Source organism: Protomyctophum parallelum, assembly GCF_964188405.1.
Source record: "Protomyctophum parallelum genome assembly, chromosome: 17".
NCBI lineage: Eukaryota > Metazoa > Chordata > Actinopteri > Myctophiformes > Myctophidae > Protomyctophum > Protomyctophum parallelum.
This window is the reverse complement of record NC_139719.1, coordinates 43,018,013-43,162,191: the sequence shown is the minus strand read 5'-3', so window position 1 is coordinate 43,162,191 and position 144,179 is coordinate 43,018,013. Positions and strand designations below refer to the sequence as shown.

The 144,179-nt window shown below is 44.9% G+C and overlaps 2 protein-coding genes across 2 annotated transcripts; both read left to right on the top strand.

Annotated features, from left to right (window-relative positions):
• Positions 1-28,372: 28,372 nt before the first annotated feature.
• LOC310874785 (leucine zipper putative tumor suppressor 2 homolog) lies at positions 28,373-107,738 on the top strand (the record flags this gene model as incomplete). Its single annotated transcript, XM_083787649.1, has 14 exons — positions 28,373-28,593; positions 30,526-30,686; positions 41,790-41,941; positions 43,305-43,534; positions 78,020-78,106; positions 80,491-80,694; positions 92,026-92,233; positions 95,282-95,389; positions 95,496-95,510; positions 98,333-98,479; positions 102,518-102,658; positions 103,978-104,280; positions 105,757-106,059; positions 107,263-107,738. 14 exons carry the CDS (start codon positions 28,373-28,375, stop codon positions 107,425-107,427), a joined length of 2,445 nt encoding a protein of 814 aa, XP_083643775.1. The 3' UTR covers positions 107,428-107,738.
• Positions 107,739-116,419: 8,681 nt separating this feature from the next.
• Positions 116,420-125,902, top strand: LOC310874784 (kelch-like protein diablo; the record flags this gene model as incomplete). The annotated part of the gene is made up of 10 exons (XM_083787648.1): positions 116,420-116,563; positions 119,065-119,310; positions 119,845-119,976; positions 121,592-121,675; positions 121,936-122,196; positions 122,381-122,515; positions 124,515-124,709; positions 125,241-125,384; positions 125,601-125,769; positions 125,829-125,902. 10 exons carry the CDS (start codon positions 116,420-116,422, stop codon positions 125,900-125,902), a joined length of 1,584 nt encoding a protein of 527 aa, XP_083643774.1.
• Positions 125,903-144,179: the final 18,277 nt, after the last annotated feature.

Below are 144,179 nucleotides of genomic sequence, written 5' to 3'. Positions count from 1 at the left end.
ACAATGTCTATGAACTTCTTCCTTAGTTGGTTCATTTTCAGGATGACTCGTTCGCAGAATATGTTGTAGCTGGCAGCAAAGGGTTGTTAATTTCTGAAAACACACACACACACACACACACACACACACACAGACAAAAAAATACTTAACATGTGCAAAGGTGTCTGCTGTCAACATTGTATCTAAAGACAGCCAAAATACAGAGTATATATATAGTATCACACATTTACAATTCAAAATGTAGGTGAAATTTGTTTTTGTATCTTCTATCCATTATATGGTTATGTAATATAAAAATAACAGTGACCTGCCCCCTTGACCTCCATGCATTCCTAATAATGTAGTAATTCAATCAGCAGTGTTTCAGTCTCTGTTCTGTAGATAAACACTTTTATCAATGATAAGTATAATATAATATAATAATATATAAATGCACTACATCACAAGACCACCGCCTTTCTATCTGCAAACTTCCTTACCCAAAAAGACATGATATTCAACAGAGTGATCCCACAAAGCCTTGGCCTCAAACACAGCACATCAAAGACCTCTGATCTAATGGGAAAATGATAGGTCTGTATGTAAATACCGGTAGCACAGTTATCGTCATAATCAATATTTCACAGTCCAAAACTGGCAATGCATTTTCCAGTCCAATGTTAACGTGTGTGTGTGTGTGTGTGTGTGTGTGTGTGTGTGTGTGTGTGTGTGTGTGTGTGTGTGTGTGTGAGAGAGAGAGAGAGAGAGAGAGGGAGGGTGGTCGCTTACCTGACAGACACTGTTTCTGCTTGTGAAAGCTTCTTCCGTTTTCCAAAACAGTAATATATTTGTCCACAAATGATGCAGATGGCTGGAAGGACATGGCCAGCAGAAGGGACGGGCAAACCTGTCCGAGAACGACGTTTCTTTCGGGGGGTTTCAGACGTGACTGTCCGAGGCAGCGTTCTCTCTTCCCCCTTAACCGTCTGTGTGCAGCGTTTCTCGGCCAAACACAATCGTCTTTTACAAATAAAGCGACAGTAACACGTGGCGTGAAACACAGCGTCCTCGTTAGAGTCCTTTGATTCCCTTTTACGCACTTTTCCCCGCTGTTTTGGTTTATTTTTCCCCTCTTGGCTGGTTGAACTGGTGGCCGCCATTGCTCTAATATTATTATGGGAAGGGAATAAAGCTGCTACGCGATTGGTCCACGTGACCAAAACAACACCACTCCCCTTGCACATTATTACGCCTTGTAAGAAATAGTCCCGTTTTAATTCGCGGATTATAAAATAACTGCAGGGCGGGACGAGTAGAACTTTTTTTTTAGTACTTTCTACCTATAAATCTCTTTTATGGAGAAAAAATTGTGTAGTCCCCCTTCCGTGGGAACGGACCTGAACGAAAAGGGACCTCACCACACGGCCTATATGGGCTTTTCTGGGTCCAGTGACAGCGCCACAACAGGCCATTATATGAACTACGATTTCCTTAGTGGCTTCACAAAATATCTGTCTGACTGCCCCCCTGGACGTAGCGCATGGAAGGAACACGTTATTCCAACCAGTTCCTTTCCCCTCCATCAGGCGCCCCGGCTGGCCAGGGGGAGGCAGTATAGAGACCAGTTCCTTTCCCCTCCATCAGGCGCCCCGGCTGGCCAGGGGGAGGCAGTATAGAGACCAATTCCTTTCCCCTCCATCAGGCGCCCCGGCTGGCCAGGGGGAGGCAGTATAGAGACCAGTTCCTTTCCCCTCCATCAGGCGCCCCGGCTGGCCAGGGGGAGGCAGTTTAGAGACCAGTTCCTTTCCCCTCCATCAGGCGCCCCGGCTGGCCAGGGGGAGGCAGTATAGAGACCAGTTCCTTTCCCCTCCATCAGGCGCCCCGGCTGGCCAGGGGGAGGCAGTATAGAGACCAGTTCCTTTCCCCTCCATCAGGCGCCCCGGCTGGCCAGGGGGAGGCAGTATAGAGACCAGTTCCTTTCCCCTCCATCAGGCACCCCGGCTGGCCAGGGGGAGGCAGTTTAGAGACCAGTTCCTTTCCCCTCCATCAGGCGCCCCGGCTGGCCAGGGGGAGGCAGTATAGAGACCAGTTCCTTTCCCCTCCGTCAGGCCAGGGGGAGGCAGTATAGAGACCAGTTCCTTTCCCCTCCATCAGGCGCCCCGGCTGGCCAGGGGGAGGCAGTATAGAGACCAGTTCCTTTCCCCTCCATCAGGCCAGGGGGAGGCAATAGGAACTGCTGATCCATCATCATTATGCCCATGTGTGGTCCCGCCCTATATGGAATGTATGGAATGCACAGGCTAATAAAAAAGTATTTAAAATATTGCTTTGATGCTCATATTATCCTTAGGAAGTATTAAGTTGTTTTGTATTTAGCGTTATGCATTCCATACATTCCATAGGGCCATAGCTAGACCATAATATGGACATATGACATCATCAACAAAGTTCCTATTGAGTGTGTATTTATGAAAGAAATAAAATGTAAAAGGTGTTTTATTTTAGTTGTAGAGGGCAAGTATAATGTTTTAAGGCATATTTGTCTTACAATTTACAATGTAGACATTTAGCAGACGCTCTTAATCCAGAGCGACTTACATTAAGCAAGAACAAAAAGCATGGGAATACATCACATAAAAACATTTATCATGAAACATGCGTAAGCTAAGAAAGTAACAGTGGAATATCTATATAATTAAGCTATACATATAAACTATATATCTATACTACTATGCTATACATTATGTACTATGACGTGCTATGACTACATACAATGCAATTATAGTGCTGTCTACATAACATAACAGTCTTATTATCCCGGGATCCTTTTTAACCCATTCTGACCTGAGATCAGATTCTATAAAAATTGTCTTCTACATCCTGACAGTTTTCTGAAAAAGCTATGTTTCTATGTCAGTCGTTCTTCGATTTTTTTTCAAAATAGCAGACCTACAAGCTTGTAGATCTGCTGTAACAGCTAAAGCATAACATAATGCTAACACCAAAAGCCCCAAATGGGTTAACCCATTCTGACCGGGCACCCATTTTGGTGTCAGCATCATGTTATGCTTTAGCTATTGAAAAATATCAGATCTACAAGCTCATAGCGCGCCACCGAGTGGCGCGCTACGAGCTTGTAGGTCTGCTATATTTGAAAAATCGAAGAACGACTGACATTTTTTTAGAATCTGTGATCTCAGGTCAGAATGGGTTAATCAGACCAGTGTGTGTCCAGTGGAGAAACCTCGTATGAATCTGATCTCAGGTCAGAATGCATTGTGGAGCGACTATACTGGTTTGTCCAGCGCTCTGCTCTCTCCTTGAAGGGCCAAACAGACCTTTTAGCAGACTGACCCAGTTGTAGGAGCAGGAGAGTGGGGAAAGGTGTGTGTGTGTGTGTGTGTGTGTGTGTGTGTGTGTGTGTGCACAGGTGCGTGCGTGCGTGCATGCGTGCGTGTGCGCCTTGTAGCCTACTTGTCGTAGCCTACTTTGTGCCCCCGTCCCCTGGCCTTATCCCATTCTGACCTGAGATCAGATTCATACGAGGTTTCTCCACTGGGACACACACTGGGTCTGATTAACCCCTTCTGACCTGAGATCAGATCTCTAAAAAAAATGTCAGTCGTTCTTCGATTTTTCAAAAATAGCAGACCTACAAGCTCGTATCGCGCCACTCGGTGGCGCGATACGAGCTTGTAGATCTGCTATTTTTCAATAGCTAAAGCACGACATGATGCTGACACCAAAATGGGTTCCCGTTCAGAATGGGTTATAGCAGCTGTGTGGCTGAGCGCCGATTTGGACCACATGGATCTATAGCCCATTCTGACCTGAGATCAGATTCTATAAAATGTCTTCTATACACATCCTGACACTTTTCTGAAAAAGCTATGTTTCTATGTCAGTTGGTTCTTCGGTTTTTCAAAAAAATAGCAGACCTACAAGCTCATATCGCGCCACTCGGTGGCGCGCTGTGAGCTTGTAGGTCTGCTATTTTTCAATAGCTATAAAGCATGACATGATGCTAGGGTTAGTCATGGCCGCCTGTTCCCACCTGACGACGTGCGGGAGTTCAGACTGATCCCAGACCAGGCTGAACTGAACTGAACTGCTATAGCTTTTAATACTCTATATGGTTCAGACTGATCCCAGACCAGGCTGAACTGAACTGCTATAGCTTACCAGACCAGGCTGAACTGAACTGAACTGCTATAGCTTTTAATACTCTATATGGTTCATACTTATCCCAGACCAGGCTGAACGGAACTGAACTGCTATAGCTTTTAATACTCTATATGGTTCATACTTATCCCAGACCAGGCTGAACGGAACTGAACTGCTATAGCTTTTAATACTCTATATGGTTCAGACTGATCCCAGACCAGGCTGAACTTAACTGAACTGCTATAGCTTTTAATACTCTATGGTTCAGACTGATCCCAGACCAGGCTGAACTGAACTGAACTGCTATAGCTTTTAATACTATATGGTTCAGACTGATCCCAGACCAGGCTGAACTGAACTGAACTGCTATAGCTTGCACATAGCGTCTTAATTAACCCATTTAGACCTGATTTAAAAACATTCACTTTGAAAGAATATATAATCAAAGATTTGCGCCACATTTTTACGATAAAAATAAATAAAAAATAGCAGACCTACAAGCTCGCGATTGGCGCGCTACGAGCTTGTAGATCTGCTATTTTTAAATAGCTAAATTATAACTATGTATGTAACCACGAAAAGGGGTTCCCACCCCAAAATGGGTTAAAGGAACAGTCCACTTCACCACTTTTCAACCCAACTTCATATAATAGGTCCTCACTAATAATCATGATAAAATGCCACCATTCTTTTCCTACTCAGTCTGTGTCTCATAGGAGGGCTGTGGGCAGTTCAGAAACCAGTCTGTGTCTCATAGGAGGGCTGTGGGCAGTTCAGAAACCAGTCTGTGTCTCATAGGAGGGCTGTGGGCAGTTCAGAAACCAGTCTGTGTCTCATAGGAGGGCTGTGGGCAGTTCAGAAACCAGTCTGTGTCTCATAGGAGGGCTGTGGGCAGTTCAGAAACCAGTCTGTGTCTCATAGGAGGGCTGTGGGCAGTTCAGAAACCTGTCTGTGTCTCATAGGAGGGCTGTGGGCAGTTCAGAAACCAGTCTGTGTCTCATAGGAGGGCTGTGGGCAGTTCAGAAACCAGTCTGTGTCTCATAGGAGGGCTGTGGGCAGTTCAGAAACCAGTCTGTGTCTCATAGGAGGGCTGTGGGCAGTTCAGAAACCAGTCTGTGTCTCATAGGAGGGCTGTGGGCAGTTCAGAAACCAGTCTGTGTCTCATAGGAGGGCTGTGGGCAGTCCAGAAACCAGTCTGTGTCTCATAGGAGGGCTGTGGGCAGTTCAGAAACCAGTCTGTGTCTCATAGGAGGGCTGTGGGCAGTTCAGAAACCAGTCTGTGTCTCATAGGAGGGCTGTGGGCAGTTCAGAAACCAGTGTCCACCAGTGACATTATTGTTGGGCAGATTTTTTTATTTTTTACAAAAAAATGTTTCGATTATTATTATTATTATTATTATTATCGTGAGAACGATGGCTTCCATTTTCTCATTGCAAATTTTCAGGGCTACTAGAAAGCCTGCACTTTATATTCGCTTTGCTTCCCCGTTGATGATGTCACTGGAGGACGGTTTCTGAACTGCCCACAGCCCTCCTATGAGACACAGACTCATATAGGAAAAATAAATTGTGCCATTTTACCATGAACATTATAGTGAGGACCTATTATTATGAAGATAGGTTGAAAAGTAGTGAAGTGGTCCTTTAAGTCTTAAAGGTTTTATGACATCCATTTTCATTTATTTTTCTTTTAGGTTTTATGACCTCAATTAGACCCACAAAACCTGAACATTCAGTGGATTTTCTGTGGTCTGAAGTTTTCTTTGGGGTTTTTTGGGCCTTTTGAGCTACAATGAAAACAGGCAACACAGTGAAAACAGTGACATCTGCTGGCAAATCCCATTGACATGTATGTGTCCCAGGCCAGTGGGACCATAGACTGTAAAAAATATGGACAAAGCGTTCCCCGGGTCTAACATGAACGTAAAATGAAGCCTGTAATAATATGGTAATTCCTGATGTAAGTCGCCATCTTTCTAGATCCGTTTGGTACCAGCTGGCCATTGGCTGGCTCCGTTTTGGACCAGCTGGCCATTGGCTGCCCAGACAACGAGGCGGGACTTCCCCCCCTTCTTCTCCGTTGGTTTTTATTTTGACTCGAGTGGGAGGGGAATCCCGATCATAGACTGTAACGGTAGCCACGCCCCTCAGAACATACGCGATGGTTTTTTTTCTTTATGGTCATTTTTTTAATTAATGGGACCATAATTTTCCAAAAAGAATATTATGACATTAGAAATGAGACTTTAAACTAGTGACTGGAAGAAGAAAGTATTCATGACCATGTTTATTAATGTAATACAGTCTAGGTGAAGTTGGGCCAAAATACATGGGCCTCTATGGAGCTATGGGGCTTTTTGGGTCCAGTCCAGCGCCACAACAGGCCATTATATGAACTACCGATTTCAAATGAGGCTTCACGAAATATCTGGCTGACTGCCCCCCTGGTGCCAACATTGGCACAAAGGAGGGTGATCACTGGCACACTGGCAAGTGTGTGAGAGAGTATTTTTGGTTTTAAATAAACTTAAAAAAAAAAAATGCAGTCAAGTAAATGAAGTCCCTCACATTAGTGTGTAAATTACATCCTGCATTCTGCATTCATTAAAACTGAACTCTGCCCTGAGTCTAATGATCATTATAACAACGTGAAAGAAAATATTTAAAAAGAAGGAAAAACTTTATATTTGTTGACAATCAAAATAAGTTGGAATTTTTCCTGTGGTGTCATTCAAATTAAAGGTATATTCAGTGATTTCACTCAAAAAACCTTAGGTTTCGTTTTTGGCTGTGGGACCCAGCCTTTCGTCCAATCAGGATAGAGAGTCAAAAACGAAACCTAAGGTTTTTTGACCCCCAGGGGTTAACTGGGGACAGGGAGGAACTCCTTATATGGCCAGCACACTCTATAGTAGAGAGGATTATCACAACAAAACAAAAAAATAAGTGATATTTGAATTAAGTGAAATCACTGAATATACCTTTAATTAATGTTGATATGGCACACTGACGATCTAGAAAATAAAAACATGGCACTTCATTTAAAAAAGTTTGCAGACCCCTGCTTTATACTACTATACTGTTACAAGTGAAAGTTGTCCAGGAATTCTAAATTTACAAAAGTACAAAACTATTGGTATCAAAATGTACTTAAAGTGCCAAAGGTATAGAAAGTACTTCATTAAACAGAAAGTATCATTTCAAGTAAAAAAAAAAAAAAGGTATTGCCATTAAAAGTACTTAAAGTAGCAGCTAGTGGCACCAGGGCAGTATTAATAATAATAATAATAATAATAATAGCGGCCCAGGCCGTAGCGTAACGGTCTGGGCACCGGACTGGTGATCCAGTCGCGGTGTGCCGCGGGTTCGACTCCCGGACCCGACACGGCCTTTACCGCATGTCATCCCCCCATCTCTCTCCCGTTTCCTGTCAGCCTACTTTCTATCCCTTAAAAAATCAATAAAGGCGTAAGCCGCAAAAAAATATCTTAAAAAAAAAAATAATAATAATAATAATAGCTCAGATTTATATAGCGCTTTTCTAAATACCCAAAGCGCTTTACATGGGAACACCAGGAACAGACTAAGAAATTAAGAAAAAAAGATCAAAGCTAAAACATAACAGATACAGGGTTAAAAAGATACAAGGATAAACGAGACCTCAACTGGGGAAGGCTATTCTGAAGAGGTGGGTTTTAAGTGAGGTTTTGAAGGAGAGGAGAGAGGGAGCAGCTCTGAGATGGTTGGGGAGTTCATTCCAGAGTTTGGGGGCAGAAACATAAAAGGCCCTGTGTTCCCAGGTGTCCCCCCACTGCCCCCCCAGGTGTCCCCCCAGGTACGGTACTTGGCCTTGCGGACCTTCAGGAGGTTAGCTTCACTGGACCTGAGGGAGCGGGGGGGGGGGCATATGGTTCAAGAAGATCGGAGAGGTAAGGGGGAGCCAGGTTATTGAGAGCTTTGCAGGTGGTGAGCAGGATTTTGTAGTGAATTCTTTGTTTGACGGGGAGCCAGTGTAGGTCGTGGAGGACGGGTGTGATGTGGACTCTGGAGCGTGTACTGGTGAGCAGGCGGGCAGCGGAGTTTTGAACGTGTTGTAGTTTGTTGAGGCCTTTGGAGGCGGTGCCATTGAGTATGCTGTTGCAGTAGTCAATCCGGGATGTGATGAAAGCCTGAGTGGCAGTGGCTCAGCGGGTAGAGCGGCCAATTGGGAACCAGGAAGGTTCCCGGTTCAATCCCGGGAACACCCCAGAGTTAGTGTCAAAGTGTCCTTGAGCAAGACTCTGAACCCCTAATTGCTAAAAAAAAATATCCCACGATTTTGTAACCCATTTTTTCACCCCTGTGTCAATTATCTAATGTGATCCTAGGCTCTACACACCCTCCGCCAACCTAGTCCCCATATATGGGGGACAAGGGGAGAGTAACGGACTTGAACTCATGCTTCCTTCATGCATGAGTGTCCAAGTTGCTCCTTTACACCTGACAGGGGGGAGTTTCCCTGGTTGGACGTAGCACGTGGAAGGAACACGTTATTCCAACCAGTTCCTTTCCCCTCCATCAGGCGCCCCGGTTGGCCAGGGGGAGGCAGTTTAGAGACCAGGATTACTGCATGTTTTTTGTGAGGGTACCTACCCTTTTTCTAGTTTCTAGTTTTGAGTTTATTTAGTTTTTCGTTTAAAAAAAAAATCAGACCAGTCTGAATTGAGTGGTGCAACAGCGCCCCCTGTTGGTACTCTAAACAGAGGGACATTGTGTTCCTTGGAGTGGTTGCACCACTAAAAGAAAAAGAAAAAAATGGCGAAAGTGGACATTTTCAAGATGTTTCGCTCTCTGGAACAGAAGGTCCAATCTGTTCAGTTCAAAGCGTGTTGGGACGGGCCCAGTTGGGACCCGGTTGGGGCCCAGTTGGGGCCCAGTTGGGGCCGGGTCTTGATTTTCTGCCACGTTGAGAACTCTAGTTAGACATCATGGCCGCCAGTTCCCACCTGATGTTGTGTGGGAGTTCAGACTGGTCCAGACTGTACCGAGTGACTGTGAGGTTGCATAACGTCTTCAGGCTAGGACTCAGGTCTAAGATATCCAGGCCAGACAGCCCCTTGTAGCGGTATGTTACAAATACCAGGCTACGATAATCCACCATGCAACAGTGCTTGCTGCTGCATGACACAGGCAGGCCTGTCCCTTTGGGCTCAACCTTCTTCCAGGAGAAGGTCTCTGGACTGAATTTCCACAGGTCGTTATTTTCGACTCCACCAAATATGTACAGTTCTCCACTGTAGGTAAAGGCTGAATGTGCGTAGCGTCCTTCTGGAAGAAGCTGTGCAGAAGGTGTGCTCATCCAGAGGTCGGTCTCTGTGTCAAACACTCTGATGGTGTTGTAGCACCGACCCCCCATACAGCCCCCAAATACAAACATCTTTGTCCCAATGATGTTTGCAGAGTGACACCATGAAGCAGGAGGTGGAGTTCCTCTGGTGTTAATTGAAGACCAGACCATCGTGCTGGTGTCCAACTTGTACATGTCATTAAAGTATCCAGTCAGGTTGGTGTGTCCTCCATAGATAAACATGTACTTCCCCAACACACAGGCTGAGTGGCCACTCCTCGCCTCTGGAACAGCTCCAGAAACCCTGCTGGGTTTGGACCACAGGTGGGCGTCCACATCAAATGCATAAAGCTCATTGTAGTACTCCCCTCCATAGTATCCTCCCCAGATGTAGACTGTATCTTCTACCAACACAGCTGTGTGTACGTAGCGCCTGGATGGAACCTCAAGGTGACCGTCTCCTCTTCCAGGACTCACTGGAGGTAACGTCTCCCAGCGTAAAGATACCGTATTGAAGACCTCCACCTGAGCACCGCCGTTCAGGTAGTTAGAATCCCCCAACGGAAAGCCGTAGACCTTGTGTCCGACCACGACAGTAGCACACTCGTCAGTCTCGTGACTCCTTCTTTCTCCTTTCAGACGTGAGGTCCAACGAAACATTTCACACAACTGCGCCGTCGTTAATCGGTGCATTTGTTTTATTAGAGGATGTTGACGTCAACGATGACAAATGTGTGACGTCGTCGTGCGATGATGTCATCATGTTGAATAGCCACTTGGCATTTGAAATTCGACACTGATGTCAGTTGTCACGCTGTGGCGCGTTGTGAGCTTTTAGATTGGCTATATTTGGGGAAGAGACTAGGTGTGTGTCTCTCTCTCTCTCTCTCTCTCTCTCTCTCTCCCCCTCACCTCCCCCTCTATCTATCCCCCAGTGGCAGTGGATCAGCGGGTAGAGCGGCCGCTTGGAAACAGGAAAGTTCCCGGTTCAATCCCGGGAACACCCCAGAGTTAGTGTCAAAGTGTCCTTGAGCAAGACTCTGAACCCCTAATTGCTCCCGGTGTGCAGGTTGGTGCCTTGCATGGTTTCCTCTGGCATCGGTATTCGGTGTGTGGATGGGTGAATGTAATACACAATCTCTGTAAAGCGCCTTGCATAGAGGCACTATATGCTGTAAATGCACCATTTACCATGTCCATTCCATTCGTCCGTTTGTGTTCTGTGAACAGTTAATGTGATGACGATGTGCAAGTCGGGTTTTATTCATTTGGATATGCCTGACTTCCAGGGTTAGGCAACCTGGCCTGGAGGAGACCTGTGCTCTGAGGAGCACACTTTTTCTAGTTTATTTTTTATTATTTTCTTTAATCCCACGATTTTGTAACCCAATTTTCACCCCTGTGTCAATTATCTAATGTGATCCTAGGCTCTACACACCCTCCACCAACCTAGTCCCCATATATGGGGGACAAGGGGAGAGCAACGGACTTGAACTCATGCTTCCTTCATGCCTGAGTGTCCAAGTCACTCCTTTACACCTGACAGGGGGGATTTTCCCTGGTTGGACGTAGCACGTGGAAGGAACACGTTATTCCAACCAGTTCCTTTCCCCTCCATCAGGCGCCCCGGCTGGCCAGGGGGAGGCAGTTTAGAGACCAGGATTACTGCATGTTTTTTGTGAGGGTACCTACCCTTTTTCTAGTTTCTAGTTTTGAGTTTATTTAGTTTTTCCTTAAAAAAAACATCAGACCAGTCTAAAGTGAGTGGTGCAACAGCGCCCCCTGTTGTTACTCTAAACAGAGGGACATTGTGTTCCTTGGAGTGGAGTGGACATCATGGCCGCCAGTTCCCACCTGATGTTGTGTGGGAGTACTTCAGACTGATCCAGACCGTACCGAGTGACTGTGAGGTTGCATAACGTCTTCAGGCTAGGACTCAGGTATAAGATATCCAGGCCAGACAGCCCCTTGTAGCGGTATGTTACAAATACCATGCTACGATCTTCCACCATGCAACAGCGCTTGCCTCTGCATGACACAGGCAGGCCTGTCCCTTTGGGCTCAACCTTCTTCCAGGAGAAGGTCTCTGGACTGAATTTCCACAGGTCGTTTTTTTCGACGCCACCAAATATGTACAGTTCTCCATTGTAAGTAAAGGCTGCATGACAGTTGCGTCCCTCTTGAAGAGGCTGTGCAGAAGGTGTGCTCATCCAGAGGTCGGTCTCTGTGTCAAACACTCTGATGGTGCTGTTGTACCGACCCCTCATACAGCCCCCAAATACAAACATCTTTGTCCCAATGATGGTAACAGAGTGACGCCATAAAGCAGGAGGTGGAGTTCCTCTGGTGATAATTGAAGTCCAGACCATCGTGCTGGTGTCCAACTTGTACATGTCATTAGTGACTCCAGTCAGCTTATTGTATCCTCCATAGATAAACATGTCCTTCCCCAACACACAGGCTGAGTGGTACCCCCTCGCCTCTGGAACAGCTCCAGAAACCCTGCTGGGTTTGGACCACAGGTGGGCGTCCACATAAAATGCATAAAGCTCATTGTAGTACTCCCCTCCATAGTATCCTCCCCAGATGTAGACTGTATCTTCTACCAACACAGCTGTGTGTTCGTAGCGCCTGGATGGAACCTCAAGGTGACCGTCTCCTCTTCCAGGACTCACTGGAGGTAACGTCTCCCAGCGTAAAGATACCGTATTGAAGACCTCCACCTGCGCACCGCCGTTCAGAGAGTTAGAATCCCCCAACGGAAAGCCGTAGACCTTGTGTCCGACCACGACAGTAGCACACTCGTGAGTCTCGTGACTCCTTCTTTCTCCTTTCAGATGTGGGGCCCAACGAAACATTTCACACAACTGCGCCGTCATTAATCGGTGCATTTGTTTTATTAGAGGATGTTGACGTCAACGATGACGAATGTGTGACGTCGTCGTGCGATGATGTCATCATGTTGAATAGCCACTTGGCATTTGAAATTCGACACTGTGATGTCAGTCGTCACGCTGTGGCGCGTTGTGAGCTTTTAGATTGGCTATATTTGGGGAAGAGACTAGGTGTCTCTCTCTCTCTCTCTCTCTCTCTCCCCCCCTCACCTCCCCCTCTATCTATCCCCCAGTGGCAGTGGGTCAGCGGGTAGAGCGGCCGCTTGGGAACCAGGAAAGTTCCCGGTTCAATCCCGGGAACACCCCAGAGTTAGTGTCAAAGTGTCCTTGAGCAAGACTCTGAACCCCTAATTGCTCCCGGTGTGCAGGTTGGTGCCTTGCATGGTTTCCTCTGGCATCGGTGTGTGAATGGGTGAATGTTATACACAATCTCTGTAAAGCGCCTTGCATAGAGGCACTATATGCTGTAAATGCACCATTTACCATGTCCATTCCATTCGTCTGTTTGTGTTCTGTGAACAGTTAATGTGATGACGATGTGCAAGTCGGGTTTTATTCATTTGGATATGCCTGACTTCCAGGGTTAGGCAACCTGGCCTGGCGGAGTCTTTTTCTAGTTTATTTTTTATAAAAAAAACATTATTCCACGATTTTGTAACCCATGTTTCACCCCTGTGTCAATTATCTAATGTGATCCTAGGCTCTACACACCCTCCACCAACCTAGTCCCCATATATGGGGGACATGGGGAGAGCAACCTAGTCCCCATATATGGGGGACAAGGGGAGAGCAACGGACTTGAACTCATGCTTCCTTCATGCCTGAGTGTCCAAGTCACTCCTTTACACCTGACAGGGGGGAGTTTCCCTGGTTGGATGTAGCGCGTGGAAGGAACACGTTATTCCAACCAGTTCCTTTCCCCTCCATCAGGCGCCCCGGCTGGCCAGGGGGAGGCAGTTTAGAGACCAGGATTACTGCATGTTTTTTGTGAGGGTACCTACCCTTTTTCTAGTTTCTAGTTTTGAGTTTATTTAGTTTTTCCTTAAAAAAAAGAATCAGACCAGTCTGAAGTGAGTGGTGCAACAGCGCCCCCTGTTGGTACTCTAAACAGAGGGACATTGTGTTCCTTGGAGTGGTTGCACCACTAAAAGAAAAAGAAAACATTGTCGAAAGTGGACATTTTCAAGATGTTTTGCTCTCTGGAACAGAAGGTCCAATCTGTTCAGTTCAAAGCGTGTTGGGACGGGCCCAGTTGGGGGCCAGTTAGGGCCGGGTCTTGATTTTCTGCCACGTTGAGAACTCTAGTTAGACATCATGGCCGCCAGTTCCCACCTGATGTTGTGTGGGAGTTCAGACTGATCCAGACCGTACCGAGTGACTGTGAGCTTGCATAACGTCTTCAGGCTAGGACTCAGGTCTAAGATATCCAGGCCAGACAGCCCCTTGTAGAGGTATGTTACAAATACCATGCTACGATCTTCCACCATGCAACAGCGCTTGCTGCTGCATGACACAGGCAGGCCTGTCCCTTTGGGCTCAACCTTCTTCCAGGAGAAGGTCTCTGGACTGAATTTCCACAGGTCGTTATTTTCGACTCCACCAAATATGTACAGTTCTCCACTGTAGGTAAAGGCTGAATGTGCGTAGCGTCCTTCTGGAAGAAGCTGTGCAGAAGGTGTGCTCATCCAGAGGTCGGTCTCTGTGTCAAACACTCTGATGGTGTTGTAGCACCGACCCCCCATACAGCCCCCAAATACAAACATCTTTGTCCCAATGATGTTTGCAGAGTGACACCATGAAGCAGGAGGTGGAGTTCCTCTGGTGTTAATTGAAGACCAGACCATCGTGCTGGTGTCCAACTTGTACATGTCATTAAAGTATCCAGTCAGCTTGGTGTGTCCTCCATAGATAAACATGTCCTTCCCCAACACACAGGCTGAGTGGCCACTCCTCGCCTCTGGAACAGCTCCAGAAACCCTGCTGGGTTTGGACCACAGGTGGGCGTCCACATCAAATGCATAAAGCTCATTGTAGTACTCCCCTCCATAGTATCCTCCCCAGATGTAGACTGTATCTTCTACCAACACAGCTGTGTGTACGTAGCGCCTGGATGGAACCTCAAGGTGACCGTCTCCTCTTCCAGGACTCACTGGAGGTAACGTCTCCCAGCGTAAAGATACCGTATTGAAGACCTCCACCTGAGCACCGCCGTTCAGGTAGTTAGAATCCCCCAACGAAAAGCCGTAGACCTTGTGTCCGACCACGACAGTAGCACACTCGTGAGTCTCGTGACTCCTTCTTTCTCCTTTCAGATGTGAGGTCCAACGAAACATTTCACACAACTGCGCCGTCGTTAATCGGTGCATTTGTTTTATTAGAGGATGTTGACGTCAACGATGACAAATGTGTGACGTCGTCGTGCGATGATGTCATCATGTTGAATAGCCACTTGGCATTTGAAATTCGACACTGTGATGTCAGTCGTCACGCTTTGGCACGTTGTGAGCTTTTAGATTGGCTATATTTGGGGAAGAGGCTAGGTGTGTGTCTCTCTCTCTCTCTCTCTCTCTCTCTCTCTCCCCTCACCTCCCCCTCTATCTATCCCCCAGCGGCAGTGGCTCAGCGGGTAGAGCGACCGCTTGGGAACCAGGAAAGTTCCCGGTTCAATCCCGGGAACACCCCAGAGTTAGTGTCAAAGTGTCCTTGAGCAAGACTCTGAACCCCTAATTGCTCCCGGTGTGCAGGTTGGTGCCTTGCATGGTTTCCTCTGGCATCGGTATTCGGTGTGTGGATGGGTGAATGTAATACACAATCTCTGTAAAGCGCCTTGCATAGAGGCACTATATGCTGTAAATGCACCATTTACCATGTCCATTCCATTCGTCTGTTTGTGTTCTGTGAACAGTTAATGTGATGACGATGTGCAAGTCGGGTTTTATTCATTTGGATATGCCTGACTTCCAGGGTTAGGCAACCTGGCCTGGTGGAGACCTGTGCTCTGAGGAGCACACTTTTTCTAGTTTATTTTTTTATTAAAAAAATAATTATCCCACAATTTTGTAACCCATTTTTCACCCCTGTGTCAATTATCTAATGTGATCCTGGGCTCTACACACCCTCCGCCAACCTAGTCCCCATATATGGTGGACATGGGGAGAGCAACGGACTTGAACTCATGCTTCCTTCATGCATGAGTGTCCAAGTTGCTCCTTTACACCTGACAGGGGGGAGTTTCCCTGGTTAGACGTAGCACGTGGAAGGAACACGTTATTCCAACCAGTTCCTTTCCCCTCCATCAGGCGCCCTGGCTGGCCAGGGGGAGGCAGTTTAGAGACCAGGATTACTGCATGTTTTTTGTGAGGGTACCTACCCTTTTTCTAGTTTCTAGTTTTGAGTTTATTTAGTTTTTCCTTAAAAAGAAAATCAGACCAGTCTGACGTGAGTGGTGCAACAGCGCCCCCTGTTGGTACTCTAAACAGAGGGACATTGTGTTCCTTGGAGTGGTTGCACAACTAAAAGATTTTTTTTTTTTTTCGAAAGTGGACATTTTCAAGATGTTTTGCTCTCTGGAACAGGTCCAATCTGGTCAGTTCAAAGCGTGTTGGGACGGGCCCAGTTGGGGCCCAGTTGAGACCCAGTTGGGGCCCAGTTAGGGCCCAGTTGGGACCCAGTTGGGGCCCAGTTAGGGCCCAGTTGGGACCCAGTTGGGACCCAGTTGGGGCCCAGTTGGGACCCGGTTGGGACCCAGTTGGGGCCCAGTTGGGGCCCAGTTAGGGCCGGGTCTTGATTTTCTGCCACGTTGAGAACTCTAGTTAGACATCATGGCCGCCAGTTCCCACCTGATGTTGTGTGGGAGTTCAGACTGATCCAGACCGTACCGAGTGACTGTGAGCTTGCATAACGTCTTCAGGCTAGGACTCAGGTCTAAGATATCCAGGCCAGACAGCCCCTTGTAGCGGTATGTTACAAATACCATGCTACGATCTTCCACCATGCAACAGCGCTTGCTGCTGCATGACACAGGCAGGCCTGTCCCTTTGGGCTCAACCTTCTTCCAGGAGAAGGTCTCTGGGCTGAATTTCCACAGGTCGTTATTTTCGACGCCACCAAATATGTACAGCTCTCCATTGTAAGTAAAGGCTGCATGACCGTCACGTCCCACTGGAAGAAGCTGTGCAGAAGATGTGCTCATCCAGAGGTCGGTCTCTGTGTCAAACACTCTGATGGTGTTGTAGTCCTGACCCACCATATAGCCCCCAAATACAAACATCTTTGTCCCAATGATGGTGGCAGAGTGACATACTGAAGCAGGAGGTGGAGGTCCTCTGGTGTTAATTAAAGACCAGACCATCGTGCTGGTGTCCAACTTGTACATGTCATTAGTCCATCCAGTAAGCTTGGTGTTTCCTCCATGGATAAACATGGCCTTCCCCAACACACAGGCTGAGTGGCTCATCCTCTCCTCTGGAACAGCTCCAGAAACCCTGCTGGGTTTGGACCACAGGTGGGCGTCCACATCAAATGCATAAAGCTCATTGTAGTACTCCCCTCCATAGTATCCTCCCCAGATGTAGACTGTATCTTCTACCAACACAGCTGTGTGTTCGTAGCGCCTGGATGGAACCTCAAGGTGACCGTCTCCTCTTCCAGGACTCACTGGGGGTAACGTCTCCCAGCGTGAAGATACCGTATTGAAGACCTCCACCTGAGCACCGCCGTTCAGAGAGTTAGAATCCCCCAACGGAAAGCCGTAGACCTTGTGTCCGACCACGACAGTAGCACACTTGTGAGTCTCGTGACTCCTTCTTTCTCCTTTCAGATGTGGGGCCCAACGAAACATTTCACACAACTGCGCCGTCGTTGATCGGTGCATTTGTTTTATTAGAGGATGTTGACGTCAACGATGACGAATGTGTGACGTCGTCGTGCGATGATGTCATCATGTTGAATAGCCACTTGGCATTTGAAATTCGACACTGTGATGTCAGTCGTCACGCTGTGGCGCGTTGTGAGCTTTTAGATTGGCTATATTTGGGGAAGAGACTAGGTGTGTGTCTCTCTCTCTCTCTCTCTCTCTCTCTCTCTCTCTCTCTCTCTCTCTCTCTCTCCCCCCTCACCTCCCCCTCTATCTATCCCCCAGTGGCAGTGGCTCAGCGGGTAGAGCGGCCGCTTGGGAACCAGGAAAGTTCCCGGTTCAATCCCGGGAACACCCCAGAGTTAGTGTCAAAGTGTCCTTGAGCAAGACTCTGAACCCCTAATTGCTCCCGGCGTGCTGGTTCTATATGTTCTATGCTGGTTGGGTCTATGTAAAGGTGTATGAATGGGGGCGGCAGTGGCTCAGCGGTATAGAGTGGCCGGATGGTAACCAAAAAGGTTCCCAGTTCGAACCCTGTGGGCTCCTCCCAGAGTTAGTGTCGAAGTGTCCTTGAGCAAGACTCTGAACCCCTAATTGCTCCCGGTGTGCAGGTTGGTGCCTTGCATGGTTTCCTCTGGCATCGGTGTGTGAATGGGTGAATGTAATACACAATCTCTGTAAAGCGCCTTGCATAGAGGCACTATATGCTGTAAATGCACCATTTACCATGTCCATTCCATTCGTCCGTTTGTGTTAACAGTTAATGTGATGACGATGTGCAAGTCGGGTTTTATTCATTTGGATATGCCTGACTTCCAGGGTTAGGCAACCTGGCCTGGAGGAGACCTGTGCTCTGAGGAGCACACTTTTTCTAGTTTTTTTTTTTATTATTTTCTTTAATCCCATCTATGTGATAAGCTTTATTATTGATATCAAACCGGATCGCTGATTTTATTTTCATTCTTTTTTTGGCTTGGCCTTTCCTTCTTTAGCGATCCTAGACCGGGTTGCGCAACCGCGCTGCCGTCCACCTCCCATTATACAGGCTGACTAAACCACGCTGCCGTCCACCTCCCATTATACAGGCTGACTAAACCACGCTGCCGTCCACCTCCTATTATACAGGCTGACTAAACCACGCTGCCGTCCACCTCCCTTTATACAGGCTGACTAAACCACGCTGCCGTCCACCTCCCATTATACAGGCTGACTAAACCACGCTGCCGTCCACCTCCTATTATACAGGCTGACTAAACCACGCTGCCGTCCACCTCCCTTTATACAGGCTGACTAAACCGCGCTGCCGTCCACCTCCTATTATACAGGCTGACTAAACCACGCTGCCGTCCACCTCCTATTATACAGGCTGACTAAACCACGCTGCCGTCCACCTCCCATTATATACAGGCTGACTAAACCACGCTGCCGTCCACCTCCCATTATATACAGGCTGACTAAACCACGCTGCCGTCCACCTCCCATTATATACAGGCTGACTAAAAAGCTGAATAACTCTAAATCTACGGAGCTCTCCGTGGTTCGGATAAAACGAGCGATGTTCGGAGGTCTTTGCTGATTATCCGGTGGTCTAGATGGAAACATTGGCGCTTTCTATAGAGCAAGGATGGCTTCATTTTAGCTCGCTAGCATTTGACGCTATTTATTTAGCATTTAAAGATGGACGCCCAAACAGGATGTGGGTTCAGCGTGTGCTGCATTGGAATCGGCTCGGCAGTCTGCGGTTGGCTCTGCGTCCAGCAGGTGGCAGCATAATGGGTTAATGTGATGACGATGTGCAAGTCGGGTTTTATTCATTTGGATATGCCTGACTTCCAGGGTTAGGCAACCTGGCCTGGAGGAGACCTGTGCTCTGAGGAGCACACTTTTTCTAGTTTATTTTTAATTATTTTTTTTAATCCCACGATTTTGTAACCCATTTTTCACCCCTGTGTCAATTATCTAATGTGATCCTAGGCTCTACACACCCTCCACCAACCTAGTCCCCATATATGGGGGACAAGGGGAGAGCAACGGACTTGACCTCATGCTTCCTTCATGCATGAGTGTCCAAGTCACTCCTTTACACCTGACAGGGGGGAGTTTCCCTGGTTAGACGTAGCGCGTGGAAGGAACACGTTATTCCAACCAGTTCCTTTCCCCTCCATCAGGCGCCCCGGCTGGCCAGGGGGAGGCAGTTTAGAGACCAGGATTACTGCATGTTTTTTGTGAGGGTACCTACCCTTTTTCTAGTTTCTAGTTTTTAGTTTATTTAGTTTTTCCTTTACAAAAAAACAGACCAGTCTGAAGTGAGTGGTGCAACAGCGCCCCCTGTTGATACTCTAAACAGAGGGACATTGTGTTCCTTGGAGTGGTTGCACCACTAAAAGAAAAAGAAAAAAATGGCGAAAGTGGACATTTTCAAGATGTTTCGCTCTCTGGAACAGAAGGTCCAATCTGTTCAGTTCAAAGCGTGTTGGGACGGGCCCAGTCAGGGCCCAGTTGGGGCCCAGTTGGGACCCAGTTGGGACCCAGTTGGGGCCCAGTTAGGGCCCAGTTGGGGCCCAGTTGGGGCCGGGTCTTGATTTTCTGCCACGTTGAGAACTCTAGTTAGACATCATGGCCGCCAGTTCCCACCTGATGTTGTGTGGGAGTTCAGACTGATCCAGACCGTACCGAGTGACTGTGAGCTTGCATAACGTCTTCAGGCTAGGACTCAGGTCTAAGATATCCAGGCCAGACAGCCCCTTGTAGCGGTATGTTACAAATACCATGCTACGATCTTCCACCATGCAACAGCGCTTGCCTCTGCGTTTCACAGGCAGGCCTGTCCCTTTGGGCTCAACCTTCTTCCAGGAGAAGGTCTCTGGACTGAATTTCCACAGGTCGTTATTTTCGACTCCACCAAATATGTACAGTTCTCCACTGTAGGTAAAGGCTGAATGTGCGTAGCGTCCTTCTGGTAGAGGCTGTGCAGAAGGTGTGCTCATCCAGAGGTCGGTCTCTGTGTCAAACACTCTGATGGTGTTGTTGTACCGACGCCCCCATCCCCCAAATACAAACATCTTTGTCCCAATGATGGTAGCAGAGTGATATCCTGAAGCAGGAGGTGGAGGTCCTCTGGTGTTAATTGAAGACCAGACCATCGTGCTGGTGTCCAACTTGTACATGTCATTAGTGACTCCAGTCTGCGTGTCTCCTCCATGGATAAACATGACCCTCCCCAACACACAGGCTGAGTGGTACCTCCTCGCCTCTGGAACAGCTCCAGAAACCCTGCTGGGTTTCAACCACAGGTGGGCGTCCACATCAAATGCATAAAGCTCATTGTAGTACTCCCCTCCACATTGGCCTCCCCAGATGTAGACTGTATCTTCTACCAACACAGCTGTGTGGCCGTAGCGCCTGGATGGAACCTCAAGGTGACCGTCTCCTCTTCCAGGACTCACTGGAGGTAACGTCTCCCAGCGTAAAGATACCGTATTGAAGACCTCCACCTGAGCATCGCCGTTCAGGTAGTTAGAATCCCCCAACGGAAAGCCGTAGACCTTGTGTCCGACCACGACAGTAGCACGCTTGTGAGTCTTGTGACTCCTTCTTTCTCCTTTCAGATGTGAGGTCCAACGAAACATTTTACACAACTGCGCCGTCGTTAATCGGTGCATTTGTTTTATTAGAGGATGTTGACGTCAACGATGACGAATGTGTGACGTCGTCGTGCGATGATGTCATCATGTTGAATAGCCACTTTGCATTTGAAATTCGACACTGTGATGTCAGTCGTCACGCTGTGGCGCGTTGTGAGCTTTTAGATTGGCTATATTTGGGGAAGAGACTAGGTGTGTGTGTCTCTCTCTCTCTCTCTCTCTCTCTCTCTCTCTCTCTCTCTCTCTCTCTCTCTCTCTCTCTCTCAGGGCAGATCTTTTGGCCCAGGGAAAGAGAGCTAGGTTGTCTGTGGACCCGAAATAACTTTGTCACACTTTTCAGGACTCAGGTCGTTCCACTTTCTCCATGGACACTGTGGGAGCGAGAGAGAGAGAGAGATTGGTGCGCCCGGGGTGTGTGTGTGTGTGTGTGTGTGTGTGTGTGTGTGTGTGTGTGTGTGAACTGACCTCCCGTTGAAGCCCAGGGGCATGCCCAGGCACGTTCCATCACGTCGTGCATGTCAGTGTTTGAACCTGTACAATCTGTCTTCATTTTGGTTTCCTTTAAACAGTTTGTTCCGATTTTCTGGCAGGAATTACTTGTGTGTACTTACATTTGTAGCCTCCTTTGTGAGTGCCAGATGCCCTCTTGAGAATAGAAAGGTGAGGACATCAGGGCACCATATATATCTTTTTTAGCTGCTCTGTTGGCTGTCTCACACCTTGCCTTTCCTTCTTGGAATGTCTGACCTCCTTTTCACATCCATGTTGACCTGTTTTTCTCCTTCTTGGGGGCGGGCAGTGTCTCAGCGGTAGAGTGGCCTGGTGGAGCAAGCAAGAGGCTCCCGGTTCGATCCCCGTGGGCTCCCCCAGAGTTAGCGTCGAAGTTGTCCTTGAGCAAGAACTCCTAATTAGCATGGTTGGGGGCCTTGCATGGTTTCCTCCGCCATCGGGTGTGTGTGTGTGTGTGTGTGTGTGTGTGTGTGTGTGTGTGTGTGTGTGTGTGTGTGTGTGCGTGTGTGAGTGCGAGTAATGCACAATCTACGTAAAGGTGTATGCAGTGCTTTGTAAAGCACTTTGCTTTTTTTTTTAATTTATATTTTTTGTCCCACGATTTTGTAACCCATTTTTCACCCCTGTGTCAATCATCCTGTGATGTGATCCTGGGCTCTACACACCCTCCACCAACCTAGGGAGAGCAACGGACTTGAACTCATGCTTCCTTCATGCCTGAGTGTCCAAGTTGCTCCTTTACACCTGACAGGGGGGAGTTTCCATGGTTGGACGTAGCGCGTGGAAGGAACACGTTATTCCAACCAGTTCCTTTCCCCTCCATCAGGCGTCCCGGCTGGCCAGGGGGAGGCAGTTTAGTGACCAGGATTACTGCATGTTTTTGTGAGGGTACCTACCCTAGGGGACATGCGGAGAACATGTGAGGGTACCTACCCTATAGGGGACACGGGGAGAACATGCAAACTCCACACAGAAAGGCCCTTTCGCCAACCCTGCCTTCGGGTATGGGTACTGATGACGCGGAGGAGGAAACACGCCGCCAGCACCCACAGCGCCCCAAGCGGGAATCGAACCCAGGACCTTCTAGCTGTGAGGCGACAGCACTACCAAATGTGCCACCGTGCCCCTGTAAAGCACTTTGCATAAAACCGCTATATATTAATTAATGTGCCGTTTACTATTTTATTTGCCTGTAGGACTGAGAACAGATTAATGTCTTCTAAATCATGACAGTTTTCTGAAAACACTATGTTTCTCTTATCAGTCGTTCTCAACCTTTTCCATGTCAAGGACCCCCAGAATTATCTGTAATTGGCCGCCGACCCCCGTCTGAAAATATGTTGTTCCAGAGAACCTCCCCGTTCGCTCTGAAACAATACAGTATATATATATTCAAAGCTTTGCGCTACATTTTCACGATTTTTTCAAAAATAGCAGACCTATACAAGCTCGTATAGCGCGGCACTCGGTGGTGCACTATGAGCTTGTAGGTCTGATATTTTTCAATAGCTAAAGTATTAACATAATGCTTGAATGAAACACCAAAAGGGGTTTCCCGTCGTCCTGAATGGGTTAAAAGCCTTGAGGACCAGGGGGGCACGTTGGCACAGTTGGTAGTGCTGTCGCCTCACAGCTAGAAGGTCCTGGGTTCGATTCCCGCTCGGGACGCTGTGGGTGCTGGCGGCGTGTTTTCCGGCGTGTTTTGGCGAAAGGGCCTTTCTGTGTGGAGTTTGCATGTTCTCCCCGTGTCCCCTAGGGTAGGTACCCTCACATGTTCTCCCCGTGTCCCCTAGGGTAGGTACCCTCACATGTTCTCCCCGTGTCCCCTAGGGTAGGTACCCTCACATGTTCTCCCCGTGTCCCCTAGGGTAGGTACCCTCACAAAAAACATGCAGTAATCCTGGTCACTAAACTGCCTCCCCCTGGCCAGCCGGGGCGCCTGATGGAGGGGAAAGGAACTGGTTGGAATAACGTGTTCCCTCCACGCGCTACGTCCAACCAGGGAAACTCCCCCCTGTCAGGTGAAAAGGAGCAACTTGGACACTCAGGCATGAAGGAAGCATGAGTTCAAGTCCGTTGCTCTCCCCTTGTCCCCCATATATGGGGACTAGGTTGGTCTCCCCTTGTCCCCCATATATGGGGACTAGGTTGGTGGAGGGTGTGTAGAGCCCAGGATCACATTAGATAATTGACACTTGTGGGATAAAAATTTGAAAAAGAAAATGAAAGCCTTGAGGACGAACAGAGCCTCTTCTATGATGTGGAATTCTCTGAATACTTCTCGTTCTGTTCACCTTTAAAGACACGGAACCCAAAAATAGTGTTAAAAAAAAAAAAAAGTGCTTAATGGAATCATTTCTCTCGGACCATTTTAATCTTTACTTCTGAGCAACCAGCATGTCAGCTGACCAGAGCTCTCTGTGGCCACATTAAAGGCTAAAGTGTCGCATACACATACATTCCTTCTTCTGTGTGTGTGTGTGTGTGTGTGTGTGTGTGTGTGTGTGTGTGTGTGTGTGTGTGTGTGTGTGTGTGTGTGTGTGTGTGTGTTTTATAAGTGACTGTGACTGACTCTGTCTGAGTGACCACTAATACCTTCAAGGACTTTCCCAGACAAAGTTGTGGCCAGCTGACACAAACTCTCTCTCTCTCTCTCTCTCTCTCTCTCTCTCTCTCTCTCTCTCTCTCTCCCCCTCTCTCTCTCTCTCTCTCTCTCTCTCTCTCTCTCTCTCTCTCTCTCTCTCTCTCTCTCTCTCTCTCTCTCTCTCTCTCACTCTCTCTCTCTCTCTCTCCCCTCCCTCCCTCTCTCTCTCTCTCTCTCTCTCTCTCTCTCTCTCTCTCTCTCTCTCTCTCTCTCTCTCTCTCTCTCTCTCTCTCTCTCTCTCTCTCTCTCGTTCACTTCCGTGTCAATCCATTTGCAAAGAAAATAACTGTTTCTTCTCTTCCTGGATTTCCTCTGGCTGGGGGGAGGGGGGGGGGGAGGGGGGACTTAGCAGGCATTTGTAGAATCAGCCTCAGGCGTTAACATAGCTGGCATGGATTGTTGTCTATATGGGTTTGGGTTACAGGCCTTCATCCATCACTCATCCCCACTGATACCCACTGTTTACTGGTCAGGAAATGGAGAAATAAGGCTTTGAGATGCTTTAGAAGGGGTCCCTGTCGTCTGGAGGCTTTGAGATGCTTTAGAAGGGGTCCCTGTAGTCTGGAGGCTGTGAGATGCTTTAGAAGGGATCCCTGTAGTCTGGAGGCTTTGAGATGCTTTAGAAGGGGTCCCTGTAGTCTGGAGGCTTTGAGATGCTTTAGAAGGGATCCCTGTAGTCTGGAGGCTTTGAGATGCTTTAGAAGGGATCCCTGTAGTCTGGAGGCTGTGAGATGCTTTAGAAGGGGTCCCTGTAGTCTGGAGGCTTTGAGATGCTTTAGAAGGGATCCCTGTCGTCTGGAGGCTGTGAGATGTTTTAGAAGGGGTCCCTGTAGTCTGGAGGCTTTGAGATGCTTTAGAAGGGGTCCCTGTAGTCTGGAGGCTGTGAGATGCTTTAGAAGGGGTCCCTGTAGTCTGGAGGCTGTGAGATGCTTTAGAAGGGGTCCCTGTAGTCTGGAGGCTGTGAGATGCTTTAGAAGGGGTCCCTGTAGTCTGGAGGCTTTGAGATGCTTTAGAAGGGCTCCCTGTAGTCTGGAGGCTTTGACGTGCTTTAGAAGGGGTCCCTGTAGTCTGGAGGCTGTGAGATGCTTTAGAAGGGGTCCCTGTAGTCTGGAGGCTGTGAGATGCTTTAGAAGGGGTCCCTGTAGTCTGGAGGCTGTGAGATGCTTTAGAAGGGGTCCCTGTAGTCTGGAGGCTGTGAGATGCTTTAGAAGGGGTCCCTGTAGTCTGGAGGCTGTGAGATGCTTTAGAAGGGGTCCCTGTAGTCTGGAGGCTGTGAGATGCTTTAGAAGGGGTCCCTGTAGTCTGGAGGCTTTGAGATGCTTTAGAAGGGGTCCCTGTAGTCTGGAGGCTTTGAGATGCTTTAGAAGGGGTCCCTGTAGTCTGGAGGCTTTGACGTGCTTTAGAAGGGGTCCCTGTAGTCTGGAGGCTGTGAGATGCTTTAGAAGGGGTCCCTGTAGTCTGGAGGCTTTGAGATGCTTTAGAAGGGGTCCCTGTAGTCTGGAGGCTGTGAGATGCTTTAGAAGGGGTCCCTGTAGTCTGGAGGCTGTGAGATGCTTTAGAAGGGGTCCCTGTAGTCTGGAGGCTTTGACGTGCTTTAGAAGGGGTCCCTGTAGTCTGGAGGCTTTGAGATGCTTTAGAAGGGGTCCCTGTCGTCTGGAGGCTGTGAGATGCTTTAGAAGGGCTCCCTGTAGTCTGGAGGCTTTGACGTGCTTTAGAAGGGGTCCCTGTAGTCTGGAGGCTGTGAGATGCTTTAGAAGGGCTCCCTGTCGTCTGGAGGCTGTGAGATGCTTTAGAAGGGGTCCCTGTAGTCTGGAGGCTTTGACGTGCTTTAGAAGGGATCCCTGTCGTCTGGGCGGACGGACCGCTGATGATGGAGACATGGACTAACTACCGGCCTGTCACTCAAACCTCATTCAGAGTATCGTGTCTGCTGATGTAGCCAAGGTGGGACGCCCCTCCTCGTCCACCCTGCTGTATTTAGTCATTCTGACTCCTTAGCCCGTTCTGACCTGAGATCAGATTCTATAAATGTCTTCTATACATCCTGACAGTTTTCTGAAAAAGCTATGTTTCTATGTCAGTCGTTCTTTCGATTTTTCAAAAAATAGCAAGCTCATCTACAAGCTCATAGCGCGCCACCGAGTGGCGCGCTATGAGCTACGAGCTTGTAGGTCTGCTATTTTTTTTTTATCGAAGAACGACTGACATTTTTTTTAATCTGATCTCAGGTCAGAATGGGGTTAATCGGACCAGTGTGTGTCCAGTGGAAACCTCGCATGAATCTGATCTCAGGTCAGAATGGGTTAAGGAAAGGCTGGACGAGGCTCAAAGCAGAGGAAATGCACAAAAGGACAGGAAGGAAATGCTGTTTGGATTTCCTATGAAAGGAGGGTGTTTGAACAGTGCTGGAAAAAAAGTACTACTCGCATTTGTTTTTACTTAACACTAATTATCTTTTCTAATCAAACCGTGGGGGGCCTTATTGGATGTGTATACATATACACGTCTTTAGGTCCTTTTATAATGATATCAAACGAGATCGCTGTAAAAGAAAATATAGCGCGGCGCTCGGTGCAAGAAAAGTCTTGAAAATGTGGCGCAAATCTTTAAATATATATTCTGTCTGTAAGCACAATGCAAGGAATGAATGCATTCGCCATGTATACGAAGGGAGTCTGCTCCAATCACTTTTACATTTTCTCCAGTTTAATCCTGAGTTTAAGTTTTGTTGTGTTCAAGATCTGATTTTAGGCATGTTTAAGCCTCCAGGAAAATCTGTGTTGAGGTTCTTAATCCACTGTTTTTCATTAAAATGTCTTTGTCCTAAAAACTGTCCAGTTGGGATTGTGTTGAAGTCCAGCGCCTTTTAGAGCTTCAATGCCATGAGCCATGAAATGTTGAACCAACCTTGTGGGTGTCTTTTTTGCATTGTTTTATTATCTGTGTTGTCCCAGCCTTGTATCTATATTGTTTTACCCGTTTCTCCCACATATTGTAAACCACATTTTTCACATGTGATTAAATAAATGCAGTTGCTGGTTCTGGCTGTTGTTATTAGTTGTTTAATCTCCAACACGCGTTTTGTAGTTCTATTTTTGACTAATTGTTGGGTTTGAAGTATTCTGGTCCCTGGCGTGCTGGTGTGATGATTCCTTTTAGCTTGCTGTGTACTAGATAGTCTTTAATATTTTTTGTTTTTTCTGTAGGCCGATATAATTTTATAATCTTTTAGAAGATCATCCGTTCGGTTCTCAAAATTCCTTTTTATTCTGTTGTTGGCTAGTCTGCTCTGTGTGGAATAACTGGTTATCAGGACCAATTTAGGGCCTGTATCTTACTTCTAAAAAGGTATTGTGAGCTTTCCGGAGGAATGTCCTAGTGTATCCTCTTAGTCTGAGAGCATTAAATAGCGTTTTACAAGCTATTTTGAAATCACTTCTTTGCGTGCAAATCCTATGGAATCTTAGTAGTTGTGATTTGACTATTCCTGTGTAGGAGTGTGCCTGGTGGAATGACGTTTTGTGTAGTAAGGCGTGAGTGTGCGTTTCTTTAAATAATACTTTTAAGTCTAGTTTCCCGTTTGTGTTAAAGTTTGGGGCCTTGAAGATTGTTACATCAAGAAAGTCAATCCTTTCTGTGTGTGTCACATATTTTATCGTTATGGATCTATGATGGCTATTTAACACATCAATAAATTCCTGGAATTCTTCTTTGCTATGTTCCCATATCCCAAATATATCATCCAGGTTATCTATAGTAATGTGGTGGTTTTAGTCTGCATTTTTCTGTTCCCATATGCTCATGTAAATGTCCGCATAAGATGGTGCAAATCTCTTTCCCATGGCCGGCCCTTTGATTTGTAAATATAACTTGTTGTTAAAATAAAAAATCATTCTGGGTTAGATTTAAGTCTAGTCATTGGAGTAATTCCTCCTCTGGTCGATTTGTGTCTGGGTATTTACTAAAGACTTCTTTTACTGCTTGTAGTCCCGCTTCTGTCTCAATGTTTGTGTAGAGGCTGTCTATATCTATCGAAAAACAGAAAGGCTTCCTTTCCTACTATAATAGTTTTAATTTTGTCCACAGCAAAATGCTGCGTTCAAGTTCAGGAGACTTTCGGGAAAAAAGCAATTCTCCTGAATGCTGCCTTCCTTCCGGTATATGTTATGGAACGGAGAGGAGTGGCATTTTGCATTTCTTTCACCATAGTAATTAAATGCTGCATTCGTGGGTCTGGAGAGGGCAGTTGTTTTACAGACGGGTAAAAGGCCCTTTGATGTGTATGTGTGTCTCACCCTGCGTTCCTGTCTCTCTTCCAGAGCCCGGCGGGCCCTCTGACCTCTGACCTCCTCCGTCATGGCTCTGGTTCAGCCCGCTGAGCAGCATCACAGCCCGGGGGGCGGGGCCCGCCGCGGCCGACACCCGTCGGGCCCTCGCTCCTCCCCCCCTCCTCCTCCTCCCCCCTCCTCCTCCTCCTCCCTGGAGCCAATGGGATCTGTCGCAGCACGGACAGGCCACGCCCCCTACCACGACCGCCACTGCCAAACCGGCGGCGGCGCCGAGACGCACGGCGACAGGTACAGTAGGTACAGTACAGTAAAGTCCCACTCGTTTCTTCCTCAATCTCAAAATGCCATTCATCAGAACTGGTGGGTACCTCTGTTAGACCCACCCCCAGATTCTCAACCACTAGGTACAGTAGGTACAGTAGCAGTGTTGTTTTCGTCGACTAAAACTAAGACGAAAAATGTTCGTCGACTACCTTTTTTCACTGACAAAAACAAATGGAAACTAAATGAAAACAAAGCTATGATGACTAAAACTAAGACTAAATATACTGACTAAAATGTTAGGAAGGGACTAGTGGACAAGAGATCCAGTATAAGTAATTTTACACTTGGTTGCATGCTGAAAATAGCTGATCGGCTATTTTCAGCAAGTGTAAAAACACTCATTACGACGGCATCAAGACCCGCCAAAATACATTTTAGTCGACTAAATCAACTGTAGATTTAGTCGACTAAAATCTTATGACATTTAACCGACAAACTAGACTAACACTAAGACATTCCAGGTGACTAAAATGTGACTAAAACTAAATGAAGTTTCAGTCCAAAGACTATGAGTAAACTAAAATAGAAATTTGCTGCCAAAAATAACACTGTACAGTAGTAGGTAGGGTCAGAGCCATCTAACGAGAAGAGTTAGGACATTGAAGGGGCAGAAACCGAGCGCTCGAGCGCTGTTCTAACCCATTCTGACCGGGCACCCATTTTGGTGTTGGCATCATGTCGTGCTTTAGCCATTTAAAAATAGCAGATCTACAAGCTCATATCGCGCCACCGAGTGGCGCGATACGAGCTTGTAGGTCTGCTATTTTTGAAAGAATCGAAGAGCGACTGACATTTTTTAAATCTGATCTCAGGTCAGAATGGGTTCATCAGACCAGTGTGTGTCCGGCGGAAACCTCGTTATGAATCTGATCTCAGGTCAGAATGGGCTAATGCAGCCTGAACTGAGCCAAGCTGGAGTTGGAAATACATTGTTTTCAACGAGGACGGCGCAAACAAGAGCTAATTTAACCCATTCTGACCTGAGATCAGATTCATACGAGGTTTCCGCCGGACACACACTGGTCTGATGAACCCATTTTGACCTGAGATCAGATTCTAAAAATGTCAGTCGCTCTTCGATTTTTTAAAAATAGCAGACCTACAAGCTCGTATCGCGCCACTCGGTGGCGCGATATGAGCTTGTAGATCTGCTATTTTTAAATAGCTAAAGCATAACATGATGCTGACACCAAAATGGGTGCCCGGTCAGAATGGGTTAAGCATTTTGTGCAACATGACAACTGTTATTAGGTAGTGTACAGTAACAACTAAAGTCTTTTTTAATGTTTATGTTGTACTATTGCTATACAAAACAAATTTAAATGAAGGGATTTCTTCTGGAGTCACACGCTTCCGTCGCACGCTGTACTGTTTTGTGATTTTTTTGGTGATTCTTTGTGATTTCTTTTTTTCTCACAAAAAAAATCACAAAAAAGTGCAACGGAAGCGTGTGACAGCCTTGAGACTGAGAGATACAGACTTCCTGCACGTTTGCAGTGGCGTGCACAGACATTTAGAGGGGCAGGTGCTCAAGTGAAAAAAGGGCACCTAGCACGTGGAACCTGCCGGTTGCCTTAACCCTTTCTGACCTGAGATCAGATTCAAAAAATGTCTTCTACACTCCGACAGTTTTCTGAAAAAGCTATGTTTCTATGTCAGTCGTTAGATTTTTCAAAAGCTAAAGCATAACATAATGCTAACACCAAAAGGGGTGCGAGCACCCCCTAGTGTCTATCTGTGCACGCCACTGCACGTTTGCATACAGTCGTATGTGTCCGTGTGAAAATCACCCGGGGTTAGTTCTCCAGGGTTTTAACCTGTAACATGTCAATGGAGTTGATTCTGATGGTGAAGTGAATGCTCAACCTAAATGTCTCCCAATGGCGCCCCCCGCAGGGAGAGAGTCCGACGCCACACGGTGGGCTCTGATTCGCCCATCCAGGACCCCCTGCTGCTGAGCCAACCAGGACGCACCCCGCCGGCCCCCCGACGGCTGACCGCCGGCAAGAGTCTGGACCGGGAGGGCAATTACACTTACCTTAACCAGGACTATGTAGGTATGTGTCAATTACACTTACCTTAACCAGGACTATGTAGGTATGTCAATTACACTTACCTTAACCAGGACTATGTAGGTATGTCAATTACACTTACCTCAACCAGGACTATGTAGGTATGTGTCAATTACACTTACCTTAACCAGGACTATGTAGGTATGTCAATTACACTTACCTTAACCAGGACTATGTAGGTATGTCAATTACACTTACCTTAACCAGGACTATGTAGGTATGTGTCAATTACACTTACCTTAACCAGGACTATGTAGGTATGTCAATTACACTTACCTTAACCAGGACTATGTAGGTATGTCAATTACACTTACCTTAACCAGGACTATGTAGGTATGTCAATTACACTTACCTCAACCAGGACTATGTAGGTATGTGTCAATTACACTTACCTTAACCAGGACTATGTAGGTATGTCAATTACACTTACCTTAACCAGGACTATGTAGGTATGTGTCAATTACACTTACCTTAACCAGGACTATGTAGGTATGTCAATTACACTTACCTTAACCAGGACTATGTAGGTATGTGTCAATTACACTTACCTTAACCAGGACTATGTAGGTATGTCAATTACACTTACCTTAACCAGGACTATGTAGGTATGTCAATTACACTTACCTTAACCAGGACTATGTAGGTATGTCAATTACACTTACCTTAACCAGGACTATGTAGGTATGTCAATTACACTTACCTTAACCAGGACTATGTAGGTATGTCAATTACACTTACCTTAACCAGGACTATGTAGGTATGTCAATTACACTTACCTTAACTAGGACTATGTAGGTATGTCAATTACACTTACCTCAACCAGGACTATGTAGGTATGTGTCAATTACACTTACCTTAACCAGGACTATGTAGGTATGTCAATTACACTTACCTTAACTAGGACTATGTAGGTATGTCAATTACACTTACCTTAACTAGGACTATGTAGGTATGTCAATTACACTTACCTTAACCAGGACTATGTAGGTATGTCAATTACACTTACCTCAACCAGGACTATGTAGGTATGTCAATTACACTTACCTCAACCAGGACTATGTAGGTATGTCAATTACACTTACCTTAACTAGGACTATGTAGGTACGTCAATTACACTTACCTTAACCAGGACTATGTAGGTACGTCAATTACACTTACCTTAACTAGGACTATGTAGGTATGTCAATTACACTTACCTCAACCAGGACTATGTAGGTATGTGTCAATTACACTTACCTTAACCAGGACTATGTAGGTATGTCAATTACACTTACCTTAACCAGGACTATGTAGGTATGTCAATTACACTTACCTTAACTAGGACTATGTAGGTATGTCAATTACACTTACCTCAACCAGGACTATGTAGGTATGTGTCAATTACACTTACCTTAACCAGGACTATGTAGGTATGTGTCAATTACACTTACCTTAACCAGGACTATGTAGGTATGTCAATTACACTTACCTTAACCAGGACTATGTAGGTATGTCAATTACACTTACCTTAACCAGGACTATGTAGGTATGTCAATTACACTTACCTTAACTAGGACTATGTAGGTATGTCAATTACACTTACCTCAACCAGGACTATGTAGGTATGTCAATTACACTTACCTTAACCAGGACTATGTAGGTATGTCAATTACACTTACCTTAACCAGGACTATGTAGGTATGTCAATTACACTTACCTCAACCAGGACTATGTAGGTATGTCAATTACACTTACCTTAACCAGGACTATGTAGGTATGTCAATTACACTTACCTCAACCAGGACTATGTAGGTATGTCAATTACACTTACCTCAACCAGGACTATGTAGGTATGTCAATTACACTTACCTTAACCAGGACTATGTAGGTATGTCAATTACACTTACCTTAACCAGGACTATGTAGGTATGTCAATTACACTTACCTTAACCAGGACTATGTAGGTATGTCAATTACACTTACCTTAACCAGGACTATGTAGGTATGTCAATTACACTTACCTCAACCAGGACTATGTAGGTATGTCAATTACACTTACCTCAACCAGGACTATGTAGGTATGTCAATTACACTTACCTCAACCAGGACTATGTAGGTATGTCAATTACACTTACCTTAACCAGGACTATGTAGGTATGTCAATTACACTTACCTTAACCAGGACTATGTAGGTATGTCAATTACACTTACCTCAACCAGGACTATGTAGGTATGTCAATTACACTTACCTTAACCAGGACTATGTAGGTATGTGTCAATTACACTTACCTTAACCAGGACTATGTAGGTATGTCAATTACACTTACCTTAACCAGGACTATGTAGGTATGTCAATTACACTTACCTTAACCAGGACCTTAACCAGGACTATGAAGGTATGTCAATTACACTTACCTTAACCAGGACTATGTAGGTATGTGTCAATTACACTTACCTTAACCAGGACTATGTAGGTATGTCAATTACACTTACCTTAACCAGGACTATGTAGGTATGTCAATTACACTTACCTCAACCAGGACTATGTAGGTATGTCAATTACACTTACCTTAACCAGGACTATGTAGGTATGTCAATTACACTTACCTTAACCAGGACTATGTAGGTATGTCAATTACACTTACCTTAACCAGGACCTTAACCAGGACTATGAAGGTATGTCAATTACACTTACCTCAACCAGGACTATGTAGGTATGTGTCAATTACACTTACCTTAACCAGGACTATGTAGGTATGTGTCAATTACACTTACCTTAACCAGGACTATGTAGGTATGTCAATTACACTTACCTTAACTAGGACTATGTAGGTATGTGTCAATTACACTTACCTTAACCAGGACCTCAACCAGGACTATGTAGGTATGTCAATTACACTTACCTTAACCAGGACTATGTAGGTATGTCAATTACACTTACCTTAACCAGGACTATGTAGGTATGTCAATTACACTTACCTTAACCAGGACTATGTAGGTATGTCAATTACACTTACCTCAACCAGGACTATGTAGGTATGTCAATTACACTTACCTTAACTAGGACTATGTAGGTATGTCAATTACACTTACCTTAACCAGGACTATGTAGGTATGTCAATTACACTTACCTTAACCAGGACTATGTAGGTATGTCAATTACACTTACCTTAACCAGGACTATGTAGGTATGTGTCAATTACACTTACCTCAACCAGGACTATGTAGGTATGTCAATTACACTTACCTTAACCAGGACTATGTAGGTATGTCAATTACACTTACCTTAACCAGGACTATGTAGGTATGTCAATTACACTTACCTTAACCAGGACTATGTAGGTATGTCAATTACACTTACCTTAACCAGGACTATGTAGGTATGTCAATTACACTTACCTTAACCAGGACTATGTAGGTATGTCAATTACACTTACCTTAACCAGGACTATGTAGGTATGTCAATTACACTTACCTTAACCAGGACTATGTAGGTATGTCAATTACACTTACCTTAACCAGGACTATGTAGGTATGTCAATTACACTTACCTCAACCAGGACTATGTAGGTATGTCAATTACACTTACCTTAACTAGGACTATGTAGGTATGTCAATTACACTTACCTTAACTAGGACTATGTAGGTATGTCAATTACACTTACCTCAACCAGGACTATGTAGGTATGTCAATTACACTTACCTTAACCAGGACTATGTAGGTATGTCAATTACACTTACCTTAACCAGGACTATGTAGGTATGTCAATTACACTTACCTTAACCAGGACTATGTAGGTATGTCAATTACACTTACCTTAACCAGGACTATGTAGGTATGTCAATTACACTTACCTTAACCAGGACTATGTAGGTATGTCAATTACACTTACCTTAACCAGGACTATGTAGGTATGTCAATTACACTTACCTTAACCAGGACTATGTAGGTATGTCAATTACACTTACCTTAACCAGGACTATGTAGGTATGTCAATTACACTTACCTTAACCAGGACTATGTAGGTATGTCAATTACTCTTACCTTAACCAGGACTATGTAGGTATGTCAATTACACTTACCTTAACTAGGACTATGTAGGTATGTGTCAATTACACTTACCTTAACTAGGACTATGTAGGTATGTATGTCAATTACACTTACCTTAACCAGGACCTTAACCAGGACTATGTAGGTATGTCAATTACACTTACCTTAACCAGGACTATGTAGGTATGTCAATTACACTTACCTTAACCAGGACTATGTAGGTATGTGTCAATTACACTTACCTTAACCAGGACTATGTAGGTATGTCAATTACACTTACCTTAACCAGGACTATGTAGGTATGTCAATTACACTTACCTTAACCAGGACTATGTAGGTATGTGTCAATTGCACTTACCTCAACCAGGACCTTAACCAGGACTATGTAGGTATGTCAATTACACTTACCTCAACCAGGACTATGTAGGTATGTGTCAATTACACTTACCTCAACCAGGACTATGTAGGTATGTCAATTACACTTACCTTAACCAGGACTATGTAGGTATGTGTCAATTACACTTACCTTAACCAGGACTATGTAGGTATGTCAATTACACTTACCTTAACCAGGACTATGTAGGTATGTGTCAATTACACTTACCTTAACCAGGACTATGTAGGTATGTCAATTACACTTACCTCAACCAGGACTATGTAGGTATGTCAATTACACTTACCTTAACCAGGACCTTAACCAGGACTATGTAGGTATGTCAATTACACTTACCTTAACCAGGACTATGTAGGTATGTGTCAATTACACTTACCTTAACCAGGACTATGTAGGTATGTCAATTACACTTACCTCAACCAGGACTATGTAGGTATGTCAATTACACTTACCTTAACCAGGACTATGTAGGTATGTCAATTACACTTACCTTAACCAGGACTATGTAGGTATGTCAATTACACTTACCTTAACCAGGACTATGTAGGTATGTCAATTACACTTACCTTAACCAGGACTATGTAGGTATGTCAATTACACTTACCTTAACCAGGACTATGTAGGTATGTCAATTACACTTACCTTAACTAGGACTATGTAGGTATGTCAATTACACTTACCTCAACCAGGACTATGTAGGTATGTGTCAATTACACTTACCTTAACCAGGACTATGTAGGTATGTCAATTACACTTACCTTAACTAGGACTATGTAGGTATGTCAATTACACTTACCTTAACTAGGACTATGTAGGTATGTCAATTACACTTACCTTAACCAGGACTATGTAGGTATGTGTCAATTACACTTACCTCAACCAGGACTATGTAGGTATGTCAATTACACTTACCTTAACTAGGACTATGTAGGTACGTCAATTACACTTACCTTAACCAGGACTATGTAGGTACGTCAATTACACTTACCTTAACTAGGACTATGTAGGTATGTCAATTACACTTACCTCAACCAGGACTATGTAGGTATGTGTCAATTACACTTACCTTAACCAGGACTATGTAGGTATGTCAATTACACTTACCTTAACCAGGACTATGTAGGTATGTCAATTACACTTACCTTAACTAGGACTATGTAGGTATGTCAATTACACTTACCTCAACCAGGACTATGTAGGTATGTGTCAATTACACTTACCTTAACCAGGACTATGTAGGTATGTGTCAATTACACTTACCTTAACCAGGACTATGTAGGTATGTCAATTACACTTACCTTAACCAGGACTATGTAGGTATGTCAATTACACTTACCTTAACCAGGACTATGTAGGTATGTCAATTACACTTACCTTAACTAGGACTATGTAGGTATGTCAATTACACTTACCTCAACCAGGACTATGTAGGTATGTCAATTACACTTACCTTAACCAGGACTATGTAGGTATGTCAATTACACTTACCTTAACCAGGACTATGTAGGTATGTCAATTACACTTACCTCAACCAGGACTATGTAGGTATGTCAATTACACTTACCTTAACCAGGACTATGTAGGTATGTCAATTACACTTACCTCAACCAGGACTATGTAGGTATGTCAATTACACTTACCTCAACCAGGACTATGTAGGTATGTCAATTACACTTACCTTAACCAGGACTATGTAGGTATGTCAATTACACTTACCTTAACCAGGACTATGTAGGTATGTCAATTACACTTACCTTAACCAGGACTATGTAGGTATGTCAATTACACTTACCTTAACCAGGACTATGTAGGTATGTCAATTACACTTACCTCAACCAGGACTATGTAGGTATGTCAATTACACTTACCTCAACCAGGACTATGTAGGTATGTCAATTACACTTACCTCAACCAGGACTATGTAGGTATGTCAATTACACTTACCTTAACCAGGACTATGTAGGTATGTCAATTACACTTACCTTAACCAGGACTATGTAGGTATGTCAATTACACTTACCTCAACCAGGACTATGTAGGTATGTCAATTACACTTACCTTAACCAGGACTATGTAGGTATGTGTCAATTACACTTACCTTAACCAGGACTATGTAGGTATGTCAATTACACTTACCTTAACCAGGACTATGTAGGTATGTCAATTACACTTACCTTAACCAGGACTATGTAGGTATGTCAATTACACTTACCTCAACCAGGACTATGTAGGTATGTCAATTACACTTACCTTAACCAGGACCTTAACCAGGACTATGAAGGTATGTCAATTACACTTACCTTAACCAGGACTATGTAGGTATGTGTCAATTACACTTACCTTAACCAGGACTATGTAGGTATGTCAATTACACTTACCTTAACCAGGACTATGTAGGTATGTCAATTACACTTACCTCAACCAGGACTATGTAGGTATGTCAATTACACTTACCTTAACCAGGACTATGTAGGTATGTCAATTACACTTACCTTAACCAGGACTATGTAGGTATGTCAATTACACTTACCTTAACCAGGACCTTAACCAGGACTATGAAGGTATGTCAATTACACTTACCTCAACCAGGACTATGTAGGTATGTGTCAATTACACTTACCTTAACCAGGACTATGTAGGTATGTGTCAATTACACTTACCTTAACCAGGACTATGTAGGTATGTCAATTACACTTACCTTAACTAGGACTATGTAGGTATGTGTCAATTACACTTACCTTAACCAGGACCTCAACCAGGACTATGTAGGTATGTCAATTACACTTACCTTAACCAGGACTATGTAGGTATGTCAATTACACTTACCTTAACCAGGACTATGTAGGTATGTCAATTACACTTACCTTAACCAGGACTATGTAGGTATGTCAATTACACTTACCTCAACCAGGACTATGTAGGTATGTCAATTACACTTACCTTAACTAGGACTATGTAGGTATGTCAATTACACTTACCTTAACCAGGACTATGTAGGTATGTCAATTACACTTACCTTAACCAGGACTATGTAGGTATGTCAATTACACTTACCTTAACCAGGACTATGTAGGTATGTCAATTACACTTACCTCAACCAGGACTATGTAGGTATGTCAATTACACTTACCTTAACCAGGACTATGTAGGTATGTCAATTACACTTACCTTAACCAGGACTATGTAGGTATGTCAATTACACTTACCTTAACCAGGACTATGTAGGTATGTCAATTACACTTACCTTAACCAGGACTATGTAGGTATGTCAATTACACTTACCTTAACCAGGACTATGTAGGTATGTCAATTACACTTACCTTAACCAGGACTATGTAGGTATGTCAATTACACTTACCTTAACCAGGACTATGTAGGTATGTCAATTACACTTACCTTAACCAGGACTATGTAGGTATGTCAATTACACTTACCTCAACCAGGACTATGTAGGTATGTCAATTACACTTACCTTAACTAGGACTATGTAGGTATGTCAATTACACTTACCTTAACTAGGACTATGTAGGTATGTCAATTACACTTACCTCAACCAGGACTATGTAGGTATGTCAATTACACTTACCTTAACCAGGACTATGTAGGTATGTCAATTACACTTACCTTAACCAGGACTATGTAGGTATGTCAATTACACTTACCTTAACCAGGACTATGTAGGTATGTCAATTACACTTACCTTAACCAGGACTATGTAGGTATGTCAATTACACTTACCTTAACCAGGACTATGTAGGTATGTCAATTACACTTACCTTAACCAGGACTATGTAGGTATGTCAATTACACTTACCTTAACCAGGACTATGTAGGTATGTCAATTACACTTACCTTAACCAGGACTATGTAGGTATGTCAATTACACTTACCTTAACCAGGACTATGTAGGTATGTCAATTACACTTACCTTAACCAGGACTATGTAGGTATGTCAATTACACTTACCTTAACTAGGACTATGTAGGTATGTGTCAATTACACTTACCTTAACTAGGACTATGTAGGTATGTATGTCAATTACACTTACCTTAACCAGGACTATGTAGGTATGTCAATTACACTTACCTTAACCAGGACTATGTAGGTATGTGTCAATTACACTTACCTTAACCAGGACTATGTAGGTATGTCAATTACACTTACCTTAACCAGGACTATGTAGGTATGTCAATTACACTTACCTTAACCAGGACTATGTAGGTATGTGTCAATTACACTTACCTCAACCAGGACCTTAACCAGGACTATGTAGGTATGTCAATTACACTTACCTTAACCAGGACTATGTAGGTATGTCAATTACACTTACCTTAACCAGGACTATGTAGGTATGTGTCAATTACACTTACCTTAACCAGGACTATGTAGGTATGTCAATTACACTTACCTCAACCAGGACTATGTAGGTATGTCAATTACACTTACCTTAACCAGGACCTTAACCAGGACTATGTAGGTATGTCAATTACACTTACCTTAACCAGGACTATGTAGGTATGTGTCAATTACACTTACCTTAACCAGGACTATGTAGGTATGTCAATTACACTTACCTCAACCAGGACTATGTAGGTATGTCAATTACACTTACCTTAACCAGGACTATGTAGGTATGTGTCAATTACACTTACCTTAACCAGGACTATGTAGGTATGTCAATTACACTTACCTCAACCAGGACTATGTAGGTATGTCAATTACACTTACCTTAACCAGGACTATGTAGGTATGTGTCAATTACACTTACCTTAACCAGGACTATGTAGGTATGTCAATTACACTTACCTCAACCAGGACTATGTAGGTATGTCAATTACACTTACCTTAACCAGGACTATGTAGGTATGTGTCAATTACACTTACCTTAACCAGGACTATGTAGGTATGTCAATTACACTTACCTTAACCAGGACTATGTAGGTATGTCAATTACACTTACCTCAACCAGGACTATGTAGGTATGTCAATTACACTTACCTTAACCAGGACTATGTAGGTATGTCAATTACACTTACCTCAACCAGGACTATGTAGGTATGTCAATTACACTTACCTTAACCAGGACTATGTAGGTATGTCAATTACACTTACCTTAACCAGGACTATGTAGGTATGTCAATTACACTTACCTTAACCAGGACTATGTAGGTATGTCAATTACACTTACCTTAACCAGGACTATGTAGGTATGTCAATTACACTTACCTCAACCAGGACTATGTAGGTATGTCAATTACACTTACCTTAACCAGGACCTTAACCAGGACTATGTAGGTATGTCAATTACACTTACCTTAACCAGGACCTTAACCAGGACTATGTAGGTATGTCAATTACACTTACCTTAACCAGGACCTTAACCAGGACTATGTAGGTATGTCAATTACACTTACCTTAACCAGGACTATTTAGGTATGTCAATTACACTTACCTTAACCAGGACTATGTAGGTATGTCAATTACACTTACCTCAACCAGGACTATGTAGGTATGTCAATTACACTTACCTTAACCAGGACTATGTAGGTATGTCAATTACACTTACCTTAACCAGGACCTTAACCAGGACTATGTAGGTATGTCAATTACACTTACCTCAACCAGGACTATGTAGGTATGTCAATTACACTTACCTTAACCAGGACTATGTAGGTATGTGTCAATTACACTTACCTTAACCAGGACTATGTAGGTATGTCAATTACACTTACCTTAACCAGGACTATGTAGGTATGTTAATTACTCCTACCTAAATGAAGACTAGCCTAGGTATATGTCAATGGGCTCTTTGCACACGCGCCATTTTTGTAAAGAACTTGGGACTTCCTTAGGCCTACTACTGAAGGCTCTGGTCATTAGTAGGTCTGGTCAGACTTCCTTAGGCCTACTACTGAAGGCTCTGGTCATTAGTAGGTCTGGTCAGACTTCCTTAGGCCTACTACTGAAGGCTCTGGTCATTAGTAGGTCTGGTCAGACTTCCTTAGGCCTACTACTGAAGGCTCTGGCCATTAGTAGGTCCGGTCAAACAGAGTCAGTGTGCTGCTACAGAGCGTTGCAGTCCCGCCCCCTTTCATGACCACGCCAGGCCCAGGAAATAGTTCCCAATGCATTTTTTCCCATAGACATTTCAAAACGTATTTATTTAAAGACCTTATAAGCGTTGTACAAAGCCAACTCTTGTCGTGACAAATCATGACAACAAACACAATATTTTGCCTCAGACAAAGACAACTCGGCAGGTGACAACTCATGACAATAAACACATTTTTTGGGGGGGCCAAACAAATAATTTAGGAAGTAGAAAAACAACACAAAAGTGTTGTAACCAGACCTTTTTTTCGTCTTTCGTATTATCTGTCCGGCCCCAATTTTTTTTGTTTATTGTTGGCTTCGTCCGAGGCTTTAGAGGTCTTTAAATAAAAACCTTTTGAAACGTGTATGGGGAAAATGAATGGGGAATTATTTCCTGGTGCCCTCACAGGGCTAACCTGAATGGATACTATGTAGGTATGTCACTTACACACTTACCTGGATGAAGATTATGCAATTATGTCAATTACAGCTACCTAAAGAGGATTGTATAATTAATTATAATGGATTGAATTGATTATTTTGGTTTGATTTCTGCGCCCCCTATCTGCAGGGGACTGGAATGACAACCACATGATGCCCGCCAGTCCTACCAGCAGCGACGCGGACGAGGTGAAGGGGGAGGGGCCACTGGGGCTGGGGGGCGGGGCCAGCATGGGAGGACCGCCTCCCCGGCTGATCCCCGTGTCTGGAAAACTGGAGAAGGTGAGGCTTTTTTTTAACCCATTTATACCTGAGAGCAGAATAACAGAAAATGTCTTCTAAATGCCGCTAGAGGAGTGATATGCAGCCGTGTGAGACCGCTATAGAGGAGTGATATGAGGCTGTATGAGACCGCTATAGAGGAGTGATATGAGGCTGTATGAGACCGCTATAGAGGAGTGATATGAGGCTGTATGAGGCCGCTATAGAGGAGTGATATGAGGCTGTATGAGACCGCTATAGAGGAGTGATATGAGGCTGTATGAGGCCGCTATAGAGGAGTGATATGAGGCTGTATGAGACCGCTATAGAGGAGTGATATGCAGCCGTATGAGACCGCTATAGAGGAGTGATATGCAGCCGTATGAGGCCGCTATAGAGGAGTGATATGCAGCCGTATGAGGCCGCTATAGAGGAGTGATATGAGGCTGTATGAGACGCTATAGAGGAGTGATATGAGGCTGTATGAGGCCGCTATAGAGGAGTGATATGCAGCCGTATGAGGCCGCTATAGAGGAGTGATATGAGGCTGTATGAGACGCTATAGAGGAGTGATATGCAGCCGTATGAGGCCGCTATAGAGGAGTGATATGCAGCCGTATGAGACCGCTATAGAGGAGTGATATGCAGCCGTATGAGGCCGCTATAGAGGAGTGATATGCAGCCGTATGAGGCCGCTATAGAGGAGTGATATGCAGCCGTATGAGGCCGCTATAGAGGAGTGATATGCAGCCGTATGAGACCGCTATAGAGGAGTGATATGAGGCTGTATGAGACCGCTATAGAGGAGTGATATGCAGCCGTAAACAAATGTAAACACAACAACATAACAACACTAACAACTCGTGTTCTGACGCCTCTCTCTCTCTCTCTCTCTCTCTTCAGAACACGGAGAATAGAAACGGGTTGTTCTGACGCCTCTCTCTCTCTCTCTTCAGAACATGGAGAATAGAAACAGGTTGTTCTGACGCCTCTCTCTCTCTTCAGAACACGGAGAATAGAAACAGGTTGTTCTGACGTCTCTCTCTCTCTCTCTTCAGAACACGGAGAATAGAAACAGGTTGTTCTGACGCCTCTCTCTCTCTCTCTCTCTCTTCAGAACACGGAGAATAGAAACAGGTTGTTCTGACGCCTCTCTCTCTCTCTCTTCAGAACACGGAGAATAGAAACAGGTTGTTCTGACGCCTCTCTCTCTCTCTCTTCAGAACATGGAGAATAGAAACAGGTTGTTCTGACGCCTCTCTCTCTCTCTCTTCAGAACATGGAGAATAGAAACAGGTTGTTCTGACGCCTCTCTCTCTCTCTCTTCAGAACACGGAGAATAGAAACAGGTTGTTCTGACGCCTCTCTCTCTCTCTTTCTTCAGAACATGGAGAAGACGCTGGTGCGTCCCACCGCCTTCAAACCCGTCGTCCCCAAGGGGGGGCGCCACGCCGCCATGCAGTACCTGTCCCCGCGCCACGGGGGCGCCAACAACACCGCCGCCGCCATCACCACCACCAGCAGCGGCGGCCTGTCGGACAGCCAGAGCAACCTGAACCTGCTCAGCCCCGCCCACCGGGCGCTGTCGCCAGGCGCCCCCACCCCCCCCGACAAGTAAGCCCTGTGATTGGAGCGGACTCGGCGGAGTCCCTCAGGGATGGTGTCTTGTCTGTTTTCCATCTCTACACATTAACTCATTCAGGCCTGACGTCGAAATAAATAAAATAAAACGTTTTCTAAATCATGACAATCTTCTGAGAGATTTGATTTTTCAAAAATAGCAGACCTACAAGTTCGAGCTTGTAGATCTGCTATTTTTCAATAGCTAAATTATAATGTAATGTTTAAAACACCAAAAGGGGTTCCCGCACAAAATGGGTTAACTCATTTTGACCTGAGATCAGATTCTAAAAATGTTTTCTACATACTGACAGTTTTCTGAAAAAGCTATGTTTCTATGTCAGTCGTTCTTCGATTTTTCAAAAAATAGCAGACCTATGAGCTTGTAGATCTGCTATTTTTCAATAATGAATTGCATTTTTGTTTTGTTTTTTTACTTTTTTCTATGCACTATGTGCCTACTCAAAGCGCTTACAATGGTTCATTCATTCATACATTGGGAGGTGAAGGTTCATTCATTCATACATTGGGAGGTGAAGCGGCGAACAGTCGACGCCAGCGTCCTCACTTCCCAAAATCCCTTCTTTGAATTTAAATGTCTACAAGGTATCTGTACATTATTTGCTACTTGGAGATATGCTGTGTATTTCAGCCACAACAAAAAATAATAATAGTATGACTGAAGAGAGAGAGAGACACACCTAGTCTCTTCCCCAAATATAGCCAATCTAAAAGCTCACAACGCGCCACAGCGTGACGACTGACATCACAGTGTCGAATTTCAAATGCCAAGTGGCTATTCAACATGATGACATCATCGCACGACGACGTCACACATTCGTCATCGTTGACGTCAACATCCTCTAATAAAACAAATGCACCGATTAACGACGGCGCAGTTGTGTGAAATGTTTCGTTGGACCTCACGTCTGAAAGGAGAAAGTAGGAGACACGAGACTCACGAGTGTGCTACTGTCGTGGTCGGACACAAGGTCTACGGCTTTCCGTTGGGGGATTCTAACTCTCCGAACGGCGATGCTCAGGTGGAGGTCTTTAATACGGTATCTTTACGCTGGGAGACGTTACCTCCAGTGAGTCCTGGAAGAGGAGACGGTCACCTTGAGGTTCCATCCAGGCGCTGCAGCCACACAGCTGTGTTGGTAGAAGATACAGTCTACATCTGGGGAGGATACTGTGGAGGGGAGTACTACAATGAGCTTTATGCATTTGATGTGGACGCCCACCTGTGGTCCAAACCCAGCAGGGTTTATGGAGCTGTTCCAGAGGCGAGGAGGTACCACTCAGCCTGTGTGTTGGGGAAGGACATGTTTATCTATGGAGGATACAATAAGCTGACTGGAAGTACTAATGACATGTACAAGTTGGACACCAGCACGATGGTATGGTCTTTAATTAACACCAGAGGAACTCCACCTCCTGCTTCATGGTGTAACTGCAACCATCATGGTGTAACTGCAACCATCATTGGGACAAAGATGTTTGTATTTGGGGGCTATATTATGGGGGGTCTGTACAACAACACCATCAGAGTGTTTGACACAGAGACCGACCTCTGGATGAGCACACCTTCTGCACAGCTTCTTCCAGAGGGACGCAACGGTCATGCAGCCTTTACTTACAATGGAGAGCTGTACGTATTTGGTGGCGTCGAAACAAACGACCTGTGGAAATTCAGTCCAGAGACCTTCTCCTGGAAGAAGGTTGAGCCCAAAGGGACAGGCCTGCCTGTTTCATGCAGCAGCAAGCGCTGTTGCATGGTGGAAGATCGTAGCATGGTATTTGTAACATACCGCTACAAGGGGCTGTCTGGCCTGGATATCTTAGACCTGAGTCCTAGCCTGAAGACGTTATGCAAGCTCACAGTCACTCGGTACGGTCTGGACCAGTCTGAACTCCCACACAACATCAGGTGGGAACTGGCGGCCATGATGTCTAACTAGAGTTCTCAATGCGGCAGAAAATCAAGACCCGGCCCTAACTGGGCCCTAACTGGGCCCCAACTGGGCCCCAACTGAGCCCCAACTGGGTCCCAACTGGGTCCCAAGTGGGCCCTAACTGGGTCCCAACTGGGTCCCAACTGGGCCCCAACTGGGCCCGTTCCAACACGCTTTGAACTGAACAGATTGGACCTTCTGTTCCAGAGAGCGAAACATCTTGAAAATGTCCACTTTCGCCATTTTTTTCTTTTTCTTTTAGTGGTGCAACCACTCCAAGGAACACAATGTCCCTCTGTTTAGAGTACCAACAGGGGGCGCTGTTGCACCACTCACTTCAGACTGGTCTGATTTCCTTTCTTTTCAAGGAAAAACTAAAAAAATTCAAAACTAGAAACTAGAAAAAGGGTAGGTACCCTCACAAAAAGCATGCAGTAATCCTGGTCTCTAAACTGCCTCCCCCTGGCCAGCCGGGGCGCCTGATGGAGGGGAAAGGAACTGGTTGGAATAACGTGTTCCTTCCACGCGCTACGTCTAACCAGGGAAACTCCCCCCTGTCAGGTGTAAAGGAGTGACTTGGACACTCAGGCATGAAGGAAGCATGAGTTCAAGTCCGTTGCTCTCCCCTTGTCCCCCATATATGGGGACTAGGTTGGTGGAGGGTGTGTAGAGCCTAGGATCACATTAGATAATTGACACAGGGGTGAAAAATGGGTTAGAAAATCGTGGGATTAAAAAATAAAAAAACTAGAAAAAGTGTGCTCCTCAGAGCACAGGTCTCCACCAGGCCAGGTTGCCTAACCCTGGAAGTCAGGCATATCCAAATGAATAAAAGCCGACTTGCACATCGTCATCACATTAACTGTTCACAGAACACAAACGGACGAATGGAATGGACATGGTAAATGGTGCATTTACAGCATATAGTGCCTCTATGCAAGGCGCTTTACAGAGATTGTGTATTACATTCACCCATTCACACACCGATGCCAGAGGAAACCATGCAAGGCACCAACCTGCACACCGGGAGCAATTAGGGGTTCAGAGTCTTGCTCAAGGACACTTTGACACTAACTCTGGGGTGTTCCCGGGATTTAACCGGGAACTTTCCTGGTTCCCAAGCGGCCCTCTACCCGCTGACCCACTGCCGCTGGGGGATAGATAGAGGGGGAGGTGAGGGGGAGAGAGAGAGACAGAGAGAGAGACACACACCTAGTCTCTTCCCCAAATATAGCCAATCTAAAAGCTCACAACGCGCCACAGCGTGACGACTGACATCACAGTGTCGAATTTCAAATGCCAAGTGGCTCTTCAACATGATGACATCATCGCACGACGACGTCACAAATTCGTCATCGTTGACGTCAACATCCTCTAATAAAACAAATGCACCGATTAACGACGGCGCAGTTGTGTGAAATGTTTCGTTGGGCCTTACGTCTGAAAGGAGAAAGAAGGAGTCACGAGACTCACGAGTGTGCTACTGTCGTGGTCGGACACAAAGTCTACGGCTTTCCGTTGGGGGATTCTAACTCTCTGAACGGCGATGCTCAGGTGGAGGTCTTCAATACGGTATCTTTACGCTGGGAGACGTTACCTCCAGTGAGTCCTGGAAGAGGAGACGGTCACCTTGAGGTTCCATCCAGGCGCTTCAACCACACAGCTGTGTTGGTAGAAGATACAGTCTACATCTGGGGAGGATACTGTGGAGGGGAGTACTACAATGAGCTTTATGCATTTGATGTGGACGCCCACCTGTGGTCCAAACCCAGCAGGGTTTCTGGAGCTGTTCCAGAGGCGAGGAGTGGCCACTCAGCCTGTGTGTTGGGGAAGGACATGTTTATCTATGGAGGACACACAGGGCTGACTAGATGGACTAATGACATGTACAAGTTGGACACCAGCACAATGGTCTGGTCTTTAATTATCACCAGAGGAACTCCACCTCCTGCTTCATGGTGTCACTCTGCAAACATCATCGGGACAAAGATGTTTGTATTTGGGGGCTGGGGGGGTCAGTGCTACAACACCATCAGAGTGTTTGACACAGAGAACGACCTCTGGATGAGCACACCTTCTGCACAGCTTCTTCCAGAAGGACGCTGGAAACCTTCAGCCTTTACTTACAATGGTGAGCTGTACATATTTGGTGACGTCGAAAATAACAACCTGTGGAAATTCTGTCCAGAGACCTTCTCCTGGAAGAAGGTTGAGCCCAAAGGGACAGGCCTGCCTGTGTCATGCAGCAGCAAGCGCTGTTGCATGGTGGAAGATCGTAGCCTGGTATTTGTAACATACCGCTACAAGGGGCTGTCTGGCCTGGATATCTTAGACCTGAGTCCTAGCCTGAAGACGTTATGCAAGCTCACAGTCACTCGGTACGGTCTGGATCAGTCTGAACTCCCACACAACATCAGGTGGGAACTGGCGGCCATGATGTCTAACTAGAGTTCTCAATGCGGCAGAAAATCAAGACCCGGCCCTAACTGGGCCCTGACTGGGCCCCAACTGGGTCCAAACTGAGCCCCAACTGGGTCCCAACTGGGCCCTAACTGGGCCCGTCCCAACACGCTTTGAACTGAACAGATTGGACCTTCCATTCCAGAGAGCAAAACATCTTGAAAATGTCTACTTTCGCCATTTATTTATTTTTCTTTTAGTGGTGCAACCACTCCAAGGAACACAATGTCCCTCTGTTTAGAGTACCAACAGGGGGCGCTGTTGCACCACTCACTTCAGACTGGTCTGATTATATTTTTTAAGGAAAAACTAAATAAACTCAAAACTAGAAACTAGAAAAAGTGTGCTCCTCAGAGCACAGGTCTCCTCCAGGCCAGGTTGCCTAACCCTGGAAGTCAGGCATATCCAAATGAATAAAACCCGACTTGCACATTGTCATCACATTAACCCATTATGCTGCCACCTGCTGGACGCAGAGCCAACCGCAGACTGCCGAGCCGATTCCAATGCAGCACACGCTGAACCCACATCCTGTTTGGGCGTCCATCTTTAAATGCTAAATAAATAGCGTCAATGCTAGCGAGCTAAAATGAAGCCATCCTTGCTCTATATAGAAAGCGCCAATGTTTCCATCTAGACCACCGGATAATCAGCAAAGACCTCCGAACATCGCGCGTTTTATCCAAACCACGGAGAGCTCCGTAGATTTAGAGTTATTCAGTTTTTTAGTCAGCCTGTATAATGGGAGGTGGACGGCAGCGTGGTTTAGTCAGCCTGTATAAAGGGAGGTGAACGGCAGCGCGGTTTAGTCAGCCTGTATAATGGGAGGTGGACGGCAGCGTGGTTTAGTCAGCCTGTATAATGGGAGGTGGACGGCAGCGTGGTTTAGTCAGCCTGTATAATGGGAGGTGGACGGCAGCGTGCTTTAGTCAGCCTGTATATAATGGGAGGTGGACGGCAGCGTGGTTTAGTCAGCCTGTATAAAGGGAGGTGAACGGCAGCGCGGTTTAGTCAGCCTGTATAATGGGAGGTGGACGGCAGTGTGGTTTAGTCAGCCTGTATAATGGGAGGTGGACGGCAGCGTGGTTTAGTCAGCCTGTATAATGGGAGGTGGACGGCAGCGTGGTTTAGTCAGCCTGTATATAATGGGAGGTGGACGGCAGCGTGGTTTAGTCAGCCTGTATAATGGGAGGTGGACGGCAGCGTGGTTTAGTCAGCCTGTATAACGGGAGGTGGACGGCAGCGTGGTTTAGTCAGCCTGTATAATGGGAGGTGGACGGCAGCGCGGTTTAGTCAGCCTGTATAATGGGAGGTGGACGGCAGCGTGGTTAGTCAGCCTGTATAATGGGAGGTGGACGGCAGCGTGGTTTAGTCAGCCTGTATAATGGGAGGTGGACGGCAGCGTGGTTTAGTCAGCCTGTATAATGGGAGGTGGACGGCAGCGTGGTTTAGTCAGCCTGTATAATGGGAGGTGGACGGCAGCGTGGTTTAGTCAGCCTGTATAATGGGAGGTGGACGGCAGCGTGGTTTAGTCAGCCTGTATAAAGGGAGGTGGACGGCAGCGTGGTTTAGTCAGCCTGTATGATGGGAGGTGGACGGCAGCGTGGTTTAGTCAGCCTGTATAATGGGAGGTGGACGGCAGCGTGGTTTAGTCAGCCTGTATAATGGGAGGTGGACGGCAGCGTGGTTTAGTCAGCCTGTATAATGGGAGGTGGACGGCAGCGTGGTTTAGTCAGCCTGTATAAAGGGAGGTGGACGGCAGCGTGGTTTAGTCAGCCTGTATAATGGGAGGTGGACGGCAGCGCGGTTTAGTCAGCCTGTATAATGGGAGGTGGACGGCAGCGCGGTTGCGCAACCCGGTCTAGGATCGCTAAAGAAGGAAAGGCCAAGCCAAAAAAAGAATGAAAATAAAATCAGCGATCCGGTTTGATATCAATAATAAAGCTTATCAGACGGAACATTATGCCAGAAGCAGTTGCTAGTTGGATTCCTTCTGACGGAACGTTCCGCCAGGAGCAGTTAATTTGTTAACTGTTTGTTAACTGTTCACGAATGGAATGGACATGGTAAATGGTGCATTTACAGCATATAGTGCCTCTATGCAAGGCGCTTTACAGAGATTGTGTATTACATTCACCCATTCACACACCGATCCCAGAGGAAACCATGCAAGGCACCAACCTGCACACCGGGAGCAATTAGGGGTTCAGAGTCTTGCTCAAGGACACTTTGACACTAACTCTGGGGTGTTCCCGGGATTGAACCGGGAACTTTCCTGGTTCCCAAGCGGCCGCTCTACCCGCTGAGCCACTGCCGCTGGGGGATAGATAGAGGGGGAGGTGAGGGGGGAGAGAGAGAGAGAGAGACACACACACACCTAGGGCCTGATTCTTCAACGTGTTTCCGCTGATATATTTTGCCGTGACGCTGGCGGAAAGGCATTTACGTGGATTTCCCACATTAATTTGGAATTCATGGAAATGGCCGTGAACTTGACGCTGACTTTGGTTCGTCGGAAACTCCGCTAAATCCTCCGCCACCTCTTTAGGTGGCGGAGAAATTTGCGGAAGCATACACTTGCATATAGATTTATTCAGAAGGCTTTAGTCTTCATGCTGAATCAATAAATAGTCCCCAAATCTCAGATAAAATATGTATAGGCATGTGCCCCCAACATATTGGTCGATCAGCACATAAAAAAACGATATATATATATATATATATATATATATATATAAAAGCCGAGTGCACTTGTATGCCTAAATGCATGCATTCTAGAGGCAAGTTAGCCTATAGAGTCCCATAAGGAAACTGCCCCTGCAAGCCCCGACACCTTTTTATTTATTTATTAGGATATTTCTATAGCATGCCATGCGCGATTGCGCTGCTCACTGGACAGCCTTCTCTAGGCTACTCGCAGTGCAACGCGTTGTGAGCTTGTAGATCGGCTCTCGCGGACTGCATGTTAAAAAACAAACTCACAATTATAATAAGAACATAGGCCTACACTTATCTGCATTTTGCACTGTACGAATCTAACGTTGTTTCGGTGTGTGTGTGTGTGTGTGTGTGTGTGTGTGTGTGTGTGTGTGGGGGGGGGGGGGGGGGGGGCAGACAGCAGCGTGCTGCCGATCCGATTCACATTGGAAAATGAATAGGGCTAATTAGCCCTATATAAAAAATAGAAGACCACATTTATAGCCTAATGAATGCAGCGTGTTTGAAAGTCGGCCAGTCATATCAGTTTTAAACCAGCTCACCTCCACTCGTGAACATGACGGACAGACAGACAGAATTTATAATAATGTATATTGATATTGATCACATGGATGCCACACACAGAATAGTTTAACTCACTGGATAAACTCACTGGATTATAATTTCTTCAGACAAGAGGATCCCAGGCCTACGAGGTAGGCCTATAATATATTTACTTATGAATGTATGGGGCTATGGGCTACTGTTCTTTATCGCGCAACAGTGTCGAGGGCCCATGCAGCCCCCCTCCCTCTCTCGTCTCTCTCTCTCTCTCTCTGAAAAGACGACTTTTGCATTGACATATCCGATATTTTAAATATCGGATATGTTTTACCTCTGCATAGGTGTGAGAGAGCACCCGCCTTGGTCCCGAACTTAATTAAATAAATTATAATGATATTGCTTCAGCGGAGCACGCACCATTGTAAGCTTGGATATAGCAGTGACCGCGGCTGTGATCTCAGACAAACTGCTGTCTGCTGAGTCATGCTTGAAGCCTTTTATGGTCGATATGGGGCGTGGATCAATGCAGATGAGGTTGTCGGTTGCTTTTCCGATCACTTTGCACCCGCTGCTTTCAGTATGACATACACCTGCGATACGCCAGCGCACCTGTGGTACACACCACTCTCTGAATAACACGTCATCTCAACGTAGCTTGATCGGACGGATAAATACGATATCTGTTTCCGTCACCGTTACACTCTGGCGCATTTCGTTTTTGAAGAATCAGGACCCTAGTCTCTTCCCCAAATATAGCCAATCTAAAAGCTCACAACGCGCCACAGCGTGACGACTGACATCACAGTGTCGAATTTCAAATGCCAAGTGGCTATTCAACATGATGACATCATCGCACGACGACGTCACACATTCATCATCGTTGACGTCAACATCCTCTAATAAAACAAATGCACCGATTAACGACGGCGCAGTTGTGTGAAATGTTTTGTTGGACCTCACATCTGAAAGGAGAAAGTAGGAGTCACGAGACTCACGAGTGTGCTACTGTCGTGGTCGGACACAAGGTCTACGGCTTTCCGTTGGGGGATTTTAACTCTCTGAACGGCGATGCTCAGGTGGAGGTCTTCAATACGGTATCTTTACGCTGGCAGACGTTAACTCCAGTGAGTCCTGGAAGAGGAGACGGTCACCTTGAGGTTCCATCCAGGCGCTGCAGCCACACAGCTGTGCTGGTAGAAGATACAGTCTACATCTGGGGAGGCTTCTGTGGAGGGGAGTACTACAATGAGCTTTATGCATTTGATGTGGACGCCCACCTGTGGTCCAAACCCAGCAGGGTTTCTGGAGCTGTTCCAGAGGCGAGGAGGTACCACTCAGCCTGTGTGTTGGGGAAGGACATGTTTATCCATGGAGGAAACACCCAGACTGGAGTCACTAATGACATGTACAAGTTGGACACCAGCACAATGGTCTGGTCTTTAATTAACACCAGAGGAACTCCACCTCCTGCTTCATGGTGTCACTCTGCAACCATCATTGGAACAAAGATGTTTGTATTTGGGGGCTATATTATGGGGGGTCGGTACAACTACACCATCAGAGTGTTTGACACAGAGACCAACCTCTGGATGAGCACACCTTCTGCACAGCCTCTTCCAGAAGGACGCTGGAAACCTTCAGCCTTTACTTACAATGGAGAACTGTACATATTTGGTGACGTCGAAAATAACGACCTGTGGAAATTCAGTCCAGAGACCTTCTCCTGGAAGAAGGTTGAGCCCAAAGGGACAGGCCTGCCTGTGTCATGCAGCAGCAAGCGCTGTTGCATGGTGGAAGATCGTAGCATGGTATTTGTATCATACCGCTACAAGGGGCTGTCTGGCCTGGATATCTTAGACCTGAGTCCTAGCCTGAAGACGTTATGCAAGCTCACAGTCACTCGGTACGGTCTGGATCAGTCTGAACTCACACACAACATCAGGTGGGAACTGGCGGCCATGATGTCTAACTAGAGTTCTCAATGCGGCAGAAAATCAAGACCCGGCCCTAACTGGGCCCTAACTGGGCCCCAACTGGGTCCAAACTGAGCCCCAACTGGGTCCCAACTGGGCCCTAACTGGGCCCGTCCCAACACGCTTTGAACTGAACAGATTGGACCTTCCGTTCCAGAGAGCAAAACATCTTGAAAATGTCTACTTTCGCCATTTTTTTCTTTTTCTTTTAGTGGTGCAACCACTCCAAGGAACACAATGTCCCTCTGTTTAGAGTACCAACAGGGGGTGCTGTTGCACCACTCACTTCAGACTGGTCTGATTATATTTTTTAAGGAAAAACTAAATAAACTCAAAACTAGAAACTAGAAAAAGTGTGCTCCTCAGAGCACAGGTCTCCTCCAGGCCAGGTTGCCTAACCCTGGAAGTCAGGCATATCCAAATGAATAAAACCCGACTTGCACATTGTCATCACATTAACCCATTATGCTGCCACCTGCTGGACGCAGAGCCAACCGCAGACTGCCGAGCCGATTCCAATGCAGCACACGCTGAACCCACATCCTGTTTGGGCGTCCATCTTTAAATGCTAAATAAATAGCGTCAATGCTAGCGAGCTAAAATGAAGCCATCCTTGCTCTATAGAAAGCGCCAATGTTTCCATCTAGACCACCGGAGAATCAGCAAAGACCTCCGAACATCGCTCGTTTTATCCAAACCACGGAGAGCTCCGTAGATTTAGAGTTATTCAGTTTTTTAGTCAGCCTGTATAATGGGAGGTGGACGGCAGCGTGGTTTAGTCAGCATGTATAATGGGAGGTGGACGGCAGCGCGGTTTAGTCAGCCTGTATAATGGGAGGTGGACGGCAGCGTGGTTTAGTCAGCCTGTATAATGGGAGGTGGACGGCAGCGCGGTTTAGTCAGCCTGTATAAAGGGAGGTGGACGGCAGCGCGGTTTAGTCAGCCTGTATAATGGGAGGTGGACGGCAGCATGGTTTAGTCAGCCTGTATAATGGGAGGTGGACGGCAGCGCGGTTTAGTCAGCCTGTATAATGGGAGGTGGACGGCAGCGTGGTTTAGTCAGCCTGTATATAAAGGGAGGTGGACGGCAGCGTGGTTTAGTCAGCCTGTATAATGGGAGGTGGACGGCAGCGTGGTTTAGTCAGCCTGTATAATGGGAGGTGGACGGCAGCGTGGTTTAGTCAGCCTGTATAAAGGGAGGTGGACGGCAGCGTGGTTTAGTCAGCCTGTATAATGGGAGGTGGACGGCAGCGTGGTTTAGTCAGCCTGTATAATGGGAGGTGGACGGCAGCGCGGTTTAGTCAGCCTGTATAATGGGAGGTGGACGGCAGCGCGGTTTAGTCAGCCTGTATAATGGGAGGTGGACGGCAGCGCGGTTTAGTCAGCCTGTATAATGGGAGGTGGACGGCAGCGTGGTTTAGTCAGCCTGTATATAATGGGAGGTGGACGGCAGCGTGGTTTAGTCAGCCTGTATAATGGGAGGTGAACGGCAGCGCGGTTTAGTCAGCCTGTATAATGGGAGGTGGACGGCAGTGTGGTTTAGTCAGCCTGTATATAATGGGAGGTGGACGGCAGCGTGGTTTAGTCAGCCTGTGTAAAGGGAGGTGGACGGCAGCGCGGTTTAGTCAGCCTGTATAATGGGAGGTGGACGGCAGCGTGGTTTAGTCAGCCTGTATAATGGGAGGTGGACGGCAGCGCGGTTTAGTCAGCCTGTATAATGGGAGGTGGACGGCAGCGCGGTTGCGCAACCCGGTCTAGGATCGCTAAAGAAGGAAAGGCCAAGCCAAAAAAAGAATGAAAATAAAATCAGCGATCCGGTTTGATATCAATAATAAAGCTTATCAGACGGAACATTACGCCAGAAGCAGTTGCTAGTTGGATTCCTTCTGACGGAACGTTCCGCCAGGAGCAGTTAATTTGTTAACTGTTTGTTAACTGTTCACGAATGGAATGGACATGGTAAATGGTGCATTTACAGCATATAGTGCCTCTATGCAAGGCGCTTTACAGAGATTGTGTATTACATTCACCCATTCACACACCGATCCCAGAGGAAACCATGCAAGGCACCAACCTGCACACCGGGAGCAATTAGGGGTTCAGAGTCTTGCTCAAGGACACTTTGACACTAACTCTGGGGTGTTCCCGGGATTGAACCGGGAACTTTCCTGGTTCCCAAGCGGCCGCTCTACCCGCTGACCCACTGCCGCTGGGGGATAGATAGAGGGGGAGGTGAGGGGGGAGAGAGAGAGAGAGAGACACACACACACCTAGGGCCTGATTCTTCAACGTGTTTCCGCTGATATATTGCCGTGACGCTGGCGGAAAGGCATTTACGTGGATTTCCCACATTAATTTGGAATTCATGGAAATGGCCGTGAACTTGACGCTGACTTTGGTTCGTCGGAAACTCCGCTAAATCCTCCGCCACCTCTTTAGGTGGCGGAGAAATTTGCGGAAGCATACACTTGCATATAGATTTATTCAGAAGGCTTTAGTCTTCATGCTGAATCAATAAATAGTCCCCAAATCTCAGATAAACTATGTATAGGCATGTGCCCCCAACATATTGGTCGATCAGCACATAAAAAAACTATATATATTGTGGAGTCTTGGTGGGGAATGAACAGGCAGAACAGGGTATTGCAGCACTTCAAAACGCTGTTTATTAGCAAGAAGGTTGATTATGACAGTTAGATCACAATGAGACGCTCGACATCCGTCTCTGGGTAGCATTCACAAGCGTACAGTATTATTGGCTTCGCAGGATTCCTTCGATCGCCTGGAGTAGGGTGAGAAACATCCGTTAGTTTCAACTTAGATTATACAGTCTTCTTCTTACGGCACGACTCCACACTGGAGGGCTCGTTATAATAAGAAACGATAAGAATAATAATAATATGACGGCGGAGCCTTGCTTCGTGACGTCGTCAGTATTTAGCCTTTACTGTAGCGTATCTTCTCCCATAGCGGGTTCAGCTCCGAGCGTGCACCTGCCGTTTAGCCCACCGGCGTTCAATACAACGAGAGCCTGCTTGCTAGGCAGTCCTCGAAGAATAGTCTGTGTGGAATTAAATAGGTTTCCTTCCGACCTTTTAGTATGGGTTCCAGTTGTCTTCGCTGTGGCAGGGCTGCCCCCCTGTTGCGTCGCGATAACTGTGAACTCCTGGAACTCCCGTTCCTAATTCACTCATTCATCCGTGTCGTCCGAGGTCTCTGTCCCACGGACATTCCCTGGCCCGATCCTGAAAGCCTGTGACGGGGAGAGTGACAGTTAAGGCATGCAGAGATATATACACAGGAGTGTGTGTGTTTGGTGAGAGCGTGTGTGTCTGCTTACCCCCCGACGGTTTGTGCGTGCGTGCCTCCGTGAGCGCTTGTGTGTGTGAACCAGCCGCTGTCAGACCGACTACTAAGTCTTCCTTTTATACGCCGGGTGTGGCCGCTTGCTGGTTTGGGCGCGGTCCGTCCATCAGCTCAATCTGGTGGAGGAGGAGGTTCGGGACGTAGACCTCCCCTATTAGGCGGCCGAGGGCGTGTCTTACGATCCGAGGCGTCTTCTGTCTGACAGCTTGTCTGGTTGCCCTGGCAACGCACTTACCATCGCGGGGTCTGTAGTTCTAGGAACCAACGGGTGACCCGCTCGTTCCGATCTTTGTTTGTGGACATCCACTTGAGGGGCGCGTGGTCGGTTACTAAGGTGAACCTTCGGCCCCACAGGTAGTACCGTAGGTGGTGGATTGCCCACTTCACTGCGAGGCACTCTTTCTCGACTGTAGAGTAGTTCCTCTCGTGTTTGAGCAACTTTCTACTTATGAACGTGACTGGGTGTTCGTCTCCCTCTAGCGTCTGGGCCAGGACAGCACCGATTCCTGTGTTAGACGCGTCTGTGTGGAGGACGAAAGGGGCATTAAAGTCAGGTGTAATCAGGACTGGGCTTCTACAGAGGGCATCTTTCAACGCTTGAAATGCGCGCTCTGTTCCCTCGGTCCATTTTACGTGGTGTGGTAGACTTTTTTTTGTGAGATCGTGTAACGGGCTGGCGGTGGCAGCAAAGTCTTTTACAAATTTTTGATAGTACGACACTAGGCCGAGGAAAGACTTCACTTGTTTTTTGGTGGCGGGCCGTGGCCAGTTCTGTATTCTCTCTATTTTTTTCTCTTGTGGCTTAATGCAGCCGCGTCCAATTGTATAGCCTAAATAGTCTGTTTCGGTCCAGGCTATACGACTCTTCTTGGCGTTAACGGCTAAGCCCGCCTGGCGTAGGGCGTTGAGCACGGCATCTAGCCTTTCTAGGTGCTGCCGCCAGGTGGCGCTATTGATGATCACGTCGTCCAAATATGCCGCCGCATAGGCGCTATGGGGTCTCAGGACTTTGTCCATTAATCGTTGGAAGGTCGCCGGAGCTCCGTGTACACCGAAGGGCATGACTTTATATTGAAACAGCCCATCTGGGGTGGTAAATGCTGTTTTTGGTTTGGCTCGCTCGGTTAGGCCAACTTGCCAATACCCTTTCGTCAGGTCTAATGTACTAATGTGTCTAGCGGGGCCCAGCCGTTCAATTAGCTCGTCTACGCGAGCCATGGGGTAGGCGTCAAACTGCGATATCTCATTTAATTTCCTAAAATCGTTACAGAAACGTAGGCTCCCATCTGGCTTGGGAACGATAACTATGGGGCTCGACCAGGGGCTGTGTGACTCTTCTATGACGTCTAGCTCGAGCATTTTCTTCACTTCCTCCTGTATGGCCCGCCTACGAGTTTCCGGGATCCTATACGGCCGTAGCCTGACTACCTTACCCGGGGTCGTATCGATGTCGTGTTTTACTACCGAGGTACGGCCGGGTAGCTCGGAGAAAACATCTCTGTTCCGGTCTAAGAGCTCTCGGATATCCTGTTGTTGTTGCGGGGCCAAGCCTTCTCCTACAGCAACGGGTGGAGTCTGGGGAGGGGGGCGGGTCAACAGAGCAGGTAGCGGAACGGTTTCCGGCGGATACCACTTTTTCAGAATGTTTATATGGTATACCTGCTGGCCCCGTCTCCTCCCTGGTTGGGCCACTCGATAATTAACGGGACTGAGCTTCTTTACAATCTCGTATGGACCTTTCCAGCGGGCTAGGAATTTACATTCTGTCGTGGGGACAAGGACGAGGACCTGGTCCCCAGGCTTGAATTCTCTCACTTGTGCGCCCCTATTGTACACTCTACTTTGTGCTGCCTGTGCCTCTGCCATATGTTGTCGCACAAGCGGCCAGATGCGGCTGGCGCGCGCCTGTAGTATTTCTACATGTTCGATGACATTTCGCAGTGGGGAGGGCTGACTCTCCCATGTCTCTTTTGCGATATCTAGCAATCCGCGGGGCTGTCTCCCATACAGGAGCTCGAACGGGGAGAAGCCTGTGGATGCCTGGGGTACTTCTCTTATGGCAAACAGTACATATGGGATGAGGCGGTCCCAATCTTTTCCGTCCTCTTCGGCTACTCTTTTTAGCATTTTCTTCAGTGTGTGATTAAATCGTTCTACCAGCCCATCGGTCTGAGGATGGTAGGCAGATGTGCGTATTTGTTTCACTTTCAGCCAGCTATAGAGCGCCTTGATAACCCGTGAGACGAAACATGTCCCTTGGTCCGTCAGGATTTCGTCTACTAAGCCTACTCTACTAAAGAGCATCATGAGCTCGTGTGACACTGTTTTGGCATTGGCGACCCGCAGGGGTATAGCCTCGGGATATCGTGTGGCATAATCAAGGATAACTAGGATATATCGGTGCCCGCGCGCCGACTTGGGTAGGGGACCCACTATGTCCATAGCTATACGCGAGAAAGGGACACCGATAATCGGCATGGGAATGAGCGTACTGTGCACGACCCCCCGCGGGGACGTGAGTTGACATTCCTCGCATGACCGACAGAAATCTTCGACCGCTCTTTTTACTCCCGGCCAGTAGAAGCGAGCCAATATGCGATCATACGTCTTCTGTACTGCTAAATGAGCGCCTAGTTGATGTGAGTGTGCCAAATATAACACCCGCAATACAAGGGATCTAGGTACGAGTAATTGTTCAATTACAGCGTCTACTTTATCTTTGACGGCTCGATAAAGTAGACCATTACGTACTAGAAAGTGAGGGAAGGTTATTTCGCTCACCCCATCACACCGCTTCCCCTCGACAGTGGAGAGGTTTCTCCGCGCCCCCTCTAGGTTCGGGTCGGTCCACTGGGCCGTGGCGAACTCCCCTTGTAGGCGAGTGGGGGGTCCGTCCACTTGGGGGAAGCTGACGAAGGGGTCCTCGTCGAGTGGCGGGGTCTCGTCTGCTGAGGAGTGGACTTTCTCCGGGCCGGACTCGTCCGGGGCGGCGGTTGTTGCTGCTGATACCGGCCCAGCTGCGGGTTCTCCGAGGGCGGGGCAGGCGCGGTGTCTCTCCGTCTCTGGTCTAGGGTGGCGTTTTCTTCCCCTCTTCCGCGGTGGACGGCGGAGGCCCGGGGTCCAATACTTGTCGAAGAGCGGGCAGTCTGTGCCTATCAGGAGGGGGACGGGTAGGTCCGGAACCACTCCGGCGGGTACCGTCAGGCTGCCTCGGGGGGTCTGGATGTGTATTTGGGTCACTGGGTAGCGGCGCAGGTCGCCATGCACGCAGCTGACCGGGACCGTCTCGGGTCCACCGCCGGTCACCAGGTCCCCTCTCACCAGTGTCACCACACTACCGGAGTCTACCAGGGCCTGGGTGTCTCTGCCGTTCACTCGGACCGGTAGGGCTGCCTGGCACTGTGCGGAGCTTCCCGAGTGCAGGCAGTGTCTGGAGCCCACCAGACTGGCGGCCGAGGCCATCGAGACGTCGGGGTCCCGTGCCCGGTCCGGACATGCCCAGGAAAGGTGGTCCTCCTGTCCGCAGACGTAGCACCGCCTGGGTGGGCCGCGGGCTGGTGGTGGGTTCGTCCGGGGTTTAGGCGTGGGAGCCGTCTGGGCCTGGCGGCGGCGGTCCCGTCCTTGTCGGTTGTCGGTCTTCGCTGGTTCAGTTTTAGATGGTTGCAACATCTGGGTGCCCACCTGGTAGTTCTCTACCAGGGTGACTAGCTCTTCAACGGTGGCGGGGCAGGCGTGTACCGCCATCTTCTTTGCGTCGGGGGGCAGGGCTCTCACGCCGCGGTCGATCACTATCCTGTCGAGGAGTGGGGTGCCTTCTCCTGTAGTGAGCCAGTTCTGTGTGAGTCTGCACAGGTCGGCGAACTGGGTGCGCGCCGGCTGCGCCATGCGGAACTCCCACTGGTGGAACCTGTGTGCTCTGGCGGGAAGGCTGTACCCCAGGCTGGACAGGATGGCGGCTTTTAGCTTTCCGTAGTCGAGCGCGTCTCTGGCGGTGAGGTCCCGGCATGCTTGCTGTGCCGGTCCGTACAGGTAGGGGGCTACGATGCCACCCCAGTCGGCCAGTGGCCACCTCTCCCGGGTGGCGGAGCGTTCGAATACCTCTAGGAAAGCCTCGATGTCGTCGTCAGGTGTTTGCTTAGTGAGCACGGCTGCTGGTGATCGGGGGGCCGGTGCGTCTCTGTCCAGTCTGCGCAGTACCTCCCGCATGCACGTCTGGAGGTCCGTGTTGCTCTTCACCAGGGCGTTTAAGGCTGCTGCTTGGTCCATATTAGGCGGTGGTTAGGACCTGCTATACCCACATTCTCCACCAAATGTGGAGTCTTGGTGGGGAATGAACAGGCAGAACAGGGTATTGCAGCACTTCAAAACGCTGTTTATTAGCAAGAAGGTTGATTATGACAGTTAGATCACAATGAGACGCTCGACATCCGTCTCTGGGTAGCATTCACAAGCGTACAGTATTATTGGCTTCGCAGGATTCCTTCGATCGCCTGGAGTAGGGTGAGAAACATCCGTTAGTTTCAACTTAGATTATACAGTCTTCTTCTTACGGCACGACTCCACACTGGAGGGCTCGTTATAATAAGAAACGATAAGAATAATAATAATATGACGGCGGAGCCTTGCTTCGTGACGTCGTCAGTATTTAGCCTTTACTGTAGCGTATCTTCTCCCATAGCGGGTTCAGCTCCGAGCGTGCACCTGCCGTTTAGCCCACCGGCGTTCAATACAACGAGAGCCTGCTTGCTAGGCAGTCCTCGAAGAATAGTCTGTGTGGAATTAAATAGGTTTCCTTCCGACCTTTTAGTATGGGTTCCAGTTGTCTTCGCTGTGGCAGGGCTGCCCCCCTGTTGCGTCGCGATAACTGTGAACTCCTGGAACTCCCGTTCCTAATTCACTCATTCATCCGTGTCGTCCGAGGTCTCTGTCCCACGGACATTCCCTGGCCCGATCCTGAAAGCCTGTGACGGGGAGAGTGACAGTTAAGGCATGCAGAGATATATACACAGGAGTGTGTGTGTTTGGTGAGAGCGTGTGTGTCTGCTTACCCCCCGACGGTTTGTGCGTGCGTGCCTCCGTGAGCGCTTGTGTGTGTGAACCAGCCGCTGTCAGACCGACTACTAAGTCTTCCTTTCATACGCCGGGTGTGGCCGCTTGCTGGTTTGGGCGCGGTCCGTCCATCAGCTCAATCTGGTGGAGGAGGAGGTTCGGGACGTAGACCTCCCCTATTAGGCGGCCGAGGGCGTGTCTTACGATCCGAGGCGTCTTCTGTCTGACAGCTTGTCTGGTTGCCCTGGCAACGCACTTACCATCGCGGGGTGTCGCTCGCGAGACCCCACAATATATATATATATATATATATATATATATATATATATATATATATATATAAAAGCAGAGTGCACTTGTATGCCTAAATGCATGCATTCTAGAGGCAAGTTAGCCTATAGAGTCCCATAAGGAAACTGCCCCTGCAAGCCCCGACACCTTTTTTATTTATTTATTAGGATATTTCTATAGCATGCCATGCGCGATTGCGCTGCTCACTGGACAGCCTTCTCTAGGCTACTCGCAGTGCAACGCGTTGTGAGCTTGTAGATCGGCTCTCGCGGACTGCATGTTAAAAAACAAACTCACAATTATAATAAGAACATAGGCCTACACTTATCTGCATTTTGCACTGTACGAATCTAACGTTGTTTCGGTGTGTGTGTGTGTGTGTGTGTGGGGGGCGGGGGGGGGGGGGGGCAGACAGCAGCGTGCTGCCGATCCGATTCACATTGGAAAATGAATAGGGCTAATTAGCCCTATATAAAAAATAGAAGACCACATTTATAGCCTAATGAATGCAGCGTGTTTGAAAGTCGGCCAGTCATATCAGTTTTAAACCAGCTCACCTCCACTCGTGAACATGACGGACAGACAGACAGAATTTATAATAATGTATATTGATATTGATCACATGGATGCCACACACAGAATAGTTTAACTCACTGGATAAACTCACTGGATTATAATTTCTTCAGACAAGAGGATCCCAGGCCTACGAGGTAGGCTTATAATATATTTACTTATGAATGTATGGGGCTATGGGCTACTGTTCTTTATCGCGCAACAGTGTCGAGGGCCCATGCAGCCCCCCTCCCTCTCTCGTCTCTCTCTCTCTCTCTCTGAAAAGACGACTTTTGCATTGACATATCCGATATTTTAAATATTGGATATGTTTTACCTCTGCATAGGTGTGAGAGAGCACCCGCCTTGGTCCCGAACTTAATTAAATAAATTATAATTATATTGCTTCAGCGGAGCACGCACCATTGTAAGCTTGGATATAGCAGTGACCGCGGCTGTGATCTCAGACAAACTGCTGTCTGCTGAGTCATGCTTGAAGCCTTTTATGGTCGATATGGGGCGTGGATCAATGCAGATGAGGTTGTCGGTTGCTTTTCCGATCACTTTGCACCCGCTGCTTTCAGTATGACATACACCTGCGATACGCCAGCGCACCTGTGGTACACACCACTCTCTGAATAACACGTCATCTCAACGTAGCTTGATCGGACGGATAAATACGATATCTGTTTCCGTCACCGTTACACTCTGGCGCATTTCGTTTTTGAAGAATCAGGACCCTAGTCTCTTCCCCAAATATAGCCAATCTAAAAGCTCACAACGCGCCACAGCGTGACGACTGACATCACAGTGTCGAATTTCAAATGCCAAGTGGCTATTCAACATGATGACATCATCGCACGACGACGTCACACATTTGTCATCGTTGACGTCAACATCCTCTAATAAAACAAATGCACCGATTAACGACGGCGCAGTTGTGTGAAATGTTTTGTTGGACCTCACATCTGAAAGGAGAAAGAAGGAGTCACGAGACTCACGAGTGTGCTACTGTCGTGGTCGGACACAAGGTCTACGGCTTTCCGTTGGGGGATTCTAACTCTCCGAACGGCGATGCTCAGGTGGATATCTTCAATACGGTATCTTTACGCTGGGAGACGTTACCTCCAGTGAGTCCTGGAAGAGGAGACGGTCACCTTGAGGTTCCATCCAGGCGCTGGGGACACACAGCTGTGTTGGTAGAAGATACAGTCTACATCTGGGGAGGATACTATGGAGGGGAGTACTACAATGAGCTTTATGCATTTGATGTGGACGCCCACATGTGGTTGAAACCCAGCAGGGTTTATGGAGCTGTTCCAGAGGCGAGGAGGGGCCACTCAGCCTGTGTGTTGGAGAAGGTCATGTTTATCTATGGAGGAGACACCCAGACTGGAAGTACTAAGGACATGTACAAGTTGGACACCAGCACGATGGTCTGGTCTTTAATTAACACCAGAGGAACTCCACCTCCTGCTTTATGGTTTCACTCTGCTACCATCATTGGGACAAAGATGTTTGTATTTGGGGGCTATATGGGGGGTCGGTACAACAACACCATCAGAGTGTTTGACACAGAGACCGACCTCTGGATGAGCACACCTTCTGCACAGCTTCCTCCAGAGGAACTCAACGGTCATGCAGCCTTTACTTACAATGGAGAACTGTACATATTTGGTGGCGTCGAAAAAAACGACCTGTGGAAATTCAGTCCAGAGACCTTCTCCTGGAAGAAGGTTGATCCCAAAGGGACAGGCCTGCCTGTGTCATGCAGAGACAAGCACTGTTGCATGGTGGAAGATCGTAGCATGGTATTTGTAACCTACCGCTACAAGGGCCTGTCTGGCCTGGATATCTTAGACCTGAGTCCTAGCCTGAAGACGTTATGCAAGCTCACAGTCACTCGGTACGGTCTGGATCAGTCTGAACTCACACACAACATCAGGTGGGAACTGGCGGCCATGATGTCTAACTAGAGTTCTCAACGTGGCAGAAAATCAAGACCCGGCCCTAACTGGGCCCCAACTGGGTCCAAACTGAGCCCCAACTGGGTCCCAACTGGGCCCTAACTGGGCCCGTCCCAACACGCTTTGAACTGAACAGATTGGACCTTCCGTTCCAGAGAGCAAAACATCTTGAAAATGTCCACTTTCGCCATTTATTTATTTTTCTTTTAGTGGTGCAACCACTCCAAGGAACACAATGTCCCTCTGTTTAGAGTACCAACAGGGGGCGCTGTTGCACCACTCACTTCAGACTGGTCTGATTATATTTTTTAAGGAAAAACTAAATAAACTCAAAACTAGAAACTAGAAAAAGTGTGCTCCTCAGAGCACAGGTCTCCTCCAGGCCAGGTTGCCTAACCCTGGAAGTCAGGCATATCCAAATGAATAAAACCCGACTTGCACATTGTCATCACATTAACCCATTATGCTGCCACCTGCTGGACGCAGAGCCAACCGCAGACTGCCGAGCCGATTCCAATGCAGCACACGCTGAACCCACATCCTGTTTGGGCGTCCATCTTTAAAGGCTAAATAAATAGCGTCAATGCTAGCGAGCTAAAATGAAGCCATCCTTGCTCTATAGAAAGCGCCAATGTTTCCATCTAGACCACCGGAGAATCAGCAAAGACCTCCGAACATCGCTCGTTTTATCCAAACCACGGAGAGCTCCGTAGATTTAGAGTTATTCAGTTTTTTAGTCAGCCTGTATAATGGGAGGTGGACGGCAGCGCGGTTTAGTCAGCCTGTATAATGGGAGGTGGACGGCAGCGTGGTTTAGTCAGCCTGTATAATGGGAGGTGGACGGCAGCGTGGTTTAGTCAGCCTGTATAATGGGAGGTGAACGGCAGCGTGGTTTAGTCAGCCTGTATAATGGGAGGTGGACGGCAGCGTGGTTTAGTCAGCCTGTATAATGGGAGGTGGACGGCAGCGTGGTTTAGTCAGCCTGTATAAAGGGAGGTGGACGGCAGCGTGGTTTAGTCAGCCTGTATAATGGGAGGTGGACGGCAGTGTGGTTTAGTCAGCCTGTATAATGGGAGGTGGACGGCAGCGTGGTTTAGTCAGCCTGTATAATGGGAGGTGGACGGCAGCGTGGTTTAGTCAGCCTGTATAATGGGAGGTGGACGGCAGCGTGGTTTAGTCAGCCTGTATAATGGGAGGTGGACGGCAGTGTGGTTTAGTCAGCCTGTATATAATGGGAGGTGGACGGCAGCGCGGTTTAGTCAGCCTGTATAATGGGAGGTGGACGGCAGCGTGGTTTAGTCAGCCTGTATAATGGGAGGTGGACGGCAGCGTGGTTTAGTCAGCCTGTATAATGGGAGGTGGACGGCAGTGTGGTTTAGTCAGCCTGTATAAAGGGAGGTGGACGGCAGCGTGGTTTAGTCAGCCTGTATAATGGGAGGTGAACGGCAGCGTGGTTTAGTCAGCCTGTATATAATGGGAGGTGGACGGCAGCGTGGTTTAGTCAGCCTGTATAATGGGAGGTGGACGGCAGCGTGGTTTAGTCAGCCTGTATATAATGGGAGGTGGACGGCAGCGTGGTTTAGTCAGCCTGTGTAAAGGGAGGTGGACGGCAGCGTGGTTTAGTCAGCCTGTATAATGGGAGGTGGACGGCAGCGTGGTTTAGTCAGCCTGTATAATGGGAGGTGGACGGCAGCGTGGTTTAGTCAGCCTGTATATAATGGGAGGTGGACGGCAGCGTGGTTTAGTCAGCCTGTGTAAAGGGAGGTGGACGGCAGCGTGGTTTAGTCAGCCTGTATAAAGGGAGGTGGACGGCAGCGTGGTTTAGTCAGCCTGTATAATGGGAGGTGGACGGCAGCGTGGTTTAGTCAGCCTGTATAATGGGAGGTGGACGGCAGCGCGGTTGCGCAACCCGGTCTAGGATCGCTAAAGAAGGAAAGGCCAAGCCAAAAAAAGAATGAAAATAAAATCAGCGATCCGGTTTGATATCAATAATAAAGCTTATCAGACGGAACATTATGCCAGAAGCAGTTGCTAGTTGGATTCCTTCTGACGGAACGTTCCGCCAGGAGCAGTTAATTTGTTAACTGTTTGTTAACTGTTCACGAATGGAATGGACATGGTAAATGGTGCATTTACAGCATATAGTGCCTCTATGCAAGGCGCTTTACAGAGATTGTGTATTACATTCACCCATTCACACACCGATCCCAGAGGAAACCATGCAAGGCACCAACCTGCACACCGGGAGCAATTAGGGGTTCAGAGTCTTGCTCAAGGACACTTTCACACTAACTCTGGGGTGTTCCCGGGATTGAACCGGGAACTTTCCTGGTTCCCAAGCGGCCGCTCTACCCGCTGAGCCACTGCCGCTGGGGGATAGATAGAGGGGGAGGTGAGGGGGGAGAGAGAGAGAGAGAGACACACACACACTGGGCCTGATTCTTCAACGTGTTTCCGCTGATATATTTTGCCGTGACGCTGGCGGAAAGGCATTTACGTGGATTTCCCACATTAATTTGGAATTCATGGAAATGGCCGTGAACTTGACGCTGCCTTTGGTTCGTCGGAAACTCCGCTAAATCCTCCGCCACCTCTTTAGGTGGCGGAGAAATTTGCGGAAGCATACACTTGCATATAGATTTATTCAGAAGGCTTTAGTCTTCATGCTGAATCAATAAATAGTCCCCAAATCTCAGATAAAATATGTATAGGCATGTGCCCCCAACATATTGGTCGATCAGCACATACAAAAACGATATATATATATATATATATATATATATATATATATATATATATATATATATATAAAAGCCGAGTGCACTTGTATGCCTAAATGCATGCATTCTAGAGGCAAGTTAGCCTATAGAGTCCCATAAGGAAACTGCCCCTGCAAGCCCCGACACCTTTTTATTTATTTATTAGGATATTTCTATAGCATGCCATGCGCGATTGCGCTGCTCACTGGACAGCCTTCTCTAGGCTACTCGCAGTGCAACGCGTTGTGAGCTTGTAGATCGGCTCTCGCGGACTGCATGTTAAAAAACAAACTCACAATTGTAATAAGAACATAGGCCTACACTTATCTGCATTTTGCACTGTACGAATCTAACGTTGTTTCGGTGTGTGTGTGTGTGTGTGTGTGTGTGTGTGTGTGTGTGTGTGGGGGGGGGGGGGGGGGGCAGACAGCAGCGTGCTGCCGATCCGATTCACATTGGAAAATGAATAGGGCTAATTAGCCCTATATAAAAAATAGAAGACCACATTTATAGCCTAATGAATGCAGCGTGTTTGAAAGTCGGCCAGTCATATCAGTTTTAAACCAGCTCACCTCCACTCGTGAACATGACGGACAGACAGACAGAATTTATAATAATGTATATTGATATTGATCACATGGATGCCACACACAGAATAGTTTAACTCACTGGATAAACTCACTGGATTATAATTTCTTCAGACAAGAGGATCCCAGGCCTACGAGGTAGGCCTATAATATATTTACTTATGAATGTATGGGGCTATGGGCCACTGTTCTTTATCGCGCAACAGTGTCGAGGGCCCATGCAGCCCCCCTCCCTCTCTCGTCTCTCTCTCTCTCTCTCTGAAAAGACGACTTTTGCATTGACATATCCGATATTTTAAATATCGGATATGTTTTACCTCTGCATAGGTGTGAGAGAGCACCCGCCTTGGTCCCGAACTTAATTAAATAAATTATAATGATATTGCTTCAGCGGAGCACGCACCATTGTAAGCTTGGATATAGCAGTGACTGCGGCTGTGATCTCAGACAAACTGCTGTCTGCTGAGTCATGCTTGAAGCCAGATTGGACCTTCCGTTCCAGAGAGCAAAACATCTTGAAAATGTCCACTTTCGCCATTTTTTTCTTTTTCTTTTAGTGGTGCAACCACTCCAAGGAACACAATGTCCCTCTGTTTAGAGTACCAACAGGGGGCGCTGTTGTACCACTCACTTCAGACTGGTCTGATTATATTTTTTAAGGAAAAACTAAATAAACTCAAAACTAGAAACTAGAAAAAGTGTGCTCCTCAGAGCACAGGTCTCCTCCAGGCCAGGTTGCCTAACCCTGGAAGTCAGGCATATCCAAATGAATAAAACCCGACTTGCAAATTGTCATCACATTAACCCATTATGCTGCCACCTGCTGGACGCAGAGCCAACCGCAGACTGCCGAGCCGATTCCAATGCAGCACACGCTGAACCCACATCCTGTTTGGGCGTCCATATTTAAATGCTAAATAAATAGCGTCAATGCTAGCGAGCTAAAATGAAGCCATCTTGCTCTATAGAAAGCGCCAATGTTTCCATCTAGACCACCGGAGAATCAGCAAAGACCTCCGAACATCGCTCGTTTTATCCAAACCACGGAGAGCTCCGTAGATTTAGAGTTATTCAGCTTTTTAGTCAGCCTGTATATAATGGGAGGTGGACGGCAGCGTGGTTTAGTCAGCCTGTATAATGGGAGGTGGACGGCAGCGTGGTTTAGTCAGCCTGTATAATGGGAGGTGGACGGCAGCGTGGTTTAGTCAGCCTGTATAATGGGAGGTGGACGGCAGCGTGGTTTAGTCAGCCTGTATAACGGGAGGTGGACGGCAGCGCGGTTTAGTCAGCCTGTATAACGGGAGGTGGACGGCAGTGTGGTTTAGTCAGCCTGTATAATGGGAGGTGGATGGCAGCGTGGTTTAGTCAGCCTGTATAAAGGGAGGTGGACGGCAGCGTGGTTTAGTCAGCCTGTATAATGGGAGGTGGACGGCAGCGCGGTTTAGTCAGCCTGTATAATGGGAGGTGGACGGCAGCGCGGTTGCGCAACCCGGTCTAGGATCGCTAAAGAAGGAAAGGCCAAGCCAAAAAAAGAATGAAAATAAAATCAGCGATCCGGTTTGATATCAATAATAAAGCTTATCAGACGGAACATTATGCCAGAAGCAGTTGCTAGTTGGATTCCTTCTGACGGAACGTTCCGCCAGGAGCAGTTAATTTGTTAACTGTTTGTTAACTGTTCACGAATGGAATGGACATGGTAAATGGTGCATTTACAGCATATAGTGCCTCTATGCAAGGCGCTTTACAGAGATTGTGTATTACATTCACCCATTCACACACCGATCCCAGAGGAAACCATGCAAGGCACCAACCTGCACACCGGGAGCAATTAGGGGTTCAGAGTCTTGCTCAAGGACACTTTCACACTAACTCTGGGGTGTTCCCGGGATTGAACCGGGAACTTTCCTGGTTCCCAAGCGGCCGCTCTACCCGCTGAGCCACTGCCGCTGGGGGATAGATAGAGGGGGAGGTGAGGGGGGAGAGAGAGAGAGAGAGACACACACACACTGGGCCTGATTCTTCAACGTGTTTCCGCTGATATATTTTGCCGTGACGCTGGCGGAAAGGCATTTACGTGGATTTCCCACATTAATTTGGAATTCATGGAAATGGCCGTGAACTTGACGCTGACTTTGGTTCGTCGGAAACTCCGCTAAATCCTCCGCCACCTCTTTAGGTGGCGGAGAAATTTGCGGAAGCATACACTTGCATATAGATTTATTCAGAAGGCTTTAGTCTTCATGCTGAATCAATAAATAGTCCCCAAATCTCAGATAAAATATGTATAGGCATGTGCCCCCAACATATTGGTCGATCAGCACATAAAAAAACGATATATATATATATATATATATATATATATATATATATATATATATATATATATATATATAAAAGCCGAGTGCACTTGTATGCCTAAATGCATGCATTCTAGAGGCAAGTTAGCCTATAGAGTCCCATAAGGAAACTGCCCCTGCAAGCCCCGACACCTTTTTATTTATTTATTAGGATATTTCTATAGCATGCCATGCGCGATTGCGCTGCTCACTGGACAGCCTTCTCTAGGCTACTCGCAGTGCAACGCGTTGTGAGCTTGTAGATCGGCTCTCGCGGACTGCATGTTAAAAAACAAACTCACAATTGTAATAAGAACATAGGCCTACACTTATCTGCATTTTGCACTGTACGAATCTAACGTTGTTTCGGTGTGTGTGTGTGTGTGTGTGTGTGTGTGTGGGGGGGGGGGGGGGGGGGGGCAGACAGCAGCGTGCTGCCGATCCGATTCACATTGGAAAATGAATAGGGCTAATTAGCCCTATATAAAAAATAGAAGACCACATTTATAGCCTAATGAATGCAGCGTGTTTGAAAGTCGGCCAGTCATATCAGTTTTAAACCAGCTCACCTCCACTCGTGAACATGACGGACAGACAGACAGAATTTATAATAATGTATATTGATATTGATCACATGGATGCCACACACAGAATAGTTTAACTCACTGGATAAACTCACTGGATTATAATTTCTTCAGACAAGAGGATCCCAGGCCTACGAGGTAGGCCTATAATATATTTACTTATGAATGTATGGGGCTATGGGCTACTGTTCTTTATCGCGCAACAGTGTCGAGGGCCCATGCAGCCCCCCTCCCTCTCTCGTCTCTCTCTCTCTCTCTCTGAAAAGACGACTTTTGCATTGACATATCCGATATTTTAAATATCGGATATGTTTTACCTCTGCATAGGTGTGAGAGAGCACCCGCCTTGGTCCCGAACTTAATTAAATAAATTATAATGATATTGCTTCAGCGGAGCACGCACCATTGTAAGCTTGGATATAGCAGTGACTGCGGCTGTGATCTCAGACAAACTGCTGTCTGCTGAGTCATGCTTGAAGCCTTTTATGGTCGATATGGGGCGTGGATCAATGCAGATGAGGTTGTCGGTTGCTTTTCCGATCACTTTGCACCCGCTGCTTTCAGTATGACATACACCTGCGATACGCCAGCGCACCTGTGGTACACACCACTCTCTGAATAACACGTCATCTCAACGTAGCTTGATCGGACGGATAAATACGATATCTGTTTCCGTCACCGTTACACTCTGGCGCATTTCGTTTTTGAAGAATCAGGACCCTAGTCTCTTCCCCAAATATAGCCAATCTAAAAGCTCACAACGCGCCACAGCGTGACGACTGACATCACAGTGTCGAATTTCAAATGGCAAGTGGCTATTCAACATGATGACATCATCGCACGACGACGTCACACATTCATCATCGTTGACGTCAACATCCTCTAATAAAACAAATGCACCGATTAACGACGGCGCAGTTGTGTGAAATGTTTCGTTGGACCTCACATCTGAAAGGAGAAAGTAGGAGTCACGAGACTCACGAGTGTGCTACTGTCGTGGTCGGACACAAGGTCTACGGCTTTCCGTTGGGGGATTTTAACTCTCTGAACGGCGATGCTCAGGTGGAGGTCTTCAATACGGTATCTTTACGCTGGCAGACGTTAACTCCAGTGAGTCCTGGAAGAGGAGACGGTCACCTTGAGGTTCCATCCAGGCGCTGCAGCCACACAGCTGTGCTGGTAGAAGATACAGTCTACATCTGGGGAGGCTTCTGTGGAGGGGAGTACTACAATGAGCTTTATGCATTTGATGTGGACGCCCACCTGTGGTCCAAACCCAGCAGGGTTTCTGGAGCTGTTCCAGAGGCGAGGAGGTACCACTCAGCCTGTGTGTTGGGGAAGGACATGTTTATCCATGGAGGAAACACCCAGACTGGAGTCACTAATGACATGTACAAGTTGGACACCAGCACAATGGTCTGGTCTTTAATTAACACCAGAGGAACTCCACCTCCTGCTTCATGGTGTCACTCTGCAACCATCATTGGAACAAAGATGTTTGTATTTGGGGGCTATATTATGGGGGGTCGGTACAACTACACCATCAGAGTGTTTGACACAGAGACCAACCTCTGGATGAGCACACCTTCTGCACAGCCTCTTCCAGAAGGACGCTGGAAACCTTCAGCCTTTACTTACAATGGAGAACTGTACATATTTGGTGACGTCGAAAATAACGACCTGTGGAAATTCAGTCCAGAGACCTTCTCCTGGAAGAAGGTTGAGCCCAAAGGGACAGGCCTGCCTGTGTCATGCAGCAGCAAGCGCTGTTGCATGGTGGAAGATCGTAGCATGGTATTTGTATCATACCGCTACAAGGGGCTGTCTGGCCTGGATATCTTAGACCTGAGTCCTAGCCTGAAGACGTTATGCAAGCTCACAGTCACTCGGTACGGTCTGGATCAGTCTGAACTCCCACACAACATCAGGTGGGAACTGGCGGCCATGATGTCTAACTAGAGTTCTCAATGCGGCAGAAAATCAAGACCCGGCCCTAACTGGGCCCTAACTGGGCCCCAACTGGGTCCCAACTGGGCCCCAACTGGGTCCCAACTGGGCCCCAACTGAGCCCCAACTGGGTCCCAACTGGGTCCCAAGTGGGCCCTAACTGGGTCCCAACTGGGTCCCAACTGGGCCCCAACTGGGTCCCAACTGGGTCCCAACTGGGCCCCAACTGGGCCCGTTCCAACACGCTTTGAACTGAACAGATTGGACCTTCTGTTCCAGAGAGCGAAACATCTTGAAAATGTCCACTTTCGCCATTTTTTTCTTTTTCTTTTAGTGGTGCAACCACTCCAAGGAAAACAATGTCCCTCTGTTTAGAGTACCAACAGGGGGCGCTGTTGCACCACTCACTTCAGACTGGTCTGATTTCCTTTCTTTTCAAGGAAAAACTAAAAAAATTCAAAACTAGAAACTAGAAAAAGGGTAGGTACCCTCACAAAAAACATGCAGTAATCCTGGTCTCTAAACTGCCTCCCCCTGGCCAGCCGGGGCGCCTGATGGAGGGGAAAGGAACTGGTTGGAATAACGTGTTCCTTCCACGCGCTACGTCTAACCAGGGAAACTCCCCCCTGCCAGGTGTAAAGGAGTGACTTGGACACTCATGCATGAAGGAAGCATGAGTTCAAGTCCGTTGCTCTCCCCTTGTCCCCCATATATGGGGACTAGGTTGGCGGAGGGTGTGTAGAGCCTAGGATCACATTAGATAATTGACACAGGGGTGAAAAATGGGTTAGAAAATCGTGGGATTAAAAAATAAAAAAACTAGAAAAAGTGTGCTCCTCAGAGCACAGGTCTCCACCAGGCCAGGTTGCCTAACCCTGGAAGTCAGGCATATCCAAATGAATAAAAGCCGACTTGCACATCGTCATCACATTAACTGTTCACAGAACACAAACGGACGAATGGAATGGACATGGTAAATGGTGCATTTACAGCATATAGTGCCTCTATGCAAGGCGCTTTACAGAGATTGTGTATTACATTCACCCATTCACACACCGATGCCAGAGGAAACCATGCAAGGCACCAACCTGCACACCGGGAGCAATTAGGGGTTCAGAGTCTTGCTCAAGGACACTTTGACACTAACTCTGGGGTGTTCCCGGGATTGAACCGGGAACTTTCCTGGTTCCCAAGCGGCCGCTCTACCCGCTGATCCACTGCCACTGGGGGATAGATAGAGGGGGAGGTGAGGGGGGAGAGAGAGAGAGAGAGAGAGAGAGAGAGAGAGAGAGAGAGACACACACCTAGTCTCTTCCCCAAATATAGCCAATCTAAAAGCTCACAACGCGCCACAGCGTGACGACTGACATCACAGTGTCGAATTTCAAATGCCAAGTGGCTCTTCAACATGATGACATCATCGCACGACGACGTCACAAATTCGTCATCGTTGACGTCAACATCCTCTAATAAAACAAATGCACCGATTAACGACGGCGCAGTTGTGTGAAATGTTTCGTTGGGCCTTACGTCTGAAAGGAGAAAGAAGGAGTCACGAGACTCACGAGTGTGCTACTGTCGTGGTCGGACACAAAGTCTACGGCTTTCCGTTGGGGGATTCTAACTATCAGTACGGCGATGCTCAGGTGGAGGTCTTCAATACGGTATCTTTACGCTGGGAGACGTTACCTCCAGTGAGTCCTGGAAGAGGAGACGGTCACCTTGAGGTTCCATCCAGGCGCTGCGACCACACAGCTGTGTTGGTAGAAGATACAGTCTACATCTGGGGAGGATACTGTGGAGGGGAGTACTACAATGAGCTTTATGCATTTGATGTGGACGCCCACCTGTGGTCCAAACCCAGCAGGGTTTCTGGAGCTGTTCCAGAGGCGAGGAGTGGCCACTCAGCCTGTGTGTTGGGGAAGGACATGTTTATCTATGGAGGACACACAGGGCTGACTAGATGGACTAATGACATGTACAAGTTGGACACCAGCACAATGGTCTGGTCTTTAATTATCACCAGAGGAACTCCACCTCCTGCTTCATGGTGTCACTCTGCAAACATCATCGGGACAAAGATGTTTGTATTTGGGGGCTGGGGGGGTCAGTGCTACAACACCATCAGAGTGTTTGACACAGAGAACGACCTCTGGATGAGCACACCTTCTGCACAGCTTCTTCCAGAAGGACGCTGGAAACCTTCAGCCTTTACTTACAATGGTGAGCTGTACATATTTGGTGATGTCGAAAATAACAACCTGTGGAAATTCTGTCCAGAGACCTTCTCCTGGAAGAAGGTTGAGCCCAAAGGGACAGGCCTGCCTGTGTCATGCAGCAGCAAGCGCTGTTGCATGGTGGAAGATCGTAGCATGGTATTTGTAACATACCGCTACAAGGGGCAGTCTGGCCTGGATATCTTAGACCTGAGTCCTAGCCTGAAGACGTTATGCAAGCTCACAGTCACTCGGTATGGTCTGGATCAGTCTGAACTCCCACACAACATCAGGTGGGAACTGGCGGCCATGATGTCTAACTAGAGTTCTCAACGCGGCAGAAAATCAAGACCCGGCCCTAACTGGGCCCCAACTGGGCCCCAACTGGGCCCTAACTGGGCCCTAACCGGGTCCCAACTGGGCCCCAACTGGGTCCCAACTGGGCCCCAACTGGGCCCCAACTGGGCCCCAACTGGGCCCTAACTGGGCCCTAACTGGGTCCCTACTGGGCCCCAACTGGGTCCCAACTGGGCCCGTCCCAACACGCTTTGAACTGAACAGATTGGACCTTCTGTTCCAGAGAGCGAAACATCTTGAAAATGTCCACTTTCGCCAATTATCTATTTTTCTTTTAGTGGTGCAACCACTCCAAGGAACACAATGTCCCTCTGTTTAGAGTACCAACAGGGGGCGCTGTTGCACCACTCAATTCAGACTGGTCTGATTTTTTTAAAGGAAAAACTAAAAGAAAATCTAAACTAGAAACTAGAAAAAGTGTGCTATAATAATCCATGTAATAATAACAATAATAATAATAATAAATAATACAAATCATAAGAAGAATAACAACAATAATAACTAACAGTACAGGACTACAGTACAGTACATTACAGTACAGAACAAAAAAAGTACAGAACAAAGAAGTACAGTACAGTACACAGGACTACAGTACTGTACAGTACAGAGGACAACGTTACAGTACAGTGCAATACTAAGGAGTACAGTACAGTACAAAGGGGTACAAGTACAGCACTCGCATCGCCATCTCCTATTGCATTCTTCCCATTTGCGACGCATCGCATGGCGCTAGGATTCTAGTGACATACAAATTGACAATGGGAATTTTTCTAATTTTGTGTTGGACGGACATTTACACTAATAGCTGAATACTAAACCCAAGCGTTTAGGTTATAAACACATATTTCTAACACTTTTTAAACGTGTCACAGTGTTTAGATTATAAACAGAAGTTCTGTTTAATCACTTTTTAAACACATAAACGTGTTTAGTTTTTACAATCAGTCAGTCAGTCATATTATAGGTGTTTAGAATTTGAACACTATAGGTGTTCTCGTGAGGTGTTTGAGTGAACTCGTGTTCTACTGTATTTTATGACCATTAATAAACATGTGGCATTTTATTATTACACACTGGTGTTTATGTTTTAAACGTGTCACATGTTCCAGGGATTTACAGTGTAGAAAATTAAATGCTAATGCACGTAATGCACGTTTTGTATTTACATTTTTTGCTATGTAAGATTTCGAATATCGGCAAAATATCGGGAAATATACAAATGAATTCATGGAAAAAACCTGTATCACTGCATTCCTAAAGTCAGGGTGCATTTTATTTATTTTATTTATTGCCAAAACATTTTATTTAATGGGTAAGACCACTTTTTTGAGGTTTGGGTTGTGTAGTTACTTTGCCATGATGCAACTCAAAATGTGGACAAGAAATAAAAAATAACTGCTCAAGTGATTAGAAATTGATAATTCAAAATATGCTCCTCATTGACTTACATTGTAGCTAAAACAGCTCTCAAAGTCACTCTTTTAGTACGTAAACTAGCCTGAGCTAACGTGTTAGGTTTCTGGTCTAGAGGGGCGGGTCGCGGCTCAGATTTGCGCACGCCCTGATTGGATCTCATCGATCTGTCCGTCACCCCCGGCCCCTCCTCTCCCCCCCTAGTGCAGCGCTACGTCACATCATTTGGAGCGACGCCCACCCGGAAGGGTTGACTCCCACTTTTAGACCAGAGCGGCCAATGCGTTCCTCCAGGCTTTACTTTTAGACCAGAGCGGCCAATGCGTTCCTCCAGGCTTTACTTTTAGACCAGAGCGGCCAATGCGTTCCTCCAGGCTTTACATTTAGACCAGAGCGGCCAATGCGTTCCTCCAGGCTTTACATTTAGACCAGAGCGGCCAATGCGTTCCTCCAGGCTTTACTTTTAGACCAGAGCGGCCAATGCGTTCCTCCAGGCTTTACATTTTTGCACCAACAAAAATGAAAGCCTGGTACCGAGGCTACACGTAAACAAACTCAGACAATATATATAGAGCATCACCAAAACTCATGTGGTTTTATTTTTTCATAAAAATGTTATCTTCCTGTTGATTTGTCCATTTTATTGGGAAGGAAACCCGGACTGGATCCGTGGATCCGGATCCAGATCTTCAAATAGTAAAATCAACAGGAATCTAAAAAAATTATGAAAAAATAAAACCACATGAGTTTTGGCGATGCTCTATATTGTCTGAATCAACGTTGTTTGTGTTTGTTTACGTACTAAAAGAGTGACTTTGAGAGCTGTTTCAGCTACAATGTAAGTCAATGAGGAGCATATTTTGAATGATCAATTTCTAATCACTGGAGAAGTATTTTTTTATTTCTTGTCCACATTTGGAGTTGCATCATGGCAAAGTAACTACACACCCCAAACCTCAAAAAAGTGGTCTTACCCTTTAACCCATTCTGTACGGGAACCCATTTTGGTGTTAGCATCATGTTATGCTTTAGCTATTGAAAAATAGCAGATCTACAAGCTCATAGCGCGCCACCGAGTGGCGCGCTACGAGCTTGTAGGTCTGCTATTTTTGAAGAATCGAAGAACGACTGACATTTTTTAGAATCTGATCTCAGGTCAGAATGGGTTAATCAGACCAGTGTGCAGTGTCCAGTTGGAAACCTCGTATGAATCTGATCTCAGGTCAGAATGGGTTAATTGATTACTGAACATCGGTCCAAAACATTTGCATCGTATCGGCAATCAGTGGTGTCGGTCTCTCCGACATCGATATCGCCATCGGACCCGTCGGGCTCTAAAACAAAGTGCTAATTGCATGTATCTGTACGTCAACATAACGTATTATGTTCCTGATGGTTGACAGCCCTGCGGAGAAGCACAGCGGCGCCCCCTACAGCGGAGGAGGAGGACGCAGCCTCCAGACCGGCTCCATGGCCGAGCCCCTGTCCAGGTTAACAACAGTTTGACATCTTTCATTTTTAGTTTAGTTTTAGTTTGCTTTTACTTTTAAACAGTTTGACTGATAAAAACGCGTAGCCCGCATTTTAATCAAATACGCTACGCTGCAGAGATTGTTGTATTACCTTCAGAGCATACGCTGAATTATTTGGGCTTTTTTTTTTAAGATATTTTTTTTTTGCGGCTTACGCCTTTTTTATTGATTTTTGAAGGGACAGACAGTAGGCTGACAGGAAACGGGAGAGAGATGGGGGGATGACATGCAGTAAAGGCCGTGTCGGGTCCGGGAGTCGAACCCGCGGCACACTGCGACTGGATTACCAGTCCGGTGCCCAGACCGTTACGCTACGGCCTGGGCCATTATTTGGGCTTTTGATCCGTAAAAATCCGGCGAAAAAAGGTTCCTCCGTTTGTTATGATCCGATCGCAGCACAAGACGCTTCTCCATGATCCATTCATTTGCATTGGCCTCAATTTCCCAGAAGCCCTAGCAGCCCACAGAATGTGTTGATTTCCGGTTTCGTCATCAAAACGAAACCATCTAGTCTCTATCTCTGCGGCAAAGACAGAGTTTCTTTTTTTTTATTACAATACGGCGGATTAAACACATAAAACAAAAGGCGGGAATGTAAATAGCAGGTATCGTACCCTGGATTAAACAATTCTCTGCAGTCAAACTGTTTTAATTTACTTAGTTTTAATTCGTTTCTAGAGTGGATTTGCTAGTTTTTATTTTGGAAAATGCTATTAGTTTTAGTGTTTTTTTTAACACGAAGCCAGCCAGAACTGTAGTAAACGGTGTCTTAAATTAATCGTCTAGCCTGCCAGAATCCAGGGTTTATATTATTTAATCCATGTTTTGATAAAACCTTGGCAATGTGCGATAGATAGATTAATTAATGCTGGCGGCAAAACGGGTTTAATACTTTCGGTTATTTGTCAGATTGTAAACAAGTGACGTCACAGACCGCAAAGTACCGTAAGGTGGTGCCGACGGCTGGTGTAAAACTGGTACAGAATTCATAAAAGCTCATATTAAGTAAATTGACAAAAAAATTAAACTGCAGGCATTTTGTCTACCGTTTCAGTTAGTTTTAGTTACATTTGTAAAACACACAATACAGTTTTTGTTTAGTTATATTAACTGAAACAGTGTATTAGTTCATTTATTTATACTTTAGTTTCTTCTAGTAACTAATAATAATAATAATAAGTGCGCTTTAAGGCAGCGGTGTGTCGAACGGTTTGCGGAGCGGTCTTCATATCGGAAGGTCGCTATAGTTCGTATCCCCGGACCGGCACGTTAAAATGACCACCGCTGAAGTGCCCTTGGACAAGGCATTGAACCCATACCATGAAATGTTCTATGAGCAGGGCCTGGCTGTAATTCTTGAGCTTAGTCCAGTTACCCTGGGTAAACATAGTACCTTTCCTTTCCTTATCCAGTTACCCTGGGTAAACATAGTACCTTTCCTTTCCTTAGTCCAGTTACCCTGGGTAAACATAGTACCTTTCCTTTCCTTAGTCCAGTTACCCTGGGTAAACATAGTACCTTTCCTTTCCTTAGTCCAGTTACCCAGGGTAAACATAGTACCTTTCCTTTCCTTAGTCCAGTTACCCTGGGTAAACATAGTACCTTTCCTTTCCTTAGTCCAGTTACCCTGGGTAAACATAGTACCTTTCCTTTCCTTAGTCCAGTTACCCTGGGTAAACATAGTACCTTTCCTTTACTTAGTCCAGTTACCCTGGGTAAACATAGTACCTTTCCTTTCCTTAGTCCAGTTACCCTGGGTAAACATAGTACCTTTCCTTTCCTTAGTCCAGTTACCCTGGGTAAACATAGTACCTTTCCTTTCCTTAGTCCAGTTACCCTGGGTAAACATAGTACCTTTCCTTTCCTTAGTCCAGTTACCCTGGGTAAACATAGTACCTTTCCTTTCCTTAGTCCAGTTACCCTGGGTAAACATAGTACCTTTCCTTTCCTTAGTCCAGTTACCCTGGGTAAACATAGTACCTTTCCTTTCCTTTAGTCCAGTTACCCTGGGTAAACATAGTACCTTTCCTTTCCTTAGTCCAGTTACCCTGGGTAAACATAGTACCTTTCCTTTCCTTAGTCCAGTTACCCTGGGTAAACATAGTACCTTTCCTTTCCTTTAGTCCAGTTACCCTGGGTAAACATAGTACCTTTCCTTTCCTTAGTCCAGTTACCCTGGGTAAACATAGTACCTTTCCTTTCCTTAGTCCAGTTACCCTGGGTAAACATAGTACCTTTCCTTTCCTTAGTCCAGTTACCCTGGGTAAACATAGTACCTTTCCTTTCCTTAGTCCAGTTACCCTGGGTAAACATAGTACCTTTCCTTTCCTTTCCCTGTCCAGCCCGCCCCCTTACAGCAGCACCGCCTACGGCCTGGGGCCCTGCACCGAGGCCCTCAGGGGCCACCTGGAGTACGGCCTGGGGCCCACCGAGGCCCTCAGGGGCCACCTGGAGCCCCTCAAAAACATGGCACCGCCGCCGCCGCCGCACACCACCGGCCACCACCACGGACACTCCAACTCGGACAGCGGACGCTCCTCGTCAAGGTAATTCTGACAGTTTTCATTCTGACCTGAGATCAGATTCAAAAAATGTCTTCTGTCAGTCGCTCTTCGATTAGTTACCTATAACTATATTCTCTAACCCACAGTAAGAGCATTAGTTACCTATAACTATCCTCTAACCCACAGTAAGAGCATTAGTTACCTATAACTATATTCTCCTCTAACCCACAGTAAGAGCATTAGTTACCTATAACTATATTCTCTAACCCACAGTAAGAGCATTAGTTACCTATAACTATATTCTCTAACCCACAGTAAGAGCATTAGTTACATATAACTATATCCTCTAACCCACAGTAAGAGCATTAGTTACCTATAACTATATTCTCTAACCCACAGTAAGAGCATTAGTTACCTATAACTCTATCCTCTAACCCACAGTAAGAGCATTAGTTACCTATAACTATATTCTCTAACCCACAGTAAGAGCATTAGTTACCTATAACTATATTCTCTAACCCACAGTAAGAGCATTAGTTACCTATAACTATATCCTCTAACCCACAGTAAGAGCATTAGTTACCTATAACTATATTCTCTAACCCACAGTAAGAGCATTAGTTACCTATAACTATATTCTCTAACCCACAGTAAGAGCATTAGTTACCTATAACTATATTCTCCTCTAACCCACAGTAAGAGCATTAGTTACCTATAACTCTATCCTCTAACCCACAGTAAGAGCATTAGTTACCTATAACTATATTCTCCTCTAACCCACAGTAAGAGCATTAGTTACCTATAACTCTATCCTCTAACCCACAGTAAGAGCATTAGTTACCTATAACTATATTCTCTAACCCACAGTAAGAGCATTAGTTACCTATAACTCTATCCTCTAACCCACAGTAAGAGCATTAGTTACCTATAACTATATTCTCTAACCCACAGTAAGAGCATTAGTTACCTATAACTATATTCTCCTCTAACCCACAGTAAGAGCATTAGTTACCTATAACTATATTCTCTAACCCACAGTAAGAGCATTAGTTACCTATAACTATATTCTCCTCTAACCCACAGTAAGAGCATTAGTTACCTATAACTATATCCTCTAACCCACAGTAAGAGCATTAGTTACCTATAACTATATTCTCTAACCCACAGTAAGAGCATTAGTTACCTATAACTCTATCCTCTAACCCACAGTAAGAGCATTAGTTACCTATAACTATATCCTCTAACCCACAGTAAGAGCATTAGTTACCTATAACTATATTCTCTAACCCACAGTAAGAGCATTAGTTACCTATAACTATATCCTCTAACCCACAGTAAGAGCATTAGTTACCTATAACTATATTCTCTAACCCACAGTAAGAGCATTAGTTACCTATAACTATATCCTCTAACCCACAGTAAGAGCATTAGTTACCTATAACTATATTCTCTAACCCACAGTAAGAGCATTAGTTACCTATAACTATATTCTCTAACCCACAGTAAGAGCATTAGTTACCTATAACTATATTCTCTAACCCACAGTAAGAGCATTAGTTACCTATAACTATATTCTCTAACCCACAGTAAGAGCATTAGTTACCTATAACTCTATCCTCTAACCCACAGTAAGAGCATTAGTTACCTATAACTATATCCTCTAACCCACAGTAAGAGCATTAGTTACCTATAACTATATCCTCTAACCCACAGTAAGAGCATTAGTTACCTATAACTATATCCTCTAACCCACAGTAAGAGCATTAGTTACCTATAACTCTATTCTCCTCTAACCCACAGTAAGAGCATTAGTTACCTATAACTCTATTCTCTAACCCACAGTAAGAGCATTAGTTACCTATAACTATATTCTCTAACCCACAGTAAGAGCATTAGTTACCTATAACTCTATTCTCTAACCCACAGTAAGAGCATTAGTTACCTATAACTATATTCTCCTCTAACCCACAGTAAGAGCATTAGTTACCTATAACTCTATTCTCTAACCCACAGTAAGAGCATTAGTTACCTATAACTCTATTCTCTAACCCACAGTAAGAGCATTAGTTACCTATAACTCTATTCTCTAACCCACAGTAAGAGCATTAGTTACCTATAACTATATTCTCCTCTAACCCACAGTAAGAGCATTAGTTACCTATAACTATATTCTCTAACCCACAGTAAGAGCATTAGTTACCTATAACTATCTTCTCTAACCCACAGTAAGAGCATTAGTTACCTATAACTATATCCTCTAACCCACAGTAAGAGCATTAGTTACCTATAACTATATTCTCTAACCCACAGTAAGAGCATTAGTTACCTATAACTATATTCTCTAACCCACAGTAAGAGCATTAGTTACCTATAACTATATTCTCCTCTAACCCACAGTAAGAGCATTAGTTACCTATAACTCTATTCTCTAACCCACAGTAAGAGCATTAGTTACCTATAACTATATTCTCCTCTAACCCACAGTAAGAGCATTAGTTACCTATAACTATATTCTCCTCTAACCCACAGTAAGAGCATTAGTTACCTATAACTATATTCTCTAACCCACAGTAAGAGCATTAGTTACATATAACTATATCCTCTAACCCACAGTAAGAGCATTAGTTACCTATAACTATATCCTCTAACCCACAGTAAGAGCATTAGTTACCTATAACTATATTCTCTAACCCACAGTAAGAGCATTAGTTACCTATAACTATATTCTCTAACCCACAGTAAGAGCATTAGTTACCTATAACTATATTCTCCTCTAACCCACAGTAAGAGCATTAGTTACCTATAACTATATCCTCTAACCCACAGTAAGAGCATTAGTTACATATAACTATATCCTCTAACCCACAGTAAGAGCATTAGTTACCTATAACTATATTCTCCTCTAACCCACAGTAAGAGCATTAGTTACCTATAACTATATTCTCTAACCCACAGTAAGAGCATTAGTTACCTATAACTATATTCTCTAACCCACAGTAAGAGCATTAGTTACCTATAACTATATCCTCTAACCCACAGTAAGAGCATTAGTTACATATAACTATATCCTCTAACCCACAGTAAGAGCATTAGTTACCTATAACTATATTCTCCTCTAACCCACAGTAAGAGCATTAGTTACCTATAACTATATTCTCTAACCCACAGTAAGAGCATTAGTTACCTATAACTCTATTCTCTAACCCACAGTAAGAGCATTAGTTACCTATAACTCTATTCTCCTCTAACCCACAGTAAGAGCATTAGTTACCTATAACTATATTCTCTAACCCACAGTAAGAGCATTAGTTACCTATAACTATATTCTCTAACCCACAGTAAGAGCATTAGTTACCTATAACTATATTCTCTAACCCACAGTAAGAGCATTAGTTACCTATAACTCTATCCTCTAACCCACAGTAAGAGCATTAGTTACCTATAACTATATTCTCTAACCCACAGTAAGAGCATTAGTTACCTATAACTCTATCCTCTAACCCACAGTAAGAGCATTAGTTACCTATAACTATATCCTCTAACCCACAGTAAGAGCATTAGTTACCTATAACTATATTCTCTAACCCACAGTAAGAGCATTAGTTACCTATAACTCTATCCTCTAACCCACAGTAAGAGCATTAGTTACCTATAACTATATTCTCTAACCCACAGTAAGAGCATTAGTTACCTATAACTATATTCTCTAACCCACAGTAAGAGCATTAGTTACCTATAACTCTATCCTCTAACCCACAGTAAGAGCATTAGTTACCTATAACTATATTCTCTAACCCACAGTAAGAGCATTAGTTACCTATAACTCTATCCTCTAACCCACAGTAAGAGCATTAGTTACCTATAACTATATCCTCTAACCCACAGTAAGAGCATTAGTTACCTATAACTATATTCTCTAACCCACAGTAAGTCCATTAGTTACCTATAACTATATTCTCCTCTAACCCACAGTAAGAGCATTAGTTACCTTTAACTATATTCTCTAACCCACAGTAAGAGCATTAGTTACCTATAACTATATTCTCCTCTAACCCACAGTAAGAGCATTAGTTACCTATAACTCTATCCTCTAACCCACAGTAAGAGCATTAGTTACCTATAACTATATTCTCTAACCCACAGTAAGAGCATTAGTTACCTATAACTCTATTCTCTAACCCACAGTAAGAGCATTAGTTACCTATAACTATATTCTCTAACCCACAGTAAGAGCATTAGTTACCTATAACTCTATCCTCTAACCCACAGTAAGAGCATTAGTTACCTATAACTCTATCCTCTAACCCACAGTAAGAGCATTAGTTACCTATAACTATATCCTCTAACCCACAGTAAGAGCATTAGTTACCTATAACTATATTCTCCTCTAACCCACAGTAAGAGCATTAGTTACCTTTAACTATATTCTCTAACCCACAGTAAGAGCATTAGTTACCTATAACTATATTCTCTAACCCACAGTAAGGGCATTAGTTACATATAACTATATCCTCTAACCCACAGTAAGAGCATTAGTTACCTATAACTATATCCTCTAACCCACAGTAAGAGCATTAGTTACCTATAACTATATTCTCCTCTAACCCACAGTAAGAGCATTAGTTACCTATAACTATATTCTCCTCTAACCCACAGTAAGAGCATTAGTTACCTATAACTCTATCCTCTAACCCACAGTAAGAGCATTAGTTACCTATAACTATATTCTCTAACCCACAGTAAGAGCATTAGTTACCTATAACTATATTCTCTAACCCACAGTAAGAGCATTAGTTACCTATAACTCTATCCTCTAACCCACAGTAAGAGCATTAGTTACCTATAACTATATTCTCTAACCCACAGTAAGAGCATTAGTTACCTTTAACTATATTCTCTAACCCACAGTAAGAGCATTAGTTACCTTTAACTATATTCTCTAACCCACAGTAAGAGCATTAGTTACCTATAACTATATTCTCCTCTAACCCACAGTAAGAGCATTAGTTACCTATAACTCTATCCTCTAACCCACAGTAAGAGCATTAGTTACCTATAACTATATTCTCTAACCCACAGTAAGAGCATTAGTTACCTATAACTCTATCCTCTAACCCACAGTAAGAGCATTAGTTACCTATAACTCTATTCTCTAACCCACAGTAAGAGCATTAGTTACCTATAACTATATTCTCTAACCCACAGTAAGAGCATTAGTTACCTATAACTCTATCCTCTAACCCACAGTAAGAGCATTAGTTACCTATAACTATATTCTCTAACCCACAGTAAGAGCATTAGTTACCTATAACTATATTCTCCTCTAACCCACAGTAAGAGCATTAGTTACATATAACTATATCCTCTAACCCACAGTAAGAGCATTAGTTACCTATAACTCTATTCTCTAACCCACAGTAAGAGCATTAGTTACCTATAACTCTATTCTCTAACCCACAGTAAGAGCATTAGTTACCTATAACTCTATCCTCTAACCCACAGTAAGAGCATTAGTTACCTATAACTATATTCTCCTCTAACCCACAGTAAGAGCATTAGTTACCTATAACTCTATTCTCTAACCCACAGTAAGAGCATTAGTTACCTATAACTCTATCCTCTAACCCACAGTAAGAGCATTAGTTACCTATAACTATATTCTCTAACCCACAGTAAGAGCATTAGTTACCTATAACTATATTCTCTAACCCACAGTAAGAGCATTAGTTACCTATAACTATATTCTCCTCTAACCCACAGTAAGAGCATTAGTTAACTATAACTATATTCTCTAACCCACAGTAAGAGCATTAGTTACCTATAACTATATTCTCTAACCCACAGTAAGAGCATTAGTTACCTATAACTATATTCTCTAACCCACAGTAAGAGCATTAGTTACCTATAACTCTATCCTCTAACCCACAGTAAGAGCATTAGTTACCTATAACTATATTCTCCTCTAACCCACAGTAAGAGCATTAGTTACCTATAACTATATCCTCTAACCCACAGTAAGAGCATTAGTTACCTATAACTATATTCTCTAACCCACAGTAAGAGCATTAGTTACCTATAACTCTATCCTCTAACCCACAGTAAGAGCATTAGTTACCTATAACTCTATCCTCTAACCCACAGTAAGAGCATTAGTTACCTATAACTATATTCTCTAACCCACAGTAAGAGCATTAGTTACCTATAACTCTATTCTCCTCTAACCCACAGTAAGAGCATTAGTTACATATAACTATATTCTCTAACCCACAGTAAGAGCATTAGTTACATATAACTATATCCTCTAACCCACAGTAAGAGCATTAGTTACCTATAACTATATTCTCCTCTAACCCACAGTAAGAGCATTAGTTACCTATAACTCTATTCTCCTCTAACCCACAGTAAGAGCATTAGTTACCTATAACTCTATTCTCCTCTAACCCACAGTAAGAGCATTAGTTACCTATAACTCTATTCTCTAACCCACAGTAAGAGCATTAGTTACCTATAACTATATTCTCTAACCCACAGTAAGAGCATTAGTTACCTATAACTATATTCTCTAACCCACAGTAAGAGCATTAGTTACCTATAACTATATTCTCCTCTAACCCACAGTAAGAGCATTAGTTACCTATAACTATATCCTCTAACCCACAGTAAGAGCATTAGTTACCTATAACTATATCCTCTAACCCACAGTAAGAGCATTAGTTACCTATAACTATCTTCTCTAACCCACAGTAAGAGCATTAGTTACCTATAACTATATTCTCTAACCCACAGTAAGAGCATTAGTTACCTATAACTCTATCCTCTAACCCACAGTAAGAGCATTAGTTACCTATAACTATATTCTCTAACCCACAGTAAGAGCATTAGTTACCTATAACTCTATTCTCCTCTAACCCACAGTAAGAGCATTAGTTACCTATAACTATATCCTCTAACCCACAGTAAGAGCATTAGTTACCTATAACTATATTCTCTAACCCACAGTAAGAGCATTAGTTACCTATAACTCTATTCTCTAACCCACAGTAAGAGCATTAGTTACCTATAACTATATTCTCTAACCCACAGTAAGAGCATTAGTTACCTATAACTATATTCTCTAACCCACAGTAAGAGCATTAGTTACCTATAACTATATTCTCTAACCCACAGTAAGAGCATTAGTTACCTATAACTCTATTCTCTAACCCACAGTAAGAGCATTAGTTACCTATAACTATATTCTCTAACCCACAGTAAGAGCATTAGTTACCTATAACTATATTCTCTAACCCACAGTAAGAGCATTAGTTACCTATAACTATATCCTCTAACCCACAGTAAGAGCATTAGTTACCTATAACTATATTCTCTAACCCACAGTAAGAGCATTAGTTACCTATAACTATATTCTCTAACCCACAGTAAGAGCATTAGTTACCTATAACTATATTCTCTAACCCACAGTAAGAGCATTAGTTACCTATAACTATATTCTCTAACCCACAGTAAGAGCATTAGTTACCTATAACTATATTCTCCTCTAACCCACAGTAAGAGCATTAGTTACCTATAACTATATCCTCTAACCCACAGTAAGAGCATTAGTTACCTATAACTATATCCTCTAACCCACAGTAAGAGCATTAGTTACCTATAACTATATCCTCTAACCCACAGTAAGAGCATTAGTTACCTATAACTATATTCTCTAACCCACAGTAAGAGCATTAGTTACCTATAACTATATTCTCCTCTAACCCACAGTAAGAGCATTAGTTAACTATAACTATATTCTCTAACCCACAGTAAGAGCATTAGTTACCTATAACTATATCCTCTAACCCACAGTAAGAGCATTAGTTACCTATAACTATATTCTCCTCTAACCCACAGTAAGAGCATTAGTTAACTATAACTATATTCTCTAACCCACAGTAAGAGCATTAGTTAACTATAACTATATTCTCTAACCCACAGTAAGAGCATTAGTTACCTATAACTATATCCTCTAACCCACAGTAAGAGCATTAGTTACCTATAACTATATCCTCTAACCCACAGTAAGAGCATTAGTTACCTATAACTATATCCTCTAACCCACAGTAAGAGCATTAGTTACCTATAACTATATTCTCCTCTAACCCACAGTAAGAGCATTAGTTACCTATAACTATATCCTCTAACCCACAGTAAGAGCATTAGTTACCTATAACTATATCCTCTAACCCACAGTAAGAGCATTAGTTACCTATAACTATATTCTCCTCTAACCCACAGTAAGAGCATTAGTTACCTATAACTATATCCTCTAACCCACAGTAAGAGCATTAGTTACCTATAACTATATTCTCCTCTAACCCACAGTAAGAGCATTAGTTACCTATAACTATATTCTCTAACCCACAGTAAGAGCATTAGTTACCTATAACTATATCCTCTAACCCACAGTAAGAGCATTAGTTACCTATAACTATATTCTCCTCTAACCCACAGTAAGAGCATTAGTTACCTATAACTATATTCTCTAACCCACAGTAAGAGCATTAGTTACCTATAACTATATTCTCTAACCCACAGTAAGAGCATTAGTTACCTATAACTATATTCTCTAACCCACAGTAAGAGCATTAGTTACCTATAACTATATTCTCTAACCCACAGTAAGAGCATTAGTTACCTATAACTATATTCTCTAACCCACAGTAAGAGCATTAGTTACCTATAACTATATTCTCTAACCCACAGTAAGAGCATTAGTTACCTATAACTCTATCCTCTAACCCACAGTAAGAGCATTAGTTACCTATAACTATATTCTCTAACCCACAGTAAGAGCATTAGTTACCTATAACTATATTCTCTAACCCACAGTAAGAGCATTAGTTACCTATAACTATATTCTCTAACCCACAGTAAGAGCATTAGTTACCTATAACTATATTCTCTAACCCACAGTAAGAGCATTAGTTACCTATAACTATATTCTCTAACCCACAGTAAGAGCATTAGTTACCTATAACTCTATCCTCTAACCCACAGTAAGAGCATTAGTTACCTATAACTATATTCTCTAACCCACAGTAAGAGCATTAGTTACCTATAACTATATTCTCTAACCCACAGTAAGAGCATTAGTTACCTATAACTATATTCTCTAACCCACAGTAAGAGCATTAGTTACCTATAACTATATTCTCTAACCCACAGTAAGAGCATTAGTTACCTATAACTATATTCTCCTCTAACCCACAGTAAGAGCATTAGTTACCTATAACTCTATTCTCCTCTAACCCACAGTAAGAGCATTAGTTACCTATAACTATATTCTCTAACCCACAGTAAGAGCATTAGTTACCTATAACTATATTATCTAACCCACAGTAAGAGCATTAGTTACCTATAACTATATTCTCTAACCCACAGTAAGAGCATTAGTTACCTATAACTCTATTCTCTAACCCACAGTAAGAGCATTAGTTACCTATAACTATATCCTCTAACCCACAGTAAGAGCATTAGTTACCTTTAACTATATTCTCTAACCCACAGTAAGAGCATTAGTTACCTATAACTCTATTCTCTAACCCACAGTAAGAGCATTAGTTACCTATAACTATATTCTCCTCTAACCCACAGTAAGAGCATTAGTTACCTATAACTATATTCTCCTCTAACCCACAGTAAGAGCATTAGTTACCTATAACTCTATCCTCTAACCCACAGTAAGAGCATTAGTTACCTATAACTATATTCTCTAACCCACAGTAAGAGCATTAGTTACCTATAACTATATCCTCTAACCCACAGTAAGAGCATTAGTTACCTATAACTATATTCTCCTCTAACCCACAGTAAGAGCATTAGTTACCTATAACTATATTCTCCTCTAACCCACAGTAAGAGCATTAGTTACCTATAACTATATTCTCTAACCCACAGTAAGAGCATTAGTTACCTATAACTATATCCTCTAACCCACAGTAAGAGCATTAGTTACCTATAACTATATTCTCCTCTAACCCACAGTAAGAGCATTAGTTACCTATAACTCTATTCTCCTCTAACCCACAGTAAGAGCATTAGTTACCTATAACTATATCCTCTAACCCACAGTAAGAGCATTAGTTACCTATAACTATATTCTCTAACCCACAGTAAGAGCATTAGTTACCTATAACTATATTCTCCTCTAACCCACAGTAAGAGCATTAGTTACCTATAACTCTATTCTCTAACCCACAGTAAGAGCATTAGTTACCTATAACTCTATTCTCTAACCCACAGTAAGAGCATTAGTTACCTATAACTATATTCTCTAACCCACAGTAAGAGCATTAGTTACCTATAACTATATTATCTAACCCACAGTAAGAGCATTAGTTACCTATAACTATATTCTCTAACCCACAGTAAGAGCATTAGTTACCTATAACTCTATCACTGTAAATCCCTGGAACATGTGACGCGTTTAAAACCTAAACACCATGTGTGTAATAATAAAATGCCAAATGTTTATTAACCCTTGGACTACCAGTCCCAATTTTTTTGTTTGGGTAACAAATTGGCATATTTTTAATTCATCGTTTTAACATACAAGAAAGATCTGGTGGATTGAAGAGATGTTTTTTTTTTTTCATTCATTGCAAATGTATTCTCTCGATTCGCCACCAGATGGCGGGAAAGCACCATTATGCTGATTTTGGCTAAAATAGACGGATCTTCCTAAGTCACTTCCGGTTCAACGATCAACAACATCCTGTAGTATTTTGACCCTAGTCAATAGCTTGGCTGGTCCGGATTGCTAAGCTAATGCTATATTTTTCATAAGTAAGTCAAATTAACCTCAAATCAACCCCAAAAGATCGCAAAATATCAAAATTTTTACAGCGACGCACATAGAGACGGCGCGCGTGCACGATAGCGCACGATCACGCGGATTTCGGCCGTTTTTTGGTAAATTACATCCAACATTAGTGATATTAGCGAAAAAATATTAATTTTTGCTCTTTTGACCCCGCGATAACTGATATTGATTGTCATTCCGTTTTTTCCGTTAACGGGAGGTTTAGATTTTTCGATTAATTCTGTTTTTTCCGTGAATTGTAGGCCAAGGGTTAATGGTCATAAAATACAGTAGAACACGAGTTCACTCAAACACCACACGAGAACACCTAGTGTTCAAATTCTAAACACCTATAATATGACTGACTTTGATTGTAAAAACTAAACGCGTCTATGTGTTTAAAAAGTGTTACTGGCGATTAAACATGTTCTTCTGTTTATAATCTAAACACTGACACGTTTAAAAAGTGTTACAAATAAGTGTTTATAACTTAAACGCTTGGGTTTAGTGTGAACGTTCTCCTCTCTCCACAGTAAGAGCACGGGTTCGGGCTCTCTGGGCGGGCGGGGGGGCATGCCCCTGTCGGACAGCGGCTCGCTGGGGGGGCGGAGCCCCGCGGGGGGCGTGGTCGAGGGCTACGAGGGCGTGGTCAGAGACCTTGAGGACAAGCTGAGGGAGAGAGAGGCGGAGCTACAGCAGCTCCGAGAGAACCTGGACGACAACGAGGCCGCCATCTGCCAGGTACACGCTGCCATGTTTTAGTTTTTTAGTTGAATCAATTCTGACCTGAGATCAGATTCTAAAAATCTCTTCTACATCCTGACAGTTTTCTGAAAAAGCCATGTTTCTATGTCAGTCATTCTTCGATTTTTTCAAAAATAGCAGACCTACAAGCTCGTAGCGCGCCACTCGGTGGCGCGCTACGAGCTTGTAGATCTGCTATTTTTCAATAGCTAAAGCATAGCATAATGCTAACACCAAAAGGGGTTCCCGCCCAAAATGGGTTAATCATAGTCTTTTGAATAAAACTTAATTTAGTTTTTAGTCATATTTCAGTCACCTTGAAATGCTTCATTGACTAAAACTACAGTTGATTTTGTGTGTGTTTTTTTCGTGGGCCTCGATGGCGTCGCAAATGCCTGATTTGTACACTTGGGTCGCACTGCGACACGTTGTGAGCTTATAGATCTGCTATTTTCATTCAGAGCGCCAGACATGGCCAAAAGCTATAGCCTCGGTCCCAGCCTTACTTAACTGATCTGCGAAGAGAAAAGCCTGGTCACAATCTAAAGGTGCGTTCAGACTTGGATGGCTAGAGCGGCGCCATTACATACAAAGTCAATGCAAAGACGAGAGGTCTCGGAGTTACAAACCCATAAGTGTCCATAATTGGACCATGTGAAAATCGGTCTTGTTACTCAAGTATGGCAATGGTTTGTGTTCTGACATCAGACCTGAACGCTGATCAACCAATATAAGATGATGCTCTCATCCAGAGACTGAGATGTAGAGAGACACCCAGAGAGAGAGATATATGAAGAGAGGATATAGAGTCAAAGATACGCCGAGCGACGCAGAGGATGTCCTGGACGTGGTGGAACGTGCCTATGGGAACAGGTCTGGTGAGACCGATAAGAGACCACGTGGCTGCCTGGGCCTCCGTGCCTGCAGGAGACATGGTGTACTACTTTGGAGGGCTTTATGACGGGACGAGTTACGACACGGACCAGATGGACGTGAGCGTCTTCAACACAGTGACTTTGCGCTGGATGAAGTTTCCCCCAGTGGATCCTGGAGGAGGAGCAGGAGGAGGAAGACGTCCTGTCGAGGTTCCCTCCAGGCGCTTTGGCTACACGGCCGTGCTGATAGAATCCATCGTCTACATCTGGGGCGGTGTAGTGAACTGTAAGAGAATACAGCATGCCACCAAACGCTGGTTTACCGTGCACGGGGACTATTGGGACAACGCTCTTTATGCATTCGACGTCGACGCCCACAGATGGTTAAATGCCAAGATTTCTGGGCTTGTTCCTTTGACGAGGTCTGGCCACTCGTCCTGTGTCTTGGAGAAGGTCATGTTTGTCCATGGAGGATGTACTCAGATCGCTGTAACTAATGACATGTGCAAGTTGGACACCAGCACAATGGTCTGGTCTTTGATTAACACCAGAGGAACTCCACCTCCTGCTGCACACCATCACTCTGCTACCATCATTGGAACAAAGATGTTTGTATTTGGGGGTATGGGTCACCTGCGGCAGGTCCTCTACAACAACATCAGAGTCTTTGACATAGAGACCGGCCAATGGCTGAACACACCTCATACACAGCTTCTATCAGAAGGACGCTGGCATCAATTGGCCTTTGCCTACAAAGGAGAGCTGTACATATTCGGAGGTTACCACCACAATAAATGGCAGTTTAATGATCTGTGGAAGTTAAATTCCAAGACCTTCTCCTGGCAGAAGGTTGAGCCCACAGGGAAAGGCCAGAATTGGAGTTCTGGTAGGTGGTGTTGCTTGTCGGGAGATCGTATCATCCTCTTTGGAGGATATACAGCTGATGCCCAACCCATCTTACAGATCGTAGACGTAAGTCCTAGTCTGAAGACGTTGTGCAAGCTAGCAGTTACTCAGTACCGTCTGGAGCAAGCCGGACTCCCACACAACGTCAGGTGGGAACTGGCAACCACAACATCAACCTAAAGAAAGCACATAATACAGAACAGAAAGAACAGTGAACACTGCCAGAATTGATTCTTGCTGTGCCTCAGCTTCTGCCACTCCCTTCTAGCCGGAAGTTTTATTTTGAAGACCCCACAATTCCTGACCAATGAACCAGAAGCAAAATCCGCTAGCCGGCCAGTGTTAGCCGCAAGTCCCCCAAAACGCTAAATATTGTAACCACGAGGCAGCGATGCTTTCTTTATGAGTCGCGAAACATCTGCGATAAAAAAATATTCCGAGATTAAGACTTCAGTTAACCCATTTTGGTGCGGGAACCCATTTTGGTGTTAGCATTAAGCTATGCTTTAGCTAGTGAAAAATAGCAGATCTACAAGCTCATAGCGCTACGAGCTTGTAGGTCTGCATTTTTTTTGAACTGTCAGGATTTAAGACATTTCTTTTAGAATCTGATCTCAGGTCAAAATGCGTTAAAGAACCACCATTCTTCTGTGCGTTAGAATCTGATCTCAGGTCAGAATGGGTTAACCCTGTGTCGCCTGGTGTTGTATACATCATTAACAGATTCTATACATAGGACGTCTGAGAACGTCATAAGGACCCCGAAATATTAGTACTATTGACGTGTGAGGACGTCCTAGCGACGTCCCAGCGACGCGGGGCGAGATAAGAATATTCAGAATTTTTCCTATATATTTTTTTTTTGGCATTTCGCTTTTCGCTTGCCGTATGCTAACGCTCAGTGCAACTATTAGCTTGTCATTGACTCCCATGTTAGCGCGGCGGAAAGAATGACCCGTATCTCCTAATCCAGGGCGCTCTCCGTGGTGATGAATGGATCGATATGCTGGCGCTTCATTTCTGATCCTCATCCGTCTCTCTCCCGCAAAAAAAACGTTTTTTGGAGCGTAAAACAATATATTAAGATGATCGGGGATGTGAGGTCCCTTTGTAAAGTCAACTTTTTTTAGGCAAGTGTTTCCTGTTTCATGGCTTTCAAAGTAAAAGCGATCAGACAACTCTGGCACTCTATAGCCTTTATTTTGAAGGCACTTCCCGTACTAAATGTGTTAACCCCGTGTCGCCTGGCGGTCGTCCCTCGCAGGTGTACGACGAGAAGCAGAAGCGCTGCGAGCTGGAGCTGGAGGAGCTGCGGCAGGGCTGCGCCACCAGGATGCAGACGGCCTCGCAGAAGGCCCAGCGGGCGCAGCAGGTGCTGCAGCTACAGGTAAGGGGCTGCGCAGACGGCCCCAGCGGGTGCAGCAGGTGCTGCAGCTACAGGTAAGGGGCTGCGCAGACGGCCCCAGTGGGAGCAGCAGGTCCTGCAGCTACAGGTAAGGGGCTGCGCAGACGGCCCAGCGGGAGCAGCAGGTCCTGTAGCTACTGGTAAAGGCTGCGCAGACGGCCCCAGTGGGAGCAGCAGGTGCTGCAGCTACAGGTAAGGGGCTGCGCAGACGGCCCCAGCGGGAGCAGCAGGTCCTGCAGCTACAGGTAAGGGGCTGCGCAGACGGCCCCAGCGGGAGCAGCAGGTCCTGCAGCTACAGGTAAGGGGCTGCGCAGACGGCCCCAGTGGGAGCAGCAGGTGCTGCAGCTACAGGTAAGGGGCTGCGCAGACGGCCCCAGTGGGAGCAGCAGGTGCTGCAGCTACAGGTAAGGGGCTGCGCAGACGGCCCCAGCGGGAGCAGCAGGTCCTGCAGCTACAGGTAAGGGGCTGCGCAGACGGCCCCAGCGGGAGCAGCAGGTCCTGCAGCTACAGGTAAGGGGCTGCGCAGACGGCCCCAGTGGGAGCAGCAGGTGCTGTAGCTACAGGTAAAGGCTGCGCAGACGGCCCCAGTGGGAGCAGCAGGTGCTGCAGCTACAGGTAAGGGGCTGCGCAGACGGCCCCAGCGGGAGCAGCAGGTCCTGCAGCTACAGGTAAGGGGCTGCGCAGACGGCCCCAGTGGGAGCAGCAGGTGCTGTAGCTACAGGTAAAGGCTGCGCAGACGGCCCCAGTGGGAGCAGCAGGTGCTGCAGCTACAGGTAAGGGGCTGCGCAGACGGCCCCAGCGGGAGCAGCAGGTCCTGCAGCTACAGGTAAGGGGCTGCGCAGACGGCCCCAGTGGGAGCAGCAGGTGCTGCAGCTACAGGTAAGGGGCTGCGCAGACGGCCCCAGTGGGAGCAGCAGGTCCTGCAGCTACAGGTAAGGGGCTGCGCAGACGGCCCCAGTGGGAGCAGCAGGTCCTGTAGCTACAGGTAAGGGGCTGCGCAGACGGTCCAGCGGGAGCAGCAGGTCCTGCAGCTACAGGTAAAGGCTGCGCAGACGGCCCCAGTGGGAGCAGCAGGTCCTGCAGCTGCAGGTCAGGCCTCGCAGACGGCCCAGAGAGCTCCTGAATCCTGGAACGCTAGCCCGGGCCGTGGGTGCGGCAGCGGCTTGAACAGGCTGTGGTAAAATGGTTAAAACTAGCAAGCCCGCTCAAAAAAGAAAAAAAAAAAATGTGAAAAGAAATTTGAAGTAAACAATAATGAAACATCTAAGACTATTATAACCTTGGTCAGGAACCTAAGGGGGTCCCCCCAAAAAATTCAGACACAGGTGTATATATACAGAGTATAGCTGCACATTATTTTATAACGTGACAAGACGTTTAAATCCTATTTTATACGTCTTCAAAAAAGAAACGTCAAACGTTACCAACAAACTATACTATAAAATGGGTCGAATAAGGGTAAAGAAAATGGCCTCTTCATAATAAGAAAGAGGCGATCATTGTGAAAACACATCTACAAGTTCACAAAGCTTCGCCTGTAGCTTCGTAGGTCGGCTATTCTCCACAACATGTATCTGTGGAAACCAGTGTTGTTTTCGTCGACTAAAACTAAGACGAAAAATGTTCGTCGACTACCTTTTTTTCACTGACTAAAACTAAATAAAAACGAATCTATGGTGACTAAAACTAAGACTAAATATACTGACAATTTCGTCAACAAATAAAAACTAGACTAAAATGTTAGGAAGGGACTAGTGGACAAGATATCCAGTTTCATGCAGTTCATTGCATGCTGAAAATAGCAGATCTACAATATCGCAGCACGACGCGTTGCGATATTGTAGATCTGCTATTTTCAGCATGCAACCAAAGTGTAAAATATGTCATTACAACGACATCAAGGCCTGTCAAAACACATTTTAGTCGACTAAATCAACTGTAGATTTAGTCGACTAAAATCGTATGACATTTAGTCGACTAAAAGTAGACTAAACACTAGAACATTCCAGGCGACTAAAATGTGACTAAAACTAAGTGAAAACTATTCAAGAGACAACGACTAAAACTAAAATAGAAATTTGCTGCCAAAAACAACACTGGTGGAAACCGAGTCAAACTGAATAGAATGCCTCGACCCTGCATGGCCGTAGAACAGTAGCCTGGTTAATAAACCAGACTAATATCGCACGGATCTGCGGGATATTAGTCTGGGGAGGCTCAGCTTGGATTTCATTTCCAGGGAAACATTTTCTCTTTGACGCAATTGGTCAGAGCTACTGTCAGTCAAAGGTCTCAAGCATTGAACGTCACTGTACCAAAGCCCGCCCATATTGCATACCGTGTCCCTATTGGAGGCCACATTCTCTGGAGTAGGAAATGGGCGTAAAATTGAGCCTCTCCAGACCGTAATCCGCCGGTAGGCAATTTTTTTTTGCCAACGGCTGATTCGGTCTGGTTTATTAACCAGGCTAGTAGAACAGAGTCAGACTGAATAGAATGCCTCGACCCTGGCATGGCCGTAGTTGGAACTTCAGTAGCATGTCCACCGACCATACCGCGGAGTCTCGTCTTTTCAACTTCCATGAAAAAAACATGCTAAACAACCGATTTTTAACCCATTCTGAACGGGCACCCATTTTGGTGTCGGCATCATGTTATGCTTTAGCTATTGAAAAATAGCAGATCTACAAGCTCATATCGCGCCACCGAGTGGCGCGATACGAGCTTGTAGGTCTGCTATTTTTGAAAAATCGAAGAGCGACTGACATTTTTAGAATCTGATCTCAGGTCAGAATGGGTTCATCAGACCAGTGTGTGTCCGGCGGAAACCTCGTATGAATCTGATCTCAGGTCAGAATGGGTTAAACGCTCGTCTAACCACTTAGACTTGTATTTTCTTGGCCGCTGTAGGTCTACCAGCTGCAGCAGGAGAAGAAGAAGCTGCAGGAGGACTTTTCTCAGCTGCTCCAGGAGAGAGAGACTCTGGAGGAGAGATGCTCCTCCATGGAGCACGAGAAGATCCAGCTGGGGCCTCGTCTGGAGGAGACCAAGTGGGAGGTGATTATTATAACATACAGTAGATTCTATAGCCTGGAGTTATGAACGGATCGATATGCTGGCGCTTCATTTCTGCTCCTCATCCGTCTCTCTCCCGCAAAATATGAACGCTTTTTGGATCATATATCGTATAAATTAAACAGTTTCCGTGCCGGGAATGGATTACTCCAGGTTATTGTCGCTGCCATACACGACAGACCCGCCTTTTGTTTTATGTGTTTCAATCCGCTGTATTGTAATAAATAAAAAGAAACTCCGTCTTCGTCGAGGAGATAGAGACTAGATGCATTCGTTTTGATGACGAAACCGGAAATCGTCACATGCTGTGGGCTGCTAGGGCTTCTGGGAAATTGAGGCCAATGCAAACGAATGGGGTTCAACGCCTCATGGAGGAGGCTCCCGTGCTGCGTCTTCCGGGTGTACCAAGATGGCGGGTGGTGCGATCGTTCATAACAAACAGAGGAAGCTTTTTATCGCTCGATTTTCACGGATTAAAAGCCCAAATAATTCAGCGTATGCTCTAAAGGTAATACAACAATCTCGGCAGTGAAGGGGGGTTGATTAAAATGCGGGTTACGCGTGTAAAACAGTCAAACTGTTAAAACGATCGCAATGTAAAAGCTATAGCGATGTAAAGTAAACCTTTTTTAGTATATTGTTTTCCGGGTCGTGGGGCTTCAGAGTAAAAGCGACCAGACAACTAGCTGGCACCCCAGAGCTCTTATTTTGAAGAACTTCCGGGAACCGATTGTGTTAACATACAGTAGATCTATAGCCTGGAGGTGAGATGATCATTAACCCATTCTGACCTGAGATCAGATTCATACGAGGTTTCCACTGGGACACACACACTGGTCTGCTTAACCCATTCTGACCTGAGATCAGATTCTAAAAAAAAATGTCAGTCGTTCTTCGATTTACAAAAAATAGCAGACCTACAAGCTCGTAGCGCGCCACTCGGTGGCGCGCTACGAGCTTGTAGATCTGCTGTTTTTCAATAGCTAAAAGCATAACATGATGCTGACACCAAAATGGGTTCCCGTTCAGAATGGGTTAAGACTGCCTCCCGCCATTCAGTCTAACGTCCCTCACCGTCCCGCACGTAGCACGTGAGCTCTTTTCATTTTCCACACCCCCAAATTCACTTCCCCCAAAAACAGGAAGCACAGTTGCGTGACCGTCGTAACTATATAGACTATTAACAAGCGTTAATATTGTAACCGCGAAGGTAGCGGCTATTTTGTCAACGAGCCGCTAACATGGCCGTTCTGTTCAATCGCATCAATCTCAGTGTCAAATTCCGCGAAATAACGCGGCCAAAGATCAAGGAGTGACTTGTATGTCTGGTTTTCTGTATCAGTAGTCATTAAACTCCTCCTCCTCCTCCTCCTCCTCTACAGGTGTGTCAGAAGTCATTAAACTCCTCCTCCTCCTCTGTGTTTCCTCTACAGGTGTGTCAGAAGTCATTAAACTCCTCCTCCTCCTCCTCTGTGTTTCTCTACAGGTGTGTCAGAAGTCATTAAACCCCTCCTCCTCCTCCTCTGTGTTTCTCTACAGGTGTGTCAGAAGTCATTAAACTCCTCCTCCTCCTCTGTGTTTCCTCTACAGGTGTGTCAGAAGTCATTAAACTCCTCCTCCTCCTCCTCTGTGTTTCTCTACAGGTGTGTCAGAAGTCATTAAACTCCTCCTCCTCCTCCTCCTCTGTGTTTCCTCTACAGGTGTGTCAGAAGTCATTAAACTCCTCCTCCTCCTCCTCCTCTGTGTTTCCTCTACAGGTGTGTCAGAAGTCATTAAACTCCTCCTCCTCCTCTGTGTTTCTCTACAGGTGTGTCAGAAGTCATTAAACTCCTCCTCCTCCTCTGTGTTTCTCTACAGGTGTGTCAGAAGTCATTAAACTCCTCCTCCTCCTCCTCTGTGTTTCCTCTACAGGTGTGTCAGAAGTCATTAAACTCCTCCTCCTCCTCTGTGTTTCTCTACAGGTGTGTCAGAAGTCATTAAACCCCTCCTCCTCCTCCTCTGTGTTTCCTCTACAGGTGTGTCAGAAGTCATTAAACTCCTCCTCCTCCTCCTCTGTGTTCCTCTACAGGTGTGTCAGAAGTCATTAAACTCCTCCTCCTCCTCCTCTGTGTTTCTCTACAGGTGTGTCAGAAGTCATTAAACTCCTCCTCCTCCTCCTCTGTGTTTCTCTACAGGTGTGTCAGAAGTCATTAAACTCCTCCTCCTCCTCCTCTGTGTTTCCTCTACAGGTGTGTCAGAAGTCATTAAACTCCTCCTCCTCCTCTGTGTTCCTCTACAGGTGTGTCAGAAGTCATTAAACTCCTCCTCCTCCTCCTCTGTGTTTCTCTACAGGTGTGTCAGAAGTCATTAAACTCCTCCTCCTCCTCCTCTGTGTTCCTCTACAGGTGTGTCAGAAGTCATTAAACTCCTCCTCCTCCTCCTCTGTGTTTCTCTACAGGTGTGTCAGAAGTCATTAAACTCCTCCTCCTCCTCCTCTGTGTTCCTCTACAGGTGTGTCAGAAGTCATTAAACCCCTCCTCCTCCTCCTCCTCTGTGTTTCCTCTACAGGTGTGTCAGAAGTCATTAAACTCCTCCTCCTCCTCCTCTGTGTTTCCTCTACAGGTGTGTCAGAAGTCATTAAACTCCTCCTCCTCCTCCTCTGTGTTTCCTCTACAGGTGTGTCAGAAGTCATTAAACTCCTCCTCCTCCTCCTCTGTGTTTCCTCTACAGGTGTGTCAGAAGTCATTAAACTCCTCCTCCTCCTCTGTGTTTCTCTACAGGTGTGTCAGAAGTCATTAAACCCCTCCTCCTCCTCCTCTGTGTTTCCTCTACAGGTGTGTCAGAAGTCATTAAACTCCTCCTCCTCCTCCTCTGTGTTTCCTCTACAGGTGTGTCAGAAGTCATTAAACTCCTCCTCCTCCTCCTCTGTGTTTCCTCTACAGGTGTGTCAGAAGTCATTAAACTCCTCCTCCTCCTCCTCTGTGTTCCTCTACAGGTGTGTCAGAAGTCATTAAACCCCTCCTCCTCCTCCTCTGTGTTTCTCTACAGGTGTGTCAGAAGTCATTAAACTCCTCCTCCTCTGTGTTTCCTCTACAGGTGTGTCAGAAGTCATTAAACCCCTCCTCCTCCTCCTCTGTGTTTCTCTACAGGTGTGTCAGAAGTCATTAAACTCCTCCTCCTCTGTGTTTCCTCTACAGGTGTGTCAGAAGTCATTAAACCCCTCCTCCTCCTCCTCCTCTGTGTTTCCTCTACAGGTGTGTCAGAAGTCATTAAACTCCTCCTCCTCCTCCTCTGTGTTTCTCTACAGGTGTGTCTGAAGTCATTAAACTCCTCCTCCTCCTCCTCCTCCTCCTCTACAGGTGTGTCAGAAGTCATTAAACTCCTCCTCCTCCTCTGTGTTTCTCTACAGGTGTGTCAGAAGTCATTAAACCCCTCCTCCTCCTCCTCTGTGTTTCTCTACAGGTGTGTCAGAAGTCATTAAACTCCTCCTCCTCCTCCTCTGTGTTCCTCTACAGGTGTGTCAGAAGTCATTAAACCCCTCCTCCTCCCCCTCTGTGTTCCTCTACAGGTGTGTCAGAAGTCATTAAACCCCTCCTCCTCCTCCTCTGTGTTTCTCTACAGGTGTGTCTGAAGTCATTAAACTCCTCCTCCTCCTCTGTGTTCCTCTACAGGTGTGTCAGAAGTCATTAAACCCCTCCTCCTCCCCCTCTGTGTTCCTCTACAGGTGTGTCAGAAGTCATTAAACCCCTCCTCCTCCTCCTCTGTGTTTCTCTACAGGTGTGTCTGAAGTCATTAAACTCCTCCTCCTCCTCTGTGTTCCTCTACAGGTGTGTCAGAAGTCATTAAACTCCTCCTCCTCCTCCTCCTCTGTGTTTCCTCTACAGGTGTGTCAGAAGTCATTAAACTCCTCCTCCTCCTCTGTGTTCCTCTACAGGTGTGTCAGAAGTCATTAAACTCCTCCTCCTCCTCCTCCTCTGTGTTTCCTCTACAGGTGTGTCAGAAGTCATTAAACCCCTCCTCCCCCTCTGTGTTTCTCTACAGGTGTGTCAGAAGTCGGGCGAGATCTCGTTGCTGAAGCAGCAGCTGAAGGACGTGCAGGGCGAGCTGTCGCAGCGCGTCGGAGAGATCGTGTCGCTGCGCGGCCAGCTGAGAGAGACCCGGGGAGAGCTCACCAACACCCAGGTAGGGATGGAGGCCTACCATAGCTCACCAACACCCAGGTAGGGATGGAGGCCTACCATAGCTCACCAACACCCAGGTAGGGATGTAGGCCTACCATAGCTCACCAACACCCAGGTAGGGATGGAGGCCTACCATAGCTCAGCAACACCCAGGTACGCCAGCTGAGAGAGACCCGGGGAGAGCTCAGCAACACCCAGGTACAGTAGGCCAGCTGAGAGAGACCCGGGGAGAGCTCAGCAACACCCAGGTATAGGCCAGCTGAGAGCAGTGTTGTTTTTGGGCAGCAAATTATGATTTTAGTTTAGTCTTTGCTATAGTCTAGTTTTAGTCGAGATTTTAGTCGACTAAATCTACAGTTGATTTAGTCGACTAAAATGTATTTTGGCGGGCCTTGATGCCGTAGTAATGACTGATTTTACACTTGCTGAAAATAGCCGCATGCAACCAAGTGTAAAATGACTTGTCTTTTATTCACACCACTAGTCCCTTCCTATCATTTTATTCTAGTTTTTATTTGTTTGACGAAATTGTCAATATATTTAGTCTTACTTGTAGTCATGATAGCTCAGTTTTCATGTAGTTTCCATTTAGTTTTCCTCAATGAAAACAGGTAGTCGACGAACATTTTCATCTTAGTTTTAGTCGACGAAAACAACACTGGCTGAGAGAGAGACCGCTGAGAGACCGATCGGGTTCGAACTGGCAACCTTTGTGGTTACCCTCCGGCCACTCCACCGCTGATCCACTGCCGCCAAAGTGAATTAACCCATTCTGAACGGGAACCCATTTTGGTGTCAGCATCATGTCGTGCTTTAGCTATTGAGAAATAGCAGATCTACAAGCTCGTATCGCGCCACTCGGTGGCGCGCTATGAGCTTGTAGGTCTGCTATTTTTGAAAAATCGAAGAACGACTAGCCTGACGTAAACAGAGACATTTCTGGTCTAGAGGGGCGGGTCGCGCCTCAGAAAAGCGCGCACCCTGATTGGATCTCATCGATCTGTCCGTCACCCCCGGCCCCTCCTCTCCCCCCTAGTGCAGCGCTACGTCACATGATTTAGAGCGACGCCCACCCGGAAGGGTTGACTCCCACTTTTAGACTGGTTCAGCCCACGGCTTTTTCCAGGCTTTCATCTTTCGCGCAGACGAAATGAAAGCCTGGGTATCGAGGCTAAAGAACGACTGACATTTTTTAGAATCTGATCTCAGGTCAGAATGGGTTCATCAGACCAGTGTGTGTCCAGTGGAAACCTCGTATGAATCTGATCTCAGGTCAGAATGGGTTAATGTATTCTCCCCTCCCCCCTCCCCCCCCCCCAGGCTCTGCTGCAGGAGGCTGCGGGCGCGGGACGCACGCGCACCCTGGAGCTGGAGGTGTGCGAGAACGAGCTGCAGCGACGCAAGAGCGAGGCGGAGCTTCTGCGCGAGAAGGCGGGGCGTCTAGAGAGGGAGGCGGAGCTTCTGAGGGAGAAGGCGGGGCGTCTGGAGGAGGAGTTGGCCCGCCTCCGAGACGCGGTGGCCACCGCCGCCGCCGCCGCCGCCGCCTCCTCCACCTCCGGCCAACAGCAGGGGGCGCCGCAACAACAACAACACCACCCGCACCCCGGGAACCGCCAGTGTCAGGTCTGCTGCGTTCACACATTCAAGACAGCTGTCTAGCGTTTGTCTTGTGTCTGTGTTTAACCCATTCTGACCTGAGATCAGATTATAAAAATGTCTGTTTGAAAATGACAGTTTTCTGAAAATAGCAGAACCTACAAGCTCATAGCGCGCCACTCGGTGGCGCGCTATGAGCTTGTAGATCTGCTATTTTTCAATAGCTAAAGCATAACATGATGCTAACACCAAAAGGGGTTAAATGGGTTAATAACCGCTCCAATGCATTTCCAATGGAAGCCCATATGGTTTGACCAAACAGTTTGTTTGATGGTGGGGGGGGGGCAGAACACATCCATCGAAGCTGTGTTCAGACACAAGTCAGGTGTCTTGAATGTGTGAACGCAGCCCCAGTAAAGGTCATATGTCGACCCCGCCCGCTCACCTCCGCCTCCACCCCCCTCCTGGTGCCGCGGCCATCTTGGAAACTAAACACGATATAAACAGTGGGAGAGAGGGGGGGGGGGGGGGGGGGGGGGGCGAGAAAGGCCCAAGTATTCAGAGAATTTTACATTATTACATTTATTTAACACCTACAGGTACAGTGTGCTGCTTTGTCACTGTACCTCTACGGCTGTGTTTGTTTTTACATTTCTGACTGATAGTAAAGTAATATATATATAATTTAATATATTATTATTTTTATCCCACGATTTTGTAACCCATTTTTCACCCCTGTGTCAATCATCTAATGTGATCCTGGGCTCTACACACCCTCCGCCAACCTAGTCCCCATATATGGGGGACAAGGGGAGACCAACCTAGTCCCCATATATGGGGGACAAGGGGAGAGCAACCTAGTCCCCATATATGGGGGACAAGGGGAGAGCAACCTAGTCCCCATATATGGGGGACAAGGGGAGACCAACCTAGTCCCCATATATGGGGGAAAAGGGGAGACCAACCTAGTCCCCATATATGGGGGACAAGGGGAGACCAACCTAGTCCCCATATATGGGGGACAAGGGGAGACCAACCTAGTCCCCATATATGGGGGACAAGGGGAGACCAACCTAGTCCCCATATATGGGGGACAAGGGGAGAGCAACCTAGTCCCCATATATGGGGGACAAGGGGAGACCAACCTAGTCCCCATATATGGGGGACAAGGGGAGAGCAACCTAGTCCCCATATATGGGGGACAAGGGGAGAGCAACCTAGTCCCCATATATGGGGGACAAGGGGAGAGCAACGGACTTGAACTCATGCTTCCTTCATGCCTGAGTGTCCAAGTTGCTCCTTTACACCTGACAGGGGGGAGTTTCCCTGGTTGGACGTAGCACGTGGAAGGAACACGTTATTCCAACCAGTTCCTTTCCCTTCCATCAGGCGCCCCGGCTGGCCAGGGGGAGGCAGTATAGAGAGCAGTTCCTTTCCCCTCCATCAGGCGCCCCGGCTAAATAGTTAGTAAATAGATAGTAAAGTATTCTAATCGACCACCAGGTGTTTCCGGAGTCCGAGGAGCATCTCCTGGCGTACGAGACGGTCGGCGGCGACGAGCCCAACCTGTCCAACCAGCGGCTGCACGAACAGACCACGCCCAGCCGCCAGCGGCTACACGCCGCCACCGCCGCGGCCACGGCGGGGGGCCCTGAGGCGGCCGCGGCCACGCCCACTCGCCACGCCCACATGGAGCCCCACCCCCACCGCGTGCGCTCGGAGCTGGCCATAGAGCGGCGGCGGGCCGACGAGCTGGCCGGGAGCTTCCAGGAGGAGCGGCGCGTCTGGCAGGAGGAGAAGGACAAGGTGACCAGCGTAACTAACTACGTATACATATACGCTCCGGTGGTCACCGCCAGCTTGTAGATCGTCTATTTTCAAAAGATTTTTATACATTTGAAAACGTTCTACACAGTGAGTACTTTATGGTTTTTGGTACCTTAACCCATTCTGACCGGGCACCCATTTTGGTGTCAATTCAATTCAAAGGGCTTTATTGGCATGAGAAAACATACGTTTACATTGCCAAAGCAGAAAGAACAGTACAACAATACAGCAATACAATCAAAACAAAAACAAAAATGATGTACTTTGTCAGATTCTTCAATAGTGTCAGCATCATGTTATGCTTTAGCTATTGAAAAATAGCAGATCTACAAGCTCATATCGCGCCACCGAGTGGCGCGATACGAGCTTGTAGGTCTGCTATTTTTGAAAAAAATCGAAGAGCGACTGACATTTTTAGAATCTGATCTCAGGTCAGAATGGGTTCATCAGACCAGTGTGTGTCCAGTGGAAACCTCGAATGAATCTGATCTCAGGTCAGAATGGGTTAAGTACATTTTGATACCAACACTTTTACGCAAGTAAATTTGGAATTCCGTCCTTTTAGCTGGAGTATTTTTTGTAGCATTGCGGTATAACTTTTTACTTAAAGGACCACTTCTTCACTACTTTTCAATTGGTCCTCACTAATGTTCATGATAAAATACTACAATTATTTTCCTATTCAGTCTGTGTCTCATAGGAGGGCTGTGGGCAGTTCAGAAACCAGTCTGTGTCTCATAGGAGGGCTGTGGGCAGTTCAGAAACCAGTCTGTGTCTCATAGGAGGGCTGTGGGCGGTTCAGAAACCAGTCTGTGTCTCATAGGAGGGCTGTGGGCGGTTCAGAAACCAGTCTGTGTTTCATAGGAGGGCTGTGGGCAGTTCAGAAACCAGTCTGTGTCTCATAGGAGGGCTGTGGGCGGTTCAGAAACCAGTCTGTGTTTCATAGGAGGGCTGTGGGCAGTTCAGAAACCAGTCTGTGTCTCATAGGAGGGCTGTGGGCGGTTCAGAAACCAGTCTGTGTCTCATAGGAGGGCTGTGGGCAGTTCAGAAACCCATAATCCAAGCTAATAGAAACTGCAGGCTTTCCCTTTCCCGAAAAGTTGCACAAAATGTGAAAATGAAAGCCTTGGCGATAACAAAAAAATAATCTAAATCTATATATTGTTTTAAATCTTGTATCAGGTGATCCGCTACCAGAAGCAGCTGCAGCAGAACTATGTCCAGATGTACCGGCGGAACCGCGAGCTGGAGTCGGCGCTGCGCCACCTCAGCACCGACCCGGACGACGACGAGGAGGGCAGCGGCAACGAGATCAACTTCGACGAGATCGCCGCCACCGAGATCTGAGGGCTGGTCGGCCGCGGGGAGCGGATACATGTACCACGGACGCACGCTCTCTCAGCGTCTCGGCCCTCGTTTTCCTACCGGGGGTTGAATCGAACCCGGTTTGTTTTTACCAGCTGCAAGCTGGTCAATATTATCTTGTGAAAGTCCCGACAGGAGATCATTCTCTGCTGAGCCTGCTCTGTCACCAGTTGGCAACGCTGGTTGCCAAGCCTGCATATTTCCAGCCTAACGTGGATTCATTCACAGTTGCTTTTCCTGGTTTGGTTTTTGGAGGCTGCTTTAGCTTATTTCTGTCACGACAGTTGCCACCACTGGCAACAACCCATAACATCCCATCGTCTGGCACGGCATGGCTAGTCGAGCAGTTCTGATTGGCTTGCCTCGTCTCCAGCCATGTTGCCTCAGAATTCTTTAGGGTCACTAATTTGAGCATAACAGCGGAGCGCAGCTAAAAAGTGGCATAACGTCAGCAGCAGACCCACAGATAATAATAATAATAATAATGCAGCTGGTAATTAATTGATTTAATCAATTTGGGCTTGTTTTTTTTCTTCTTTTCGCCTAATATAAACGGTAAACGGTGCATTTATATAGCGCTTTTATCCAAAGCGCTTTGCATAGATCGTGCATTGCATTCAACCATTCACACGCACACACACACACACACACATTCATACACCGATGGCGGAGGAAACCATGCAAGGCACCAACCTGCACATCGGGAGCAATTTAGGGGTTCAGAGTCCTTCGACACTAACTCTGTCTGGGGGGATGAGCCCACAGGGATCGGGAACACTAACTCTGTCTGGGGGGATGAGCCCACAGGGATCTAACTAACTATCTAACTAACTCTGTCTGGGGGGATGAGCCCACAGGGATCGGGAACGGGAAGCTCTACTCCCGGCCACTCTACTCCTGAGCCTCTGCCTCCGTCACCGTCAACATTGAACCAGTTCAGAGCGTTTTTCCCACTGAAAATGAAAGGGTTCGGAAACTGGAAAATGGCCGCCGGGTTCCGTTGAAAGCACCAAATCGGGTTCCAAGAATCTAGAACGGAAACCGGTTCTAATTAGTTATTTTTGGGCCTCAGAGCTGCGCTACGCTCTGTTCCGTCCGTCCGTCTCTCTGGATGTTATTTTTTTGCACTAGCGTTAACCCATTTTGGGCGGGAACCCCTTTTGGTGTTAGCATCATGCTATGCTTTAGCTATTGAAAAATAGCAGATCTACAAGCTACGTCTGCTATTTTTGAAAAATCGAAGAACGACTGACATAGAAACATAGCTTTTTCAGAAAACTGTCAGGATGTGGAAGACATTTTTAGAATCTGATCTCAGGTCAGAATGGAAAACTGTCAGGATGTGGAAGACATTTTTTAGAATCTGATCTCAGGTCAGAATGGCTTAAAGAACGTCTGGTTTGTGGTTTCGGGACGGACGTTTGTTGTCGAGGCGGAAGGAAGGACCTCATTGGCTGTGTGTTCGTCTAGATAGAGTCTAGAGGAAGGAAGGACCTCATTGACTGTTTGTTCGTCTAGAGTCTAGAGGAAGGAAGGACCTCATTGACTGTTTGTTCGTCTGGAGTCTAGAGGAAGGAAGGACCTCATTGACTGTTTGTTCGTCTAGAGGAAGGACCTCATTGACTGTTTGTTCGTCTAGAGGAAGGAAGGACCTCATTGACTGTTTGTTCGTCTAGAGGAAGGAAGGACCTCATTGACTGTTTGTTCGTCTAGAGGAAGGAAGGACCTCATTGACTGTTTGTTCGTCTAGAGTCTAGAGGAAGGAAGGACCTCATTGACTGTTTGTTCGTCTAGAGTCTAGAGGAAGGAAGGACCTCATTGACTGTTTGTTCGTCTGGAGTCTAGAGGAAGGAAGGACCTCATTGACTGTTTGTTCATCTGGAGTCTAGAGGAAGGAAGGACCTCATTGACTGTTTGTTCGTCTAGAGGAAGGAAGGACCTCATTGACTGTTTGTTCGTCTAGAGGAAGGAAGGACCTCATTGACTGTTTGTTCGTCTAGAGGAAGGAAGGACCTCATTGACTGTTTGTTCGTCTAGAGTCTAGAGGAAGGAAGGACCTCATTGGCTGTTTGTTCGTCTAGAGTCTAGAGGAAGGAAGGACCTCATTGACTGTTTGTTCGTCTAGAGTCTAGAGGAAGGAAGGACCTCATTGGCTGTTTGTTCGTCTAGAGGAAGGAAGGACCTCATTGACTGTTTGTTCGTCTAGAGTCTAGAGGAAGGAAGGACCTCATTGACTGTTTGTTCGTCTAGAGTCTAGAGGAAGGAAGGACCTCATTGGCTGTTTGTTCGTCTAGAGTCTAGAGGAAGGAAGGACCTCATTGACTGTTTGTTCGTCTAGAGTCTAGAGGAAGGAAGGACCTCATTGGCTGTTTGTTCGTCTAGAGTCTAGAGGAAGGAAGGACCTCATTGGCTGTTTGTTCGTCTAGAGTCTAGAGGAAGGAAGGACCTCATTGGCTGTTTGTTCGTCTAGAGGAAGGAAGGACCTCATTGACTGTTTGTTCGTCTAGAGCAGGGGTACTCAACTGGCGGACCGCGGTCCGCGACCGGACCGCGGACCACCTCTTTGCGGACCACCCAATTTTTTTTTTTTTTTTTAAGTTAATAATATAAATAACATCAGATGGTACATTTCTCATGTGAAATTGCTGCAAAGGCCCCCAAAATGTCCCCCAAGGGCCACCAAAATTCTGGCGCACGCTATGCACGTGCACAGTGTGGCCTGCCAGGGCGTATAACTCCCGGGCTGATTTGGAGTTCCACTCCGGGCCTGCACTCTGCACCCCATTATTGGTTGGTTGGAAGGGGATCTTATTTGTATAAGCTTGGCTTGACCATACTAAACGGGCATAGAGCCCCGCTCTCCGATGGACGCCGCGCATGGGACCGGACCTCGGTCTTATTAAAAAAAATACACTTCATCTGCCAACCTGGGGGAGAGCAACGGACATGACCTCATGCTTCTTTCAATGCATGAGGAGTCCAAGCTGCTTTTTTTCCCGCGCTCTATGTGTCCACATAGAGCGCATGGAAGGAACACATTATTCCGACCAGTTCCTTTCCCCTCCATCAGGCTAGCCAGGGGGAGGCAGTTTAGAGACCAGGATTACTGCATGTTTTTGTGAGGGTAGGTACCTACCCTAGGGGACATCCACACACACACACACACACACACACACACACACACACACAGAAAGGCCCTTTCGCCAACCCCGCCTCGGGTATGGGCGCTGATGACGCACACTCTCAGAGTTACAGACCCGTAAGGGTCCATTCGGTTCCATTTGCACACTCTCAGAGTTACAGACCTGTAAGGGTCCATTTGGTTCCTAATCCTAACTGTCAGCCACATGTGCTTTGGGAGACACACAACACCACATGTGTTTCAGATTGAAATCTGCCACTATAAGCCACTCAACCAGAGTATGATGAGAAACAGTCTGGGAACTGGAACTCTATTGGTTAATGATTAATGAACAACAGTACATGTCGTTAATGACCAACGTCTGAGGTTTAAACAAACCACTCCTGCACTCCTCCCCAGCCAGGAAACTATAGTTTTTCCTCGTACACTGTGGGATCTGTTTCACAGACACGCAGTCGGGGAGAAATGGACGGGGAATTCCATCAGGTCTGCTTTTATTATGACAAAGAGACCATGTTGGGTCACTGCTGGCTTTCTTCTCTTATTACAAACGCAACACTTCACTCCACACCAAAGGTTTCCAAACCATTCAGGCCACAAACATTATCATATTTGAACTGGGAATGTCCCATAAATTATCATATTTGAACTTGGGAACCCCCCCAATATAACCCATTCTGACCTGAGATCAGATTCATACGAGGTTTCCACTGGACACACACTGGTCTGATTAACCCATTCTGACCTGAGATCAGATTCTATAAAAATGTCAGTCGTTCTTCGATTTTTCAAAAATAGCAGACCTACAAGCTCGTAGCGCGCCACTCGGTGGCGCGCTATGAGCTTGTAGATCTGCTATTTTTCAATAGCTAAAGCATAACATGATGCTAATACCAAAATGGGTTCCCGTTCAGAATGGGTTAATCATGTTTGAACTGGGGAACCCCCCAAGATAATCATATTTGAACTGGGGCACTTTTTGAAACAGTGCCACAAATGTGGAATGGGAAAACTGGACAGCCATGTCAAGAAATCATCTATGATCATAAGATCATCATCCTTGTTTTTTTGTTTTGTTTGTTTGTTTTTTACTTACGTAAGTTAATATCAACACTATATAAAGTCTGTCCTGTAATGATTATAGGATGGTTTTGATTGAATGCATTTGAAAGAAATCTCTCACTCTACTGAACTAAAGCACTTAAAGGTTTCCTAATCCGAAATATTGTAGAGACAAACATTATTGCTTTTGAAGAATGACTGTCATGTAAGAATTGACGCATCGGTCTGTGAATGACTGTAACGCGTGGGGAGGGACACTAAGGACTGGGAACCTGCACTGAACCAATAAGGCTCCTCTATCAAGTCACATGACATGACTGTTATTATCCTTCCATTAGTCTCGCGTGGCCAGACTGCTTCCGTCATACAGTCTGGAGACCGGAAGCTCTGATCATGTCTGGAGACCGGAAGCTCTGCTCATGTCTGGAGACCGGAAGCTCTGATCATGTCTGGAGACCGGAAGCTCTGATCATGAGTAAAATATAAACGCTTCCGTCGTACAGTCTGGAGAACGGAAGCTCTGATCATGATTAAAATATAAACGCTTCCGTCGTACAGTCTGGAGCGACGGAAGCTCTGATCATGATTAAAATATAAACGCTTCCGTCGTACAGTCTGGAGAACGGAAGCTCTGATCATGAGTAAAATATAAATGCTTCCGTCGTACAGTCTGGAGCGACGGAAGCTCTGATCATGATTAAAATATAAATGCTTCCGTCATACAGTCTGGAGCAACGGAAGCTCTGATCATGAGTAAAATATAAACGCTTCCGTCGTACAGTCTGGAGAACAGAAGCTCTGATCATGATTAAAATATAAACGCTTCCGTCGTACAGTCTGGAGAACAGAAGCTCTGATCATGATTAAAATATAAATGCTTCCGTCGTACAGTCTGGAGCGACGGAAGCTCTGATCATGATTAAAATATAAATGCTTCCGTCGTACAGTCTGGAGCGACGGAAGCTCTGATCATGATAATCAGGCGATAAAGCGGAAGTGGAGCCTCCTCCCCACTTCCATTTCTGTCTTTACGGTCGCGCAAATTAATCCTAATATAAATCGAGATAATCTACGCATATATAGCTTGCTGCTTAGCAGAAATGGAAAATAAAAATGTAAAGATGTAAAAAGTATGAGACTCTGCCGGTCATCAAATGATTGCCTTTGGGATGAGGCAAAGACTGAATCATACTGTGTCGTATGATAGAGACGAGCGCCAACCATAGCCGATCTAGACGATGGATTGGGAGCTACTATGTCAGTATTATTTTTTTCCGCTTCGGCTTAAGCAATTATCTGTACAAAACACATAGAAAACCCTCCTCTACGGCTGTTGAATGAACAGTGGTAAATCCTCGTTGTAGATACACTCCTAATACTGAATACAAATCTATAAATGGTGAATTATAACAAGATGTTAAAGCATCGCCACTGTGAGTAGACCAAAGCAATGTCGCACGTCCTACTCTCTCTCTCTCTCTCTCTCTCTCTCTCTCTCTCTCGCTCTCTCTGTATATATTGTGTGAATGCTTCCCTCCCAACGTATATGATATTTTTTTTAATCCACAGTATTTGTATGAAGACATTAAATGTATATTTTCATGCTGTACATTTATTGTACCAACTTATTATGTTTTTAATAAAATGAAAGAAAACAGAACTGCGACTTTTACAGTATATTGTGTTAACAGTGTTTAGCCTCTGCACTGCAGTAACTATTAATTATTAGGCTATTATTATCATGTCTTTGTTCTGGAATTGGAAGTGTTGCAATATAAGAGGTGTGTGAATCTATTTATTCACTTGCATCAACATTATAAAACTATAGCCTTATTCCTAAACACTGTACTGTAATGTACTGTACTGTAACTCTTAAAATAACCATAAGGAATGTGTCTGGCTTATAAAAACTCACCTCCTTTCAGATGATAGAATATGAGAGCAGATGAAAGGACAGCAGTGCCATCTAGTGGGCAAGTTAGCTCATCAAAGGATTTGTAGTACTGTATCCTTCACTATAAAGCCCCGTCTAGCAGTGTTTGTTTTTGGCAGCAAATGTACATTTTAGTTTCAGTCATTAGTCTCTTAAAAACGTTTTCATTTAGTTTTAGTCACGTTTTAGTCACCTGGAATGTTTTAGTGTTTAGTCTAATTTTAGTCATGAGATTTTTGTCGACTAAATCTACAGTTGATTTAGTCGACTAAAATGTGTCACATCTGAGGGATCACTGCAAACAAAGCATTTGTGTGTTAAACAGAAAATTTCTGTTTCAGCATTGGACTGGAATACAGTATAAATCAGGCTTTAAACACATGCACGTTTAATACTACTGCATATTCATGGTTCAAGACGCCCTGCTCCCAATTAATGGTTGAGCCCTCTGTGGAAATATTGACCTATATATATATATATATATATATATATATAGACAAGAACAGGAAATCATCACATAGAGGAGGTAAAAAGGTAAAATACAAATAAAAACGTTCTAGAGACAGACACACAACGTGTATTCATTCACTATATGTGCATTGTGCATTCACGTTATCTGAAATATGTCTGGTCAAAGCCAGGCTAGTAATTAAGTAGGCTACAGTAGGCTACTTTAAAAGTAATTCATGTACTTTAACGTGCAGTGTCGGTAGGCCAATCAGAGGCAGACGGAGGCGGGGCGTCGCCAGGACGCTTGTGCGTGTCTTGGAGGAACTGTGTAGTACTGTGTGTTGTGTTTCCAGGAGGACACATTTATTGGTTACGCCACTGCTTTGTTTGAACAGTAGAGATGCGTCGAAGGAATCACTGAGCAGCTGTTTGACTCTAAAACCTTCTACAAGGAATCACTGAGCAGCTGTTTGACTCTAAAACCTTCTACAAGGAATCACTGAGCAGCTGTTTGACTCTAAAACCTTCTACAAGGAATCACTGAGCAGCTGTTTGACTCTAAAACCTTCTACAAGGAATCACTGAGCAGCTGTTTGACTCTAAAACCTTCTACAGGGAATCACTGAGCAGCTGTTTGACTCTAAAACCTTCTACAAGGAATTACTGAGCAGCTGTTTGACTCTAAAACCTTCTACAAGTGAGTATATTGCATACTTTGCATTGTTTATTGCATTCTCGTGCTGTGTGTGCGGCTGTCTGTCTCTGTGTTGTGGACACTCGATAGGAAGGAACTCATTCATCCTGTAGATGTGTCAGCAGAACAAAGGATTGTTTTACGTGTTGTTTTTATTGTCGTTTACGTTTAAGTAAAAGTACCAAAGTATCTTCTTGAAGTACCAAACTTAGAATTAGAAAGTACTCGCAAACACGCACGTTTTCAAATGTAGCCTATATAATACAATCAATGTTTTAAAAAGAGAATCTTTTTGAAAATAGCAAATCTACTAGCCCTCCAAGCAGAACCCAAATGCTACTGAAGTTTCTGACATTTGTTCGACCCAGTGCATTGGGTCCTGTTCCACGTCGTCCATGCCACCTGATTAAAACATTTACTGGCTCATGTTTACATGTTTACCGCCTCCCCGCGCTCTTTGACGATATTCTTCAGTATGAGGCTTTCTGAATATGTAAAGTATAAGTACCCATACATGCCGCTGCGAATATCTCCTGTGGCGCGGAAGCCGTTAAGTATTTTTAATATATGTTTGCCCGATTTGGAAGCTTGGATTCTTCTTTTCCTTCCTTGTTTATTGACACCTCATTGTACCGCCTATCTGGCTAGCTAGTGGCGCTATAGCTATGACACAGCAGATCAGAGGCAGGGACGTAGCCTCACAAGCCAACCGCACACCGGGAGGCGGTACAATAAACGGTAAACAAACAAGAAGAAATAAAGCGACCAAATCGGTCAAACAAAGATTAAAAATACTTAACGGCTTCCGCGCCACAGGAGATATTCGCAGCTGGATGTATAGCTACTTAAAGTTACCGAATTCAGAATAACTCAAGGAAAATAATGGCGTCACATGCCGCGGGTCCTATTTTAGAGAGAATCTCCACTTCCGTATATAGGAATTTCCATACGAAAATACAGTAGTGAGCAGGGACCCAACGTAAAACTCAACAAAATATCAAAAAAGTTTTACGTAGGGTCCCGAAAGGGGCTACAAATCTACTAGCCCTGAAACATGACTGAAGTACTCTCAACTTCCGCCGCTCGCATTAATGCAGACCAGCCTCTCCTCTTTAGCGTAAATAAAAAGAACGTTTTTGCTACTCACCAAAACAAAGGTGGGTTGTGTAATTAGAAAGCCTACTTTCCTTAGTGGACGCACTCTGAGCCCCCCACCACACGTATAAACTGTACTTTTTGGCCAGAAAGGGATTTTTTTACCGGAGGAAAAATATTCTCTATGGGGCAATTCTCTGGGCACAGTGGAGTATCTAAAAGTATTTTTTTTCCCGGTGGAAACAAAATCCCCTTTTGGCCAAGAAGTACAGTTTATACGTGGGGGGGAGGGGGGGCTCAGAGTGCATCCACTAAGGAAAGTAGGCTTTCTAATGACACAACCCACCTTTGTTTTGGTAGCAAAAGCGTTCATTTTATTTACACTAAAGAGGAGAGGCTGGTCTGCATTCATGCGAGCGGCGGAAGTTGAGCGTAACATAGCTCTAAATGCAACGCATTAGAGCTATGGACCAGAGCATTAGAGCTATGGACCAGAGCTAATGTAAATAGTAATGTTGTGTGTTCTTTCAATTCAAAGGGCTGTCTCGACATGAGAACATATACGTATGTCCTCTCTCCACCACACTGCACCTCAGCCATGGCTGACAACATCCTGGACCTGGATGCTGCCTGCCGGAGAGAATCACCAATGGTTGCCCACATGGCAACACATAGCAAGGTTGCCCACTTGGTAACCTTTGAGCATGGCATTGCCAAGAGGATGAGACTGGACACTGACCATGTGAGTGTGTGTCTAATGCCCAGGTTTTTCCAGCACCGCACCTTATAACCTCACACGATCCTCACAATCTGATTGATTTCAGTCATTTGGATTCCATAACGTGTCTTCTGTGAATGAATGCATGCTGCACGCTGAAAATAGCAGATCTACAAGTTCACAACACGTCACACTGCATTAATTTCGCTCTTGTGCCACTAAAATATGGGATGCCATGACATGCTTCAAAACTACGGGCCTACTAGCATCTACGGGCGTCTGAAATTCGAACCCCCAACCCCCCCCCCCCCCCTCCACGTGCACACTAGAACGTGTCAAGCTCAACAAGATCTAACTATTAGTACTGCGACAATGGCCCCCAGAAGTCGGCATACCCCTACCGGAGTTAGGACCAAACACAACATAGTTTTTCCTCATCTCTAAGGCCTCCCATACATGAAATGGATTCTTGTATAAAAATATTTTACTGCAAAAGTGGTGAAATTGTTATTTAAAGTTATACACCTCAAACTAAAAATAAAGCCTGTCCGTCTGGTGGTTGAGGCACTTAAAGGCATGTAGATTCACAATGGAAGCTCTGAGAGGTTCAAAACTTGGCATACTTGAAGCCAGAACATACCATTCTAGAAAAGACTGAATGTCAATATCTGAATGTCAATATGAGATATAGTCATTTGAACACATACTTACAGTAGGCGGAATTGTACATCTATGTAGATGTCTTCTCTACTTTGTAGTGACTCTGGAATGGATTGTCATAGCAACACATATGATGGCTTGTAGGAAAGGTGAGGTTCTACTGAATCCAGCAATACCAATTGTGTAAATGTATCTTGCATAATCGTGGAGTTATGGCACAAAACATATATGGTGTCCCAAACGGGGGGAAATAAAACTAATTAAATCTACAGTATCACATTAGTTTTATTTTTACTTCACTTATCAAGGGTGGGAAAACATAAACAAATCACTTGAGTAGAAGTCCCTAAAATGTATGAAATGTCTCAAACTTGAGAAATGAGAAATTGTGAACAAATAGATGCCGCTTCAATAGAGAAATATGCAAGCCTAGATTGGAACTACTAACTATTATTATCTTGCAGCACATGACCCGGATGTTCCCTCATCAAGCTCAAATCTCAATATTATCCTCATAAATATAAATAATCAAGTTATTCATTTCTGTTATTTGAGTTATTGTAGAGGTATGTTCTGGCTTCAAGTATGCCAAGTTTTGAACCTCTCAGAGCTTCCATTGTGAATCTACATGCCTTTAAGTGCCTCAACCACCAGACGGACAGGCTTTATTTTTAGTTTGAGGTGTATAACTTTAAATAACAATTTCACCACTTTTGCAGTAAAATATTTTTATACAAGAATCCATTTCATGTATGGGAGGCCTTAGAGATGAGGAAAAACTATGTTGTGTTTGGTCCTAACTCCGGTAGGGGTATCTCGAAAACTAAAGCACTTTTTGACTGTTTGTTGCAGGACTATATCCAATGGCTGAAAATAAACAATGTTTAACAATGTTAAACATTAAATGTTCAACTTTAAATTGTTGCCTCTTTCTTCTATAGCAGCTTGGCCAATGTTTGATCAGTTTTTATAGCATAGTTTGTTGATTACTTTTGAAACGGTGGTTAGTAAAAACAGAGAGATGTGTTGTGTGAGCCTCATAACAACACATCTCTCTGTTTTTACTCCCTCACACTGAGAGAGCGGTGACCACCGTGGCTCAGTGACGTCATGTTGCTGTTTTCGGTGGTCACCTGTTCACCCAAAACTGGACTATGAATGAATTGGCCTTTCAAAAGCCTTAAATCGTCACATCACTGTCATCTGCGGACCCCAGCAAACCATGTGGGGACCCCCATGGGGGTCCATCCATACGCACAGGTTGAGAACCCCATGCCCTAGAATATGCAGCCAGAATCCAGTGGTTAGTACCTTCTTGCATAACAAACTGGTTCACTGGCGGTGAGCGTGCCGGCCACGCCCCTCCCCCTTGATTCACGACGTGCCAAGTACCCAAATAATTTGCATGACAACAGGTTTACCTGAACTGTCCTCATACACGGTATCAAAGCAACACCTACCTACAGCCTGTATGCCTTTTTTTTAACCCATTCTGACCTGAGATCAGATTCATACGAGGTTTCCACTAGGACACACACTGGTCTGATTAACCCATTCTGACCTGAGATCAGATTCTAAAAATGTCAGTCTTTCTTCGATTTTTCAAAAATAGCAGACCTACAAGCTTGTAGATCTGCTATTTTTCAATAGCTAAAGCATAACATGATGCTAACACCAAAATGGGTTCCCATTCAGAATTGGTTAAATTCACAGCATTCCTTGAGAAGATGTACAAAATGTTTCCTGCTACTATTTATAATTGAGTTAACTATAATTGTGTAACATTAATCACACATTAACTCAATCAAGAAGAGGTTTTCTGATGCTGGTCTCACCGACACCGTCCGTCCACTCCTGTCATACAGGCTGGTCCAGCAGCTCAGGAAGCCTGCAGTTCACCCCCCTGCCCTCTGGGTGGTGCCGACGTTGCACTCCAGGAGGGGGACAGAAGTGTGCGTATGACTCCGTCGGGCTGCCATCCGGAAAAGATCTTTGACGCTCTCAACAGGCTGCGTCTCGACCGTACCTTGTGTGATGTGATTCTGTGCTGTGAGGGGCAGGAGATACCCTGCCACCGCGCTGTCCTGGCCTCCTTCAGCCCTTACTTTGAGGTAAATTAATCCAAGTTCAATTCAAGTTACCGTCCGTCTGGTCTGGGGCATAGGCTACATTAAAGGGACACTTCACCCTTTTTGCTAAAAAATATATGTTAATGAAATTTAGGAGCTTTAGAACACTTTCCTGGGGGTCTTTATGTGTGTAATATGTGGTTTTAGATATTTTAGATTGTAGCAGTGAGCCTGGTGTCTCTGATGTCATGGACACTGGGATCACTTACTTCCTGGACTACATGTGTACTCAGTAAGACAGACCTCCCCTATCCACAAGGAGGAGCAGTGCACCAAAGTATTATGGGAATTGTAGTCCAGGAAGGTAGTGAGACCAGTGTCCATGACATCAGAGGCTCACTGCTACAATCTAAAATAACTAAAACCACATATTACACACATAAATACCCCCAGGAAAGTGTTCTAAAGCTTCTAAACATCATTAACATATATTATTTTGCAAAAAGGGTGAAGTGTCCCTTTTATGTAAGAGCTAAAGTGTGGACATTTGAAGCCAAACGTTCTGCTTTCCAACAGGCCATGTTTACATCTGGCACGGAGGAGTCCACACAGGACAGAGTGACCATCAGAGAGGAACCCCAGATGATTGCATTGCTGGTGAACTACGCCTACACGTCTGAGGTGTCCTTCTGCGCCGATAATGTACAGGTAATGTGTTGCCATTAATGAGCATCAATGACCATCACCTGGGCACAGTCAGACACACACACAGCTCCCCTCTGCAGGCTTCACCTGTCTCATTTCTCTCCAAAAGCAGCCCCCCTAATAATAATAATAATAATAATTAATAATGTTTTTTAATCGATTTTTATATTTATTAAATCGATCATATGTATATATGCATATATGTCAGGATTAATATATCGATATACGATATATCATTACATGCCCAGTTACCATCATCATAAATAAACAGTCATTGGCTGGGTTTCTCAAAAGCCAAATTCCAATACCCAGAATCTCGGCTACTCGCTCACTCGCACTCAGTCACTCCAGCAAGGTGGTGTTATGGTGGAATTGGTGACCTGCTGAAATATGTGACAACCGTGTAGACAATCACATGATGTAAATGTGTCCTAATGTCAATTGTTGCAGTTTGTTCATTAGCAGAGTTCAACCTAACTGTATTTAGGCCATGTATTTAAAGACTTCCATGTAATAGTTGTGTGAACAAGATGGTCACATATTTGGCAGGTCACCAATTTCACCGTCATTTGCCATGCTGGAGTGAGCGAGTGTGAGTGAGCGAGTGGCCGAGATATTGGGTATTGGAATTTGGCTAAAGAGTTGTGGTGTAAGAGTTGCAGTGCTGCACATGCTCTGTTGCTCCTCTTGGCCGCACACAGAAGCCTGTGAACATAGACATTCCGTGCATAGATGTGCCACACAATGGTAGGCCTCAGGCCTGGTGTAGGCCTCAGGCCTGGTGTAGGCCTCAGGCCTGGTGTAGGCCTCAGGCCTGGTGTAGGCCTCAGGCCTGGTGTAGGCCTCAGGCCTGGTGTAGGCCTCAGGCTTGAGGCCTGGTATGGTAGGACAACTGAGAGTAGGCTCTCTTTACTCTTTAAAATGTACTCTTTACTCTTTAAAATAATTATATATATATAATTATATATATATATATATTTGAGGCTTAATCAGGAGATGTAGTAGCCACAGGATAATCTAAGCGGTGGATATTGCTCATGTCTTTATGTATGTACATTGTCTTGTTATTTGTGTTTTGTATATGTGTTTCTGCATACTTGGCTGCTGTGTCGCAAGACAAATTTCAGTGTGAACTGACAATAAAGTACTATATCATATCATATATATATATATATATATATATATACACACACGCACATATATATATATATATATATATACATATACTCTTAAACAATGTGATAGACAATTATAAAGTGGATTGATATCATAAAAGAATAACCAAAATACTTTTTTTCTTTAGTTTTTTGTCCTTGTCCATTTTGTTTGTCTGTATGTTTTGGTTTTTGTCTTGTTTTTTGTTGTGTTTTGTCTTGTTTTGCTTTTGTTTGTTGTTTTTGGTTTTTTTTTCTGTTGTATTTTCATACTTTATAGCTTTCTTGAATATTAAAAGGCATTATAAGCTGAGGCTTCTGTGTGCGGCCTAGAGGAGCAACTGAGCATGTGCAGCACTACAACTCTTACACCACAACTCTTTGAGAAACCCAGCCATTGTCTCCATGTTTGTCCTACATAGCATCAGTGCTTACATTTATTGTTTTCTTCATTTGTTCTATAGGCCCTGCTAGCGGCGTCAGACTTGTTGGAAATCGTGGGTGTTCGAGAGGCCTGCTGTGAATACATGAAAAACATCAAACGTTGGGTAAGGATTTGTTGCTTTTCATATTGAGAGGGGTTTGGGGCGTATTGTTGCTGTTTGCGAGGGGAAGATGGATGGAAACCTCATAACTCCATTTTTGAGGTTTTTGATTTTATTCCATAAATCAGTGCTATTATTGACCACCCTTTATGTCTGTGTGTTGTTTCGAAAGTATTGAACCAATGGAAAGTAGTAAAAAACGCATTGGACAAAACATTTATTTACAGATACATTTATTTTCTTGCTTTCTTTTTGCACTTCAGGAGTGCAAAAAGGCCACCGGTCTCCCGTTAGGCTCTGACGTGTATGTGGACCCCGAGCATCCCACTCTAGGTAAAATGTTGATGCGTCAACCTCCATCGGAGATTGAGAATTATTTGGACCCCGACCATAAAAACAAGCTGTTAGAGGGTCTCAACAGGCTGCGTCTCAACAGTGTCTTGTGTGATGTGATTCTGTGCTGTGAGGGAGAGGAGGTGCCCTGCCATCGCGCTGTACTGGCCACCCTCAGTCCTTACTTTGAGGTAAATACATTTACGTTTATTGACCTGCTGTAGCGTTCTTAACATGGCTTTTATATGAACTGATCTGAACTGATTATGTCAATGAATTGTTTACACAATCTACATAAGGGTAGGCATGTCACAGTGATTAGGGGACAATTAGGGGCATGGACACTCAAACCATTGTCCTTTCCGACCTGCACAGGCCATGTTTACGTCTGGTATGAGGGAGTCCACACAGGACAGAGTGACCATCAGTGGAGTGGAACCTCACACCATTGGAGTATTGGTGAACTACGCCTACACTGGTGTGGTGGGCACCACAAAGGCACATATGCAGGTAATGTACAATGCGTAATAAACCTAATTTTCAACATTATTGTCCTATATTTATCGGTTCTTAAAGGAGAATTCCATACTAAAAGGCTTTCTTACCTTTCTTTGTAGTTGTTACGTCCCCGCCAAAGACGTCCAGGTCTTATTTTGTGCAAAAGCTCCTTATTGGCTATTTCCCCTACCATAAGCCCTAAATGAAATGCATTGAATTGAATGGGATGTATGGGGTGTTGTGCTAATTCGCTTATTTCCATCGCTCAAAATTATATATTTTTTGTATATATCCTCTCTTCATAATGTAAATAATAACCCAAGCGGCACACTTTACTACTTATTTCGATGGAAATAAGCGAATTAGCACAACACCCCATACATCCCATTCAATTCAATGCAATTCATTTAGGGCTTATGGTAGGGGAAATAGCCAATAAGGAGCTTTTGCACAAAATAACACCTGGACCTCTTTGATGGGGACGTAACAACTACAAAGAAAGGTAAGAAAGCCTTTTAGTATGGAATTCTCCTTTAACAAAAGAAAGGTGAGGATACCATGTGAGGATACCTACTCTAGGGGACACGGGGAGAACATGTGAGGATACCTACTCTAGAGGACACGGGAGAACATGTGAGGGTACCTACTCTAGGGGACACTGGAGAACATGTGAGGATATCTACTCTAGGGGACACGGGAGAACATGTGAGGATATCTACTCTAGGGGACACTGGAGAACATGTGAGGATATCTACTCTAGGGGACACGGGGAGAACATGTGAGGATATCTACTCTAGGGGACACTGGAGAACATGTGAGGATATCTACTCTAGGGGACACGGGAGAACATGTGAGGGTACCTACCCTAGGGGACACTGGAGAACATGTGAGGATACCTACTCTAGGGGACACGGGGAGAACATGTGAGGATACCTACTCTAGGGGACACGGGGAGAACATGTGAGGATACCTACTCTAGAGGACACGGGAGAACATGTGAGGGTACCTACTCTAGGGGACACTGGAGAACATGTGAGGATATCTACTCTAGGGGACACGGGAGAACATGTGAGGATATCTACTCTAGGGGACACGGGAGAACATGTGAGGGTACCTACTCTAGGGGACACGGGGAGAACATGTGAGGATACCTACTCTAGGGGACACTGGAGAACATGTGAGGATATCTACTCTAGGGGACACGGGAGAACATGTGAGGGTACCTACCCTAGGGGACACTGGAGAACATGTGAGGATACCTACTCTAGGGGACACGGGAGAACATGTGAGGATATCTACTCTAGGGGACACTGGAGAACATGTGAGGATACCTACTCTAGGGGACACTGGAGAACATGTGAGGATACCTACTCTAGGGGACACTGGAGAACATGTGAGGATACCTACTCTAGGGGACACGGGAGAACATGTGAGGATACCTACTCTAGGGGACACGGGAGAACATGTGAGGATACCTACTCTAGGGGACACTGGAGAACATGTGAGGATATCTACTCTAGGGGACACGTAAGAACATGTGAGGATACCTACTCTAGGGGACACTGGAGAACATGTGAGGATACCTACTCTAGGGGACACTGGAGAACATGTGAGGATACCTACTCTAGGGGACACTGGAGAACATGTGAGGATACCTACTCTAGGGGACACGGGAGAACATGTGAGGATACCTACTCTAGGGGACACGGGAGAACATGTGAGGATACCTACTCTAGGGGACACGGGGAGAACATGTGAGGATATCTACTCTAGGGGACACGGGAGAACATGTGAGGATATCTACTCTAGGGGACACAGGAGAACATGTGAGGATATCTACTCTAGGGGACACGTAAGAACATGCAAACTCATTGCATTTCATAACGTCACTTGTTACGTAGCCATGTTACCTGTTACGTACGTCATCTGCGGAACGCAGCGAATCAGGTTGGAACCCAACCCAGGCTACTATATCGGTGCTTAACAAAGACGTGTTGTTAATTTGTTCCAGGCCCTGCTAGCAGCCGCAGTGATGTTTGACGTCACGGTTGTTCGAGAGGAGTGCAGTGACTACATGGTGCACCATGTTGTGGACATGAATAACTGTGTGGAGATGTACTGCTTCGCCGAGGCCCGTTCCTGTAAATTCTTACAGACAGAAAGCCTGCATTATATCGAGGAACACTTCAGTGTCGTATACCAGCAGGTCAGTGATTTGAGGCTTACTTCGTTTTTTTTGGTTTCTGCTATAACTTCGTTTTACAAACGTATTACTCAACCAGACCTGAGTAGAAACAGTCAGTCACAGAGATTAGATGTATTTCGGCGACAGTCACATGTCCATTTCACTTAACAAATCATCTATCACCAGTGAACACCTTCCAGGTCGAGACAATGTGACTTCAAGTATGAAATGGTAAATGGTGCATTTATATAGCGCCTTTACCCAAATCGCTTTACAGAGATTGTGCATTACATTCACCCATTCACACACACTTTCACACTCCGATGGCAGCGGAAACCATGCAAGGCACCAACCAGCTCATCAGGAGCAATCAGGGGTTCAGAGTCTTGCTCAAGGACACTTCGACACTAACTCTGGGAGGAGCCTGGAGGTTTGAACTGGCAACCTTACGGTTACCATCCAGGCACTCTAACACTGATCCACTGCCGCCCCAAGTATGAGAACAGGGTCTTCATCTATCAGCTAATCTACCGTAGTCTCTTCTACCAATAGGAAGCGTTCCTCTCTCTCTCCGTGGAAAGGCTGACGGAGGTTCTCTCCAGTGACCATCTGAATGTTCCTGAGGAGGACATGGTGTTTGAGGCTGCCATGCTGTGGTTAGACAAGAGTCCTACCCGCAAGCAGAGCTTTGGACAGGTCAGTCATTTCTTTCTGCCTGTCGATACGTCAGGGGTCTTCTATAAATACAAGGTAGTTTCTAGAACAGAGCCCTCAGCCCACTGCTTGCTTGACATCTATAATGTGTTATAACTTGCTGGTATTATGCATGTTTTTTTATTATTTACTAGTCCAACTGGATATTGGGTGAAACACATTATACTGTATATAATATTGTTCTGTGTGTTCTTAAAGGTGTTGGAGCACATCCGTCTGCCTCTCATCAGTCCCTCCTACCTCCACACTGTGGTTGAGAGTCTGGAGGTGGTGAAAGAACAGCAGGGCTGTCAGAGGTTCATCTCTGAGGCCAAGGGGGAGCAGCCATACTCTGACACAGCACGCCGTCACCCACGCAGTACCACCGGTAGGTACCCTGTTGAACATGTGCCATTTTTGGACATACATATCTTGGTGTTTTAAAAGGTGACGAGCTGAAAGTCGACATCTCTCCAAAGGCCAGCATGCCCGTCTGTGAGATATGTGGTCTCTTTTCATGAAATAAACTCTTGAATGTACTCTGTCTGAGCTGCTCCTTCTCCCCCAATGGATGCAGTGATCGTGGCAGTGGGAGAAAAGCGCAAAAGGAAAGGCGTCAACTCATTTGACAGCTTCGATCCCCTGACAAAAGAGTGGAGGACAGTTGGAAACTTGCCCATGAAAACGGACAGTCCTGCCATGGTCGTCTCAGGTGAGAAGTTGGTCGACTCAATCCACTTGTCGATCAACTTTTGTCTTGCCTCTGAATTCAATAAATGAAAACTCTATTAGCGGACTCGGGTCCATACACAAAGTAATAATAATAATAATTATTATTATTATTATTATACACAAAGTACAAACGAATAGACATAAAAGAAACATGACGGGTAAGAAAAAGTCATTAAATGGATGTAAAATAAAAAAATAGTACACAACTTAACCCATTCTGGGCGGGAACCCCTTTTTGGGTTCTGTACAGTATGTACAGTATTAAAGAATGTGATGCCGCTAAATAAATAGTTAATCCACAGGTATTTAACACCCCGAACGCCCGGGATTATTTAATCCGCAATCCATTAAATCATAGCGCCCAGCGATTTATAGCCATTATAGACATTCAGCGACGGACCGGATGTTATCCCGGATGTGGCTGAAGCATAGAGTGTATATATATCTATAGAGAAGACACCCGAGTTCTCCTTCCATCCACTTGCATTGAGTTGCTCAAAAGCGCATGAGGCGGATTCACTCCTCCTTCCTGGTAGGAACAGAGTGCATTCTGGGACGGATTGCAATGGTGAGTGGCCCCAAACACATGAACGCGCTGCCGTTGAACGCGCACGAGCGTCGTCCGTCGTGAACGTGTACAATATGTTAGTCAAGGACAGCGCGTTCATGTTTGGGGCCAGGCTGCAATACCTTCATTCGGCCACTATGTCCATTTCGCCTCAAGATTTCCTCTGGGTGCCTTCTCTATTCATATATATACTCTAAGGGCTGAAGCAGCTAGATGTAGCCAAAACACTCTCGAGGCGATCTAAATCGGCTAAAATGGCTAATATAAGCGCCCAGCAGCTTATATTATATCACCACACACTGGAACTATTTTGATGAATTTCTGTGAATTTCTTCAGCGATATATATGAAGACATTTCAAGTTGTGTATGCATATTAAACAATGTATTTCTTTTTAACAATGAAAGCTTACGTCATAGTTTTAATTCTGCCCTTTCTCCCACCATATAGGCTCTACTCTGTATCTGGCTGGAGGTGACAGGCTGGGCCAGGACAGTAGTGAGATGTGGCGCTTCGATGCTCAGAACGAGAAATGGATGAAGATGGCTTCCATGAAGGAAGATCACGCTGGCTTCAGTAAGCTGTCAAACTATTCTAATTTAGCCCCGTTTTCCTGCCAAGAATATTTAACCAAAAAAGCCCAGACTGCCATAATTTACATCCATGTATGTTTACTGTTTACTCAGGTTTAAGTAGTCACAGAATATTGGCCAGTTCACACTTGTAAAAGAGACTTCAGTCTCAATGTGGTTTTTACTGGTTAAATAAAGGTTAAATAAAGGTTAAATAAAAAATCTTCACTACTATCACTATCACTACTATCAGTACTATCGCACACAGAGACATTTGTTTGTGAAAATAGTCGGGTTGAAAATCCGTCCGTGTAATCCATAGTTGGAGCCCATTCCAGATTGAATGTTCTCTCAGGGGGAAAGGATTCTTGTGAGGGACATGGGGGGGGGGGGGGGGGGGGCTAAATCTTTTTATAAAGGGTCCATAGAGGTCAAATCAATCATCAAAACATTGTTGCCAGAGGTTGGTCACGGAACCTATTGATTGTGACTCAGTGGAAACACTGACTGGACGTAATTTACGACCCTGGCAGGATTATCCATTGAAATAAATTGACCCTAGCCTCGACGACCATGCATGTCCAACACTAGTCTAGGAAAATTGGCCTCAGATCCTGTGCAGCAGGGGCGTGGCCCAGTGCGTTGCGTTTCAAATGAAATGCGAATCAAAAGGCAGGGGCGGGTTCCACATGGAGTGGGCGCTACATCTAAATAAGACGGAAGGGAAACAATTGCTCCTCGAGCGGTGGTGGCCTACTACAATTCAATTTGGAATTGGATTCCCTTCGGACTATTTTCATGGTATGCACAGTGCTTCAGACCGGAAAGGGGAGTGTCCGCTCAGATTCTGAGCGCAACGTACTTCCCTCACAGGGATACGGTCCTTTTTTCCCAGAAGTCTTTCTCGCCCGCCTAGTGGCGAAAAATAAAACTTCTGGGAACTCAGATTAGTCCAACACCAACGTGTGGCCTTCTAACGATTATGTTGTATCTTTTTCCCACAGGCCTGGTGATGCTGGATGGATATATCTTTGCAGTGGGGGGGTGGGGGTGGGGGGGTGACTGCCCAATAGAACGGTACGACCCGAGTGCGGACACCTGGGAGCTGATGAAGGATACCGGAGCGGGAGAGCACTACGATCCTGAAAGCTGTGACGTGGTCGCACTGGATGGACATCTCTATTTTATTGGTATGGAACAGATTCATGGACCTGCACGTTCAGCCTGCAGGGTTTTATGAGGTTGTTTTTCATGTAGTAATAATAATTAATAATGAACGCGCTTTACAATGGTTCATTCATACATTGGGAGGTGAACGTTCATTCCTTCATACATTGGGAGGTGAAGGTTCATTCATTCATACATTGGGAGGTGAAGGTTCATTCATTCATACATTGGGAGGTGAAGGTTCATTCCTTCATACGTTGGGAGGTGAAGGTTCATTCATTCATACATTGGGAGGTGAAGGTTCATTCATTCATACATTGGGAGGTGAAGGTTCATTCATTCATACATTGGGAGGTGAAGGTTCATTCATTCATACATTGGGAGGTGAAGGTTCATTCATTCATACGTTGGGAGGTGAAGGTTCATTCATTCATACGTTGGGAGGTGAAGGTTCATTCATTCATACGTTGGGAGGTGAAGGTTCATTCATTCATACGTTGGGGGGTGAAGGTTCATTCATTCATACATTGGGGGTGAAGGTTCATTCATTCATACAGTGGGAGGTGAAGGTTCATTCATTCATACATTGGGGGGTGAAGGTTCATTCATTCATACATTGGGGGGTGAAGGTTCATTCATTCATACATTGGGAGGTGAAGGTTCATTCATTCATACATTGGGAGGTGAAGGTTCATTCATTCATACGTTGGGAGGTGAAGGTTCATTCATTCATACGTTGGGAGGTGAAGGTTCATTCATTCATACGTTGGGAGGTGAAGGTTCATTCATTCATACGTTGGGAGGTGAAGGTTCATTCATTCATACATTGGGGGGTGAAGGGTCATTCATTCATACATTGGGGGTGAAGGTTCATTCATTCATACATTGGGAGGTGAAGGTTCATTCATTCATACATTGGGGGGTGAAGGTTCATTCATTCATACATTGGGGGGTGAAGGTTCATTCATTCATACATTGGGGGGTGAAGGTTCATTCATTCATACATTGGGAGGTGAAGGTTCATTCATTCATACATTGGGGGGTGAAGGTTCATTCATTCATACATTGGGAGGTGAAGGTTCATTCATTCATACATTGGGGGGTGAAGGTTCATTCATTCATACATTGGGACTTGGGAGGTGAAGCGGTGAACAGTCGACGCCAGCGTCCTCACTTCCCACATTCACACACCAATGGTGGCGAGCTCACACCGACCGACTCACTGGAGGCAATGTAGGGTTCAGTGTCTTGCCCAAGGACACTTTGACATGTAGTGTTCGTGTATGTCAAGCATAATGGTTCACTGAAAACGTACAAATATACTTTGGTATTATTTATTACGCATTCATGCTTCACCTGTTGACGGTGAATAACGTTGTGTGTGTCTCCTCCTGGACTCTAGCTGGTGAGCCCAGCTACCGGTATTGTCAACCCGACTATCCAGGTGGCCGGCTGGCCAAGTACAACCCTGTAACATCTGTGTGGACACAACTCGCTCCGATGCAGATTCCACGTACAGACTCAGCTGCTTGTGTTCTGAATGGAAAGATCTACGTTACAGGTATCTTACATTAAATAAAGGTATCTTACATTAAATAAAGATCTACGTTACAGGTATCTTACATTAAATAAAGGTATCTTACATTAAATGAAGATCTACGTTACAGGTATCTTACATTAAATAAAGGTATCTTACATTAAATAAAGGTATCTTACATTAAATGAAGATCTACGTTACAGGCATCTTACCATATTTCCTTACCTTTTTAAGTAGTCACAGAATGTTTATGCCCACTACGATCGATCGCCCCGACCGTGGTTAATCAACAGAGCCTTTTGTTGTCACTAAATGTTTCCACATGTCCAAAGTCATTTTTGAAAAAGACATAAGCCTAGTATTTAAAAAAAAAAATCATACTATCATTGTCGATATAACGCCATTTAGGTCAACGATATAACATTATGTTGTGATATAATAATATTGTGCCGGAGGATGCTAAACGCACACCAGTCTTAGTAGTAGCTCACGGCAGAAACATCTAAAGAGTTAAGTCTTAAAAAGGACCAACGTTTCGGCAGGTAAAACTGCCTTCTTCAGGGTATTCACATACCCTTTCCCATAGTCTATACTCTATTCACATACCCTTTACCATAGTCTATACTCTATTCACATACCCTTTCCCATAGTCTATACTCTATTCACATACCCTTTCCCATAGTCTATACTCTATTCACATACCCTTTACCATAGTCTATACTCTATTCACATACCCTTTCCCATAGTCTATACTCTATTCACATACCCTTTCCCATAGTCTATACTCTATTCACATACCCTTTCCCATAGTCTATTCACATACCCTTTCCCACAGTCTATACTCTATTCACATACCCTTTCCCATAGTCTATTCACATACCCTTTCCCACAGTCTATACTCTATTCACATACCCTTTCCCATAGTCTATACTCTATTCTCATACCCTTTACCATAGTCTATACTCTATTCACATACCCTTTACCATAGTCTATACTCTATTCACATACCCTTTCCCACAGTCTATACTCTATTCACATACCCTTTCCCACAGTCTATTCACATACCCTTTCCCATAGTCTATTCACATACCCTGAATAAACGTTGGTTCTTACTCTGCATCAGTGTGTGCGGCCACTCTTTTTGTCTTTTTAAGACTCAACGCTTTAAGTGATATAATAATATATCAGCGGGTAGCCTATCTAAGGGCCAGTCAACAGTCTTCCATGAGTACGATGACGGGCGTAATGCCATGGACGCAAAGTTAAATTAGCTGACCTTCCCTTGGACTGAGATGAACAAAAGGCATAACCCTCCCATATTTTCCTCCAAGTTTACACTTTTTTTCCTTCTAAATATCAACCTGTCCCATAGTCTGGAGTTTGTCCTTTAAACTTGACTGTAGTTTGGGCCTATAGACGAATCCACAGAGGGGTGCCCTGGGCGCGGCCATTACTGAGGGGTAATCCATGGAGCAGGTGCTGCATAGGCCAGGTGTGGCTAATCAGTGCTGCTGCGCTTAATGGTACACCTCAGTAATGGCCGCACCCAGGAAACCCTCTGTGGATTTGTCTATAATGAAAGGCCCTAACAGTCAGTCCCTGTATATCGATAGGTGGTCTGTATAAACACGAGGAGTACGGCAAGGTGATAGCAGAAACGGTGGAGTGCTACAACCCGCAGACCGACCGGTGGACCATGTGTGCCTCCTTTGGAGGACGCTACGAGCACAGCGCGGTCGTGGAGAACGGAAAGATCTACGTACTGGGAGGGACGGAATTAAAGGGCAATTACGAGGATGACTGGAGGTAAGACACTGCAGTGGCTCCATGAATGTCTGGGAGGGGGGGAAAAGTGTCTTCTGGACACTAAGGGCTCCATTTTCGTCACCGCTAAACCCCTTATCCCTAAACTTCTTTGCCTTCTTGTTTTTGCAAAACATTTTTGAATAGTTAAAAAAATGGCCAGTCTACAAGCTCACAACGTGTCAATGTAGATTGGCTAGTTGAACTATAAAAATATATATATATATAGTAAAAGATAAAATAATAATACGTTTAGGGATAAGGGGTTTAGCGGTGACCAACATGGAGCCCTAAATCGTTTTAGCCCAGAAGAGAGATTAGACATTTGCACCAGGACCCAAACTTCTGAAAATAGGGGATCCTACAAGCTTGCGACGCGTGCTTGTAGATTGGCTATTTTCACTACTTCTTAATTATTTATTATATTCATGGAATTTCATAGATGTTTTATTTCATTTTGTATTTATACAAATATTCGACATTTTTATACATGTTAAAGGTATATTCAGTGATTTCACTTAATTCAAATATCACTTATTTTTTTGTTTTGTTGTGATAATCCTCCCTACTATAGAGTGTGCTGACCATATAAGGAGTTCCTCCCTGTCCCCAGTTAACCCCTGGGGGTCAAAAAACCTTAGGTTTCGTTTTTGACTCTCTATCCTGATTGGACGAAAGGCTGGGTCCCACAGCCAAAAACGAAACCTAAGGTTTTTTGAGTGAAATCACTGAATATACCTTTAAAAAAAAGAAAATCTTTGGAAAAATAGATTTCTCGAGTCCAGACCATAAAAATTTGTCCGTGACCCACAATTGGACTAGTAGTTTCTAGTAGTGTAATCTTTATGTCGGCAGCAGTCGACGGGCAGTGCAGCCTTTCATGCGCGCGCAGGAAGTTGAAAGTACTACAGCTTGTACCAGAGCTAGGGGGAAAAAAGTGTCTTCTGGTCCATACGAGACATTTCTTTCACATCCGACATCTCTCTCTGTTCGTGTCTAGAATTGCCAAAACGCTCGAGTGCTACTGCGAAGAGATCGAGTGCTACTGCGAAGAGACGGACACGTGGGAATACGCGGGAGAGACGCCGGTTGCTCGCTTCGGTCTCAGATGTGTGTCTCTCAAGCTGCCGAGGTATCATGGTTACGACTTTGAATATTGTGACCATGCTCAATATTCCCCTTCTGACTCTGGAGATGTCGAGTGGTACTGGTAACCGACCTGTTCGAGACCACTTATCTTTATTCCATTGTGTAAGCCGAGATCTACCAATGTGTTCCCTGGACCACTGCACTAGATCTAACAGACCACTGCACTAGATCTAACAGACCACTGCACTAGATCTAACAGACCACTGCACTAGATCTAACAGACCACTGCACTAGATCTAACAGACCACTGCACTAGATCTAACAGACCACTGCACTAGATCTAACAGACCACTGCACTAGATCTAACAGACCACTGCACTAGCGGCACACCTAGATCTAACAGACTATTATTAATTTGATTACCTGCAGCTGCTGTACTAGCCTACGATGTTTTTATTCCGCTGAAGTCCTTATTTTTTGTTTTTAACCCATTTTGGACTGAGGTCGATAAAAAAATGGCTTCTAAATCCTATTTTCTTTCTGAAAAGCCCATGTTTCTATGTCAGTGGTGCTCAACCTTTTTCATGTCAAGGACTCCCAGAATTATCTCTATTGGGCCACGGACCCCCCACCTCAAAATATGTAGTTCCAGGGACCCCGCCAGAAGCCAATATTTTGATGATGAATATAAATGTTCGCTCTGAAATATATATTCAAAGATTAGCACCACATTTTCACGATTTTTCAAAAATAGCAGACCTACAAGCTATGAGCTTGTAGATCTGCTATTTTTCAATAGCTAAAGTATAACGTAATGCTTCAAACACCAAGAGGGGTTCCCGCCCCAAAATGGGTTAAACCTGAACTGGAAACATTTTCTCCAGAAACAGGCTGTGTATGAAACATTCATGGACTCCATAAACGACAAAGATCCACTGCCACCTGTAGAAATGCACACAGGATACATTAAAACCCTCCTCTACGGCTGTTGAATGAACAGTGGTAAATCCTGGTTGTAGATACACTCCTAATACTGAATACAAATCTATAACAAGATGTTAAAGCATCGCCACTGTGAGTAGACCAAAGCAATGTCGCACGTCCTACTTGCTCTCTCTCTCTCTCTCTCTCTCTCTGTATATATTGTGTGAATGCTTCCCTCCCAACGTATATGATTTTTGTTTTTTGTATGAAGACATTAAATGTATATTTTCATGCTGTGCATTTCTTGTACCAACTTATTATGTTTTTAATAAAATGAAAGAAAACAGAACAGCGACTTTTACAGGATATTGTGTTAACAGTGTTTAGCCTCTGCACTGCAGTAACTATTAATTATTAGGCTATTATTATCATGTCTTTGTTCTGGAATTGGAAGTGTTGCAACATACAAGGTGTGTGAATCTATTTGTTCACTTGCATCAACATTATAAAACTATAGCCTTATTCCTAAACTTCTCTCCAATGGCAACCGGATGTACTGTACTGTACTATACTGTACTGTAACTCTTAAAATAACCATAAGGAATGTGTCTGGCTAATAAGAACTAATGTCTCACCTCTTTTCAGATGATAGAATATGAGAGCAGATGAAAGGACAGCAGTGCCATCTAGTGGGCAAGTTAGCTCATCAAAGGATTTGTAGCTGTACTGTATCCTTCACTATAGGTTGGGTGAAGACTAGACATACATATACAATACATTAATACATGCACAACTTGCAGAGTTAAAAAAGCACTAGTTCATCGATAACAAAGCCAATGGATTCCAAGTTTTAATTGACAATAGCCTACATTTATTGAATGTCATTTGATTAACTTTGTTTTTATATTTCTAACTAATCCAATCACTTGCCATATAGTCTACAATTATTTTCTTACACATTTTATGTTATTATAGCCATGATGAATGTGTGTATGTTTCTGCATTTATTGTCCCACAGCTCCTTCCTATTGTGATGCCAGTATGTAGGTGATTTAACTGGCATGATACGTTTGGGTTTTGTTTTTATTTTTCTTTAGGCCTGGTATCTTTACTTCCATGTTTTGTTTTCACCATTCATGATTGAAGAATCTATTCTTTAAAACTATGCAAGGGATAATGACCACCTAGCCAGACATATCCCTTACATAGTGATTTAACCGCTTTTAACGCACAAAAAAAACTGATTGATTGATAGATTGAAGAATGTATTTACAGATTGGAGAATTAAAGTACATTTCAAGCACAACTCAATACAAAACTGTTAACTGTAGACGACACCATAAAGCATTACACTTGTTTACAATAGGGTCCAGCATGTTCAATTCATCATACCATTTACAAATATGTTACAAATATACACTTCTATATGCGAGGAGGGAATAGTCTTCGGGTTCTTGGAAACGCCCCCAGCCACTGCGTCAGTTTGACTGAGGTTAACGGTTTAGGTATAGTTTACTGAGGTTAGGTTTAGGTATAGTTTACTGAGGTTAGGTTTAGGTATAGTTTACTGAGGTTAGGTTTAGGTATAGTTTACTGAGGTTAAGGTTAGGTATAGTTTACTGAGGTTAAGGTTAGGTATAGTTTACTGAGGTTAACGGTTTAGGTATAGTTTACTGAGGTTAGGTTTAGGTATAGTTTACTGAGGTTAACGGTTTAGGTATAGTTTACTGAGGTTAGGTTTAGGTATAGTTTACTGAGGTTAGGTTTAGGTATAGTTTACTGAGGTTAAGGTTAGGTATAGTTTACTGAGGTTAGGTTTAGGTATAGTTTACTGAGGTTAGGTTTAGGTATAGTTTACTGAGGTTAACGGTTTAGGTATAGTTTACTGAGGTTAGGTTTAGGTATAGTTTACTGAGGTTAGGTTTAGGTATAGTTTACTGAGGTTAAGGTTAGGTATAGTTTACTGAGGTTAAGGTTAGGGTTAGGTTTAGGTATAGTTTACTGAGGTTAAGGTTAGGTATAGTTTACTGAGGTTAACGGTTTAGGTATAGTTTACTGAGGTTAGGTTTAGGTATAGTTTACTGAGGTTAAGGTTAGGTATAGTTTACTGAGGTTAACGGTTTAGGTATAGTTTACTGAGGTTAGGTTTAGGTATAGTTTACTGAGGTTAGGTTTAGGTATAGTTTACTGAGGTTAAGGTTAGGTATAGTTTACTGAGGTTAGGTTTAGGTATAGTTTACTGAGGTTAGGTTTAGGTATAGTTTACTGAGGTTAACGGTTTAGGTATAGTTTACTGAGGTTAGGTTTAGGTATAGTTTACTGAGGTTAGGTTTAGGTATAGTTTACTGAGGTTAAGGTTAGGTATAGTTTACTGAGGTTAAGGTTAGGGTTAGGTTTAGGTATAGTTTACTGAGGTTAAGGTTAGGTATAGTTTACTGAGGTTAACGGTTTAGGTATAGTTTACTGAGGTTAGGTTTAGGTATAGTTTACTGAGGTTAAGGTTAGGTATAGTTTACTGAGGTTAAGGTTAGGTATAGTTTACTGAGGTTAACGGTTTAGGTGTAGTTTACTGAGGTTAGGTTTAGGTATAGTTTACTGAGGTTAAGGTTAGGTATAGTTTACTGAGGTTAAGGTTAGGTATAGTTTACTGAGGTTAAGGTTAGGGTTAGGTTTATGTATAGTTTTACTGAGGTTAGGTTTAGGTATAGTTTTACTGAGGTTAGGTTTAGGTATAGTTTACTGAGGTTAAGGTTAGGTATAGTTTACTGAGGTTAGGTTTAGGTATAGTTTACTGAGGTTAGGTTTAGGTATAGTTTACTGAGGTTAAGGTTAGGTATAGTTTTACTGAGGTTAAGGTTAGGGTTAGGTTTAGGTATAGTTTTACTGAGGTTAGGGTTAGGTATAGTTTTACTGAGGTTAAGGTTAGGGTTAGGTTTATGTATAGTTTTACTGAGGTTAGGTTTAGGTGTAGTTTTACTGAGGTTAGGTTTAGGTATAGTTTACTGAGGTTAGGTTTAGGAATAGTTTTACTGAGGTTAAGGTTAGGGTTAGGGTTAGGTTATAGTTTTACTGAGGTTAGGTTTAGGTATAGTTTACTGAGGTTAGGTTTAGGTATAGTTTTACTGAGGTTAAGGTTAGGGTTAGGTTTATGTATATTTTTACTGAGGTTAGGGTTAGGTATAGTTTTACTGAGGTTAAGGTTAGGGTTAGGTTTAGGTATAGTTTTACTGAGGTTAGGTTTAGGTCTAGTTTTACTGAGGTTAGGTTTAGGTATAGTTTACTGAGGTTAGGTTTAGGTATAGTTTTAATGAGGTTAAGGTTAGGGTTAGGGTTAGGTTATAGTTTGACTGAGGTTAGGTTTAGGTATAGTTTTGAAATCACCTTCAATGTAAGTCTGCTAAATGCCTAAATTGTAAATTGCCTCCGTACATTGACAAGCTTTATGTTGATGCTGATTTTCCTTTTCCAGCGGGACTTGGCAACCTTCCCACAGAGCCAAAACTACACAGTGATGACCATCATTCACCTGAAGATAATAATGGCTAACTAGGCAGCATTTTATAATGGGTAAAAAATGAGTTTGATGCGGTATATAGGCCAAATGCCACAACAGTGAGAAGTCAAATGAGTGATTGATGGTTTTAGACAATATGCAGCCATTGCTGATATGTTTACTGTACCTGATATTTTTATATAATTATGTATTGCTCCTATGCTCTGTAGAAGATAGGGCAGATCCACTTGGTTCCATTTGTATACTATATGTTAGGATTTTATAGTACTGCTGTAAATGTCAAATGTTCTTGTTTGCTGTTCACTAGGGTATACCGTTTGTGTGTTATGTTATGTGTAGGCCTTTATTTGTAGTGTACATAATTGGATACTGTCTGTTCAGCATGCTGCCAACTAGTGTAATATTTAGAGTTGGTGCTTTGGACGGTTCTTTATCAAGCCACTGCAACAATAGGGAGGTTACTCCTCCCTATTTTAATATTTTCTTTATGGACACGCAAGTACGGATGGTGATGTCAGAAATCAAGCAGTTGTCGTCGGTACATGATTCTACATTGCTAGAATCAGGGTTCAAATCCCTGCGCTGCTGCTGGCTGTCTCACCGTTGTCCACTTGTATGTTTAAAAGGAAATATATGTTACCACTCAATTAATGAATTGTCACACTGTCCAGTAAACAAATGAACCATTTCACTGAAGCTATTGACAACTGTGTCCAAAGAGGCTGTGTGTCAGGTGTCAGAATAGACAACAAAGGACCTCTAGATGGTCTTCCACTGTGTCCTCGCCTCCTCCTAGGACACTAGGACTAGACTAGAGGGTGATGTTTATTCCATTCTGACCTGAGATCAGATTCATACGAGGTTTCCACTGGACACACACTGGTCTGATCAACCCATTCTGACCTGAGATCAGATTCTAAAAATGTCAGTCGCTCTTCGATTTTTCAAAAATAGCAGACCTACAAGCTCGTATCGCGCCACTCGGTGGCGCGATATGAGCTTGTAGATCTGCTATTTTTCAATAGCTACGGCATAACATGATGCCAACACCAAAATGGGTGCCCGGTCAGAATGGGTTAACTGTCCGAATGTCAGGAAATTGCAGTGGCTCAAACCCTGTCCATATAAAGTTTACTTGTATTAATAATAACCTAACATGGTTAATATATTTTATATAGTGGCCAGTAGGCCTAATTAGAATTGATTTGCCTCCTGTGTGAATATAGGTTGGGATAGGGTATGTGTACATATTATTTGTAAACACACAGAATATGAAATATGTAGGCTAGAATTATAGGTTCCGGATATACTTCAAATGCTATACTATGTCAACACTATATTAGGCTGGTATTACTACAGATGAAACGAATGACATACAGCTTGCTCTACTTGAAAACCGTGACAAAAGAGAAGCATGCACATCCCCACCCCAACCTGGGGCAGGTGCTGAGCGACAAACGGTAAGCAGAGAAGATTCATTAAATAAATAAATAAATAAGCATCTGTCTCTGTGCCAGTGTTTATTCTTCTCTGATATACTTGAAAATCAATCAACCAATGACACGGCAAGACTGAAAGTGCTCAACTCTTCTGTCTGTCTGTCTGTCTGTCTGTCTGTCTGTCTGGTCTAGTCTAGTCTAGTCTGTCTATGTAGGCCTATTACTTCCTACTTTACAACAGAGTAGGCTATGTTTATAAATCTCTTCTTTCAGGGTTATTTAATCAATAGACCGTTTATAATTCATTTACGATATTAATTTAATTTAATATAAAAGGTATTTGAGTGCATGCAGGCTGCCTATACTTCCACTCACCTCTGTGTGTGTGTGTGTGTGTGTGTGTGTGTGTGTGCGCGCTCGCGTGTGCGTGCGTGCATGCGTGTGTGCGCACGCATGCGTGGGACTTGTAAAATACACACACACACACACACACACACACACACACACAGCTGCAGCGGATTAGATTCACTCTGACAACCAATGACCGACGGGACTTTCCAATCAACAGACCCGGATGCAGTGGGCGGGGCTTTAGGTTTAAAGTGGAGCAGCATGCGGTGCGGCGGCAGAGTGTTTGGGGCGTGCTGCTGCAAGGTGAGGTTTTCTCTGTTGTTGTTTAAACATTAGAGTTGTTAGAAGGACTGTTTGGTTGTTCATTAACTCTGTTGTTGTTTAAACATTAGAGTTGTTAGAAGGACTGTTTGGTTGTTCATTAACTCTGTTGTTGTTTAAACATTAGAGTTGTTAGAAGGACTGTTTGGTTGTTTATTGTGACACTAAATGGACAACACTATATATGAGCAATGTGTTGGTCCTTTTTGAGAAGCAAACGCACAAGCTAAACTAAACAGTTGGGAAGTTAATCACTGCATTTACTGAAGTACTGTGGAAATATATTGTTCTTTTATGCTACACTATAATTTTGAAATGTTTAATTACTAGTTACTTTGTAGATTTAGATTATTATTAAATTAAACAGCCTGGCTACATTGCAATTATTATTTACCACTAGGCTACAAACACATTTTGGCCATTTGAAAGTAGCTGATCTACAAGCTCACAATGCATTGCGATGCAACACATTGTGAGCTTGTAGATCTGCCATTTTCAGATTTGTTTTTTTTAAACATTTGAAATGGGACATTCTGCACAATGAGTACATTTGGTAATTTTTAAGTACATTTTGATGCCAGTTAAACTTTTACTAATACATGTTAAATTGTAACTGTGGCAGTTACATTCATAAGATTCATCTAAAATAAATGTTTATCTCTGCTGGGTGGAAAACTCCAATCTTACTTCTCAGAATTTGAATTTGAAAGTTCAATGTGTTTCTTTGTGTTTTGATTTAAAGTCTGGAGACTCAGACTACACATTAAAACTAAATGAATCCACAGCACTATATAGTCATTTGTATTGTTGACCCATTTCTACCATACAGAGCAACTTGATTTCAACTTTAAAGGGCCACTTCACCCCTTGCAACCAGATCTTATTTTAATGATGTTTGGGAGACGCACACTTTCCTGTGGTTTTGTTTTTAGTTTTTAAATATTTTAGTATTTCAAAGTGTCCATGGACACTGGGCTCGCTTCCTTCCTGGACTACAATTCCCATAATGCTTTGGTGCACTGCTCCTCCTTGTGGATAGGGGGCAGGGCTGTCTTACTGAGACAACATGTAGTCCAGGAAGGAAGTGAGCCCAGTGCCCATGACATCATGGACACATTGAAATACTGAAATATCTAAACGCAACATTATTACCCCCATTAAAAACCCCCAGGAAAGTGTTTCTTGTCTCCCAAACTTAAAAAAAAAAAAAAGTCCACAAAAGAGAGAAAATAGTCCAATGTCACTGACGGGTTAAAGGGCCCTTTAACCTCTTGTCAGTGACATGGGACTTTTTTTTTCTCTTGTGGATTTCTTTTTAATGAATTGCCCCCCCTTCCCACACACACACCCACCCCACACCACCATGACAAAATGACCGCAACAATGTTTTTTTTTCTACAATGTATAAAATCTGGATAAAGAGTAATGTTGGCGTATGTTTGTGTCTTACAGGTTGATCATGTGACCTTGGTGTCATGCGGTGACCTTGGATGCAGTCATCAGGAGATGGCTGGTATTGGTAATAGAGTGTCTACTCGGCTGAGCTGAAACGAATAACGGTGTCAACGAACGCTCCCTGAGATTACGAGGCGTACGGTGCTCGGGACGTATTGTGCCATACAACCTACGCGGCTCTATTAATACCGGCTATCTTCAACCGAGCGACGGAAGGCCCCCCACGGTACGTACCTGGATTACATGTGGCTGTAGTAGAAACTAGGGCTGTGTCACCATTACAACATGTGAAGTTGACTATTCATTGTCATACAAATGATTGCAATTAACAATTATGATTGAACATATTTGACTGAGGGACTGCCATTGGATTTGTTTTGAATTTTAGCATGGAATCATGGCTTATTGACATTGACATATTGGTTGTTCAGTTTGACCCACCGGTTTTGGAGATGTGGCTTGTAGAGTAATGTCTTGCAGAAGTTGAGAAAATAGACTTGACAGGTTCACTTCTGTGGTCTCTAACATTATGTCGATTTCAGCTCTGACACTTATTTCAGACATGCTCTAGTATGTGAGACTTAATTTATCAAAACTTCCTTTCACCATCACAAACGTCATCAGGGAAACGCAAGTTTGGGGCACAATTGGCAGGTGGTGTGATTAATTACCCAGCACCTGCCGATTGTGTGCTTCCCTGGTCAATTGGTGATGGGGTGGGCGTGTGGTCGGAGGAAGATTTGGTAAATTAATCCAGCTGTCATTCTGTACCCCTTTGCCCGGAGTGAAAGGTTTCCGTGTGAATGCGGTGGAAACGTCGAGATATTTGACTAAATACACGTTTTGTGCCAGAACTTGCACATGGATGTGAACCTAGAGGACAATATCTCACTCCACGTCTTTGGAATTGGGTGACGTGGCCCTTTAATGGGTTGACTCGTTAATCACAATTTGTGTGACTATATAGTGAAATAATGGTGACACAGCCCTGTCAGTGACTGTTATTAATACAGTAACATAATGGTGACACAGCCCTGTCAGTGACTGTTATGACTTCCAAAATGTCATCCTGTAGGCCGACAACTAATTATTTTCTTCTCTTCTGCCCTGCCATTTCAGAACGTGAAGCTGACAGGAGTTATGAACTCTATGCTGTTGCCACTGCTGGGTGAACTCTATATGCTGTTGCCACTGCTGGGTGCTGTTAGCAGTGCAGTGAAGGTTAGTTAACCTTTTGATTCCTGCTGCTTGTTTAAGTGGGCTACATGCTACCATACCGTAGGTTGTCTTTCACGTCGTGTATCGTTTCACTTAATTTGTGTGTATAATGCCAGTCCACATCACATGCCGTTATGTGATGTTTGTGGAGGCATGCGATTTATTTATCGTTTCAGAGCATACTTATTTACACGCACCTCGACAGTGGGTGCAGGGACAATAAGGCAATTTTGGAAGGGGGTAGGGCCCGCACACCATTTTGATGGTGTGCGGGCCCTACCTCCTTCCATTTTATGGTATAACATAATTTACGGGTAAAGTCTGTCCACATCACATATGTATGTTTTCTTGTGTCTCTTCTCTATTCTTGTTTTAATAAAGTTATTCATTTTTTGTTGTCTCAGAGTTTTTAATCTCATTTTGCTTTATTTATTTAGTGATTTATTATTTATTTCCTCTTGCCTATCTATTGCCCTAGTTTTTCACTAGTGGTTTTTGTGCATACAAATGTGATGTGGAGGTGTGTGATTTATGTCTGGTGTCATTATGGTAGCATGTAGCCCCTTAACACTGTGTTTACAGCCTATGCTGTAGGTCTAACGGAGGAAGCAAATGATGGCCGCTGTGTCATTTGTTTCCTTGGTTGGTGTGTGTTTTGTTTAGTGCTGATATTGAAGGTAAGTGGTCGTAGTTTATTATCTTTGGCTGTCGGGCAGAAACCTTGTATCTCCATAAATGAATGTCCTTACTTGGTCATGCTACAGTGTCCCACACTGAAATGGCAAAAAATAGCCGATCTACAAGCTCACAAGGCAAAGATCATTTATTTTATTTAATATAACATTATTTATATATATATATCAAGCCAGTGAAGTATCAACAAGAGCTTGTGACTAATATTGGAACACAGATTATTATATAAATAATATCATTGGATCAGTTTTTTTTTTTGGTCCAGAAAAGTAACTGTTTTGGACGTTCAAGGTTTCTACCCGACCATCTTTTCTCCTATTTTCTCTTCTCTATTCTTTGCTTTAATAAAGTTGTTTGTTTTTTTGTGGTCTCAGAGTTTTTAATCGCAAGTATTTTCTTATCTATTTCTTATCTATGACACTAGTGTGTGTGTGTGATTCGGGTTGTGTCTCGTGTACAGTTTCTCATTTGGAGCTGTATCGTTTCACGTAATTTGCCAGTAGAGCGTCATCACGTCAGTTCACATCAGATATGAACAGGCCCTGTATGTGATGTGCATTCATGTGATTTTTTTACAAGTGATTATTTCACAGCAATTGCGGCTAGCTCGTCATTCACGTCGGTCTGCATCGTTCACGCCATTTTGTTTGTTGTTGTGTTCTAATGTCATCCATAGTGTTTGTGTACGAATGTGTTGCTGTATTGCTGACGAATGCTGCTGCCATTGCATGATTTGCACCTCATATAATTTATGTCAATTGTCCACAAATGGCATAAATTGTCTTCTCTTTTTAATGTGTGCAATTATTTTAAACATTTTTAACTCACGCCACAAACCTAAGGCCAACTGCTTGGGCAGAGACCAAGAAAATCTATTTTATTTTGTTCATGTTCATAAAGCGCTCTAAGTGCTTAAAGTGAAAAGTGCAGCAGCAAACCTCTAGGTCATAAGACTATTGTTGGTGCTATATTATCAGGTCTAATTTGTGAGTAAAGCGTAATCCCACATCACCTATGAACACAGGCCCGGTATGTGATGTGTGTTTATGTCTCGTATCATTTCACATTTGTGAGTAAGGCTTCATCATGTCATCCTACATCACATAATGAACTTAGGGTTAGGGTAGGGTAGGGCTAGGTATGTGATGTTGGTTGATGTGATGCATGTCTTTTATAATGTGCGAGTGAAGCTTCATCGCGTCAGTTCAGATCACATTATGTGGTTTGTAATGATGTGATTTATTTATGCTGCCATTTGCAGCTAAAACGTCTTCATTCATGCCGGTCAGTAGGCGAGGCATTGACGATGGGCCTATGACCCAAAAGTTTTCTGCTGCACTTTTCACTTGGCACTTTGCAGAACTTTATGAGCACGGAAAAATACAAATATTTTCTTAGTTTATGTCTGGAGTTTTC